At 45.3% G+C, this 144,179-nt stretch overlaps 2 protein-coding genes across 2 annotated transcripts; one reads left to right on the top strand and one right to left on the bottom strand.

Moving 5' to 3' along the window:
• The first annotated feature begins 39,236 nt into the window (after window positions 1-39,236).
• Window positions 39,237-45,732, top strand: TRAT1 (T cell receptor associated transmembrane adaptor 1). The gene is made up of 5 exons (XM_074983523.1): window positions 39,237-39,351; window positions 41,426-41,462; window positions 42,491-42,549; window positions 43,622-43,686; window positions 44,889-45,732. The coding sequence occupies exons 1-5, from the start codon at window positions 39,237-39,239 to the stop codon at window positions 45,174-45,176; spliced, it is 564 nt and encodes a 187-aa protein (XP_074839624.1). The 3' UTR covers window positions 45,177-45,732.
• Window positions 45,733-57,141: 11,409 nt separating this feature from the next.
• On the bottom strand, window positions 57,142-121,156 carry HJURP (Holliday junction recognition protein). The gene is made up of 13 exons (XM_074990979.1): window positions 121,082-121,156; window positions 117,543-117,609; window positions 116,181-116,245; window positions 114,940-114,967; window positions 99,975-100,030; window positions 92,448-92,505; window positions 89,894-89,955; window positions 77,159-77,269; window positions 75,840-75,921; window positions 71,521-72,881; window positions 70,816-70,879; window positions 66,410-66,497; window positions 57,142-58,646 (listed from the first exon to the last, which is right to left on the bottom strand). Exons 1-13 carry the CDS (start codon window positions 121,154-121,156, stop codon window positions 58,520-58,522), a joined length of 2,244 nt encoding a protein of 747 aa, XP_074847080.1. The 3' UTR covers window positions 57,142-58,519.
• Window positions 121,157-144,179: the final 23,023 nt, after the last annotated feature.

The following is a 144,179-nucleotide window of genomic DNA, read 5'->3' as shown; positions in this document are numbered from 1 at the left end:
CTAGACTATGGATTGTGTCCTTCATAACTCCATTTAATAATCATCATTTGCAGCGACTGTGGAGGCCCACATGAGAGTGACAGTCCTTGCTACATCTGCTGCATATGTAGTGGGTGTCTGGCAGGTCCTTTCTATGGACTCGCTTCTCCTCTTCCAGCTGTCTGATCTTCATCTCGCCCTTCTGAAGGCCTTTGTGTAGTTCCTGCATCCAGCTGCTGCCAGCTCTTCCCAACTATCTGGGTCAATGTCTACCTCCTTGAGGTCCCTCTTACAGATGTCTTTGTAGTGCAACTGGGGGCATCCAGGAGGTCTTTTGCCAGAGGCTAGCTCACCATACAGGATGTCTTTTGGGATCCTTCCATCATTCATCCTGTGGATGCGGCCAAGCCAGAGGAGCTGCTGCTGCCTGAGGAGGGTGTGCATGGTTGGGATTCCAGCTTGCTCGAGGATGGCGTTGTTGTGCATTCTGTCCTTCCATGATATCCCAAGGACGCGCCTGAGGCAGTGCAAGTGGAAGACGTTCAGCCTCTTTTCCTGGCAGGTGTACAAGGTCCAAGACTCGCTGCCGCAGAGGAGAATGCTGAGGATGCAGGCTCTGCAGACTTGCATTTTGGTGTGAGTGTACAGCTTGTTGTTATTCCACACTCTCTTGCTAAGTCTGGACAGAGTTATGGCTGCTTTTCCGATCCTCCTGTTTAGCTCAGACTCCAGCAACAGGGTGTCAGTGATGGTGGACCTGAGGTAAGCAAACTCATGTAATTGTCAGAGCTGATTGATGGAGGTTCAGCAACGTCCTGACCAAGTACATTTGTCTTCTCTAGGCTGATGGTAAGCCCAAAGTCCTTGAATGCTTTGGAGAACTGATCCAGCAGTTTTTGAAGCTGGTCTTCTGTGTGTGTCACTACAGCAGGTGTCGTCTGCGAACAGCATGTCTCTGATGAGCACTTCCTGCACTTTAGACTTAGCCTTCAGCCTTGCAAGATTAAACAGTTTCCGGTCAGATAAACCATTTTGCTAGTCTTTAAAGTGCTACTTGACTGCTTTTTGTTTTGATAGTGTATAGACTAGCACGGCTCCCTCTCTGTTACCTGTCGGATCTTGCGTGCACAAGGATGCCCTCTGTTGAGGATCCAAAGGCAGGCTTCAGGAGGAGTGCGAAGAAGATCCCGAACAATGTTGGAGCAAGGACACATCCTTGTTTGACGCCGCTCCTGATGCTGAAGGCATCCAATGATCTGCTGTCATATTGGATGGTTCCTCTTGTGTCTTTGTGGAAAGACTGGATCATCTTGAGTAGCTGTGGTGTACAGCCTATCTTGTGGAGCAATTTAAACAGTCCATCCCTACTGACCGAGTCGAAAGACTTGGGCAGGTCGACGAAGGCGACAGAGTGGCTTCCTCTGCTCCCTGCATTTCTCCTGCAGCTGCCTCAGGGAGAAGATCATGTCAACGGTAAATCTCAGCATGGAATCCACACTGGGATTCAGGATACACCCTCTCAGCGAGCTTCTGGAGTCTGCCAAGGATGACATGAGCAAACAATTTACCAGTGATACTTAGGAGAGAGATTCCATGGTAATTGTTGCAGTCACTTCTGTCTCCTTTGTTCTTATACAAGGTTACAATGTTGGCGTCCCGCATATCCTGTGGAACCTCACCCTCTCTCCAGCACAGGCACAGTAGCTCATGTAGGGGTTCCAGGGGTGTGTCCAAGGCACACTTGATTACCTCTGGTGGTATATCATCCTGGCCTGGGGCCTTTCCTACTGCAGTGCTGTCAATAGCTTTCTTCAATTCGACCACAGTTGGTTCCTGGTACAGCTCGTCCATGACTGACAGGAGCTCGATGGTGTTGAGGGATGTATCAAACAGCGTTCTCACACGAGTACAGCTCTAAGTAGTGCTTGACCCGTCACCCCATCTGTTGGGCTTTGTCAGTGATGGCTTCACCAGATTTGGATTTCAGAGGTGCAGTCTTGTTCTGGATGGGTCCCATTGCCTTCTTTATGCCCTCGTACATTCCCCTGAGATGACCAGAGTCATCACAGATCTGGATACTGCTGCATAGCTTAAGCCAGTAGTTCTTGGCACAGCACCTGGCTGTCTGCTGTACTATTTTTCTGGCTACTCTGAGTGCTTGCTGGGTACTCTGACTTGGTGAGTGTTTGTACTCCAGAAGTGCAGCGTGCTTCTTTTCGACGACTGAAATCATCTCATCAGAGTTAGCTTCGAGCCAGTCGTTTGTGTTTCCAGCTCGTCTTCCAAATACTGACAAGGCTGAATTGTAGATGGATGTCGCATCAGCACCCCCAGGGCTGCTGCGCAGATTCTCCTCAAGAGTCTCTCTGAACATTTCAGCTTTTTCTGAGTTTGCTGTCTTTCTGGCATCAATGCGGGGCCTTCCAGTTGGTTCAGAATAGTGCAGCTTCTTGAGTCTCAGCTTGAGCTTGGAGCAGACTAGTAAATGATCTGTATCGCAGGTTGGCACTATGGTAGCTGCATGTCAGGAGGATGTTTTTGAGGTTGTCACGTCTGGTGATGACCAAGTCTAATTGGTGCCAGTGTTTTGAGTGTGGGTGTCTCCATGACACTCTGTGCTGTGGCTTGGTTCGTAAAAATGTGTTTGTGATGCACAGATTGTGGTACGCGCAAAGTTCGAGGAGACGCTGTCCGTTGTCATTCATTTTTCCCCACACCGAAGTGACCTGCTTGTTTGCTGCTTGCCTGGAGCTAGAATTCGGGATATTACAGAGTCGCTGCCAAAAATTCTTCAACCTGTAGACTGTTACCCCTTCCTACTTCTTCATATAGGAACCAATGATACAGCCAAGAAAAACTTTGATGAGATCACGGCAGACTATGTAACCCTCGTGAGAAAGATCAAGGAATACGGAGCACAGGTGGTCTTCTCGTCTATCCTCCCTGTGGAAGGAAGGGGTCTGCAGAGGGATTGTTGAATCACAGAGGTAAATGCGTGGTTGCGTAGGTGGTGTAGCAGGGAAGGATTTGGTTTCTTTGACCATGGGATTCTCTTTTGTGAACAGGGATTGCTGAGAAGAGATGGGATCCACCTCACTAAAAGAGGAAAGAGCATCTTTGTGGGCAGGCTTGCAAACCTAGTGAGGAGGGCTTTTAACTAGGTTTGTCGGGGGAAGGTGACAGAAGCCCAGAGGTAAGTGGGGAAGGAGCAGGGAACAATCAAGTGGGTTTCCTGGGTGAAGAGGGGAGAGTGGGCCAATCGGCCCCTTCTCTAAGATGCTTGTACACTAATGCCAGAAGCCTGGGGAACAAACAGGAAGAATTAGAGGCCCTGGCACAGTCACACAAGTATGAGGTGGTTGGAATAACAGAGACTTGGTGGGACGATTTGCATAACTGGAGCACGGTTGTGGAAGCTTATAAATTGTTTAGGAAGGACAGACAGGGGAGAAAAGGAGGAGGAGTTGCGTTCTATGTGAGGGAGCAGTATGATTGCTCAGAGCTCCAGTAGGAGGAAGGAGAAAATCCAGCTGAGTGTCTTTGGGTTAAGCTTAGAGGTGGAAGTAACAGAGGTGATGTTGTAGTTGGTGTCTGTTATAAACCGCAAGAACAGGGAGAGAGGAGATAGATGAGGCTTTCTTCAGGCAGCTTAGTGAAGCTTCAAAATCACAGGCCCTGGTTCTCATGGGAGACTTTAATCAACCGGACATTTGTTGGGAGACCAATACATCAGCACACAGACAATCCAGGAAGTTTTCGGAGAATGTTGGGGATAACTTCTTGGTACTAGTGCTGAAGGAACTGACCGGGGCCGTGCACAACTTGACTTGCTGCTCACAAACAGGGAAGAACTAGTAGAAGAAATAGAAGTGTGAGGGAACCTGGGCTGCAGCGACCATGAGATCATAGATTTCAGGATCCAGACGAAAGGAAGAAGGGTGAGCAGTAACATACACAGCCTTGATTTCAGACGAGCAGACTTTGACTCCCTAAGAGACCGGATGAGCAGGATCCCTTGGGAAATGAAGATGAAGGGGAAAAGAGTTGGAGAACTGGAAGTATTTTAAAGTGTTACTGAAGGCACAGGAACAAACAATCCCGCTGTGTAGTAAGAAATGCAAACATGGTAGGTAACCAAGTTGGCTTAACAAGGAAATCCTTAATGAGCTTAAATTCAAAAAGGATGCATACAAGAAATGGAAACGTGGACAGTTGACTAAGGAGGAGTATAAACATACGGCTGGAGAATGCCGGGCAGTAATCAGGAAAGCGAAAGCACAATTGGAACTGCAGCTGGCGAGGGACGTGAAGAGTAACAAGAAGGGTTTCTACAGGCATGTGAACAATAAACGGGTTATTGGAGAAGGTGTGGGGCCATTAGTGGATGAGGGAGGTAACAGTGACAGATGATGCAGGAAAAGCTCAAGTACTCAATGCTTTTTTTGCCTCAGTTTTCACGGACAAAGTCAACTTCCCCATGACGGTCCTCGATGATGCAGTATGGGAAGGTAGTGGGCAGCCATCTGTGGGGAAGGAACAAGTTCTGAGCTATCTAGAAAAACTAGATGTGCACAAGTCCATGGGTCTGGATTTAATGCACCCCAGGGTACTGAGGGAATTGGCAGAGGTCATTGCTGAACCTTTGGCCATTACCCTTGAAGAATCTTGGAGATCGGGGGAGATACCGGATGACTGGAAGAAGGCAAACGTAGTGCCCATCTTTAAAAAAGGAAAGAAGGACAATCCAGGGAACTATAGACCTGTCAGCCTTACCTCAATCCCAGGGAAAATAATGGAGAGAATCCTCAAGGAATCCATTTTGAAGCACTTGGAAGAGGGGAAAGTGATCAAAAGTAGCCAACATAGATTCACCAGGGGCAAGTCCTGCCTGACTAATCTGACTCACTTCTATGATGAGGTAACAAGCTCTGTGGACATGGGGAAGTCAGTGGATGCGATATACCTTGACTTCAGCAAGGCTTTTGATACAGTCTCCCACAACATTCTTGTCCACAAGTTAAGGAAATATGGATTGGATCCTTGGACTATAAGATGGATAGAAAGCTGGTTTGATGGTTGGGCCCAATGGGTAGTGATCAATGGCTCAGTATCTGGATGGAGGTCTGTTTCAAGCAGAGTGCTGCAAGGCTCGGTTTCGGGGCCGGTGTTATTCAACATCTTTATTAATGACCTGGATGAGGGACTGGATTGCACCCTCAGCAAGTTTGCGGATGACACAAAACTAGGGGTAGAGGTAGATACATTGGAGGGTAGAGAGAGAATCCAGAGGGACCTGGATAAATTGGAGGACTGGGACAAAAAAAATCTGATGCGGTTCAATAAGGAGAAGTGTAGAGTCCCGCACCTGGGACAGAAGAATCCCAAACATTGTTACAGGCTGGGGACTGACTGGCTCAGCAGCAGTACGATGGAAAAGGACCTAGGGGTTATGGTGGAGGAAAGGCTGGATATGGAGTAAACAGTGTGCCCTTGTAGCCAAGAAAGCTAACGGCATACTGGGGTGCATTAGCAGGAGCATTTCAAGCAGATCTAGAGAAGTAGTTATTCCTCTTTATTCGGCACTGGTGAGGCCACATCTGGAATATTGTGTCCATTTTTGCGCCCCCCAGTATAAAAAGGATGTGGATTTGCTGGAGCAGGTTCAGCGAAGGGCAACAAAAATGATTCAGGGTCTGGAGCACACCACCTTGAGGATAGTCTGAGGGATTTGGGTTTGTTTAGTTTACAGAAGAGAAGACTTAGAGGTGATTTAATAGCAGCCTTCAACTTCCTGAAGGGGAGCTCTAAAAAGGAGGGTGAGAAACTGTTCTCAGTGGTGTCAGATAGCAGAACAAGGGAGTAATGGTCAGAAGTTGAAGAGTGAAAGGTGTAGGTTAGATATTAGGAAAAACTACTTCACCAGGCAGGTGGTGAAGCATTGGAATGCGTTGCCTAGAGAGGTGGTGGATTCTCCATCCCTTGAGGTTTTTAGGTCCTGGCTGGGATGACTTAGTAGGGGTTGATCCTGCTTGAAGCAGGAGGTTGGACTAGATGACCTCCTGAAGTCTCTTCCAGCCCCGTGATTCTGTGATTCTGTGACCTAGACAAGAGGGCCATGAGTCACGATTGGCTCCAACTCTTACACTGAAGTCACCCAAAAGGTACAATTGTTCACAAGCAGGTATTTGCACTATGGCAGCACTGAGCTCATCATGGAACTTGTCCTTTGCTTCTGGTGTGGTGTTCAGGGTTGGACCATAAGTTCTGATCAGGTGGACGGGACCGGCGCAGGTTTGAAGTTTGACCTGAAGGAGTCTTTCTGATCCACCCGCGACTAGTTCCACCATTTGCAGAAGGGTGTTTCTGATGGCAAAGCCAACACCGTGCTCCCTGGGTTCCTCTTGGGCTTTGCCCTGCCAGAAAAAGTCATAGTCCTTTTCCTTTAGGGATCCTGAAGCTGTGACTCGCGTCTCCTGCAAAGTGGTGATGTCAGCTTGGAGCCTCTTCAGTTCCTCGTTGATGACAGCAGTCTTTTGGGTGTTGCTGATGTCCTGAAGATCTTCAGTCAAACTGGTCAACATGGTCTGTACATTCCAACAAGCAAGCTTGAAACTTTGACGATTTCCTTTTCTTAATAATTTTCTTTTTGGTTTATCTGGTGCTCATTTCAGTCACTTGTCAGGTTGGGGAACCTTAAGCCTCATGCACCCAGTGAGGCAAGTGAACTGTGACGAGACAGTACCCTACTGGCTAGGGACTGCCCAGCGAGATGCAATGATCTCTCCCACCCTTGGAAGCAACCCCTGGCACTCGTTCTCTATGCCAATCGAGCAAGAGCTTATAACCGGTATCTGTTGCCTCCTGTGTTGGTTCAGCGCTGTTAAGCAATGCTCGAGTACCTCTCCAGGCACGAGCCTGGGCAATTTTTACGGAGACCCTGGGTTGCTCACATACCAGGCCCCCTCTCTCGGCTCTATTGATATAGTCCAAAGGAAAGGATAACCTCTATGTTTGGTACCAGCTCAGCTGCAGGAGTTGCTGGGACAGTGCCAGAAGTTGGCACAGAACCGCCTTAGGACTCCCCTCCGGATTTTCTGTCAGGGTTTACTCCCTTAGCCTTACTCCTTCCCAGGATAACCCACAAAGCAGTGGGGCGTCTTCCTCCGCCTTCACAGGAGTTGTTGATTTGCAGCACCACACCTCCTGGTCTGCCATTGAGACTGTGCATTAGAAGGGAGAAGGAACAAGTCTCTCCATAAGGTCAGTATGTGGGACAGACCAGACCCCCCTCACTGTGTTTTGCTTGTGAGCTGACGCAGTTGCCCAGGGGATGGCGTCGCTGTAATGCACAACAGCTGCTAGGAGCCAACAGTGAGAGTTGAGTGATGGGTGAGTACCAGTGCTTCCATTCGCCTGAAAAGGCACAGCTGCCGGAGAGTCAAAGGTACTACCTCTACCCCAGACGCCCCCATATCCCCCAGGTCAAGTCCATGAGGTTAATAAATTAGGCCATCTAGCATGCTGTGATGTTGCTAAGAAGAGACCGATATCCACAAAGGCGAGCAACCTTTACTCATTGCCTTTGTGTTTATCTTGTTAACTCTTATCTTAATCCTCAAAGTTGCCTCCTTGTGTAGCACAGAGTCCAGCATTCTACATTTTGCTCAGATTTGGATTACCACCTTCTCCAAATGGAAAACTTTTAAAGCAGTAGTCTGTGGTACTCAGTGGTTATAGTGCTTTATGCTCCACTACCCACAGCTTTCATTCTCAGCAAAATCAGCTGTTCAATTCACATTTGCCATCAGCAGAAAACCTTCATAATGTAGAGGAGTTTGCCATCTGCTCTCCTTAAAGTTTGGTAATGAACTAGCAGAATCAGGACCCCCACATTTCATTACTGGCTCTGCCATTGATTCACTGCATGATCATGGTCAATTTATTTAACATCTGTGTAAAATGACTATGAGCCTTATGAAATTGTAACCACTGATTTGTTGAGAGCTTTTATATATGTGCAGTGCTTGGAGATCATGGAATGGAACGGAACAGAACAAGAGTGTTAAACAACTTTCATTGTTGCTTATTTCTCCTAACCCATTGTTCACTTCAGATCCCCTTCTACCAGCATCTCATCTTTAATTCCTCTGTTCTTGAAATTTTTGTTCATTATTCAATTCCATTTCTTTTTATGCCCTCACCAACTGTTCCTCATCCATCTCTTTCCAATTTTCCGTTATCTTTTCTTAATGCCTTTTTTTGCCGTCTCATCTTCAGGATGCTCTTTCCTCTTCTGTACCTTATCCAGCACTAGCCTGTATCTTCCTTATCCCTTCCCCAAAGTCTATTTAAAAAAATAACACCCCACCATCCCTAATAAAATCCCATTGCAAGCTCTTCAGGGAAGGCTCTTTACTATCTTAGGAGACAGAACCCTTCTCACTTCGATTTCCCCATTCTGCAGGTAGAGAGAAACTCAAGGTTCAGATCCCCAAAGTTACTTAGGCACTTAATGCCTAACTGGAATTAGTCACAGACAGAACACTTAGGTGGTCACACACAGCATGTGGCAGAGCCCAAAACGGGTGCTCTCTGCTCAATCCTCTTCTGGGGGTTTAGTCACAAGATCATCCTTCCTCAAATGATTCTTCTGAATCATGTGAAGAGGTTAGCCCACAGCACAAAGGATGAGCTGCTCCTGCCCCAATGGAGTTGCTAGTTCTTTCACCCTGTGGCCACTGCACTTCTCAGTACAAACTGAACTGGGCAGTGCTAAGAACACAAGCATAGCGACTGCTACCAGTTTAATAAGAGAGATTTGAAAACAAACCCTATTTCTGTTTTTAAATGTAATAAGTTTGTAGGAATCAATTTGTTATTTTGCCTTTTGGTGATTAAATAAGCACAAGAAAGGTAGCTTGGAAGATTATGCACGTACACACTACTGTAACAGTGTAATGTGCTTCAGCAGAGAGGAATGATAGAATGCACCGTTTGAGATCTTTCCTTTCTTTTATCAGACACAGAAAGCAGGAGGTTTCCATCTCAATGACAGAGGGGCAACATGCTCAAGTAAAGCAATGGAAGGGACAGCCTTATACAAGCCACTCAGAATGCAAATTTGTCCTGAGTAGCAGGAAACAGACAGATGCATAAAGCTACAGAGAAGATTGTTTTTAATTGGATGGTTGAGATGAGGTTGATTTGTCTGGTGGAGGTCTGAGCTATGTTCCCATCTAGGAGATCAGTGCTTGAAAACACCTTAAGGCAAAAACACCCCAGTCTCTTCCCTCCTTACTTCTACTCCCCAGTTTGTAATAGGGCTGCCAAATGCAGTTATTGGATCCCATGAACCAAACTTTGCATTCTCTTGGGCTACACTTACACTACAGCGATCTGTTGACCGAAGTCACCGTCAGAAGAGATTTCCCAACAAACTTCTGTTGACAGAGTGCTACACACACAAAAGCCAATTGGAAGAACGCTCCACTCTGTTGACAGCACAGCCGGACTGCCTGGCTGCTCTCTTGGCAAAACAAGCACCCAGAAGCACAGCAGACAGGGCTACCCATTGTTCTGGATGGCCTGTCTGTTGAGAGAAGGTCCCTCCACTCCTGAGTGTCCACACAGCTTTTTTGTCAGAATCTGTTGACAGCGGTGTTATACCTCCTGGCTGAGAAGCAGAAGCCTGCCAGCAATAGTGCTGAGTTGTCAACAAACCGCATTCCATGTGGACGTTCCACCAGTTTTGTTGGTAAAACTTGCTAGAGTAACTATAGCCTTTGAGTATCACTGAGATTAATGGCTGCAGAAGGATCTGCCTGCAAGGGTCTGGTCTCCAGTAAAATGTCAGCAAGCTAGTGATTACAGGAGCAACCCAGTTGTGTGGTTTTAGCAGTAGAGGCGTGTTTTTACTCATTCACAGCTGTTCCAAAAGGTGAGGGAAAAGGAGGAAACCAGGACAACTAAACACTGAAAGCAAGAACGCACACTTGTAGTCATAAAGTCATCACTAGGTTCCCAAATTTAAAAACAGAAAGTGTAACATTGAGTGTTAAGATACAACCAGTCACCACAGTTATGAGTCATCACTTGCATGAAAATACCTGGGGACTCATGAAACACAAGCCTCTCCTATAGAGCAATTAGTTCCCCGCTCAATAGTTTCACCTTCTCTTTAAAAACCAAGAGTCTCACAGAAAGTAGAAAGAAACCCACTGATAAGCCCACTTTCCCCCTTTGAAAGTTGAAGGGGTCCTGCTGCTTACATCTGAGTCAAAAGGAGAGCAGGCTGCTTTTGCATCCCCGTCACACCTTTCAAAATGTCAAATGGTGAGAAAACTCTCTCACAATAGGAAATTCGAGAAATATGGTAAGATATATATGAAAATGTTTATGAGCAACTGAGAAACCCCTTTTTAATCACTTAAATATGTTTTGATGCTGTCATTTAAAGAGCACTATACTTTTCTTACCTACAGGATATCTTGGTAGTTTCTCACTTGAGTTCTCTTCACTTTCAGGGCTGTCATGTTAGAAAACAAAACTATAAGCACGTTCAGCAGCACCAGGCTGCAGTCAGGTCGCAGGAATACTGATTTTAAGTCAGCAGCAAACTACAACTCAAATTTTCTTGAAATGAGAACACAAATTTGTTTCCCAAGCCGAGAGAGTAATTAAGTTGGTGTCAGGTGGGAGGAGCCTAAGAGAGAGCTCTAGGCAACCCCATCTTTATAGAAAGTTTGTTGACTGCCTATCATTTGATGCAGCATGACAGGTACTGCTCTGCTCACAATACAATGGAGCCCACCTGCTCCCAAGGAGAAAGTAGAAAAAAATCAGTTTGAGACAGTATGAGAGTAGAGTGTTTAATGTAAAGGTAGCACTGTGTATTTCTTGGAAAATGCTTCCATTTCCTCTGCAGTAAAAAGGAGGCTGGGCCTTAAATGTTCTGATTATAAAGAACTTGCTTGTGGATTTTTACAGGAAGATACTTTGTCCCCAAGCCTAGTATTTATGAACATTGTTGGCTTTACACAAGATAATCCCACTCAACCTAAGGCTCATTCGGGAGAGCAGCTTGAAGTTATGAGGCAATTTCTGCATTAACTTTAACACTGCAGATAAACAGCTTGCTGTCTAGCAAAGTCATGAAGCAGGTAGGCTTCCCTCCCTCTCTCATCCTTCCCCAAGCATGTAATTTTGATATATCCCTCACTGCAGGAGAAAGGTAATAAATTTGCAGGAAAGAAACAAGTAATGATCTCTGGCAAAGATAGACCATCTTTGTTCCTTCTTGGCAACTGTGTAATTGTTAAGAGGGGTCTTGTAGCGTGTGTTTAAGCCTAGTCTGATTGCCAAGGATTGCCTAGTCTGATTGCCAGGGAACTCTATGGCCACCACCATTTTACTGTAAAAGTCCAGTCTCTGTCTCCTGAGATATTTCACTGGACTCCATCAACTCTCCTATTCTCATTGCTCAGAGTAATTACACTGGTAGAACAGCTAATCCCAGACATACGGGTTTTCTATTCATGAAGATTTTGATGAGACACACCAGCAAAACATACGGGTGGTGTTCCCTGTAAGCCGTGCACTTGACAGGCTATTCAGGAGAGATTCAAATGCCACCAAGCTGATTAGCAGAGCACCTACATGTAGGTTTTGTTTCTAATGGTGGTGTACAATCACACGTGCCTCTGTGCACATGTTTATTCTGCACATGAACAGACAAACTTAAGGTGAACATTGCACATAGGCTGTCCAGACATTGATTTCTATATTCCACACCTACAACACTTTGTCCTTCCCAAGCACATGACCTACTATGGGAGAGTTTTAGCTGTATTTTCGTATTTCACTCTGTCCTCTGAGCTTTACATTCTTGTTAGCTAAAATAAGTAAACAAGCATTATCGGTTTGTCACTAGATCAAAAGCAGTAGCTGCCAAGCACCTGCAGATGAAAGAAAGATTACTAGCTATCATGTTCTACAGGATGAGGCATTACCTGTATCTGAAATGTTACCTTTAAACATGCAAGGGAGCATTGCTCTCAGCTGGTATCTTCTTACAAAGCTAAGAATTCTTGCAGGTTTTGATTTGTGTACATTTGAGACAGGCTGAGTTGAGACAGCATGGGGTAGGTCAGGAAATAGATTAAGATCCATTCAGTTCAAAGTAATCTTTTTCAAATCTGTCATGTTGCTCTGCGTGCAAAGAGCAAACATTCTGACAGGAAGACTTAATCCAGACAAAAGTATTTGTCTGCTTTTTGTGTACAGAGAAACAGAACAGATATATAAAGATTAAAACTTGCAATCTGAAAATATTTCTTTTAAATCATCATCATCAAAACTGAAGGACAAAAGTGTTTCTCCATTCAGGAGAATTCACAGAGATTTAAAAAGGTACAATACAATGTCCTGCAGTACACAGCAGCCCCCCACCCTATTATAGAGGGCCTGAAACTTACATAAAATGCTGTTCAGCAATTGCTGTGACATGAGTCTTAGTCCAGTTTCCAGTGACTTATGTGCTTCACAAAAATGTCCCTGCAGTTGGCATTCTTGCCACCAGATGTAGAAAGTAAAAGGACTGAATGAATGCAAATAAATACTTGTGCACTCTGGAGTGTTTTTTTTTTTAAATTAATTGAGATGGAATATATGGGCCCAAAGACAAAGATGTTAATGTGATTGTGTCATTACTCAAAAATTAAACAATTTTAAACCAAAATTTTCTGAGTTTGGGATACAGAGACTTCAGCGTGCTTAGGACCCTGGAAAAACACGATCAAAAATCTTTACTCAATTAAAAATACCAGAGAACGAAAAAACAATTAGTATTTCAGATTTCAGATTCTTAAGTAAGGCTTTAATTTCAATAACATTGCTGCTAAAGAAGAAAAAGCAAAGTGTTTTTATAAGGGGGAAAAAGCCTCCATTTGATGGTCTTTTAGATAGCGTTAAAGATGCCAATGATTATCCAAACGGGGAAAAGAAAAGACAAAGTTAGTTGAAACGGGTTGGAGACACGCAAAAATGGAAGATAAAAGAATAGCAAAGATGGAAAATGCAGCTTCCGTCTGCTGATATATCATGCTGGGGTGGGGGGAAACCCAGGTACAGCACAGGATCTTATCACCCACTCTGAGGCCTAGAAAACTTATATCAGCATCTGGCTAATTAAGGCATTGCTTTTTGAACACAGGCTAACAGCAGTGTAACAAAACAGGTAGCCTAGGCCAGCGAAGCTAGTGTCATCTTAGAAGGCAAAAGGTGGGGCTAGAAAAGAAATAAGGTGAGAAACAAGAGGCATGGGGGAGGGAGGGATGGGGATGACCAGTCTCACATCCCAGGTGGTGTTTGATATTTAGCCAAGTTGATGGAGATTATCTCATCTGAGTCTCCATCTCTAGCCTGGTCTAGACATCTCACAGGTTCAGGATGGCAAAGCCCAGTGGTATCAGTAGATCGTGGGGTCCCAAGTAGTAGGAGGGGTGGCACCACAATGGTGATGATGGCTCTTTGCTGTTCTTTAAGCTTTCAGTCAGCCCTCAGCTGCGTTCACCAACTCTCTTCCCAAAGGGGGTGAGAGGGATAGCTCAATGGCTTGAGCATTGGTCTGCTAAACCCAGCCTTGAGGGGGCCATTTAGCAGTCTGAAGCAAACAGATTAACAAAACAAAAAAAAAAAGTCACCACCTGCCACGGAAGGTGATCAGTCCTGCTGCGAGAGCAGGGGACTCTATTCCTTGACCTCTCAAGGTCCCTACCAGTTCTATGAAATATACCTATCTCCATATTGTAAGTGTTTTTAGGAGGACCCCAAAAAGGAAGTGATGAGGGGACTAGCTCATCCCTTCTTCATTTCATCCAAACTCACCCCCTAAATTTACAATATCCATTCTGATCCATTGATTTCCAGTACCACACACACCCCAGCTGTCCAGGCATGATTTTAACACAGTCTTTGAAGCAAAAAAAAAGCAGTCAAGTAGCACTTTAAAGACTAACAAAATAATTTATCAGGTGAGTTTTCATGGGACAGACCTACTTCTTCAGACCACAGCCATACCAGAACAGACTCAATATTTAAGGCACAGAGAACCAAAAACAGTAATCAAGGAGGACAAAAATCAGAAAAAAAATGATCAAAGGTGAGCAAATCAGAGAGAGTAGAGGAGGTCAAAGGGGTGGGGGAGAAGGTCAAGAATTAGATTGAGCCAAGTATGCAAATGAGCCCCTATAGTGACTCAGAAAGTTCCCATCCTTGTTCAAACCACATGTTAATGTGCCAAATTTGAATATAAAAGACATCTCAACTGCCTACCTTTCAATACTGGTGCGAAAATTTTTCTTCAGTAACACACAAACTCTTAGGTCATTAACAGAATGGCGCACTCCATTAAAATGTTGACTAACCGGTTTGTGGATGTGGAGTGTTTTTGTGTCTGTTTTGTGCCCACTGACCCTTTGTCTAAGGGAGTTAGAAGTCTGTCCAATGTGCAAAGCATTTGGGCATCGTTGGCACATGATGGCATATATGATGTTAGTTGAGGAACATGAGAATGTGCCAGTGATTCTGTGAATAGCCTGATTAGGTCCAGTGATGGTATTACCAGAAAAGATGTGGACAAAGCTGGCAGTGGGCTTTGTTGCAAGGAAAGGTTCCAGGACTGGTATTCCTGGGGTACAGACTATGGCTGTTGGTGAGGATCCTCATAAGGTTGGGAGGTTGTCTGTAGGAGAGAACAGGCATGTCACCTAGGGCCTTGTGGAGTGTGGCATCCTGATTAAGGATAGGTTGTAGGTCTTTAATAATTCATTTCAGTGGTCTGAGTTGGGGGCTGTAGGTAATGACCAGTGGTGTTCTGTCCTTGGCTTTTTTGGGGCCTGAGTATTCATCTGGCCCTGTCAATTTGTTTTCTTTTTTTTTTTTTATTTCTCCTGGTGGGTAATTCAGGTTTATGAATATTTGGTGAAGATCTTGTAGTTTTTGGTCTCTGTCAGGTGGATCAGAGCAAATGCAATTGTACCTAAGGGCTTGACTATAAAACAATGGATCTAATTATGTGTGCAGGATGGAAGCTAGAAGGGTGCTGGTAAGTATAGCGATCAGTGGGTTTCCGGTACAGTGTGGTACTGGTCAGGCCATCCTTGATTTGTACTGTAGTGTCCAGTAAATGTCTCTCTTGCATGGAGTAATCGAGGCATAAGTTGATGGTGGGGTGCAGATTGTTAAAATATCTGTGGAATTCTTCTAGAGTCTCTATACCATGGGTCCAAATCATAAAGATGTCATCAATGTATCTCAAGTAGAGGAGGGGTAAGAGGGGACGAGAGCTGAGGAGTCGTTGTTCCAGGTCAGCCATAAATATATTAACATATTGTGGGGCCATGCAGGTGCCCATAGCAGTTCCACTAATCTGGAGGTATATGTTGTCCCCAAAACGGAAATAATTGTGTGTGTGAGAAAAAGTTACAGAGGTCAGACACCAGATTGGCTGTGGTGACATCAGGGATGGTATTCCCGATTGCTTGTAATCGGTCTTTATGTGGAATATTAGTGTACAGAGCCTCTACATCCATTGTGGCAAGGATGGCATTGTCAGGAATTTTTCCGATGTTTTGTAATTTCCTCAGGAAGTTGGTGGCATCTCAGAGATAGCTAGGAGTGTTGGTGGCATAGGGTTTGAGGAGGGAGTCCACGTAACTGGATAGTCCGATGGTAAGGGTGCCAATACCCAAAATGATAGGGCATTCGGGGTTTCCAGGTTTGTGGATTTTAGGAAGCAAATAGAATAATCCAGTCTGGGGCTCAGATGGTGTGTCTGAGTGAATAAGGTCCCGAGCAGCAGCAGGATTCCTTTGGAATTCCAAAGTGGGATCAGTGGAGAGAGGTCTGTAGAATGTGGTGTTGGAGAGTTGTCTGGCTGCCTCCTGTTCATAGTCTGACTTATTCATGATGACAACAGCACCCCTTTTTTTGTTTAGGCCATTCACCATGTCTCTCTTCTGCACCTTTTCTCATCCAGAATTACTGTTTGAAATGTCACTGACTCATGACAACTGTATCCACTCTCTCAGAGCTAGGCTAACTGAGGAAGGCCCATGAGGCCCCAAGTAGAGGAGACCCCTGCACGCCCGCTTGAGGTATATGCAAAACTTCATCTTGAAATTAAATACACTCTTGTTTACGTCTATTCTTCTATTAGAAATCTCTAGTTGATCTGTCATTACACTAAGGCTGTGGCCACACTTGGCCATTTCGAAGATGACTAATGAAGTGCTGAACTGAATATTCAGTGCCTCTCTAGCATTAGGACGCTTCCGGCCGCAGCACTTCGAAAGTGCCGCTTTCAAAAGCACGTGGCTACACGGGGGTCCTTTTCGACAAGAACCCCCCTCCTTTTGAAATCTCCTTATTCCTCTCAGCAGAGGGGAATAAGGGGATTTCGAAATGGGTGGGGTCCTTTCGAAAAGGACCCCCATGTAGCCGCGCTGAGCCGTGCACTTTCGAAAGCAGTGCTTTCAAAGTGCCACAGCTGGAAGCAACCTAATGCTAATGAGGCGCTGAATATTCAATTACACTAAGCATTGAATATTCAGCACCTCATTAGTAATCTTCCAAATGGCCATTTGCATGACCATTTTGAAGTTTTGGCCAAGTGTGGCCACAGCCTAAGTGGTGCTGGTGCACAAAGAAAGAGAGAGATGGTTTTGTGGTCAGACTTTTTTGCTGGCTTCCTATTTTACTGCAGCACAAGATGACGTTTTTCATTCATAAGTTCTGAATGAACATATGGACTTTGGGTTTAAAAAAGAAATGGGGAAGGTGCACTACCCCTAATGACAGGAAAGAGCATTAGTGTTGGGCAAGGGGTGGAAACCAGTGACTCAAGTTGCAATATTGGAAAGTGACCACAAACTCCTTGATGTGGGGAGGGAGGTGCTTTTGATTGGCGCCTAATGTATTGTTGGAAAGTCTATTGTTAGGGGAAAGATATAATGCTATGCGTGTATGCAGAAACAACAGAAGTTACTGAAGCTGTAGCAGCAAATAGAAGAATCAAAATCTAAGTATTGAAAATAGCCTTAGCTGTAAGACAATGTTTAAGGCTGCATTTACACTACAGTTGTCTTTCAAAAGACGAGCTTCCAGAAGATCTTTTGAAAGAGCACATCCACACACAAAAATTACACCTTAAATCAACTCTAAGAATCAGCCCTAAAAATAACCTGTTACTAGTTACAGGTTGCACTTCAACGAACAGTTTTATGAATTCAACAATTGATCAAGAATTGGACAGACTGTTGCCATTGCAAAAGAGTACTGCATCACAAAGCAATGCAGCATTTATTAATGCAAGCAATACTAGACTGGTACAGCATTGATCATGGAAACAGACATTCTTCCCACGTCTGATGAACGATTCCAGTACTAAACCTCTGAAAGTTTTCCAGATGTTTAGCACAGTGCAGATCAAGCTGTCGCAAGTCAGTCAACCCTTGATAAGGAAAGGGAGAGAAATGAATGCAGTTACTGAATCAGGTCTGCCCAGCTGGAGATCCATTTGTCAGCATGTTTCAGAGTCAGTCTCTGTAGGTCTAACTTTACAGCAGCCTGAAGAGAAGAGCTTATAAACTATACCATTGAAGGCAAGCCCCTACTTGCTCAGTTTCCATCAGCCCAAAGATGGGAGAGGGATTGGACTTGTAGGAAGCCATTTCAGTGACAGCCTGTATTAAATCGTGTCCTATTTCCTTCTACTCTGCATTCCTATTTCCTTAAAATACATTCTTGGCTGGTAAAAGGTAAATTGGATTTTACCATGCTGGCAGCAGCTGCTAGCTAGCTCCTGGGAGGCTTAAGACCTTTCAGGGGCACAGCAATGTCAATGATACAAAAAAAAACCACACAGATAGGAACTGGAGGCCCTCTGCATGTCCATACAAGATTTTCCTATGTATGCATTGGAAACGGTAAGACTTTGTACTAAACACACCTTTCCATCCCATGCTTTCTTCAAAGAGATCTTTACTCTAGGAGTAACACGGTGCTGCTGCCCAAAGAAAACCCCCCTCTGGGTGTGCAGAAGTAGGAAAAGCACAATAAAGAAGAAGGGGATGAACCCACTCAAATTTGCATTATTTCACTGGAAAGATAGACGCTGTTCCCAGCACCAACACACGCTCTTTATCTGATATGCAAGATGCAGCCCCCCCCAAACACACACCTTCTTAGTGGCCTCTGAAGAGTCAGCATGCCATGGACTAAGTTATCCACATCGCCCACCTCTCAGTCAAGTCTGGCCAGCCAAAAGCCCTGGCATCTGGCCTCCCTCAAGGCCCAGAAGTGGAGCATTTGGGCTTGCATTGCAATATATTAATAAGAGTGAACAGTGATGGGTGATGAAATGTCACACCTTCTTCAAGTAACTTGTATGGATGCCAGACCTGGCATACTAAAAAGTCTTCAAATTCACGCTACAGACATTCATAAATAGATGCCTGAGGTACATCCTTCACATCAAATGGCAAGACTTCATCACAAGTGAAAAGCTTTGGAACAGAACAGGACAAGAATCAATTGGCATTGAAATCAAGAGAAGAAAGTGGGGATGAATAAGCCACACTCTCACAAAACCATCATCCAGTGTAGTCCGCCAAGCTTTCACATGGAACTCGCAAGGAAAACGCAAAAGAGGAAGACCTCAGCCAACATGGAGAAGGTCTACTGAAATTGAAGGCAAACAAGTGGGGTACTCCAGCTAGAAGTTTTGTCCCAAGACAGAGTGAAGTGGACAAGACTTGTAGATGACCTACGCTCCATGCAGAGTACAAGAGTTAAGTAAGTAAGTAGTATTTAAGTAACTTCCACAGCATGACAAACCTTACATGTACTCTGGAATAAGGTGAGAAGAAAAAAAACCATCCAAATATAGGCAAAAGGTGAAGCAAGGAAACGACCACTTACATAAATGAATGACTCAGGCTGTTCTCCTTACCTAAGATTATCCACCACTCATTGGTATTTGCTTTTGCCAGCTTATTTTCACGTCTCACAAGCATGCCTAGTGCTGAGAGCTAGCTCTGCTGCTCTCTGCATCCAGCCTTCACTGTATTTAACACAGACCGTCCGTAAGTGTATTCAACTTCAGCCAGAATGGCTTATTTCAGTCATCAGCCAACCGTTAGATCTGAGCCTCACACTCTTTCTGCGGAGAGGGCAAAATTCCATCTTCCATAATGGCCCATGGGCCAGGTAATCAATGCAGAAGTCTCTATACTTTTCTCAATCCACACCAGAATTCCCCACAGACATCAAGTGGACAGTGGCACAAAGACAAAAAACATAGAATTCCCTTTCATTAGTTTAGCTAGTAACCAACCCTTATTTGGTTCTCTACATTCGCCCTTCTATTCAGCATCACGGTGTGGAATTATACCCTCTCCTAGGGGACCACAGGTATTTCCACCCTTTGTTTTCCTTCATCCATTTTCCTCTCTCTGCTCCTTCTCTGGTCAGTTTTGCAGATCTTTATTTCTTCCCAGCTCCCTCCACTGGATGGGGGCTGCATGCCTGCTGTTAAAAAGAATGGTGAAATAGTTAATGCTGTCATTTACAATGCCATTGTCAGACTTCTGTCTTAACCTTGGAAGTTTGTTGGGTGGGGGATGGGAAAAGGGGTTTAGTCATCCCTCACTAAGTCATAGTTTCAAGCCACCTGCACACAAGAAGCTAACACTGCATGTCTGCATTATAACCAAGACAGCTAGAATATTTTTAAAATCAAAGCTTAGATTCTACAAGATCCAAAAATGGCAGGGGTCACAAACAGTTCACCGCTAGTTAATAGGCCAGCTAGCTGATACACCTGCATTGCATCTACTTTCTTCATGCTTATTTAAAAAAAGGTTAGTTTACAATCCAGGTATGGTGGCTTGAGCTTCTGCCGAGCCCACACTCTGTTTTTCTGAAGCAGGACAAAAGCTCAAGCGATAAAGGAACACTGGCTGGGTTAGACAGACCCCTCTCTTGCTGGAGTTGTTGGATAGCTGTTTAAAGTGACAGGCACCAGCTGGGGGTCTCAAAGGAGTTAGGGTTGCTTATGTCAGCATCACAGGGTGGCAAGCCTCCCTGTAAGTGAGGCATGAGGGCAGACTTTTTAGAGAAGGAATTTAATACTTTGCTAAAATTCAACAGTACTGTGGGGGGGAGCGGGGGGGGGCAGGGTAAGAAGGCTGTTTGGTTGCTATATTCAGCGTCTGTCACAGACTCCTGAAGGATGGGGCCCACCTATTATTAGAAGCTGCTGAGTAAACACAGTGGATAAAGGCAGGATGCTGGATGCCAGAGCTCTGTCTAGGAATAGGAGAGTTGGAAACTCCTGCCCAGGTGACGTAAAGGCAGAAGGCCTGATGCTCAAGGGGGTCCATGTGCACTCAGAGCAGGAGGGGGAATCCCAGGGTAGCTAGCCCTGTAGGTGTGTGACCTGTGGACCATAGTACCTGACCAAATAAATAACCGTTGCAGGACATCAAGATTTTTACACGGGAGTTGTAACAGGGAAGCTCCCATTACAAAACTACCTGCGCAGTACGGCGAACAGGGAATGTGTCCAGTTTGTGCTTAGAGCACCCTGTGCTAGGATCCCCACCATGTTTCACAAGGTGTGGTGTGCTGAGCCAGGTCGCTATTTGAACACCACATGAAAACCAAGCTGGCAGCCAGCGATCCTCAAACTTTTAGAGTTGAGCCCTGCCTCACAGAAAAAGAAACCTTGCAACGTTATTAGAAGCCTGTATGTCACTGCATACAGCTTCAGTTTTCTGCTATACCTCACCTTGTGTGGTCCCCAGCACCACACACACTACAACTATCGTACCATTGCCCCACCCTCTCTTTTCGATATGTTGCGAGGAGCAGTGAAATAGTAGGAGCTGTCAGTTAAAGACTCATCATTGGCACCAGTGTTAGTACGCACTGAAATGAGTAGGACGTTACACACTCTAATGCTATTGTTTCAGGCTCTCTGCAAACTCAGGGAGACATGACTGCATCTATGATATTCAAAGCCAGAGACAGAGACAGCTTTCCTAATGCGAGCCAATGGTTACAGACTCATTTAAAACACGAACACCAAAATGCTAAAGCTAAGGAGAAGACATATAAGTACCCCCCCACTCCACCCACGTGTAGGCACTTAGTTTTAATCCAGTGAAGAGGTCAACAGTAGTGAGTTGGATTGCTTATATTCAGAGGATGTGTGTGTAAAAGACTTTGCATAATCAGGGCCTCAATTAGGAGTAAACCAGCATCCACATACATTGCTATGGGGCACTGTGCTTCCAACTGTGTAGTTCTTTCAGATGAAATATAAAGAAGGTTCAGGGCACTTTGGAACAGTAATTAAAAGATCCTATACCAGGTGTTAAAATAGGAAAATTAACTCCTGGCCAAATTCCAAGTTGCTTAATTAAATTCTGCTTTGTGGAATTCTCCCTGTATTTTTCATTAGGCAACATTCTTCCATTCCTGTTTTAATTGTGTAGAGTTACTGGTGAATGGTTGCTGCGTTTTACATTAAAACTGGCTGCAATTCAAGGTTGAATGAAATGATCCTGATGTATCATATCATTTACTGAGTTCAATTTGTAAAAAAACTTGGAGATGCTTCAAGCATGCAAAAAACAGATTTATAACAAATCTTCACAATCAGACTCTCATTCCTGTGTACAGTAACAGAGAGGAAGCCGTGCTGGTCTATACACTATCAAAACAAAAAGCAGTCAAGTAGCACTTTAAAGACTAACAAAATAGTTTATTAGGTGAGCTTTCGTGGGACAGACCCACTTCTTCAGACCAGCTCACCTAATAAACTATTTTGCTAGTCTTTAAAGTGCTACTTGACTGCTTTTTGTTTTGATTCCTGTGTACAGGCGTGGATTAAATCTTTTGATTAATTCTACCCAAGAAGGCATAATGGCTATGTCTACACTAGCGTCCTCCCCACCCTTTCGAAAGGGAGATTCTAATGACACACTTCAGGATACGCTAATGAGGTGCTGCACATTCATTGCAGTAGCTCATTAGCACAATGGCAGCCGCAGCACTTAAAGTGCCGCTTTCAATCATGTGTGGCTTGTCTACATGTGTCCTTTTTGAAAGGACCCCCCACACTTCGAAATCCCTTTATCTTATTTGATTATAGGAATAAGGGGATTTCAAAGTCTGTGGGGTCTTTTTGAAAAGGACCCCGGGTAGACGAGCCATGCGCGATTGAAAGCAACACTTTCAAAGTGCTGAGGCTGCAATTATGCTAATGAGACACTGCATATTCATTGCAGTGCTTCATTAGCATATCCCGAAATCTTATTAGCATCCCCCTTTTGAAAGACGGGGGTTACTGTAGACAGCCATTGAAATACTGAATTCCATAGAATAGGGAAATAGTTTCTGTTCTGTCAGCTCACTATTTAAAATGTAAGAATCTTACATCCAATTATACACACTTGACAGACACAAGCATTGCAGAATCGATTGTGTTACAAACGGACCTCTCTCACATATTTTTATTTCCTCTTGTCATAAGAGGAAAGGGAACTTCTTTAAAAAGAAGAACTTTAGGGAAGGAAAAAAAAAAAAAAAGACAGAATCTAGGAAAGGACCTGGCACTCATTTCCTTGAAGTAATTCTGTACCAAAGTGTGCACCCCCCCTCACTGCAGAGAGAAATGGATTCTAAGGCTTTATTTACGAATGGACTATTACGCATTTGTCATTTCTGTCACCTGCTACATACAGATCTGGCTTCTGGATCTATCTTATCTATCTATATTTTTTGTAAAATGTAGAACTACGTGGTGAAAATATCAGGTGAATAGTCTCAAGATTGGTGACCAAACTTGGGTTGGTCTCCAGCAATGGACTAAACTGCAAAGTCGTGGATTTTTATTTTCTCGTAAATGACACTATACATTCTTCATTGAGTATCTTGAAAAAGTGAGCTTGTGCTGCCTTCATCTGTAGAGGTCACAGCACAGACAGTTTAAACAAAAGCAAAAGGCCCTGAGAAAGGGAAAAAGCCACAAACCAGTGTGGTCAGCCTTTTTTCAAAATGCTAACGCTTGTGTTGCGGGTACTGAACACTCACCTTCCAAACAGGTTTATATACAACTCATGTATCTGATGAAGTGGGTCTTTGCCTATGAAGGCTTATGCTCCAAAATATCTGTTAGTCTATAAGGTGCCACAGGATTTCTTGTTGTTCCCAGAGATATAGACCTACATGTCTATCCCTCTGATACCTACCCGGTTTAAGACTTCCACTTTTTTTTAGTAGCAGCAGCAAACAAAACAAAACAAAACCAAAACAAAAAACAAATCCACCACACCCCCTATAGCACAGGTTACTTCCTGCCTCTCACAGTAAGATGTCACTACATGCATGGAGACGTGACTTTGGCCAGGGTGAACGTGAATGCATTTTCCATCATAGTTTCACCTGGAGGCAAAGGGGAGCATTTTAAACTATACCTTGAAGTCAGCAATTCTCTATACAGGTGGCTCAGACTGCATTTGTGGGACCACTATAGGTTAAATGCACTGGCTCCTAATTTACATTGCAAACACTTTCAGGCAGGGCCCATCCTTTACATTGTGTCTGTAGAGAGCAGGGATTCCCAATCTGTGGGTCGAGACCCAAACATGGGTCACAATTAGATTTGTTAAGGGTCACCAGCAGTGATGAGCTGCACGTGGCTCTCGAAGAAGCCATTTGCAGCTCCTTAACCCTGCCACATCCAGCAGCTATCGCTATCAATAGAGAAGCAATTAAGCCTTACAAGGACAGCTTCTCCACCTTTGATATTCGTAACCACCCCAGGCAAGCTACTTAATACATTCTTGAAATAAGTAATTTTCACCTCCCCTCCACCCTTGGGTCACCAAGTCTTCCTGAATTGTCCAAATGGGTCCTTGCCTAGAAAAGGTTGGGAGCTCCTGGTAGAGAGAATAGCTTCACTGGCCCAGTGTAGCCAGACAAAGTCTCCCCCTTACAAGCCAGCTTGCTTGTTGCCCCCCCCACTGAGGAGCACACAGGGCACGGAAACGGCTGCTGACAGCACAGTATTTGATGCCCTCATTGAGGCCCAGATATGCTAGCTTATCGTGACCCGGAGAAGCAGTAAGTACAGCTAGAAGGCTAACAGGCCAGACTGTCAACATGAGAGGGGGGGGACCCTCAGAAATCACCCCAGCTGGCATTGATCAATATGATGCACACACACAATCACCCAGAAGGGGACGTGCCCCGCCCGCACAAAAGAATGTCCTGTACTCCTAAATTGCTTATCTCTTGTCTTACAAGTGCAAACTAAGTAGAAATGCCCTTGTAACAAACTGGTGTCACAAAGACAGACCAGTATGATCTGGCACCATAGATAAGAAAGAGAATACATAACCCAAAAGGGGTATAAAAGATGGGTCCAGCAGAACTCTAACTTTGAGTGCATTCCACCAACTACCTGCTGGTCGGGTCAGGTGATTGCCTCCCGAGGTCCACAACTGGGGACGCCCAACCTCGTATTCGTCTTTCTGCGGAATTGAGTGACCGATCCGGCTTGGCTACGCTGGTATCGAGAGACGCAGAGAGGGTAAGATACACCCATGCTAGGTCTCTGACTTTTTTTTTGTGCACAGCTAAAGAATTAGAGCTCTGTAACTAGATGTCATTGTGCCAAGATATCATTCTGTTAGATGATAACAGATATCTTTGTATTGGATTGTAACGTAACTTGTTAACACCTGTACTTTGCTAGCATATAAGAAGTAAACAATAGCCTTTTGTAACCCCACGCTTATAACTGTAGCTTAAATAAACTTGTAACTAGTTAAGATCCAAGCCTAACTATTTTGTTAACCCTTTTGTCACTGCAACACAGCCGGCACAACAAGAGAACTTTAACCGTTTGGTTACTACAGCCTGGCCGTGGGTGAGTGTGCTAGGAGCTGCCTGCTCTAACAGTAAAAAACTGGGTTGCTTAGGACCCAGGGGAGTACCTCACCGCACATTACCTGGCCACCGGCTAACACCCAATCTTCTGTATCTACTGCATTACTACTAATATTCAGCTTTGTCACCGATAGAGAAAATGAATTAACATATGAGCAAACATTTCACTTAGGGCTCTTTCACTACCTAGCCTGAATTAAGAAACTGGCATTTTCTGCCTACCTACTAAAGAGCCACCCTTTTAATACATAATTTTAAAGTGTGCCCTGCAGGTTACTTTGCATGCCACAATTCTGGCTACTTCACGAGGACCTCCTGAAAAGACAGTGTGAAGAATGACCTGTAAGGAAAGTCAGGAGTTCCATTTAGCATTATTGCACACCTGGTCTGTCTTGTATTGAGAGCCATACAGCGTGCCCTGCTGCGGTTCAGTGATGTTGCAAGACTCAGGCATTTTAACTTGTCAGTCAAAGCAGTCTCTGAACTGAAGTCTTCCAGCAGCTGCCAGCGAATGTTAATAGCTTTCATTTTGGAATCCCGTAATACTGATTGGATCATCTTTATGACAGGGCAAAAAATCCACAACCGAGACCAACACTAAAAATACAGTACGTTGCTGAAAAGTTACTCAGTGCTGATTGCCCACCGTTGACTAATGGTCTGGCCTGACTCTACAGCTACATCTACACTACGAGTTTTGTTGACAAAAACCCCCCACAATGTGGGCAGAGCTCAGCGTATTTTTTCGACAGCCTTCCGACTCTCTCCCATGAGGCAGAACGCCTTTCCTGACAGAATCTGTTGACAAAAAAGCTGTGTGGACACTCTGGGAGGCCCTCTGTCAACAGACAGGGCTTCTGGGTCACCAGGCAGCCCGATGGCTGTGCCTCTGGTCAGCTGCTCTCTGTTGACAGAGCGAGTTGACAGAGCTATCCACTTTTGAGCGTGGCCACAATCTGTCAACAGGTTTGTCGGCATGTACCTTCCATCAGTAACTTCTGTCAACAGATCGCTGTAGTGTAGATGTAGCTTTTGATAACTTTCAGAAAAGCCACTGGCCAAATTTATTTATAACTATGGGGGAAACAAAAAAACAAAAGTATCAGAGAGGTAGCGCAGTTAATCTGTATCTTCAAAAACAATGAGAAGTCCTGTGGCACCTTATAGGCTAACAGATATTTTGGAGCCTAAACTTTCATGTGCAAAGATCCTCTTCATGACTCATGTATCTGACAAAGAGTGTCTTTGCCCATGAAAGCTTCTGCTGCAAAATATGTTTTTTGTTTTTTTCCCCCATAAGAGTCTTAAAATATTTCTGGTCATAAATGCCTTTTTTAAAAAAATAAAGTCACAGATCTGTCAGGGGCTCAAGAGTTCATCTAGTCCCATCCCCTGCACAGAGGCAGGGCCAAGTAAACCTAGACTTGCCCTTACAGTTGCTCTTCTAGTCTGTCCTTATAAACTGCCAAAGAAGGGGATTCCAAAGCTGCCTTTAGACGCTTTATCCCAGTGGCTAGCTGCTCTTCTAATCGTATTTTTTTCCTAATAATTAATCTAAACCTCCCTTGCTGCAGATAAAAAAAAAACAAACAAAAAACAAAAAGCCATCGCTTCTTTTCTCCCCTTCAAGGAGCATGGAAAATAATTGCATGCCACCCACTTTGTAACACTCCAAATACACAGGAATTTAGCATATTTGGGGTTTTAACATTATCGCTATATGACAGTAACCTCCAAGAAAGAATTTATGAAGTAGGACTTTCGGAAGCAGAAGACAGGACAGTCTGTTTGAGATACATTGTAAAAGTCATTCTAAAAATAGGATAATCATAAATAGGGGTCACGCTAATTTGCTTGTCTTCTGAACTAGCAAACAGAACTCTTCCCAGCTGCACGTGTAGCCACATACTGACTGTTGAAGTACAAAGAAGCTGATGAATTTTTTTCTTAACCCACATATTCTGCTGAAAAGGAAACAAGTGAACAATGCTGAAGCACTATAGTGGAGAATGTGGTGAGAGATCAATGCTTTTAACCTATCAGATATTTCTTTTAATAGCCAACCACAAAACCTGACTGTCCTGAGAAGCAATTTGATCTTTCTGCCTATTTGCTACTGCACTGAAGTACATCACTTCTTTTACTTTCTAAGGCACTGTAACAGCACCAGATCCAGACTAGCGTGGCTACCCCTCCAAATACTTTCTAAGGCACTGGTACTCAGAGATCCTCATAGGGAACAGAGTTACAGAAGCGATAGAAACAGAATGGACAATGCTATTCTGAAAAGCATTATGCAAGTGCAAAAGGAAATAGTGTGCAGGTTAATACAGTATCACCATGTGTACACATGGCTCTCAAAATAGTCAATGGGTAAAATGTCCAAGTCCCATTTCCAAAAGTGAAAGCTACTTTTATTTAAATGAAAGCCAATAGGCTTCTCATTGTATGCAGTGTTGTAGCCATGTTAATCCCAATATAGGAGAAACAAGACGCACGTGAAATCTCTTTATTACACCAACTTTTGCTGGTGACAAAAGCTTTCAAAATTTTTCCATGACTCTGTATAGCTCAAAAGTTCATCTCTAACAAACAAACGTTGCTTCAGCCACCTTCTCTCTCTTTTTAAAAGTGGGACTGAAGCCTGTGAAAGTTCTACCCATGGTGTCATGAATTCACCTCACACTTCAGCACAAATCAGAGATAATGGTGCTGGGATGGGATGAAGCCAGCAAGGGAGAGGAGAATGAGGCTCTCTGCTCTGTGGGGCCACTCATGTTATCGGAGGCTGCAGAACGAGATCTATCATAGAACTGGAAAGAACCTCAAGGTCATTGAATCCAAAGGAGGCCCTATCACCATCCCCGGCAGGTTTGTTTTTTTAAAACCCAAAAAAATCAACATTTTTTGTGCAGGGAGAGGTCCTGAACTAAATACAGTTCAAGTCAATAGTAGTCTTTTCACTAAGTTCAATGGCCTTTAGCTCAGGGTCAAGAGAACTGCTGTGGAGAGAGAGGCAGGCCATCCCTTTCTGGTAGTGACCGTTACAGTATCTATCAAAACAAGGGAGTTTTGCCTTTGGAGGACTGTTTAATAAGTACAACATATGGGTAGACTGAATTTGATCATTCATAATTTCCCTTGACACTGTTAACTAAGCAACAATGGGCATTGTCTACTCCGCTTGGGTCCAAACCCCTTGCAACTCTCTCATACAACTAGTCCCAAAATATTACACAAGTGTGTAGGTTCTCTCTCTCTGGAAATTTTGACATGATTGCCACAAAGACACAAAGTTTTTCTGTCAGTTCAGTTTATTCTCAAGGTCCCCAAGACTAAAGATTGCACAGAACACAGAAAAAATGTCATGGTTTCCCCACAGGAAATCTGTGATACAGGTTGTAGTGAGAGCTATCATGTGCTCAAGCTAGTGGGCTAAAAATAGAAGCAAGGCTGGGCAGCAGTCAGACTGGTTATGTAGCTACATAACCAGAGGTCAGGCAGGATTGCACTGAGGGGGGTAGGCCTGGTTGCAGCCTATGGTGTCATTGCCACATCATTCTTTTTAGCATGCTAGTTTACACAGAACTAGCACACATCCGTCCACTCACAATGGGAAGCCTCTCCCAGATGCTATGAAGCTATACTCGTAAGCGACTGTTATGGCTGGGGAAAAGCTACAGCTACAACACGCTGACTTTGGAAGGGGCACATGCATAGTGCTGTAGATGTGGAATCCAACCTGGCCGTGGTCATACTGAATGCACATAGGGGCCCAGGTCTGTCGATTTGTCAAAGTCCTGCTTGTGGGCCTGCTTATCATCACACGGTGTGGTAAGTCATGAGTGACACGGACATTATACTGGTATAAAATTGCTGTGAAAAATACCAGACTCAAGACTTCCAAGTGGGACTTCAGTTCTTCACTTTAGCATACTTCTGCCCATTTGCACAGGAGCAGCACATTCACAACTGCTGGGTGCCCTGAGAGATGCACGCTGCAGAATTACTTGCACACACATAACCGTAGCACTGAAACAATTGAGGATTTCCACTACAAAGTCACTCTCCCTTCCTTCCCTCCCCTCGTTAGCAGCATTGCCACTTCTTATGCTGAGGGCTACTTTCCAATGGTTAATCATTCATGTAGTCACTGTATTTTAGGAAGTTGGACAACACATATGAAGTAGATGTGAAGGCCAAACTCCGGTGTCAGTTATGCCATTAAGGGCTTGTTTATACTTACCAGAAGATCCACGGGCTGCAGTCGGTCTTCCAGAGTTCAATTTTGCACATCTGTTGAGGATGAGGCAAAAATCCACCTCTCTGGGTTTGGCCGTCGATCCCTGAGTAAGGGATGTTGAGGTGAGACTAAAGAGGCTCGGACTATGCTAGGGAAGTAAGTCAATTCTGGTACATCAATTCTAGTTATGCAAATGCCACAGCTAGAACTCCTTATCTGAAGCTGACCTATTTCCCTTACATACTTACCGTAAATCCAGTAGGAGTTAGGTTCCCATAATGCACCCAATGGTTTAGCCCAGTACCAGAAAGTTACATTACCAGTGAGACTTACTGAGACTGATAGAATGACTCCGTCTTAAAACCATACAGCAAATTGCCAGCCAGATTGCAAATGTGGAATACAATTTGAGGCTAATTTACCCTGTTACTGGAAAGGGATGGCTCTCTCCATTCTTAAGTATGCCTGAGCCTTTTATCAGCTATCTTGACTGCTGTTCTTTTGATAGGTTTTTTTTTCTATCGTTAGTTGAAAAAATTGTTTTATAATCAATTTCTGAAAGCCAATTTCTTTTTAAGAAAAACTGCTGAGGCTTCCCTTTCAGTGTTTGCACTGTAAGACAGAGACCGCGTAAAGGGACAACATTTTACTGGGGCAGCTACGTAAAGGAATGCCAAATCTCACCTTGTTGACCATACTAGAAATTAGTTCCCCCGCTTAGTAATTTGCCCTCTAATGGGAAGCGTTTATATAAACAACATTTTTGAGTTCTGATGTTGCTTTTAATTTGGATGACTTTCAAGCTGGTTTTGTCCGAGATTTCCAGTGAGACTTTGTGGGCTGGAGAGGGTTGGATCGGAAGGGTGCAAAGCGCAAAAGGATGGGCTTGTGACAAAAAAGTTTTACTCAAAAGGTAGTCACCTTTCCAGCCAGCTTGGTGTGCAGGCATGCAACTCACTCCTATTAAGCAAATAGTCTAGTCTAGTTTAGAATCAGATTTCTCTCTCTCTCTCTCTCTCACACACCCCCCCCCGCCCCCGCTCCCACCCTCTCACTTCATCTTAGCCCAACTAATGTCAGACCTGGGTGCTGTCTCAGATTTCCACTCCATTCACCACAACTGGTGCTTTGTAATTGTTCTCCCTTTCCAGCATCTGGTTTAAACAGAAACCAGAAGTACCGTTGAAACTCTGGAAAGTTTATTCCCACCCCTCACTCTGAGGAACTCCAGGAACTTTTCCATCTGGGTGCGATCTTGAATTCTGAATCTCTTGTTCATGAGGTCCTCTAACTGTGAGTTAAGCAGACTGCCTCTAGCTATACCTGCACTTCCATGAGACACCCACAGCTGTGCCTGCTGCCAGCCTTAGGAACTATGAATTGCACTGAGCTCAGATTGTAGCGTGACCTCTAGGGTCTCAAACCCAAATGTCCACACTGCAGTTGAAGAGCTGCTTGGCCCAGACTTTGAGCGCTTAAGTCAGCGAGCAGGGATTAGCTGTGGGTATCTACCTGCAGGATAGCCAAACCTTTCGTGCAGAGCAGCTCACACAGACCTGCTGGATCTTGAAATTTCTCTGTGAATGCCACAGTTTCACTGAATTTAGGCCCTTCATACCTCCCACAGCCACCCCTCCCCCCAGACGCTCTGTGCCCACTCCCATCACATGACCCTGCCCTCATTCCCTCAATGAGCTGGGTCCCAGCCCTTTTTAAAGATCAGCTCCCCCTGACATATCATGATGAATGTGAGTAGTCCCATGAAAGTCATTAGGGCTACTTCTCTGCGTGTTGCCTGTAACTGCTTTGGTGAAGGTGGGCAAAGGCAGGCAGCAAGCAGGTGGACTGAGCCACATTTTGCCTTTTAGGACTCAGTTTAACTTTATGGTTATTTTTGGATCAAAAACTTCACACCACACGTTTCACATCTCAACTATATTAATACAAAGGCTTGTAGGCAGACATCCAAGCTACCTTTCACTCCGAAAAAGAAAAGGATCCTCTTTCCATACATTTATCAAGAAGCGCTTATGTTGTAATGAAGTGTAAAAAGCCATTTATTGTTTTCAGTGTTTTTACCCTTAATTGTTCCTAATTAGAAGGCCTGTAGGTTTTTCTAAACCTTGGACAAGAAGTTGCATTTGGCTTCGGGGCAAAAAAGCTGAGTAGCAAATATATTTTCTAAATGGTGAGTTAAGTGTATAAAATTAAGGAATAATTTTAGTAGGTATTATGGAAAATAAATTATTTTCCATAATAGTTGTCTTTTCGAATGGGTCTAGAATCTGCACCAGTATGATAAACATGTAAAACATACATGAAATTACAACAACTCATGACTACGGAGCATGGTCATTTAACTTGGATTTCTTCAGGAAAAAAAGAGTTTAGTCAAACTGGTTCTGATTTTGTATAAAAATATACACGTTTAACCTAAAATAAGGCCTTTTAGATGAAGAATAAAAATAAAAGGCATGCCTTTATGAATGCACACCATGTGCATCTTTCTTCAACAAGTTATGGCTGCTCTATCTGAACACTAGTCCGAGTCCACAAAAATTTGAAAGTATGACACATCTGAGCTGGACAGTGCTTGAGGTCTTGGGCAGATTTTACTTGTAAATCTGGCTACTGGATGAACCTAGATAGATTTTAAGTCGTGATGGGGTCATACTAGGATCTTCTAGTTTGACCTCCAGCATAACACAGACCGTAGAACTTCACTTACCTATTTCTACAAGCCTGTAAATTCTGGCAGAGCTAGAGCATCTTTTAGAAAGAGACATCCAAACTTGATTAAAAGACTTCAAGTGACAAAGAACTCACAATAGTCCTCAATAGGACATTTAATTGTTAATATCCCTCATTTAGAGTGTTGCAACCTATTTGCTGCGTGGAGCCACAGGAAGGCCTGAATTCCCCAGTGTTATATTATTCTCACACACACACACACACACACTTTCCCCACAGAAGTGAAGAGAGTTTGAATCTCACTTCTGAAGTTATATGAAAATGTCACTCCACAGCACACATACTATTGAGGTGGCACAATATACTTGGGCATTGGCCTTATACAAAACATACAAACAGTGCCACTGAATTTAATGGAACTATTTACATTAAATACTGCATGAACAGATTGCAGAATCAGGCTCATTACAGGAGAGCGCTAGGTCTCAGTTTCATGCTTTTTGGTGTCAAGACAGGTGGATAATACCAAACAATGCAGTGTTCACACATGTATGTTTTCACTTCTTTGAGAGGAGAACAATGCAGGAGATAGGCAATTCGATAGAGGTTGTAGAAGCCGCCTCCACCACATTTCCTGTGCATCAGCGTGCAAGAAGCAGATGTTAAGACTTCAGATCAAATAGAAGTCTTCAGGTACATACTCACATTGCCAGGCCAAAGCAAAAACAGTACATCAACGTCTGCCAACGTTTCAAAAACCCATTTTGTTTGAACTAAAGGGGGAGGTCTTGCTACAAAACAGACATATATGAGCAGGTATGTCTTTTCTTCCTAATCTTGTTTCTGGCTGTGTTGTACAATTTTCTTGTTTGAATGAATGTTCCAATAGATTACCGATCCCCTTGGGATGTTGCTTAGAGACTCAAAGGCTGATTATTAATAAGAAGTCATCGCCATAAACCTTTGTTAATCTCCAGCTAAGTGGGCCAAAGTGTATGAATATTTGTTAAAGAAGAAGAAACATTAGCATTATTTTTAGACAAGGTATTTGCCTGAACCTAGTGTTGCATGCTTTTTTCCCCTCTTCCAAAGTATGAAGTGTATATCTTAAAAAGCAATTAGCCATGCTCTAATTAGCTTCAGTTTAAGGACTCCTTTCCAGGGACTTGATCTTGTCTTTTCAAGTTCACAGCCATGGAAGTTTTATTAGTGTTAATTTAACACTCATCAGTTGCTTAATGGATTTTTTGGGGGTTAGGGCCATTATTACAGAACGTTACCTCACTGTTTAATTGGAAAGAATATTTTCTTTTCATAGACCAAAGTCAGAATTAAGTTTGCACAGAGAAGCATAGGGGTTAATAGAGGCAAGGAAGTCCACAGCATTTTACCCTCCAAATCCCCCCTTAAAATCTGGATCCTAATTGGTAGCAACCAAAACTAATTCACTCCATTTCCCTGTGTGATACCAGGTGTTAGCAGATGTGGCAAATCCAGTTGCAAGTGGACAGAGGTCTTGATGAGAAAACCCTTTATTAGGTGCGGAATAAGTTGGCTCTCCTTCAGAGCAGTTTCCACTGAAAGACCTGAGTGATAAACCAACTGCCTGATCCCGCTTAGAGGTGGGATCTCTAGGTCAGGTACATACAAGCAACATGGGGGACCTTGGCTCTGCTGTGACCAAAAGCTAGTGAAATGATCGCCCCCAAAGCACTGCTTTTCACCAGAACCCAATGAATTCTGTACAAGGTTAACTGTGTCTCTTCCCTCCTCTCTCTCCCACTTAGATTATATCAGAGCCTCTGGGCAGGGGTTGTTCAGGCAGTCGATTTCTTTTAATTATAATTCTAGTGAATTGGACTCTGCAACCAGGACAACATATGCCCAAGGTGTCTGACAAGTGGAATTAGGAAAGAGAAAAGAAGCAATCACATAGCCAGGAAAATATTTTTAAATCTGAAACATGTTGTTAGTATTATGATATTACCATTAGTGTGCAATATGCTAAAAACAAAGGATCGACTCTGCCCTGAAGATCAACAGTCCCCCACCCCCATCCACAAAAAAGGCACACAGGCATCATCCAGGGCTGAAATGTACATGCTAAGGGGACTAGAGGAAGGTGCATGTTCCATTTAGTCTCATCTCTCAATTTGGTCCTTTTCTGCAACCCATTGAACCCTTGGCTAACAGCAACAGTAAAGCAGCACAAGAAGTGGAATAAATTTAGGAGCGACCCAAATGCAGTTTTTTTTAACATACAACCATGTAACTTATTACATAAATCCCTGCATAAAGGCACAGCCACTGAAGCCAGAAATCCTGGTTCTCATTTGTTGTTTTATGAAGCTCTTTGGGCCGCATCATGACCCTTTTCCATACACACAGAAGCATGTAATGCCAAAAGCAGCTCAAATGATTTTGATAAGATGTATACCCATGGCAAATGGCTCTTGAGAGGAAACAAACATAAAGGGCTAGATTCCATTTACTTTTTTGGTCAGAATCTGAAAATGATCCTAGAAGCCCTTGATAAAATTGTGATTTATTATAATCAAACCATAGTTATTATTGCTACAGGTTCTCTTTGTCTTGAGGCATTTTTAAAAAATAAAAAATGCAGTTGTTTCAATCTTTTGTCTTGTTTTAGCAGAGGGTTCAGCTTGATTACACTTATTTACATATAGATGGAGAGAATGCTACCAAATGTGGTGATAAAGAGGTTTTAAAATAATCTCTCACCAAACAAAAAGTGCTAGTTTTGCAATATATACCAGCAGATGACGTGGATGAGAATTAAAATTAGAGACATGAATCCACAGACCAATCTGAATGACAACAAGAGTGCAAATATCATGACTTTCTTTCCATATTTCCTCACTTTTTGGCTCCCCGCGGTGTTTGGGGTTTTTGGACGACATCTTTTGCACAGCAGGTGAATTTTTTTTCAGGTTACACCAGCTCTCACACACAGAAAGACAGCTGCAGTTTGCTGCAGGGACGGTGTTTTCTGACAGGAATATTTGGGTTCCCTCATCACTGTCCCCAAAGTTGTAGCTATTGAAATAATTCACTTAGTGTGAATACAGGCTAGAAGCTATTGCAAGCATGTGGATGATGAAGGAACAGGAGTGTAATGTATCTATAAATCCAGGAATATGAAAATGCAAGATTCTCATTTTCTGTTTGGACAGTCAGATTGGCTGGAAATTTACATTTAAAAAGGGTAGGACACACAGAGCCACTCTTAGGGCTTTATGAGTATATTAAGACTCAATGCTCATGAGAGATAAAGAAAAGGTGGCAGATAAGCAGATCAAATATATGTGATGTGTGTATTTATATCTCCAACTTAAATATAAAGCCAGTCAAAGTGTTTGAATGGGGGGATTTGGAAAATGAATTTTAAAACAAAGTGATCTGCTGAAGGAAAAGTTCAATTGGGTGTGTGCTGCCTCCCCCACTCCAGCTTTAAATACTTCTTCAGGAATTTAAAAAAAAAATCTCGTGCAGTTGTGGAGTTTTTAATTGTCTGGTTATCATTTTACATTAGCAATTCAGATCTTCCATCTCTTGTTTTTGTTCAGAGATTCTAAAGGATGTAGGTGGCTTGCGACATCTTAAAGTATCAAGGAAGCTGGAACTGAGAGAAATGCGTTCTGCTTAGAGTTAAATATTAGCTTGTTATTAACGCCACATTCCTCTTCCCCTCTCCAAAAGGGTCTGCGGGGAGAACTGCCCATTTTAAAGGTTCAGTAGGCCCTGCCTCATTAGCCAGGGGCTGAGAACTCTCAGTTCACACCTCAGATTGCCCTTCCTGCTCTAGCAAAGTCAGGGAGAATTAAAATTCCTGAAAAGATGAACTGGATTTTTGTTTGTTTTAAATTTCAGACCTTCTCTGTACTTCAGAAAGGGACACCATCTCCACTGATCTTACTAGAATTTGCAAGCCATCTTAAAAACCTTACTGTTTGGTAGCTTAAAAATGACTCCTCTTCCTTCACAGGACAGGTTTGGAGAAGAGTATGAGTACCCCAGTTTCTATTAGGAATTTCTTATTCTTTCCTCTTCCTTAAGCCACATCGTTTCCTTCTCTTCCCCTGCCGGGCACTAAAATGAGAGTGGAGAAAATGAAAAGCAAGAAAAGATAAAAAAAACCCATGAGGGTGATGGTGGGGGATGGAAGAAGAGCAATAAGTCTTCAGAAAGAAAGACACAGCAACAGGATGAATAATGGTTTGGGGATTAAGCTACTGGACTATGACTCAGGGGTTCAGAGCTCAATTCTTGGGTCTGCCACAAGACATCTGATGTAACCCTGGGCAGGTTTGGGGGAGATCTTCAGGAGACTCTACTCTTTTCCATCTGTGTGGAGAGTGTTTGTGTGTGTGCTGAGACACATGCAAATGTGCACCCCCAGTAGAAACAGATCCTAGTTGTGGATGCTCTGTTAATCAGCTGGGGTGGCATATTACTCTTTTGAGCAACCACACAAATGCACAGCTTACAGGGAACACTGGGCCCTTTTGCGTTTCCTGGAAACCTTCCCGAGGAGGCGAGGACAAAAATCATTTCCTGCTAGGGAAGGCACACGTGTTTCATAGGGATCTATAGTCCAAGTTCATGTATGCTTGTAACTGGCTTTAAGATCTAACGGAAGGCACTTGTGTTACTGGCATTCAGACAGCATCGCAAAGGAGACCCTAGAAATAATTTTGGCAGGCAGAACTGTGGGCTTGGAAAGCAGAGGCCCAAAGGACATGTCAGATGCACTGTAAAATAAAGGGAGAAGTCTCACACATGGCAACACCTCTGGTCTGACTGCAGCAGTACGTCTTCTGGGAGAAGATGGCGGGTGGGGGGAAGCCAGGCCTCTCTGAAGCCAGCACTGCACTTCTGAAGATAGTGCATTTTCTTAATTGGAAAGATTGAAGGAGGTTTCACTGCCCATGTGAAAGAATGTGAGCATTAGTGAAGGACAGTTGGAATCAGAGGTAACAATGTGGTTACTGGGCTCAAAAAATACTCCGTGCATTGTTGATAAAGTAACCTGAGTTAGTTCCAGTTGCTGGTAAAGCTCTGTGCCTGTGTGAAGCCCCTTTGACTTCTTTGGGAGTCAAGAAGGGCACAGTGTCCCCCTGTGCCAGTCTAATTGTAACATCAGAACCTCAATCCCAAAATGAAAGAATTACTTGCAGCCTAGGTATCAACCGATTACAAGAAGGCATGTCAGTTAGAGGTTACAGCAGAGAGCTGGGGAGCAGCCTCTTCTAGAGCTCCCTGTGCCATACACTCACAGTATCCCAGCAAGTTTTTGAACCTCTGAGTTGCCTCAGATCCAATTTACCCTGAAAACCAGATACCAGATCCAAGTTTCAGTGACCAAGGTCAACAGAACACAGAGAACCCCTCTGTTGGGGCTCTGCAGATCAATCGTAAGACTCTACTCAAAAGCACAAGTCAGGACCTCAGCGTGAGTCACTAGCCCATTTTAAGGAGGCCACCAGGGCTGGTTTAGATGTGCTAGGGCACAGGGCTAACGCTAAAGCCCAGACTACACTGCCTGAGGCCAAAGCCAGAGGGTTTCAGCCCAGGATGGCAGGTTACAAGCCTCTTGTCTGAAGCGCTTTGGCTCCCACCCACCTGGAGCAGCAGAGCTTAGGCAAGGTCAGGTTTTTGTCCCCTGCTGCTTGGGGTGGTGTAATAAATTTGCTTTACAAGGGGCTAGTGGTTTTTTGTAGTTTGAGAGCAATACAGACAAATATCCAGGGAGAAAGGAGAAAAAGCAATGGAACTTGGATGACCATTGAAAATGCCTCATAAGGGGAGGAGAGCATTAGATGGAAGGGTCCCAGCTGTCGTCCTCGTCCTCTTCCTCTCCCCCGCCCCAATAGCACAATTAACACTGTCTGGCTCATACTTTAGGATTCTTTTAAAGCTATTGCTGTGGTTAAGATCTGCCTCCAAAACCCTTTGAATGTCCCTATCTTCTTATAGTTCTGGGTCTCCAGCTTCTCTCCCTTATCCCACTCCCAGCTTAGAAAGACTTTCCACCCATAGCCCAGATGGCCAGGAGGAGAAGATGGTAGTTTTTGGTAGAAGACGTAGGAGCAACGAAGTCCTTGTATTTCCCCCACAGGAAAGGAGATGTGGAAAAGGAGTAGAGAATATGAAGATTCAGGATTAGACAATAAAACCTTAAGATCCCTTTGGGAAAAAAAGGGACCAGTATAGAGTCAAAATCATGAGGTTATTAGTCCTTAAGTAGACAAACTCCCACTGAAGCCAATAATTTTGCTTGTATAGAGAAGAAGCAGTTGCCTGTCCAGGGAGTTATTCCAGAACATCTATTCCTGATTGGCTTCATGCATGAATGCTTGTATTCCAGAGCTAGTTTAAACTATTGTAGAATAAGGCACTCTTTTTCTGGAATAAGCATCCACACATGGTGTTACCCAGGAATAGTTAATCTGCTTTCACTTCAGCCTGTACATTTTTCCTGCGTAGTTTTCATATCTAGACAAAGTATTTAATTTCAAATGTCGGCTCTCCAACCCGCATAGCTCAGCCACAAAATGAGCAGTTTTTAAAAAGCAGAAAAAAAAATCTCTGTGCATTTGTGTGGTAGAAGCCTATTTTGTGTGTAGTTTGACTATTGAATTGATAATAGCATTTTGTTTTGGCCAAGAGAGGGCCTAAGTGTCATCACTACAGCTGTGGCCACACTTGGCCAAAATTTCAAAATGGCCATGCTAATGGCCAAATCGGACGATACTAATGAGGCCCTGAAGTGAATATTCAGCACCTCATTACCATGCTGCCAGCTGCGGCACTTCAAATGTGCCACACTTCGCTTGTGCGCGGTTCAGCTACATGGAAGCCCTTTCCAAAAGAGGCTCCGCGGACTTCAAAATCCCCTTATTCCTGTCAGCGGATAGCTGACAAATTTTGACATTTGCAGGGTCCTTTCGTAAACGACCCCCCATGTAGATGAGCCACGCACAAGCGAAACGCAGCACTTTCAAAGTGCTGCAGTCGGCAGCCTGCTAATGAGGTACTGAATATTCATTTCAGGGCCTCATTAGTATCCTCCAATTTGGCCATTAGTATGGCCCTTTCAAAATTTTGGCCAAGTGTGGCCACAGCCTACAAGTAGTTTATCAACACTGCTTGGCATCCAAATATCCCCATAGCATTAAAGTCATCAGCTCAGCTAAAGTGTATTTGTGTGTGTTGAGGGCGGAAAGGTAAAGTACAGCCATTAGACTGTGCACAAAACATGCAGGGTGTGCTTTCTGTTACAGAAATGGAGACTGTCTCATGCCACTTTTCAATCTGGGGACTTCTTGCCTTTATGACAATGGCTCTGGTGGTTTCACTGATCGTAAATATTTCATACTGTGTAGCAAGCAAGAAAAAAGGTAAGAAATGATGTGTGCGTGAGCAAGAGATTGTGAAACTATTTGAGAAACTACCACAGGAAGTCTTCTGGCAAGCAAGCTCCATCTTTTCAAATGAATTTTTCCAACAAGTTGTTCTAGTGCTAATGTGCTTCTAACTTGCAAGGCAATACCAGATGTCACAGGGTATGACAACAAAAGCTTTCAAAACATTACTATGACTCAATGATTTAAAAAACTAAAAAGACAACCCTACAATCAGTCCTCTAAGCCAGCATTTCTTAAACTTTGACACCACGGAACACAAAACACTATTTTTATGCAGAACACCTTTGAAAAATGTTTCTTAAAAATTGGAGCAAAAAACCAACCCAAAGACACAAACCAGCAACATATACAGCAAAACCAAAATTAAGTAATTTAAGCAGGTGTCATAGAAGTGAAGTGGTAACATTCTACCTGGTTTTAATAATAGAAGATACATACGATCAGTCTATTTTTTCCAAACACTCATGGCACAGCTGCGAGTTGTTCGCAGAACATAGTTTAAGAAACACTGCTCTGACCTGCTCCCCAGCCAGACACGAGCAAGAGACAGAACTTAATACAGATGACATTTTTCATATAGAAGCCTCCCCATCTCCCACACCTGTAAGTCATAGTTGCCTGAACTTCAGATCGGACAGCACTTTAAGTACCCATTAATGTCTAGTTGGCAGTATTTTCTCCCCCTGAATTCAGGAATGCTTTTCTGGATTTCAGATTTCGTCTAAATTCTTCCCCTCTTCCCCACCCCCGCATTAGGAGTTCAGCACACTGTGTGCTTACAGTGTGTGTGTGGGGCGGGGGTTGGGGGGGGAAGGGTGCTAATTGTAGAGGAAGCATATGTGCTACGGGGTCTATCAAGCTGTTCTAGTGCTGACAAAGAGGTGGCTTATTTGCGTCACACATATTAGTTCATGACTCTTGGTCTCGTCTACATGCAGACTTTACATTGGTGTAATTATTTTTCAATGGGGGTGAGATTTATTTATTTATTTTTACATTGAAACAACTACATCAGTAAAAAACTTACAGCCTGGATGTAGTCACACCAGTATAAAGACATCTTGCACTGGGCTAGCCTTATTCCCCATCCTATGGGGCAGTAAGCCATACTGTTATAACCACCTCTGTAGTGATACAACTGTGTCCCTACTGCGAAGGGGGTTATAGAGCTTTAACTGTGCTTGTACACAGGTATACCAACTGTTACTTGCAATGCACAGTGAAAACAGTTTGGCTGAGCAACACTGAGCTGACACCATTGCAATAAACTGCAAGGTAAAATATTTTTAGGATGAGAATTAAATTCACAAAACTGAGCAAGGAGATTTCATGAGCATCATGCTGTCTACCAGTCAGATTCCATGAGAGACACGTTCTGTAAGCCAGAATCCAGAACGGAGAGCCAGAAACAGCTGAACTTGAAGCCCAGCTCCAAAAATTAATCCCTCTGTGGCTTAGGGCTTGCTGTTTCATTTTGTCTATCTGTGTAACGTTAGGAACCCTCCTACTGGGACATCACTAGTCAGGTTTGTAAGACATAATGAAGAGAAAACGGTAGTGGGCTGACAAAGACAACTGATTCCCTCACACAGGATTCTCTTCCTGTTTCTTTATTTGACCACATTCTGTTTAGCTGTACCTTTAGCGTTGCATCATAGGTTTATACTATAAATTCTTTGGAGGCATTGGCCATCTTTTTAGCAAAATGGGGTCTCACTGGGGGTCTGTAAGCAGTAGTGCAATACACAGATTACAGAATATTAATGAATGGTATTAGCCGCAATCGACAGCTAGATACTCACAAGGAATTTTCAAAAACCTTCTCAAATAATCTGAATCTGAGAGCCTGAACTTTTCAGTCTCCCACAAAGAGCACGAGCAGTGCTAAGAAACAATTCGTAGCCTTCATCCTGTTTCTCCCCAAAAGTCACACAGCATAATTCTGTTAAGAACAAGGCCATAAAGACAGCAAATGGAACTGTCCAACTGTTACAGGATTCAGATTTTCTTTTTGCTTAAGCCAGTTGTGTTTTTAAATGTTTTCCAGGTTACACCTACAGAGATTATCAGGAATACAGTCCAAGGTATGTCTTATTTTAAAAAGAGGTTCAAAGATAGGTTTAAGTTACTTTTGGCTGGATTTGAAGGAATGGATAAGAGAAAATATGAAGGGTCCTGCTTGATCCACAAAGAACATTTTTACTGCTAAGCATATTGAACTGACTTTATTAAGTTGTGTGGGGGCATTCACTTAGTAGCATGATAAAACTAATAAGTATAGTAACAGAAAGATGGCTGTGTTAGTCTGTATTCCAAATGGGTAATTATTGTTTGACCTCAGTGAGAAAGAATATGAGCTTTCTAAATTCCTGGATGCTGCACTGGTTAATTGCCCACACCATAAAATCTCAGTATTGTTTTGAATCAGAACAAAACTAGTTCTAGATGATCCAACCTCAAAAAAAACTCAAGACTCTTTAATACAGTAAACCCTCAATTTAACAGACCCCAATATAATGAGCTTTGGAAATAACAGACGCTGTTGGCCAGTCCCCCCTGCTCCCTCCCAAATAGATGCCAGAGAGACTCACCAGTGCTGCCGCCAGGACTGGAGGAGTGGCTGGGACCGCCAGGGCTGGAGGAGCCACTCCAGCAGTGTGCTGCAGGAGTTCTCTTCCCCCATTCCCGTGGGCTTGGAGCCTGTCAGCACAGGCAGCTCAGAGCTGGGGGCTGGAGGAGGTGGAAGGAGCCAGGCCGGCATTCAACTCCTCTCCTGGCATTTGGGACAGGGGGATGGAGGTGTGAGGGGAGGAATGGGGCAGAGAAAGGAGAGAGTGCTCGGCTGGGAAGGTCAGTGCATAGTCACACAGTATAACCATTTGGATAACAGACTTTTGGCATTAACAGACACTCCTTCCCCACTATTAGTCCATTAAATGGCAGGTTTACTACGTATAAAGTGCTCAGAGCAATGTGCTCCTCATCTTGCTCAGGGCTCCGGGGCACAATTAACATTTAAATAATAAAAGGGGCAGGGCTCAGATTCCATACGCACAGCATTACAATGCGCATTACAGAGAGAATTACAATTATTTCTGACTCTCCATTGCAGCTATGATGATTACACTGAAGAATGCCCAGTTTATGGCAACCTCAATCAGGAGATTTTAGGTAAGATATCTTGTCCCAAGAACACCTTCACGTGGACATAGAATGATTAACGTGCTGCATGGATGTCCGCCAGTGATTCTCTGAAGCCCTGTTTTTTTATTTGATAAAGTGAATATTACAATGAAACTCCAGCTGATTTCAAAACCAAAGTGTATTCATTCTCTAATATTAACCTAGATCTCGAGGTAGTGCTGTGACAATGGATTGACTGCCACGTAGGGGCTGGAGAGGAAAAGATATATGTATGAAGAGGGCTAGTTAGAGATATCTCAAAAGCGCCCTTCCCTGCTCCTGCCCCATTCCTCCCCTCACACCTCCATCCCCCTCTCCCAAGTGCCAGGAGAGGAGCCTACATGGCCAGTTGCACCACTTTAATTAGAAGTATAATGTTAAACGTCCATTCAGCCTTTTGCACTGGTTTATTTCAGGTCAAGCTACGTTTGTTTTGTTTCTTCTTAGACTAGCAGTAGGTTTAAACCAAACTCAAGATATTGTTCAGAAGGAGGGTTGCCTGAATGTAGACTAGAAGCAGTGCAAATGTGTGTACAGAGCCTCAGCCTCAAAACCACTGCGTGGAAAGGAGGACAGGTCTATTTTACCAGCGTGTAGGGATGAGGAACAAAGAGGAAAACAAATAACTTGGCCCAGGTTAGGAAGTTAGTGGCAAAGCTAGGACTAGAACCTAGTCATTTTGCCCCTCCCCCAACCCCTTTACTCTTACTAGCTCTGGCTATTTCTCTTTTCCCAACTACCATCCCTGCTCTGCTGTATTTAGCTTGCAAGTCTGAACAAATTACATCATCAAAAGTCTGTCAAGGTTTTACATTGTCCTGTAATTTTAATTTTTTGCTGGATAACCTAACACACTCGCCAATAATCTGAATAATCTGGTGCATTTCCAAGCTTTTTAGTGCCCGACGGCTTGGAGAGCAAGGGAGGGAATGTGGTTTAGAACATGAACTTCCACTAATGCAGATTTGGAGAATTTAGGTCTATAACAGTGGGTCTGTTTATTCTTTAATCACAGGCAGCATCTTCTAACCACTATGAAATCTCTCTCATTTCCAATAAGCTCAAGAAGAATGTTGCTATGAACAAATGAAGGCCCAGCCTCGCAGGCTCCCTAAGGAAGAAAAGGTACTCTTGTTTATACCTTGCTCTTAGCCTTCTGCATCAGGGACGGCACTTCATCTCAGAGCTCCTCCCATGTATCCAATGGCAGAGCCTAACCCAAGCCTTCAGTCTCCATCTCATAAAAAATGGCCACACCAAACCAGCCGAGCACTTAAGCACATGCATGAGGCCATAATGGAGGATGTCTGAGGTGTGCAACCAGCTGAGCACCAGCCAAATGTGTCAGTTGTCTGGTCCTGTCAATTCAGCCATTTGTCAGACAAGAGGCCACGTAACACTGCTAATCAAAGTACTAAGAAGTCTTCAACATGTAATATGCTCAGCCCTGTAGCACTGAGAGAGAGAGGATTAAAAACTGCAAAACCAGGAGTTCTGATTATGTGGAATATTATCCATTATTGTAAATTAAAGAAAGGCTGGATAAATTAAAACTAAGTTGCTAACAGGTTGCAGATTGAATACATTAGGCATATAGTTCCATATTTGCCTCTAACTTGCTCAGTACAATATAGATATCCTAAAAAATAAGGCCCGGAATCAATATCACGCCTTGCGGCCAACACCGTACATCTCCCCCATCCTACAAACCTGGGCGAAACTAATGTAGGATTGTGCAAGCTCCAAAAAAAAAAAGAAGAAGAAAAACCCCTGGCATTTAATGAGTTAGCATCTCACTAAATTCCAGAACAGGGAAAGATGAAATAGGGTTGGAAAACCACCCAGTGAGGTCACTGATCCTCCTTCCCCGTCAATCTGTGGTTCTCTTATACTAGCGGTTTCCCAAGTGGAGTTCTCCCTGGGCATCCAAGACGCAGGGGTCTGTCCCTTGAGTCAGGCCAGAACAGAACAGCATTCCAGCACTTTTGCTGTGCATAAAGTGTCATTTTATTTTCAAGATGTCATTCTCTGCACAGCATGATTTCATATTCTGTAAATGAAAGGTCATATTGTCAGATGTGGTCCAGTAGTACTAGAAGTGAAAGGGGTCCAAGACATTTAGTCAGATGCTGAAGGGGCTTTTGGCAGAAAATAATTTATAGAATCATCAGTTTACACTACATGTCCCTCACCAGTCAAAACCGAAATATCTCGCAAGAATACTCTGCTGAAGAGACTGGTGGGTTGCCTTCAGAAAGGGCAAGTCTTAAAGGTGTAGTAATTAAGGAAAGGATGAAAGCACTGAACAAAAGTGGTTTTCCTCTTAGGTGGGAGCTGAAAGTCAGATGTGCTATGCCTCCCTTGATCACAGCATCAAGGAAAAACACAGGAAGCCAAGGAAGAAGAAAGCTCCTTCCTTAGAAGTGAAAGAAGAGATACCATCTAGAAACAGCATCATGGCATCTCAAACTAGCATTTACCTCAACAGTGACCAGCTGGCTGCTGAAAATAAACCAGTGGAGGAAGCCATTCATGATGACCCTATCAGACTGTTTGGTTTGATTCATACAACATGGGATGACACATCTAAAAACGACCCTGGACCAACTGATTAATCACACAAGATCAAGTAGATCTTTCATCTGTTTATTGTTGGGAGGGGGGAAGAGACTGAACAAATAGTATCCTTAACGTGGGATAAATACTCAGTAAATGAAACACTGATCCAGATTATAAACCAGTAAGTGATGTATTCAGATTGTCTGGTGGATGTACCTGCAGACTAACTGAGGTAAGCAGGATTCTAGAGACTGCTAATATTTAAGCCATCCAAAGAAAAGCTTGTGACCTTCATATTCATCTTTTTTGCAGAGTACCAATCAGAATTTGGCCCCAAATTAGCAATCACCCTGCATGTGCTATAGAAGGGCTTATGTCTTCATTTCTGTTCTCCATGAATCCCACTTCAATGGGTCTTAAAAAGGATCATTTGTAGACAGCTAGCATATTTATTTTATTTCATGAGTAGCTTGGGAAACCATCAGAGGCACTTTAGGACTGGCATATTGAAATGTTTGCTTGATTTTATAGTTAAAACTTGTTGCGCTGTTTAATATTTAGTACTTTCCTACTGTGACCTGCAGTAATATTTAAGGTTAATTAGTGAATAAAGTAACTACTTCCATTCATGTAATGAGTGCTTTGTACATCCAGCAAATTTAGTGATGTATACTTTTAACTTCTTACGGTGAGCAGTACTAGAATCTCTCTCAATCTCTACTTCTACACCACTATTTATCTGTCTGTAAAGAAAGTGACAAGTGATCTGTGAAAATAAGCTTCTTGAAGAAGATACATTGATTTCTACAGGTTTTACACTGTCACTTTAAAAACTAATTGTGGGAAGATAGGAAAAGCCTTTTATTCCCCAAACAATTCAGTAACCATATGCATGCCTCCTACTCTGCCTCCTAAAGAGCGTTCATGCTAAAATGGTGCTGTAAGTTCAAAGACTGGTTTATGTATGGCATGTTTTGGGTGCTGCTATAATAGCAGCAAATAAGTATACACACCACTGCTATAATACTGTTGTCGCATCTGAGTGCCAGGAAAAGAGCTATTCCCCCCACCCCCACATGAAAAGCAGGGCTGAGAAGTGAGATGTAGACAACTAGTGTTAGAGAGGCAAAAATAAATGCTAGTAAGGAATCAATAGAAGTGACACAAAACATTAAATAAAAACAATTCCCCAGGTTAATTCCTCCCACCATCCACTTTCCCTACATTCTCCAAAAGGAGGTAAACCTGAACCTAAATACAGGGACATCAGAACAAGACATGCTGTCTTAATCTGGCCAGGTTTCAAAGCATTAAATTCTAGTTACCACTGCAGAGCAAGACTGAAACCAAAATAAAGACTGAGCTGTGCCTCAGCAAGTCCTGGGCCCCACTAGGTAAAAACACATTTGACCACCATCCCCATTAATGGCAAAATGTATTTTAACTAAGCTTACACAAGCTAGATCTACAATGCAGAGATCTTTCAAAAGAAGCCCTTCCAGAAGGCCTCTTCTGAAAAAGCTTCTTTCAAAAGAGTGCATCCACACACACACATGAAAGTGGATCAAAAGGGCAACCTGCTCTTTCAAAAGAGAGTGTTTACACAGCCCCCACTGTTTCTGAAGAACGGGCCAGGGATTGAAAAATCAGATGCCATGAGGACTGCTCTTTCGAAAGAAGGGCCCTCTGGAGCATATACATGTTTTCTTCCAAAAGAAGGCATTCTTCCTGAAATGGGAGAGGAAGAACGATTTCAAAATTAGCACATTCTTTCAATTTACTTTCAAAAGAACACTCTGTGTGTGTGTGTGTGTGTGTGTGTGTGTGTGGACACTCCGCGGATATTTTGAAAAAAATATTTTTCAGCAGTAGTTGCTAGTGTAGATGCTGCCACAATGTACAGACTTAGCATGAAGCCCTTTAAAGTGATTAGTTTGATAACCGTCACTTTTAGCCAGGCATGAAAACAGCACCAAGGAAAAGTTCTTGTTGCCAAATGTTTATATTAAATATAGAAGACAAAACAAGGATTATTATTCTCATTAGTACATTTTATGAAGCCATTTTCTAAATAAAGACTGGTCAAGGGTCATTATTTGGCTTCTCTCGCTGTCTTCAAAAGCGCAGCTACCCCACAGTACCTCCTCGCTGGCGCTCAGTATTTCTCTTAAAAGTCCAGATGTTCAGAACATTCCCCCCCATGGGGGCCAGCTTATTATGATTGCAGAGTCTTCCAAAAACTTACAGTCTCTTCATCCACTTTTAGCTGTGACTGAGTCCTCCTCCCTGAGGCTCTAGCTTCCCTAGAATTCCAGTACTCTTCAACTCAAGTTCCAACCTTTACAGCCCTGCAAATGTCTTCTTACAGTGCTTGTGAGTAACTGCTAACAACCTGCAGCTGCCCAGCTCTTTATAGGGTGCAGGTGCCTTCTCTGAAGCACAATTGGGCAGCAGGTATTCAGTCAAGCTGCCCTGGATCTCACACTCCTTTTCAAAGGAGACAGACCCACTGCTTGCACTCTGTGCATGGGCTTTTGGCTTCCCTCTCTTACCCTCAAAGTCCCCTCTGTGACCAATCAAGGTTCAGGATATATGAAGGCCACAATTCCACAAAGCACTTATGCTTAATGTCCATTCATGTCAGTGGGATTGATATACTTGGTTCACTTTAAATACATGCCCTTAAGTTCTTTACTGACTGGGTGCCTACCTCACTACACTTGGCTTCCTCTTTGGCCATGTCAGTCTTCGCTGATTTCAGTTGTACTATGATAACATACACCAACATAGGGTCTCTAAAATTTTTGCTCATCCCTGGGTGGTTTGGTAGGAGAAGCGAAGATGGAACTCGAGATCTGCTTCTGCCTGTAGCTTGTCTTCCATGGCCCATCACTGCAAGGGTTAAATTATCAAGTTGTCACCACAGCCTCATTATAGGATAAATAACCACAATGTTCATATAATTTATTTCTTGACACACTTCTATTGTTGCTGATCTTTTCTCCCCAGAATGCAAAGATGAAGCAGTTATCTGGCTCTGTGCCCTCAGGTTCACTTTTAACCCTGACTAAGACTTATGTTTAGGAACTACATCGTTAAAAGCCATAACTTGGCTCAGCAATAGCCCTTCATTTTTGTGGAGGGAGCAGTGGGGAGAAAGAAAGGTTACTCACCGTAATAATGGTGGTTCTTTGAGAAGTGTCCCCGTGGGTGCTCCACATTAGGTGTCGGGCTCGCCCGGCACCGCAGATCGGATTTTCCAAGCAGTTTCTGCCGGACCGCGCATGGGCCGGTGCGTGCCGCTCCCTTGCGCGCTCCTGGCCACGTGCGCGATCCGGTCCCTGCCAGTTCCTTGACCAACCGCCTCGTATGCTCCTGCAAAACACTAAACAGAGATCCGAAGCGGGGAGGATGGGCGGGTAGTGGAGCACCCACGGGGACACATCTCGAAGAACCACCGTTACTACGGTGAGTAACCTTTCGTCCTTCTTCGAGTGTCCCCGTGGGTGCTCCACATTAGGTGACTACCCAGCAGTAACCCAAGATAGGAGGTGGGTAATCGGATCATGTGCAGCTTGTCCCCGAGAGGACCGCTGTCGAGAGCTGGGTATCCTCTTGGAATACCCTGTGAAGGGCGTAATGTTTGGCGAAGGTGTCATAGGATGACCAGGTCGCCGATCTGCAAATGTCTTTTAGTGCAACGCCCTTGAAAAAGGCTGTTGATGCCGCCACCGCCCTAGTGGAATGAACCCTGGGCGTGGCCAGTAAAGGAGTCTTTTTGAGCTCGTAGTACATTTTTATGCAGGATACGATATGCTTCGAGATTCTCTGCGAAGAGAGACCTTCTCCTTTTGATTTGGGAGCGAGAGAGACTAGGAGTCTATCCTTTTTCCGGAAGGACTTGGTCCTGTCTATATAGAAGGCTAGCGCCCTCCTCACATCCAGGAGGTGTAGGCGCGCCTCTTTGTTAGAGTTATGAGGCTTTGGATAAAACGAGGGTAAAACAATAGGTTCGTTAATATGAAACTCAGAAGAAACTTTAGGAACAAAGGCTGGATGCAGCCGTATGGTTACCGCCTCCTTGGAAAAAACAGTGCAGGGTGGCATTGCCATAACTGCCGCAAGCTCGCTCACCCTGTGAGCTGACGTGATTGCGAGAAGAAAGGTCGTCTTTATCGTAAGGAGGCGGAGGGAAACCGTGGCCAAAGGCTCGAACGGTGGTCCCGTTAGCGCAGTAAGCACCAGGCCAAGTTCCACGAAGGTGGAAGCGGTTTCCGAGGGGGGTATAGATTTACCAACCCTTTGAGGAACCTGGTAACCATGGGATGGGCGAACACCGTGTGCCCTTCCTCTTCGTGTCTGAACGCCGAAATGGCAGCAAGGTGGACCTTTAACGAGGATAGTGAGAGTCCTCCTCTCTTGAGGTCCAGTAAATACTCTAATATTACAGGCACAGGCACCGAAAAGGGGGCTAGCTGTTTGGTAGAACACCATGCCATGAAGCGAGTCCATTTCTGCTTGTAGGTCTTCCTGGTGGAAGTCCTCCTGCTACTTTCTAGGACTTCTTGCACTTCCTCCGTACATGTGCTCTCTAGGGAGCTGAGCCATGGATTAACCATGCTTGTAGTCGCAGGCCTTGGGGGTGCAGATGCACTATGGACCCCTGGGCTTGTGTGAGCAGATCCGGCGCCACCGGAAGGAGCATCAGTGGACGGTCCGACATGCGCAGGAGTAGGGGGAACCATTGCTGTCGATCCCACGTTGGGACTATCAGGATCATTCGGGCTCCTTCCCTCCTGGCTTTCTGCAAGACTTTGTGGATCAGCACTGTGGGAGGAAAAGCGTAAAGCAGGGGGCCCCTCCAGGAGATCGCAAATGCGTCCCCCAGGGACCCCCGTCCCAGTCCTGCCCTGGAGCAGAATTGTGGGCACTTCTTATTGTGTTGAGTGGCAAACAGGTCTATCTGGGGAAAACCCCATGCGTGAAAAATCGGTCGTAGTAGATCGGGACGGATCTGCCACTCGTGCGTGAGTGCGAAACGCCTGCTCAGCTGGTCTGCCTTCACATTGTGAGCTCCTGGTAAGTACGAAGCTTTCAAGGTTATATTGTTGGCGATGCACCAGTTCCACAACTGGACTGCTTCCGCACATAAGGCACGGGACCGAGCTCCTCCTTGCCAATTTATATAAAACATGGTGGAGGTATTGTCTGTACTGATCCCGGTGACTTTGCCTTGTATATGGTCTCGAAAGTGTCTGCAGGCGTTGAACACTGCTCTGAGCTCCAGTATATTTATGTGCAGTGACTGCTCCGTGGAGGACCACAGCCCTTGCGTCACCTCTTCGCCCATGTGTGCTCCCCACCCTATGAGGGAGGAATCTGTAGTAAGAAAAACCGATATTTGTGGTTGGTGGAAGGGTACCCCTGTTAGCAAGTTCTTGGGGATTACCCACCATTGCAGGGATTTGCGCACCTCTGTTGTGGGCGACACCACCCTGTGAACGGTGTGTGCTGCTGGTTTGTATACGCTCGCCAGCCAGTGCTGCATGCTGCGCATGTGTAACCTGGCGTTCTGTACTACGAACGTCGCTGCTGCCATGTGGCCCAGCAGCTGTAAGCATGTCAGAACTGGCACCGTAGGGCTGAAGGTGATGACTTGCACGAGGGAGCCAATGGCCTGAAAGCACGTCTCTGGTAGATACACTCTCGCTGTAATAGAATTTATGCGTGCCCCTATGAACTCTATGTCCTGAGTGGGGTCTATCTTTGATTTTGCCAGATTGATAACCAGGCCGAGCGAAGAGAACGTGCCTGGTGTGATGCGTATCATGTGTAGTACCTCCTCCTTCGAGGCCCCTTTGAGTAGGCAGTCGTCCAGATACGGGAATATAAATACCCCCTGTCTGTGCAGGTAGGCTGACACCACTGCCAAGGTCTTGGTGAAGACTCTGGGGGCCGAGGAGAGGCCAAACGGTAGGACCTTGTATTGAAAATGTTCTTTGCCTACCATGAACCGGAGGAATCGTCGGTGAGCCGGATGGATAGTTATGTGAAAATACGCGTCTTGTAAGTCGAGGGCTGCAAACCAATCTCCATCGTCTAGTGCCGTAAGGATGGAGGCGATTGTGATCATCCGAAAGCGTTGCTTGCGCAGGTACCGGTTGAGGCCTCGAAGATCTAAGATGGGCCTCCAGCCTCCTGTCTTTTTCTCCGTGTGGAATTACGTCGAGTAGAACCCTTTCCCTTGCAGTTGCTCCGGCACTCTTTCCACTGCCCCGATGAGCATGAGATGGTCTACCTCCTGCTTGAGCCTCGCTACATGGGAGGTCTCCTGGAGGTGGGGCCTGGGTGGAGGTCGTGGCGGTGGGAGCGACTGGAAGGGGATGGCGTATGATCTCCAGCACCCATTTGTCTGTGGTGATCCTTTGCCACTGGTCGTAGAATGGTCGGAGGCGATGGTGGAATAACCGCTTCGGATGACCTTGTGCGATGGTAGTGATGGCGTAGCCCTGGATCTGTGTGTCAAACTTGTGGCCTTTGGCCCTGCCCCGAGGACGCACGGCTCTGTTGGGAACGTCGCCTGGGAGTTCTGTACTGCTGGTGCTGTTGATGTCGCCCTTGCTCGTAACCCCTGTGGTACTGGGGACGCTGTTGCTGGTACTGGTACCGTCTTTGTTGAGGGTAGTACTTTTTCTTTCTGTATGGAGGGGTGTAAATCCCCAGGGTCCTAAGTGTGGCTCTTGAATCTTTACTGGAATGAAGGACCAGGTCAGTTGATTCAGCAAACAGCTTCTGCGAGTCGAAGGGAAGATCGACGATCTTTGCCTGTAGATCCCTCGGTATACCCGAAGTCTGGAGCCAGGACTCCCTTCGCATCACCACTGCCGTAGCTGTGGAGCGTGCTGCTGTGTCCGCAACATCCAGGGCGATCTGAACTCCTGTCCTCGAGGCCGCGTAGCCTTCTTGCACGATGGCCTTGAGCACCGGTTTCTTGTCCTCTGGAAGCGAGTCCATGAGGGAGGTTAACCTAGTGTAGTTGTCGAAATTGTGGTTCGCTAGATGCGCTGCGTAATTTGCCATTCACAACAGTAGTGTGGAGGAGGAGTAGACCTTTCTGCCGAACAGCTCTAGCTTCTTGGCATCTTTGTTTGTTCCCCCTGTCTTGAATTGAGATGTCTTTGATCTTTGTTGTGACGACTCTACCACCAAGGAATTTGGTTGTGGGTGGCTGAACAGGAACTCCATGCCCTTCGCCGGCACGAAGTATTTCTTGTCCGTTCTCTTGTGGACAGGCGGAATAGTCGCAGGGGTCTGCCATATCGTAGTGGCGGACTCCAAGATTGCTTCGTCAAGCGGTATTGCTATTTTGGAGGAGGCTGGAGGTCTCAGATTTTTGAGGAGCTTATGGTGTTTCTCTTGCACCTCTGCTGTCTGGATGCCTTGCGTGAAGGCCACCCTTTTAAACAGCTCTTGAAACTGTCTGAGATCGTCCGGAGGATGGACGTCCCCCGGGGCCGTAGCCTCGTCCAGGGAGGAGAGCGAGGAACCACTAGGATACGCCTCTCTGGACCCTTCCGGTTCCTGTTGGTGATGGTACATCCACTCGCTGGAAGCTTGCAAGGGAAAATCTTGGGGTTCCATAACCAGTTCCCCCTGAGATACTTGAGTCTCTGCCCCCGTTCGCGATTGCCCTCGGGGATACGGGACCGTCTGTGGGGATCTTTCCCTGGTAGACTGCCGGTGGTGTCTATGCCCCGCGTGATAGGGACGACCATGGCAGCATGGGCACTGTTCTTGGGAAGGTGACCTGGACCACTCCCTTGGTGCATACCCCCTGTGTCCGGGGGAGCGAGATCGTCGGGAGACCTGGAACACTGGAGAGAGCAATTTGTGATAGTACTCCAGCGGCTCAAACCCCAAGAAGGGTGAAGGTGGTCCCAGCCAGGGCGAGGCTGGTTGTAAAAATGGAGACGGGGGCTCCGGGTAGGCTAGGGGCGACCCCTGCCTTCTAGTTGGAGTCTGCAGCATGAGCGGAGGGCTGAGAGAAAGCAACTCTGCAGCCCTGTCTGGAGAGGGGCTGCGGTGCCTTGTTTTCTGTGCAGCCTTCCCCCTCCCTTGAGGGGGTGGCCCCGCCCCCTGACGTGCAGGGGATCTCGGCCCCGTCCGCGCCGCGCTCGGCACGCTCATGGGCGGTGCCGCACGAGCAGTGTCCTCCGGTGCCTGCAGGCTGCGTGCCTGCGCACTCTGCACCGCCGGTTCCCCGGTGGTCGGTGCCATTGCCTGCGGTGCCGCCGGTACTGGCACTTGTTTAGCCGCCGCCCTGCCTGCGGTGCGGGGCGGCTGTTTGATCATCGGAGGCTGAGCCGCCTCCACGTGGCTCTCTGTGCCGCCGCTGATCAGCTCTTGCTGCGGCTGGGGGCTGTGCGCTCCTCCCGTCCCGCTCGCTGTTGCTGCCGGCAGGGATCGGGTTGGGGAGACTTTCCTCCATTTTTGCGCTGATGGGGTGAGGGAGGCAGCTTTCCTTTTATGGGCCCCGGAGGGTCCCTCCTGCTGCAGCCGCTCCGGCCCGTCTGGCTGGAGGGCCTTGTCGAATAGCAGCATTTTAAGCTGCATCTCCCTGTCCTTCCTTGCTCTGGCTGTTAATTTTGCACAGAAGGAGCATTTCTGCGTGACATGGGACTCCCCAAGGCACCTTATACAGTGACTGTGCCCATCAGACGCTGGCATTGCCTCTCGGCAAGACTCACATTTCTTGAATCCTGAAGAGGACATTGTTGGTGAGTCTTTTAGTTGTTAATGGGGTACTTAGCACCTTCTCTGTGCTGTTTTCCCCCTCTCCGATAGCCTGCCGCGGCAGGAGGGCTAATGGCCCTAGGCTCCTGGCCTGCGGTGCTCCGCTTGTTACTAGGACTGGACTGAATTCCGTCCCGCTTGTTGTTTCTTGGTTTTTTTTTTGAAAATAACAACAACTGGCTAACTTAAAAATAGACTAAGAACTTGAAAACTTTAAAGAAAAACAGTTAAAACCATTGAATACGCTAACTTGGCCATAGCCTAGTCGGATTCCGTCTCCAGCCGACGGTGGTTAAGAGGAACTGGCGGGGACCGGATCGCGCACGTGGCCAGGAGCGTGCAAGGGAGTGGCACGCACTGGCGCATGCGCGGTCTGGCAGAAACTGCTTGGAAGATCCGATCTGCGGCGCCGGGCGAGCCCGACACCTAATGTGGAGCACCCATGGGGACACTCGAAGAAGAATAAATAGGTTTTAGGGGGTTGCTGAATACCTCTTAAAAACAAGCATAGTGGCAGAGAACATTCTTCCTTGCTCTTTAATCACCACCTAGTGGACCTGATATAACTTTTGGTGTTATTGATTTAATGTTTATTGTGAAGAACAATTACACTGAAATATAAAAATGAATTGATAAGGATAATACAGATGATTTTTCTTAACACTATTAAAATATTTTCTTACTATGTTCATGACAAAAACTTTTAAAATTATATAGTATAGTCTGAAATCACTTTCATCATATCAAAAGCATTTTTGACATTCATTCACTACTTTACATTAGGAAAAAGTCAAAAGAAAGAACCAGAGAGAGGAAAAGAACAACAAAGCCACAGGGAACAGGAGAAAGATGACTCACAGACATGAGACATAATAGTAGAGATGACAGACTGGGCAGAAAAGGTACCATGTAGAGACAAAGAAATATTGAACACAGGTATCAGATTGATCTAAGTTTTTCAACAGTCTTACTTTGGCACATTCTTGATACATCACTATTTCCTAGATTGAAAAACAAATGGCAACAAAAGTTTGAATTCTTTTGTGCTACTCATAGCATTTCTTAATCCAGAACAGCTACACCTTTCACTTACAGAAATTAACAGATATAGGCTCAAACTCAAATGCTTGCTGAGATTTTCCTGGGACCACTTCTTTAGACTTCTTGTAGTCACAGTTGGGGAAGGAGGTTGGGATCTGTCTACATATAATCCATCAGATTGCTGAATAATCTTTGCCATATCTTAACTGAGTAAGAATTCTGCTGAACTGTAAGGCAGGAATAGACCTCACCTTTTACCACTAGTATTGGGAATATTACCTCTAGAACGGCCAGGGCTTGTCAAGGAACACATTCAAATATGCTTTAAACATGATCCAGAACAATGAAAACAAGGGATAGTTTGAATAGTAACAGAGAGGAAGCCGTGCTAGTCTATACACTATCAAAACAAAAAGCAGTCCAGTAGCACTTTAAAGACTAGCAAAATAGTTTATTAGGTGAGCTTTCGTGGGACAGACCCACTTCATCTGTCTGTCCCACGAAAGCTCACCTAATAAACTATTTTGCTAGTCTTTAAAGTGCTACTGGACTGCTTTTTGTTTTGAAGGGATAGATTATGCAGGCAATATTTCACGGATTGAGAGTATTTGAGAGGTTAGCATAAGGAAGGGTGGAACAGATTTTATAGCAGGGATTCTGAGAGCCAAAGAATCCAACGGTAAACTCCTGCTTAAGTGAATTTATTTCAAGTCAGAGAATGAGTCAGTACATCCTCCAGCATCTATGCATTAAGCGGGAAAGAATTCTTTCAAGATTCGTTGGAAAGGGTGTTTGCAGAGCGCATCACCTACTGCTCATGGATGTTTGTTATAGAAAGAAACATAAACCAACCAAAACAATGTAAGAAAGAATTTTGTTTATTGTTGAAGGGCAGACATCATTCCAAGAAAGAACCCAGTGTTCATAAAGGGGGAAAAATACATCCAGTCAAAGGGATACCTGACTAGAAGATTTACCCAGCATTGCTTGGGTCCTTAACACAAATAAATGTTTTTCTTCATTTACCTTATTGTTCTGGGGTGGGGCTGGAAATGAGGGATCCAGCATGCAGGCTACCCCAAGGAGAGATGACAACCCCAGCCCTCTATCAGCTAGGGCCGGGTGAGAAGCTCCTGTCCATGACTGCAGCAGCTTCAATGGGCACAACCAGGGGAGAGGGAGCATGTCCCTGGCTGGGGGACCAGACAGATGCACATACACTCAAATATACGGTAGATAACTGTCCCTTTCTCCACCTCTGCCCCTTGCTAGCCCAATGGGGTTATAGCTATCCCGATCTGTTGTCGGCCGCTCATTACTCCCCTGTGGTCATTCTGTAGTATAACTGCCCCCCTACCAGGTCCCTCCCTTTCCATTTTATGTCTGTGCCTACACTACCACCTTCCTTCGAAGGAAGGATGGTAATTAGAGTGTTGGGAGTTTACTAATGAAGTGCTGCCGTGCAAGCAAATTCCTCCCGCAGCAACTCCAAAGTTTTAAATTTCAAAGTACTGGCATGCATCTAGCTGCAGCTCACTGGCCAGTACTTCAAAGTGCCGGGGCAACTTCGAAGTCCCCTTACTCCTCAAAAGTTTGAAGTATCGGTGGGTGAGCCACAGCTAGACGCGTACTGGTACTTTGAAATTTAAAACTTCAGAGTTGCTGTGGGTGGGAATTTGCTTAATGAAGTGTTGCCTATACACCACAGCACTTCATTAGTAAACTCCCAACACCCTACTTACCATCCTTCCTTCAGAGGAAGGTGGTAGTGTAGACAAGCCCTGTGAGAAACAATCAAATTTCAAGCACATCCCATTATCCTGGTACAACCAAACTCACAGATGGTTGGACAGACACACATTTTAAAAAATATGTAGTAGATTTATGCTCTTTTGCTATGTCTACCAGGGTAGACGATAAGGCACAAATGAAAAAAAGGGAATGTCTGAGGTTATGATGAAGGATTTTTAAGACTACAGGTACAAGAAACTTTTCCAATACTAAGGTTAGCAACAACCTAGAAACACCTTTTTAAAATAAATCAGATTTTTGCCTACCTTTTGCTCAATGTTATTAGAAAAATAATTACCTTAATTCTATGTTTTTCAAAAGATGGACATCAAAAGCTCTTTTGGGTGAGCACCATCTTTTTTTGTACTATATTTGTACAGGATGATTAAATGCAATGGCACCCTGGCCCATGACTGGGGCTCTTAGGTGCTACAGTAATACATACATGAAACCATACAGGTGACTGCTGTAGGTACAAACCCACATGCATAGGGAACACCGTGTTTATTTCCTAAGGAGTGCAATAATGGCCGATTAAGCTTAGGTGCGTGTAACCTAATGGGCACCAGCCATAGGAAAGTGATTCCTCTCACTTTTAGGGAGCAGCAAACATCCCAGAACTTGCTGGGAAAGGAAAGCATGCTCCTGTAGCCTGAAAGAAGGCTGTAATAAAGCAGTTCTGTGCTTACAGTGGTTGTACTAGCTGTTACATCAGAACAATCTTCCTGCCAAGAAAGGAAGAGGCAGTGGGGCCATGAAAAAAATCAGAAACCCATAACACAATAAGCACCTGAAGTGTGTTTGAATAGCTTGACATATTTCTTCATGGGAGCAGAAAAGATTATCCAGGAACAAAAGCTAAACCAGAATGTGCACCAGCGGAAGCGATGTACTCTGTAAATCTGGGAGAAAATTTGTCTTTGAAGTACTAAACATGGACTAGTTGGGCAAATTTTTTACACACACTTCTGTAACAAGGGTTGAACAGCTTTCCCAAGAATAAGAGTCTGTATAAGTGCTGGTGCCTCTGATGGGTTACCACCTATCCAATGGCCTCACTGGCATGCCATTTTTAATGTATTTTACAGGATGTGCTACATCAATACGTTGCACTATCATGATGAAATTGTCATTTATAAAGCAGGGAAAAATGACATTGCAACACGAAGTTTATACTCAGTAAACCCAATATAATCTAGTATATTTTATAAAATCTGCCAAATCCAATAACGTATAAAAATTTATTGAGCAGTTAAGAGCTATGATGAAGTAAACTGAAAATTAAACATTAAAACAGCAAATCTGATAGAACAGCTGCACTGCATTGCACTTGGATCTTACAGCACAGAGAATTTAGGAGCTTAATAATGTGAATATATAAAGCAGAAGCTAGGAATACCAGAATACAAAGCCTATGTACATTATTAGCAGCACACTAAAATTTATATGTATAAGCAACAGAAAAATGCAAATCAAACACATTTATTATAACAAACACTACTAAATATAAAAGTTAAACAGCTTGAAGAAGGAACCTTGATTCCCTCCAGTGGGCTTCTGGAATCAAATGAACGAGTCCTCATTAAGGGAAAGTACCCTGGACTACTGTGACTGAAAGCAAAGCTGATCTCCAAGGAATTATTTTGGAGGAGAATGAAAGTGCACACCAGGATCAGCTATATAATATTAGAGCCCTATTCTTCAGCTTCCTCCCTACCAATGCAATTCTCAGAATGCAATAGTTAGTTAAAATGTCTCTGATGCCTTTACAAATTTATAAAATAATATTTTCTCTGTAGCCTTCCAGCAATGCTCCTTGTGTATCTTTGGCAATGAAGTTTTCCAAGTGAACACCTGAGCTTCTCTGTGTCCCATCACTGTAGCTGAGTTGTCTGTACACCCTGGAAAAGAATTTTAGATCATAAAGTTACTTGTAATTAAAAAGCATCCGTGCTAGCTGAATCTCCAAATTACACAACAAACAATGCTGAAGCAAAGAATTGAGTCACCTTAAAATATTAAAGGCAAAATTCAACCAGCCCAATGAAGGAATTCCCAAGCCCACCCAGAAAATAATTTTTTTTTGCATTGTACTAATGCTTATAGTATGAACAAATAAATGACATCTGTTTTAAACTCATTTAGATTAAAAGCTATAAAACAAAAACAAACAAAATCCATTGCATGAGTATGAACATAGACATAAATCAAAGTTTTACTCCAATGGAACAAAAACATATATGCAGAATTCTTCTACTGATCTGCTTTTCATTTTTCCCTGCAGTAACTGAAGGACTAGCAGACTGCTATTTAGATTTGTTGCAAATTAATCCACTCTGTGATCACACCCTCAAGTAGTCCATCCCAATACAGTCTCAGTCAAAAATTCAGACAGATCTGTAATAAATGTGCTAGTTATTGACCTTTCCTTCTCTGAAGCTGATCTGTTTAATTAACTTCTAGCTGGAGGCTGCCAAATCCAAAGTCTTTCCAGACACAAGAGGATTTATCTGATTCTTCAGCGGTTGATTAGAACATACAGCTGCTTTGCTATCTACTTCACTCAGATTTTGGAAGTCTGCAAGACCATTTAGGACAAGTTCCATTTCCAGGATGTTCACTGACGTATTCTTGGACTTCTAAAGCTATTACCGTTCTAGCCTAAGGAAAATCTCATGCTGTGTCTACATGTGTGAGATCTTCCGGAAGAACACTGGCTTCTTCTGGAAGACGTGGAGAGCACCCACACATGTAAGGCGCTCTTCCAGAAGGAATACAGAAGAACACATCACATCTTATGGATCCCTAATGCTGGTTCCATAAGGGAAATAATGCCTTCTTTCGGAAGATTCTTCTGGAAGAAAGAACATGTGGATGTTTGTGGACTGCTTCTTCCGGAAGAAGCAGTCCGCCAGGGCGGCTCCCCGCTGGAGCCTGGAGATAATCTAGCAGCTCCTGGGGGCTCTATGGTGCCTGCTTCCAGCAGCAGTTAAAGCTGCAAGGAACTAAAAACCCTGTAGCAGGAAGCAGAAAGCCATCAGCTGGATGGCCAGCAGCCAGCCCCACCCCGCACTTCTCAGGGCAGCCCTGGGGAGTCAGATGACGACAGCCCAGTGGGGGAGCAGCCCCTGAAGAGGGCAGCCCCTGCCTGGACGGAGCCAGAGCTGCGAGACCTCCTCACACTCTGGCATGAGGAAGATGTCCTGAGGGGACACCTCAGGGCACTGGCAAAACACTTCCGCCTGGCCACAGCCCTGGCCGCCCATGGCCATCTTGCCCTGATTGCAGACCAGGTCTGGTGCAAGATTAAAGAACTGCGCCAGGGATATGTGCAGGCCAGGGACAGCAGCCATTGCGTGTCCCTGTTTTAGGGAGATGGGGGATATCCTGGCAAGTGATGACACCTCACCACCTTGTGGATACGGCAGCCATGGACACCCCTGCCGCACTGGAGGAGGAGGATGGCGGCTCCCCCAAAGAACCAGGGAGGAGGGCAAGCCCATCAGCCAGCCCCAGGGACCCCTGGGTGACTCGTCCCCTGATGGATCCCTGGTGATAGCCGTGGCCTCAGGGCTGAGCAGCTGGGCGACTTCCAGCCGGGCATCCCCAGACATACGCGAGGTCATGCCAACTAACTGAGCGGTACAGGACATCCCACAGTGGAGGCACACAGAGGCCCCCCTACCATGTCCCCCTGATGCCCCCCAGCAGAGTGTACCCTGGTGCTGCAGGCAAGCTGCACGGCACCCTGCACCCCCCACCCATGGACCCCCTGCACATGCAGGTCCATGAAGAAAGGAACTCAGGGTGCACAGCCACACCCAGCCCACCTGTTCCCTGGGCACAGATCCCCCCGTGCCTGACTGAACTCCTCTTGCCTGGTGCCCAGTTCCTGGGCATGGCCCGTCACAGATCCCCAAGGTGAGGGGCCACTGTGCGGGGCCATAGGCCTATGCTACAAGAGCATACCGGGTCTGGCCCAGGGACTACCGCCTGAGATCCTAATCTCCCCTTCCCAACCCCCGGGGAGGGAAGAGGCAATGGAAGAGCCTGGGGCCCGCCAGCAGGGGAGAGGTGCTGGAAGAGCAGGAAGTCCCCCAGGTGGGGCACGACCCTCGAGCGCAGCTGCAGCCCAGCAGGCGTGAAGGGTCTGCTGCCAGAGGAGGCAGTGGCATATGTGGCTGCCCTCTACCACCAAAACAATGTGACAAAGAAGCTCCTGGCCCTGGAGGTGGGACCTGCAGTGGTGCCGGGACACATGGGGGGAGGTGGTGGGGATGCCTCTACCAGGTGTGTGGGGCCCTCATGGTGCTCCCCACTCCCCCCATTGCTGCCCCTCCTCCCACCGCCCCCACAGTCACCCCGATGCCTGAGCCATCCCTGCCCGAGGCCCCAGCTGCCCTCCTTCCCCGGGCATCTTCCCACTGCGGCCCTGGGAGACCTGGGGGCCTGACTCCTGGCCACAATGGGCCTCCTGCCCCAGGAGCCGTCCCCCCCCCCCCCCGCCAAAGATGTGCCACTGGCTGCCCACCACCACCTCCCCATGCTCCTTGCCCCATCGGGGCTCCGACAGGGATCACGCCTCCAGGGTGGGAGAAGCAGCCGTGGTCGCTGGGGCTCATGGCCCTCCGGTCCATCCCTCAAGTAGGGGTGCCTCCCCTCCCATATCCTCTCCACCCAGTTTATTACGCCTCCGCTGCCTAGACGCAACACACTTGTAAATAGTTGACTCCACTCCCTTGTTTTATATCAAACCAGTTTTATTGTTTATAGACTATGTTATCTATAGTTCATTATTTATATAATACAGTTTTTGTTGGCACCTGTGTCCCTGTTCATTGGGGGTGGAGTGGGACCTGTGCTGGGGGCCTGGTTCAGAGGTCCCTGTGGGTGAATGTCCCTGGAGAGCCTCCTGGATGCACACCCCGTCCCGGTGGAGCTGCCAGTTGGGGGCTGTGGGTGCCTGTTCATAATACTGTGGCAGCGGGACCAGCCTGCCCTGGTGCTGTGTCCTCTCAAGTGCCTTGATGAAGTTGTGGAGAGCGGGGCGTGTGAGGAGGCACCTGAACCTTGTCTTTAGGTGTCCAAAGGCACATTCCATGGTGTTCCAGGCACGTCCCAGCCAGATGCTGAAGAGCTCCTGAGATGAGGTCAGGTGCCCAATGCAGGGGCATGGCAGCCATGGCTGTAGGGGGTACAAGTTCCTGCTGGGCGATGTATGTGCTCATCTCCATCCGGTGGCACAGGGAAGAGTTCCTAAAGATGCAGGCATTGTGTGCCTGGCCAGGCCAGCCGATGTAGACATCGGTGAACCGGCCCTGAACACCCACCATAACCTGGAGCATGATCGAGTGGTACCCCTTGCGGTTGATGTATTGGCCAGTGCAGCAAGCGGTGGCCTTGATGGGGACATGGGTGCCATCCAATGCCCTAAAGCAGTGGGGGAAGCTGAGCTCTGTGAAGTCTGCCACAGCTGCATCAAGGTCCCTGAGGTGCATGAGCCAACGCATGAGCACGTTGTTGACAGCTCTCACGACCTGCAGGGGACAGAGAGGGGGCACGCTTGTGGGTACCCTGCATTGATTCCCCCAACTCCCTTTCCTCCTTCCGTCCCTCCCTCCCTATGGTCCCCTCAGCAGAGTGCCCCCCCCAAGCAACAGGCTTGTATATGGGTGGGGTATTGGGGTCCCCTATGGTGGGCCCCTTGGCTCCTGTGTGTGCCCGTGCCTGTCCCTGTTGCCTGACACACCTCCCCCATTGCTCCCCAAGCTGGGCTGGGGCCCAGGGCGTGGCTTACCTCCAGTATGACAGCTCCAATGGACTTGTTCACCAGGACTCGCTGCCCCATGGAGCAGTAGCTATCCGAGGTGGCCAATTTCCAGATGTGATGACTAGGCACTTCTCCACCAGGAGGGCTGGACGTGTCCCCATGTCCTGATGGCAGGGGCCAGACAGGCACAGACCTCGCGGAACATGCCCTTCTGCACGCAGAGGTTCTGCTGCCAGCATTCATCGTCCCAATGGGCCATCACCACCCGGTCCCATCAGTCGCTGCTCGTGGCGTGGGTCTGCGTGTGCGGGATGGGCGGTCGGGGCCTGGCAGGTGTGGGTCAGGGCCCTCAGTACTCATGCTGTGTTCATGCAGCAGGCTGAGCAGAATGGCCTGGAGGCTCCCCAGGACCCTTACCAGGGCGAGCCTATACTGCTGAAGGACGTCAGGGTACATGCCGGCACGTGGGCTGTTGCAGGAGCAGCGAGATGGCAAGCTATGCTGGGAGTGGCACAAAGGGCCACAGCAGCTAGTGCAGGGAGAGGCCGTGGAGTGGGGGTGGTGGGGACTTTAACAGGCTACATGGTCAGTGCCCTGGAAGGCTCTCCGGTCTCATGAACCCTGTTCTTCCGGAATAGTGTCTGTGCATGTGTGGATGCGATTTTCCAGCAGACTGGATAGCTCTTTCGGATGTCGCTTTGTGTGTAGATGCTCTCTTCTGGAAGATAATCTTCCGGAAGAGAGGTTCCTGAAGATCCTCATCTGCAAGACCTGACACATGTAGACACAGCATCAGAGTGTCTGCTTACAAAAATGCATGGTCACTGATTTTCAATTCCAGATAAACTAGCAATGGAACACCCAACAATGCTTTTCACATGGACCCTGTTACTTAATGCACAAAGAAAAAACAGTTTCTTCCTCAAAACCATTTGCCCCCTATCATAGGAAGAGGTTCCGAGTTACAACAGAAAAAGAAAAAAAAGCATGAAATAAGCAGTGTAATAAAGATGTAATGTTCAAGCAAAGCTCACAGAAAGATTCACCTATCCATTAACTTACTCAGGATCATCCACTAAGTCAACTATTTTTAAAAAATCATATATAAATGAAAGGCCTCAGGGAGAGATTCCATACTTTAATTAAAAAAAGAAAAGAAAAAGGAGAAAAAAAAAAGAGGGGCATGCAGTCTAAGCAGGAGTGGAGAAGAAACTGCAGAAACACACAAAACCAGAAAAGTAACAGAGAGGGAGCCGCGCTACTCTATACACTATCAAAACAGAAGAGCAGTCCAGTAGCAGTTCAAAGACTAACATAATAACTTATTAGGTGATTAGCTTTTGTGGGACAGACCCACTTCTTCAGACCACAGCCAGACCAGAACAGACTCAATATTTAAGGCACAGAGAACCAAAAACAGTAATCAAGGTTGACAAATCAGAAAAATGTTATCAAGGTGAGCAAATCAGAGAGTAGAGGGGCAGCGGGGGTGTATGTGTGGTGTCAAGAATTAGGTTAAGCCAAGTATGCAAAAGAGCCCCTGTTATGACCTAAACAATTCCCATCCTGGTTCAAACCACGTGTTAATGTGTCGAATTTGAATATAAAAGAGTTCAGCAGCCTCTCTTTCCAAAGGGTTGTGAAAATTCTTCTTCAGTAAGATGCAAACTTTCAGGTTGTTAACAGAATGGCCCACTCCATTAAAGCAGTGACTGACAGGTTTGTGGATCAGGAGTGTTTTTATGTCTGTTTTATGCCCATTAACTCTTTGTCTAAGAGAGTTTGAAGTCTGTCCAATATACAAAGCACCTGGGCGTTGTTGGCCCACGATGGCACATATGATGTTAGTTGAGGAGCATGAGAAGGTGTCCATGATTCTGTGAATAACCTGGTTAGGTCCACTGACAGTATCTCCAGAATACATATGTGGACAAAGTTGGTAACAGCCTTTGTTGCAAGGAAAAGTTCCAGGACAGGTGTTCCTGAGGTACAGACTGTGGTTGTAGGTGAGAATCCGCGTAAGGTTGGGAGGTTGTCTGTAGGAGAGAACAGGCCTATCACCTAGGGCCTTCTGGAGTGTGGCATCCTGATTAAGGATAGGTTGTAGATCTTTAATAATGTGTTACCGTGGTTTGAGTTGGGGGCTGTAGGTAACATAAGAACATAAGAATGGCCATACTGGGTCAGACCAAAGGTCCATCAAGCCCAGCATCCCATCTGCCGACGGTCGCCAATGCCAGGTGCCCCAGAGAAGGAGAACAGAAGACAATGATCAAGTGATTTATCTCCTGCCATCCATCTCCTGCCCTTGTTATGAAGGCTAGGGCACCATACTTTATCCCTGGCTAATAGCCATTTATGGACCTAACCTGCAAAAATTTATCAAGCTCTTTTTTAAACCCTAATAGAGTCCTGGCCTTCACAGCCTCCTCGGGCAAGGAGTTCCACAGGTTGACTGTGCGCTGTGTGAAGAAAAATTTCCTTTTATTAGTTTTGAACCTACTACCCATCAATTTCATTTGGTGTCCCCTAGTTCTTGTATTATGGGAAAAGGTAAATAATTTTTCTATATTCACTTTCTCCACACCATTCATGATTTTATATACCTCTATCATATCGCCCCTCAATCGCCTTTTTTCCAAACTGAAAAGTCCCAGTCTCTCTAGCCTCTCCCCATATGGGACCCTTTCCAAGCCCCTAATCATCTTAGTCGCCCTTTTCTGAACCTTTTCTAATGCCAATATATCTTTTTTGAGGTGAGGAGACCACATCTGCACGCAGTACTCGAGATGTGGGCGTACCATAGTTTTATATAGGGGAAGTATGATATCTTTTGTCTTATTATTGATCCCTTTTTTAATAATTCCTAACATCCTATTTGCCTTACTAACTGCCGCTGCACACTGCGTGGATGTCTTCAGAGAACTATCCACTATAACTCCAAGATCCCTTTCCTGATCTGTCGTAGCTAAGGTAATGACCAGTGGTGTTGTGTTCTTGGCTTTTTTGGGGCTATCTTGGAGTAGCTGGTCTCTGCTGATTTGTTTTTCATTTCTTCTGGTGGGTAATTCAGGTTTATGAATATTTGGTAAAGATCTTATAGTTTATTTTCCATATATTTCATGTGCTAAATTGTTTTTCAAAATATATTTTTGAATTTTTTAAAAGGGTACATAGCTGCATTGCATATCCTGTTGCCTACAAAGACAAATTAGTTCTGTGTCTTACAAAACCAGGCTGAGGAACCTGAAGTTTCAGAAACTTACACTATTTGAACATATTTTTCCTAAATAACCCACAAATTAAAAATATTTACCCACTGGAAAGCTTAATATCATTTTAACCAAAAGAAATCAAAACCTGAACCTGTCTACGTACTAAAGCTCTTAACCCTGGGTCTCAAAAGTAATTTTTTGTGAGTAAGGAGAAAAGCAAATTCTGTGGTATGTTTAAAAATGACTTCAGATATCCACAAGTTATCTGCAGATTGGAAAGTTTGTAGTGGTCTTTCAAGACAAGGGTAAGGAAGATGAGATGTCACTGATACATGATAGATATAACTTATCACATGAACATAAACATATTTGCACTACACAAAGCATGCACCATCAAGATAATGTTTCGTACTTTATTGCATATCCATATCCATATTTAAATAATGTATCTTGTATCATATTTACATACTAACTACAGGCATTAAAGTCTCAGTGTGAAAAACTCCTATGATGCAATGTATTAGAGGAAGTCAGTGACAAATATTTCCTAAAAACACGTATTTATATAAAAGAGCAATATAGTATTAACTGCAGTTATTTTTGGTTATAAAAACAGAATATAAGCCTCCCTCCTCCCCCAAATCTTATTTTTATAAGCAACTATTGAAACGTCACTTGCCTTTGTTGACATTTTTGTGCACTTCTGGATGAGCGATTACTTTGCAATGTTCTAGGGAGACTTCCAAAGACATTTGCAATCCTGGATTCTGATGATAAAATTAATGAGGTCATAAGGTTAAGCATCACACTGAGCACCCTAATCCAGTATAGTATGTTAAAATATTGGACTATTCTGATATTAGAAGCTAAGAACAGTAGTTCTGCATATTAAAAAAAAGCATCAACTTACTTCCATCTGCAAAATATAATGAATGTCCTTTATGTGAAAGCCTCTGGCCAAATTTAATTTCAAATACAATTTGTACTTTATAACAAATGAACATACTTAAGTGTAAAACTAATTTCCTCTAAAAACCTTATAACTGATCAGCATGAGAAAAGGATGGAAATATCTTACAATTAGATTTAAGGTCACAGAAAGAAATTTCAGGGAGCTGCAAACATCAATTAAGAAGAATAATACAAAGGGACTTGAAAGGCTAATAATTCAGACGAGACAGTATAATGAGAGCCACCTTGGAAAAATGAGACCTGAGAAATATCCTTATTTTTACAGAATTTGTACATACTTACCAGAAACACAGGTTATTAAAACCGTATCACCAAAAAAGTCTATTTTTCCAGTCTGTTAACTATTTATATTTGAGACTGTTTTATGCAGTTTTTCACCATTTTCCCTGGTACTGAGTCAGTTCTTCCCTTGCTGAAAAGATTATTAGTGTAACAAACTCTCAACTTTTTCTTACAAAAAGTTAAACTTGTCACTATCTGTTCATGTAGCTGAGGAAAATAATTCAGAACACAAATGTTCAATGGTGTGAAAAACTTATGAAAAAGAAATGGTGAAATTGATGGGAGCACACAAATTAGGTATCTACTTGCAATGCTACTTTGTACAAAAATGCTAGTGCAATTTGCTTACATAAATACGTCATATCAGAGTAGAAAGTTGAGTCCCTCTTCCCTATTGCTTGTATATCATCAGACCTGGAATACTGTATTTGATTCTGAGTCCCATTACTAGAGTCCTGTGCTGATATAAAATTTGGATCTGCATCTATCTGTGATCCACAAAAGTGGCCATTGATGCTGATGTAAAGCAGATACCCAGAGTTGCAGGACTCTAATCATTAATGAAACTTGGACAGAAGTTAAGGAACAGAAACAAAATGACTAGGAGGGACCAATGTCACTGATTTATAAAGAATGATTATGAAGTTAAATAATTATTTTGACTGTGACTGCTTAAGCAGGTATGGAAAAAGAACATATGTAGCAGGCTACAAAACATTTAAATAGTATAAACATACCACATATACAAGTAAGTTAAATAGGGCAGTAGAAGGCAACATATGATAAAAGTGTCAACATCTGACTCAGTATCAGATGGAAACAACCTTCCTGACAGCCGAAGCTATTTAGATCGGAGAATCCTGACCCAACAGATGTGGTTTCCCAAACTGGGGGGGCGTGAAGAAATTCCAGGGAGGGCATGAGGCAACCCAGCCCCCCGCATCATTCTCCCCCACCCAAAGTAAAAGCCGGCCCTTGCTTCCAGCTCTCAGCCACCGACATTTCATGTGGGTGACCTAGTGCAGCCACTATAAAGCAGGCAATGGCGAAGGCCCCCATGGAGCTAGCTGCCTCCTGCAAAGGTGCGTGAGTGGGTTGCGTGAGTGTGGGTTGGGGGGGATGAGGAGGATGGGGTTAGATGAGGGGCTGGCAGTGCCTGACTTTGGGGGAGAGGAGGGGCTCAGGCAGGCGGCTCACAGGCAGCTGGGGTGGCTGGCGCGTGGTACAAACGAAGTGGGGGGGCCCGTGAGGGTTTCTCAAAAATCAAAAGGGGGCGTGATGCCAAAAAGTTTGGCAACCACTGACCTCGGCCATGTAAAAACTGACGACTGAAGTACTTAACAGGAAACCAAACGCCAAACCGATAAGGAGATCGTCTACATCACCTCACAGGATTTTTTAATGTCTACTTTCTGAAAATTTGTTTGACAGTGTCAGTCACTTTCAACAACTTTCAGTAAAACACCCTCTAGCTTCTTAACATACTGTTTTCCACTTTTGCTCTTGCATGACTGAAATTATTCCTCCCTACATATCAAAGTAAGTCATTCTCGATTATATTCTCCGTGGTTAGGATACTTATGTTAACAACTAACTCAGAGATCATAGAAGGTAGATCTGAATAACCAAAATGTTATCACAAGGAGATTCCAGAGAGGTAAGGCAAAGATGACAAAAGAAAGTAGTATCAGAAGTGAATGACACCTCCTTTGTGACCCAGGACAATCTGTTCTGCCAAAGGATAAACAATAAGTTATGGAAAAAAAAATGTGCTCCCCCAAAGTGTGAAATTCTATTTCTCCAACTATGTTGACAATACCAACCTAGGTTATCTATTGTACAAATTTAGGCCAGGTCTATACCTAGGAAAGGTTTGCTGGTATAAGTGCACTATACTAGCAAAACATGCCTACTGCAGATTCAGTTTATACTGGCAAAACCGAGCTTCTGACACATAGCTAATACATTATGAATAACCTTAAAAACTGTCTGTAACTAAATGCTGCTCTAACAGAGCAAGAAAGCATGTGACCAGAAAAGTCTTCCCCCATACGACTTCTTTAAAAAGCTCAAGGACTTTTCCCTTTCCTTACTGATGTTATAAGGGACTTTTCATCAAATGTCAGCAACACCACTAGATGTGTTTGGGTCTGCTCCAGGTTTCCACTTGTTTCCTGCTTCTGTTTGCCTTGTTGACTGCATGCCAGCTTCACCAGCACTGAAGCAAGATCTCTCAAGCTCTGAACACTAGAGAAGTCCTAAAGAGTGAAAAATCCCTGTACTGGCTCCCCCTACTCCCTTCTCCAAACTATACTTTGGGGAAAGAAAAACTACCTTCCCGTCTCCTCTCCTGGCCACATACAAATGGTCTGGGGAGACAAAGGATGAGGGAGGTATTTCCCTCTGGATCCTTATTCCCTGGATCTAAACATGACACCCAGCAAAACAGTATACTCTTCTGGCATCAATTTGGAAACAGCTGAAGCTCTTTTCTGGTGTTACTGGTACAAAGTAAATGCCCTCCAGAGGCACTAAGGAGATGTGATATGCTCCCTCAGTAACAATGCATCAGTAATGATATGCTAATGACAACTTCAATCAACAGAAGCATGAAACTGAATAAACTCAGTGCTGTCAAAAGGCACCAAGTTAAAAAACTGAGGAAACAGAAAGAAATCTCCGCTTTCAGATTATCCTATATACTTCCTGCAACAAGAGTACGTACAACAATTTTCAAAGAGTAATGAGATTTTGAGTGCCCCATAAACCCCAGACTGGATGTTTTATGACTAATTTAGAGGGACTGAAAATAATTTATACATTGTACATACTGACAACCTTAACTAGGAGAATTACTAATGCATGTGCTACTGTACCTGGAGCAGGTTTTTTTTTTTTTTTAAATATCTAGCTCCAGTTACAATTCTCAGCAATACTGTGTCATGGCAACCACAAAGATTAGGAATTGATTAGGAATTTTATAAACCCTGGGAGCCTGTGCCTATCTAATCTCAAACCAGTTTAAGTTTTCAAATTCAGAACTTAAGTAAATCTTTTTACTGACTTGGAGGCAGCACTTTTTATTTAACTTATGTTCTTCTAAGTCAGATTTACACTTACAATGTTGCACCAGTATAGCTACAATGCAGTAGAGCTTAAGCCAAGATGCTCTTATACTGATGGGAGAGCTTCTCCCAATGGCGTGATTAATCGATCTCAGCAAGGGACAGTGGCTATACCAACAGGAGAGCCCCCCTGCCAACTCAGCACTGCCTACACTGGGGGGTTAGAGTGGTAAAACTATGCTGCCCAGTGGTGCAGATTTTCACATCCCTGAGACACACAGTTATGCTGCTGTAAGTCTGTAGTGTAAAGCTGGCATGGGACATGTTTGTAATCTTGTTACTTTGTAAACACAGGCTTTGTAGAGTCTGAAGCAGAATTCCCCAAGGGTGGTCATAAAAGCTTTTAGCTCTTAAACACTAGATTAACTGATCAGTGACTTCCCTACTACACATTAACAGATACAAGTTACATATACTCTTAGCAACACAAAAGAGAAAGGGAGCAGGAAAACCAGTATTTATTAAATTAAGCCTTTAGAAGAAAAGTCTGATCTTATAAAAAAACAAGAACACCCTAACAATTCTCAAGCTATAGTATAGGAAGCTCTTCTTGGTGTTCTCCACAAAGGAACATTTTAAGACATCCAAGGATTGTTGGGAGAAGAATGAGTGTCACTGAGGAAGTGGTCTGAAGAATCTACTGCCTTTTCCGTAAGAGCAGCCCTCCCAACTGACAGAATAATTCATGACGACTTCTGAAACTTACCTTGCACAAAAGTACTGGGACTAACCAAAAAAGTCTGATTTGAAGATGTATGAAACCCAGAATCCTGAAAATGAAACACCGAGAAATTAAATCAAAGTAGACGTTTACAAGCAAGCTAAAGGAAATGGGAACCCTGAACTAAGGGACTTATTTAAAAGTGACTGAAGTTAATAGGAGTCTAATGAGTTCAGGCCATTTAGCTTGTCCAGCTGTTTCCCTGTCTGCCTCTTTCACACAGCGATGTGAAAATGGTTTAACAGTGCTTACATAGTTTGCAGTTTTATTCCTTTTAAACTCAGTTGCAATTAACTATGATTAAACTATTAGCTTTATTAAATAATTGTAGGGCACATATCCCAGGTGAAAAACAAATAAAGTCCTCTCAACAGATGAGACTTGGGGGCCCACGAGCTTAATACATTCAAGAATTTCAACCATCCTCGGCAATAAACAAATCTGAAATTTTAGATTAACTTGAAGTTTCTCTTGAACTAAATCTTTTTCAAAAAGCTGTAATATTTTACCCTTTTGCACATTATCAACCTAAACAGCACAGTAAGAGAGTCCCTATAAAGTTTTCAGATGCCTGACTTGACAGTTACGGCTATGAAATATGCCAGCAACAACCCCATCCATCACACTTGAGAAATCTAGGCCAGTTGTCTGAAGATTAATATTTTTTCTATGAGGAGACTGATTACTTACACCAGGAAAAAAATCTTCAGCTATATTTTTCAGTCTCTTTACAGGTGAAGACAGAAGATCTTCATTGTGGAAATCTGCTACTCTTTTAATTCTGGTAACTGAAGGTAAAGTTCGTATGGGTGAGTTAATTAGAGCATTTACAGTTTCTGACATCTGTATGCCTTCATATTTCTTTAAGTTTGAAGCTCTCAGAAATGTAGGCAGTTTTGGAAACCCTTCAGAACACAGTCTCTGATAAACCTTGTTAAATGCACTATCATAATTTTTACAAGACTTCACAGAATTAAAAAAGTAGGTCTTGATTAATCCTTTTTCTTTAGGATATGAAGGAGGTTGTGTAAACTTGAGAGGTTTCTGAAGTTCTTTGGGACACAGCTTCTGGTAAAGTTTTTCAAATTCATCTTCGCATTTTTGGCGAGTCTTAACAGGACTTTGATTTACAGTAAGCGAGGAAAAAGAATGACTGCGCTGCAGTGAAACTCTTCCTCTGAAAGATTTTATTTCAGGATTTCTGATTGATGCATTTGATGACCTTACTAGAGAATAGTTGGTAAGTGGTGGAATAGCATTAGCATCACTGTTCAAGTTGCAAGTGGACAAGTGGAACTCTGATGTACCATTGGAAGGCGTCTTGTCAATTTTGCCATGCTTGCTCTCTTTGACTAGTAAAGGAGATGTTTTGCAAGTTATAGAAGGAAAGCATCCCAGAGAAAGTACTTCAGGCAGCTTTCCATTTGGGCTGCCTTTTGAATCATGTAATGATACAGTAGTCTGAGAGGAACCCTCAATTAGAAATGTTTCTTCTGTTCCAGCAGTAGCATTTGGAAAAACTGACTCCACGATGCTTTGGTCTGTTCTCCGAATGTGTGAATTATCTTCTAAATTTCCAGAGCAATCTATTTCAATTCCACCCATACTAACATGTGGGCAAGATACCACACCAGACTCCTCATTAGTCACACACTGCATCTGACATTTGCCATCATGAAGAAATTGGTTGCTCTGATTTAAATTATACTCAACAGTCATTTTATGATCATTACTATTTGTGATAGGCAGCAAAGGCTTCAACTTCGATGTCCTGAACCTTCTTATTCTTTCCAAGGTGATATTAAGCTTTGATTTTCTAGAAGGCCATCCTCTGTGTTTGTAGTGCTTAATTATGGAATCAGCAGCTTTTCTCTGAGAGTGTTTCTTTATCAACCTGCTAAGTGTCTCCACCATTCCTGGATACAAATCTACAAGTGTGACATTGTTCCAGGAACATTCTTCATCTGCAGACTGGTACTCTTCCATGAAGCTATCATAGCCGGATTCATTTTTTTCCAGTACAGGCATGTGTCTGGGTACAGTTAACTTATCTGATAAAATAAGAAAAGCAAAAACATATTGAGACCTGGATGTACAACGTGCATTACCAGATTCTGCTTTCCTTCTGAAACCATTAGCTTGATTATGTATTAGGCCAAATAAAATTATACACACAACAGTGATTAGAAACTTTCTTGTAATGTGTAAATTACATAGCATAAAGCTAATTTAATAGAAAACAAAGCAGCAGAAATGTAGCACTTCAAAGACAAACAAGTGATTGGTGATGAGCTTTTGGGGGACAGATCCACTTCATCTGATCAATTTCATTTCCAATACAGGCTGACATTTATAAGTACATAGGACCAAAGGGGGGAAAAAATTGCAACAAAAACTGACAAATTAGATAGGATTGAAGGAAGGGGGTGAAAAGTGGCGGGGATGTTAATTGTCCTGTCTGAGATAATTATGAGCATCAAAGCAAAGGAAGCAATCCTTGTTATGCGTGAGGTAATTGCTGTCTCTGTTCATACCACGTGTTAATGTGTTGAACCTGAACACGTACTCTAACTCACAAATCTCTCACTCTAACCCAGTGTTTGTGTGTCCTGGAACACAAAGAATTTAACACCAGATTAGAGCGAGAGATTTGTGAGTTAGAGTACATGTTCAGGTTCAACACGTGGTATGAACAGAGACATCAATTACCTCATGCATTACAAGGACTGCTTCCCTTCCTTTGATGCTCATAATTATCTCAGACAGGACAATTAACATCCCCACCACCTCTCACCCCTTCCTTCAATCCTATTTGTCAGCCTTTACTGGATGTTTTTTTTTCCTCTGTACTTAGAAATATCAGTCTGTGTTGGAAATGAAATTGATCTGATGAAGTGGGTCTGTCCCATGAAAGCTCATCACCAAATAAATCATTTGTTAGTTTTTAAAGTGTTATTTTCTCCTGCTTTGTTTTGTTGGAGTACAGACTAACACAGCTAGCTCTCTGTTGACAATTTTGTACATTAGAAGGTGTGAAAATATTCTGGCAGTGCTGATCTTCATGTGCTGTTAACAAAGCATTGTAAAATTGCAGATTGTTTTCTTTTTTTAAAGGACAGTTGCTGGGCAAGTACATTTTAGCAAATTTTCATTGAAGTTTACATAGGACTATATTAACAGATTGCAGAAAATGTCTTGGAATACAAACTGTTTAAAAGTTCTTCTGGGGCATAAATGGGAGATGTCCAAAAAGGACTTTTTGCAACAATGGCACATACAACACTCAGTGGTGAATGAACATTAGTGTGAAATGTCTTCACAGCCAAGACAAATAAGGCCTCTCTTCGTATCAAATCTGCAATAATGACTGGGAAGCCAACGTCAATTTCTTAGAAAGTTAAGACAAAAATATCACAGAATTTACTATGTTCATTTGACGACTGCAATGTTGTTTTAAAGTTACAATGAGTGCCATACAGCAGACCACCCAGTTATGCGAAGGTTGCATTCCTGGGCAACCTTGCGTAAATCAAATTCTGTGCCAAGTCAGGAGGAGCTGGGAACCAGATGGCAGCGTGGCTCCCAGGTCCCCGGCGCTTGTGGGAGCCAGAAAACTGAGCAGTGCTGGTGTGCTGGTCAGTTTCCTGGTTCCCAGAGAGGCAGGGAGATGGGAATCAGGCAGCAGCCTGGCTTCTGGCTCCCCTCTGCTGGCAGAAGCCAGGAAACTGACAAGCACATCACTGGTCAGTTTGTCAGCTCATGTCAGTGGAGGCAAGCCAGGAGTCAGGCTGCTGCCTGATTCCCAGTTCCCGCCACTCCCGGGGATTGGGAAACTGACCAGTGCAGTAGTGCTGCTTAGTTTCCTGTCTCCTGTGAGTGGTGGGCAGCCCAGAGACTGGCTCTGGGCTACCTGCTGCTCACAGGAGAGGGGAAACTGCAGTGCTGGTCAGTTTTCCTGCTCCTGTCAGGGAAAGCAGCTGGACAGTTTCTCCGCTCTTCTGAGTGGTGTGGAGCTGGTGCCTGGCAGCCCAGAGCCAGCTCCCTGCCACTCAAAGTCACGTTAACCGAGATACGTGCAAGTCAAGTGCACTTATTTCAGGGTTCTACTGTACTAAGTTACAAAGAATTCTGAAGTATTTACTGTAAAAGTAAAAAAAGATTAACAAATGGCAGAATTCCACTCCTAACTCTTTGCGAAGCAGGGAGAGACTGTTAATTTTGGGGCAATTTAATGAGGCTCAGTTGTACAAGGAAATCTAGACCATGAACTTATGTAAAATTCTTAGTAGCTCTATTCCTCCTAAGTAGTACATAGATTCTCCCTAAAAGCCAAGTTTTACCCAAGACCTTTATTGCCCCACCTTTTGTAGTTAGAAACTATTTAAATCCAAAAATGTGGAAAGATCAGAAGGACTTTCTATATTCCCAGGGCACTGTGTACCTAAAGGTAATGTTCACAAAGGCATAGAAGGCAATAATTAGGTGCCCATTAATCACCATGTCTTAAATGCCAGGGAAGAGACTGGTGGTTGGGTATCTTATAGCAAATATTAAGATGTGAAAATTAAGTGGAAGAAGTAAACCCTTCTTCAACAGGGCACCAGACTTCAATGGATGTTTTTCCCTACCTAAAGACTGCAAATATCAGGACTAGCATTGTCACAATGTTCCTGCACAAGGAGAGCTTGTACAGCAAGCAATTACTATCTAACAGAAGACTCCCATGAGACTGTGTTGTACTACTAGCCAAAGCAAGCACAAAACCTGATGTCCATGTTTAAAATTCTTTATTACAGTGGGTTTTTAAATGTATCTTTTTCTCTGTTTTAGATTAGCAGAGTTTGTTTATATGAGAACTCTTTTTTTTTTTTAAATGTTTAAAATACATCTGTGGCAAAAGATTAACAATGGGCCTCAAGAATTCAAACAACTGGATTCTCTATGTTCAGAACACGTTTCTATATTTACAATAAAAATGCTAAATAACTACAGCTCTGTGTCACACTCACCAACTGGAGATATAGTCATACCCATCCAGTCTTTACATGGAGATGTTATGTGAAGACTCTTTGATTTTTCTCTAGGTGCAACCTGAAAAACCCCAGAGAACTCATTTAGAAAGTTATATTTATATTACATTAACATCCAGGCCTCATTCAGGATTGTGGTCCCATTGGCCTAGGCACTGTACAAAAGAGCAAAACTGCACAAAGCTCAGTAAAACAAAAGGGAGGAATAAGTCCTACTTGAGAGTTGCTTTTGCTTCTGTTATAGTTAGAGGGTGTTTTATTAGACAAAGCAACAGATAAAAACTTGAGAACAAGGACATTTGGCAAAATATTCAAACTCTTACTTGAGATTTCCACTTTCTAATTAAGCATTTCCTGAAGAAATATTTAAATTTACTGCCATTTATAAAAGGAGCACATATCTGACCACTCTAGAGACCGCTGACAAATAGTGAATTTAAAAAAACAACAGCTCCATAACATACAACAAAACTACATAACCATGAAGTGGCCTCCAGTATCTTATTTTCTATGAGCATTAAGTCCAAACAATTTTATTTCTTCACAAGTGTATTAAGATGCATAAGTTAGCCTTTAGCACAATGACAGGCAAATAATGTATAATGGAAAAAAGTATTTAAACTATGTCTGTTCAGTTTCTTTGAATCATCCCCCCAATATTTCACAGCTATAAAGGCAATGCTTTTCACAAAGACAAGAGCCAGTACTCGCTACCTCAGCAAAAACACCAATAAAAATACAACTGACAAGCAGCAAAGAAAAATATCTTGATGATCTCTATAAGACAATTTTAATAAAAAGTCCACTACTATTGAACGTTGGCAACTGTAACCTATGCTGAAGGGAAAAACAAAACCAAACCAAAAGCCAGCAGCGATACTGAAGACAATATTTGGAAGCGTGAAGGAACGTTAGACAAACGAGCTAGTTCGGTGATGAATATACCTGGCATATACTGGGGCTGTTCCAAAAACAGGGCTTAATAAATTAGCCAAGATATCTAGTTCTGGGAGCATATTATTGGTCTCCAAATGAATAAGAAGAAAATAAATTCTTCTATGACACTTCCAAACTCAAATTGGTATGTGGACTCACAAGTTTGCTTTAAACTGACAAACCTTATATCAATTCAAATTTTTAGGAGAATAAAATGTTGCATCTTCAAGAAACCATGCTCTTTTTCACTAAAGTTCCCATAGATTTGGATTGTCCCCAGCAAAGGCACACCAACCAATAATTTGACTAGTAGTTTTAAGAGATCAGTGAATGAATTCTAACAAATCAAGCAGGTTTATTACCATAATCCATTTAGGGATCTTTCTTTCATCATCTTGTACTATAACATCCACGCGAACTCTGACTTTCTCTCTCACTTCCAGTTCCGAAGGGTTTATATGTATAATGTCCTCCTTTTATTCACAGAAGCAAAAACAAAAAAAAAAAAAAGTCAAATCCAACATACACAACAAAAATGTTTACACAGTACTAGTAATGGAAAACTTCACAAAACACAATACATTTGAAACCCCTGTGATTCAAATTCTTGAAGAAAAACAAATAGAAAGATTGGTTAAAACAGAACAGCAGCAACATTGACCATGAAAGTCCTGCCCAATGAGTAAAGCCCTGCAAATCGGCAGGTATCCACACACAGAGATGTATATGCAGCTATGGATGTGAAAACAAAATTTTGTATCTAGAACCCTACACATTTTCAGATACCCCCTTTATATTAAAAGGTATCAGGGCGGATTCCCTCAGATCATTTTTGCAGATACAGACGTGGATACAAATTGTGTATGCCTGCACATCATTGTATTTCAAACAAACAATGCTTATTCTGGATGCCAGACACAGAGCAGTATAAAATGTTCTGTAACTATAACCCAACTTGTCCATTGTGTTACATATTTTCTCTGTTTTAAGGACAAATTGTGTTCACGTTAGAAGTATGTTTAAATAGGTATAGGAAGCAAGGAATTCAGTCACCTTTATGTCCTCTGGAACCATGTGTACTTGTTACAGGTGAATTATCTAAATGGAAGTTAATGCCACTCCAGCCACTTCCCAGCTGAAGTATTCCAGCAGATCTTCCTCACCCTTATTGATTTATTTTTTTAAATAGAAGAAGGCTGAAAATGATTTATGGAAAGATACTTGTAGAGTGGTAAACAATAGGCTGTTACTCTGGACTCCTACTTTTCATATCTATGTATCACTGACTGGTTGGGTATCTGAGGCAAGTCAACTTCTGTGCCCCAGAGTGCCCACCTGTAAAAAAGGATCAATAGTACTTCAAAACATTCAGAGACAGAGTTTCATAAAGCACTGAGATTGTTGGATGCAAATCACAACAAAAATGCTAAATATTGTATAACAATAAACGAGATGCGAACAATAGTCCATTCTCCTACATAGGGAGATTTGTCTCTATTTTTCACCCCTACTAGAATCTCTGGCCTTCTCAGTGTTAATATGTGCCTTCACCAAAATCACAGGAATTGCACTACGAGATCAGATATGAAATTCACCTAGTCCAGTTTCCTGTCTTTAACAAAGGACATCAGATTCTTCACAAAAAAAGTGAACTCCACAGTTGGCAACTGTAGACGTATTCGCACACTTGCAGTAGTTTTTATCCTAGTCTCTAATAGTAAAAGATTACCTTATATATTGAGGCATACAGTTTAACATGCCTTCAACCTTCTTTGGTTATTAAAGCAACTCCTGAATGGATATCAAGACCATCTTTTGGGTTTTTTTATTTTGCTAAATTCTTGGTCTCAACCTTGTCTAATTATGCAATGTATTGATTTTGAATTTGCCACCAAATGGTCCTTTGCTCTAGTATTGAGAAAAGTAAAATGAATTCCAGATCTATGCCTCTACAGTTCATTATTTTAATATATTTATCATATCCCCTTCTTCTTCAAGCCTTTTTAAAAGTGAGCAAGCCCTACCTGCTTAAGCTCATCAGATGAGTTTTTAATGCCCTTGATTTGAACCCAATACTGCACAATCCATTCACTGTCAATCTCTGAACCTATTAATTGCACAATATCTTTTTAGAGATACTAATGACCAGTACAGGTTGAACCTCTCTAGTATGGCACTCTCTCACCGGGCAACGTTCATAATCCGGCATGATAAACACTCATCAAATGTCCCTTGGCCCCATGAAGTTCGTTAACAGCTACTAGTCCTGCAGTGGAAGTGTTGGCAATGCTGCTAGACCAGGGGTGTCCAACACGTGGCCTGCAGACCAGAATCCAGCCCTCAGAGCTTTTTTCATCCAGTCTGCAGAGCCTTTTAAAAGCTGTCTGGGCAGCTACAAGCTGCATGTGGCTCTTTAAGGAGCCATTTGCAGCTCCTGCTGTTGCTCGCTCCTCCTCTGGCTCCCTACCCTGCTGCACTGAAAGAGGACAACTCAATTTAATTGATTTAACAGCCAGCCAGAGGAATCTGGCCATTAAACCAATTGAGTCCCATTATTTCAGCAGGGCAGTGCAGAGAGCTGCACGTGCTGCAGGTGGGGGAGGGAGCAGGAGAGCTGAGCCACAGGACAGGTGTACACACACACACACACACACACACTCTCCCCACAGGCAGCTACTGTTATGGTGGGAGGGAGTGGACTAGCAGCACAACAGGGGAAACAGAACAGCGTCAGGACAATGGGGCTGGGGGCCTTGATTGTGGTCTTGGTACACTCAGAGTCAGGCTTGTACACAAAGGACTTGGCTGTGCAATAGCTGGCTCACTGCCCTAGGAGATGTAATGCAATGGCAGCTCCACACAGCCAGATGAGGAGGGTGTTGCTGGTTAGCATGTGAGGTTGTTAAAACGTGTTCTGAACAGGGACCTTCTCAGGAGGGCTGGGTGGGACAGGGGAAACTAGAGTGTGACTGGACAGTGATAGTCATGTTGCAGCAGCTTACAATCCAGCCCTGTCAGCTTGGGCTGTGGTTCTTGTCAGCACTCAAAAACTGAACACTGTGGGACTGAGATCAGTACTTGCCTGGGACAAGTCACAAGGTGGTAATGCTGGAAACAGTACTGATGATCACTTAGGTAGTCACGTTTCCCCTGAGTTATTACAGAACCAACTGCTCAGCATTGTACTGGGGGCATTATATTAAAGTGCAGCTTTTCAGGTACACAATGAAACAAAACCCTTGACCACTTGTTATTAAGAAATCCCATTATACTTGCCAGGGTAAGACTGTTAAAACCCACTCCAAATTCTGGGTCAAGTAGTTTATCAGTCTTCCTAAAACTTCTTAACAATTTACAAAACAGAAAGTCTTCTTCACTCTCCTTCTTTGATAGAACAGAACTGATTTTTCCCCAAGTGCATTTCAGTGATGGCTGACTGAATTCTGTGTGTTTTTAAATCCATATAATGCCTTCGGATGCTGCAGGATGAAGGGTGCTTGAGAGTAATAAAGTTGTCGTATAACAAAGCTCACTAGATGAGCATATATAATTTCAACATTCTGTTTAATAGAATTCAATGTTCTAAATTTTAAAATGATTGTTAATTGGGTTTAATACTGCCATTTCCTTTGGAGACTACTGCAGCTACCAAAGTCCTTTCTGCCACTGAAATGTGTCTTTGAGGACTTCATTACATGATTTCATCTCTTTTGCAAGCAGAGAAAATAGTGGAGTTTGCGAGTGTTAGTATGAAAAAAAAAAATTGACACAGAAGGTTGATTTTTCAAACCTTCTTGGACCAATGACTTTTTTCTTATTCAGTGGGATACTGTCCCTTATTTGTCAAGAAACAATATCAGTTCAAAAAGAGTACAATATCAAGTGACATTACACCATGAAGCATGCTGCTAAATTTGATGGCATCACAGGTCAAGTTTGAATCGATTGGGTGAACTCCCTGAAACAAAGCATCATTGGGTAGTAGTCTCTCTTAAAAGCAGCCAGCAAGAGTTTGGAGGCTGCAACCCAGGTCAGTTTTTTTAACAGCTGAAGCAATAGCCAAGAGGGAAAAACCATTTTCTGATGGGGGTTTTGTCAAAGACTACTCGGGCTGTTTACAAGTGTGGTCTCTCCTGAGAAGAAATCTGAGGTAGAGAAACTCTGTCTTTCATCTTAGACCGTTGCTAGAAGAGTTGATGACCTCACAGCCAACATTCAAGACAGTCTCATTGAAAGGCTTAATGACTGCCAGTGTTACAGTTTAGTGCTCGATGAAAGCATGGACATTAGTGATACAGCTCAACTGGCAGTGTTTCTATGAGGAGTTACAGAAAATGTCTTGTTTGTGGAAGAACTGCTTGAAATTTGTTCAGTGACAGGCACAACAACGGGAAAGGACATTTTTGATTAAATGAAACAGGTCCTGGTGAAATTTAATCTTTCTGAAAACAAACTTTCTGGTTTAACAACGGATGGAGCCCCTGCCATGACAGGGAAGGACAATGGATTTGTAACTTGAATGGTCAAATCTGTGCCTCACAGTCATCACACTTCACTGCATCTTCCACCAAGAACAGCTGTATGCAAAGACCCTGGGATGAGGCATATAATGGAAAATGTAATTTCAACTGTCAATTTCATAAGATCCAGTGGTCTTAAACACAAGCAGCTTCAAACCTTCCTTGAGGAGGTGGGATCCAATCACGATGATGTTATTTATTTCAGCAAAATTCACTGCCTAAGTAGGGCAGCTGCACTAAGCCAGATTTTGGTCACTATGTGACAAAATAAAATCATTCGTGATGGATTCGGGAAAAGACATGAGCTTCTTGCAAAATAATCTGTGGTTGGATGACCTGGCATTTTTGGTAGATATCACCAAATATGTGGCAGATTTGAGAGTCAAACTTCAAGGGAAGGGTCAGCTTGTCCACCAAAGGCATGAGTGTCTTGTTGCCTTTATTCAGAAGTTGAAACTTTTTCAGAAATGGTTGTGAAGAATGTTGTTCTTTGCACAACCCTCTTAAGACCTGCTGAAACTCTGAACAATATAAACGTACTCTACTCTAGTTGCCAGTCTCACTGATGAATATGAAAAGAAGTTTCAGGATTTCAGAGAACATGAATGAAACGAAGCTGTTTGGTAACCTATTTTGCAACTGATCCTTCTGTCGCATTTCAACTGGAACTCACAGGGATTCAGAATGACACTAACTTGAAGACAGCTTTAATTGAGCATGGCCTGTTTACATTTTACATGTAATATGTTTCCTCAGAGACTTATCTGAATCTCTCAACATGCTCTTAGATTTCTTTCATAGTGTGGCAGCACCTATTGCTCTGAACAATTGTTTACAAGAATGAAAAATGTTAGAACAAAATTGAGATTTATCTTTACAAACGAACATTTATCAGGATTACTTTGCATTGCTACATCTACTGTTGGAGCAGACATAGATTACTTGTGCAAGCAAAAACAATGCCAGATATCTCACTGAGCCAGATTTCTGCAGTGCTGAGGATGTTGAATGAACTTAAGGTAATAAAATATCAATCTATGTTGAATTTTTCTGTTTTGAATGATTACACTGTTTTGTGCTCAGCCCCTGGAATATGTAAAAAATTGCCATGTGGCCCCCGATCCAAAAAGGTTGGCAACCCCTGTGCTAGACAATATTGACCTCCCGTAGTCAGACAAATGGTCTTCTTAAGCACCAGTCAGGTCCTGGGGGTAGCGGACTACAGAAGTTCAATCTGTACTGAATACAGTATTTCAGATGAGGACATTCCATTTATTTATATAGAGGCATTTTAATACAGCAATCCCTTGAGGTATGCAAGGGTTGCGTTCCACACAACCCTCGCATACCTTGAATTTTGCATAAATTGGGGAGAGCTGGGAGTGGGTGGGTTGGGGCTCTGGGAGGGGGGTGGGGGTTAAGCCTAGTGTAGGTTAGAGTGGCAGGGGTGGTAGGAGGGTGCGGCTGAGCTGGGGCTTGCAGGTGTTTGGACCCAGGCAGCAGAGGGTTGGGGCAGGGGTTGAGCCCAGCCAGAGGGTTGGAGCAGGGGCTGCAGGGGTGGTGGGAAGTTGGGTTGGAGCTGGAGCCCCGGGTGCAGGTTAAAGCCTGAGCCCCACATGCCAGGGAGTGTGAGCTGGGGCTGTGGGGGGTTGAACGTGGTGAACTTTGGTGGGGTGGGTTAGCTAGGGGGTAGAGCCTCGTGTGCCTGCAGATGCTGACAGCTGGAGCCCTGAGCGCTGGTGGCTGACAGCCTAGTTCATGCCGGGGGAGGGGTGGGGGAGTGAGCTGGGGAATTGAGCTGGGCGGAGGGGAGAGTGAATGGGGTGAGCCAGGGCAGGGGTGGGTTGAGCTGGCAGGAGGAAAAGACAGTTACCTGTTCTGTAACTGGTGTTCTTTGAGATGTGTTACTCAAATTCATTGAATTTGGGTGTGCGCTGAGCACATGCCCAGTTGCCGGAAGCTTTTTGCCCTTGCCGGTAGCCCTAGGGTTGGTGAGGCGCCCCCTGGAGTGGCACCCATATGGCCATCCATCTATGCACTGCCCGCCCTGCCCCCGCACTCAGTTCCTTCTCGCCGGCTACTCTGACAGAGGGGAAGGCGGGAGGGTTTTGGAATGGACATGAGCAACACCTCTCGAAGAACTCCAGTTACAGAACAGGTAACTGTCTTTTCTTCTTCGAGTGATTGCTCATGCGCATTCCAATGTGGGTGAACGCCAGCCAATGCCTAGGAGGCGTGGTCGGAGCCCCGAAAGGAGTGCAGGACAGCCCTGCCCACTGCAGCGTCTTCCCGCGCGTGCTGCATAACGTGCTGCGAACGTGTGAATGGAGGACCAAGTGGCCGCCCTGCAGATGTCCTGGATAGGGACGTCGGCCAAGAACGTCACAGGGGACGCCTGTGCCCTAGTGGAATGAGCCTTGATTGGGGGAGGGGGAACCCCTGCAAGTTTGTTGCACTCTCTGATACAGGCCACTGTCCAGGAGGAGATCCGTTGAGAGGAGACTGGATGCCCCTTCATCCTGTCTGCCGCTGCAACAAACAGCTGCTGCGACTTCCAGAAGGGTTTGGTCCTGTCCATATAGAAGGCCCGTGCCCTCCGGACATCCAAGGTGTGTAGACTCTGCTCCCTAGGGGAGGCCTGGGGCTTTGGGTAGAACACCGGCAAGGTGATGTCTTGGTTAATGTAGAAAGGGGAGACCACCCTAGGCAGAAACGCTGGGTGGGGTCTCAGCCTGACCTTGTCTTTGTGGAACACTGTATAAAGTGGGTCCACCGTCAGGGCCCCAAGCTCTGACACCCTTCTGGCTGAGGTAATGGCCACCAGGAATGCCACCTTGTAGGTAAGGAACAATATAGAGCATGAGGAGAGAGGTTCAAATTGGGAAGCCATCAGCTTAGACAAAACCAAATTAAGGTCCCATGTTGGCAGGGGGGCCCGAACCTGTGGTTTGAGTCTTTCCATTCCCTTCATGAACCTTTTTACCACTGGGTCTGAGAAGACCGATGACCTCCCAGCCCCTGGGTGAAATGCCGAAATGGCTGCCAAGTGCACTTTTAGAGAGAACAGTGACAGCCCCGTCTGGCTTAGGGCCAAGCAAGTAGTCTAAGATACATGGTATTGGGGCCTCTCCCAGGGACATCCCCTTCTCGGTGGCCCATATGGCAAACCTTTTCCATTTGGCTACATATGTTACCCTTGTAGAGGGTTTCCTGCTGTTCAGCAATACTTCCCCGCCAGGTTCAGAGCAGGCCAGCTCGACCAGTCTCAGCCATGGAGCCTCCATGCTGTGAGATGCAGCACTTGGAGATTGGGATGCTGCAGTCTCCCCTCCTCCTGCGTCAGCAGGTCCGTGTGCAGTGGAAGCACCTCCAGAACGTGAGTGGACATCTCCAAGAGGGTCAAATACCAGTGTTGTCAAGCCCAGGCTGGGGCCACCAGGATAACTGATGCTCGGTCCGACCGAATTTTCAACAGCGTTTGGTGGATGAGCGGTATTGGTGGGAAGGCATACAGCAACGGGCCCGACCAACGGATGCTGAAAACATCTGCCCAAGAGCCTGGACTTCGGTTCTGGTAAGAGCAGAACATCCTGCACTTTGCATTGAGATGCATGGCAAGATAGGTCTACCTGAGGACGTCCTCACCTCTGGAAAATTGAATTCAGTACTTTGGTGTGTAATGACCACTTGTGGTCCATGAAGGACCTGCTGAGGCGGTCCACTAGGGAGTTGTGTGCCCGAGGCAGCTAGAACACCCTCAGGAGAATCTGGTGCTGGATGCAGAAGCCCCAAAGTGTGAGGGCCTCTAGACACAGGGGTGACGAGCATGCACCCCCTTGTTTGTTTATATAGCACATTGCCGTCATGTTGTCTGTGCTGACTGCCACACACCACCCCCTCAGTTCGTTCAGAAACACTTTGCACGTCAGCCGCACTGCTCTGAGTTCTCGCACGTTTATATGGAGCTGAGCGTCGGTCTTGCTCCACAGAGCCTGCGTCTTCTGGTCTAATTTACTAGAAGACCTAACATGTTGAATGTTTTTCTTATCAGCTGTACGTGTCTCGACACCTGTTTCTGTGACCGACCTCTGATCAGCCAGTCGTCTAGGTAAGGGAACAGGTGCACTCCCTGCCTATGTAAGAAGGCTGCTACTACTGACATACATTTGGTAAAGACTCTCGGGGCTGAGGAGGGTCTGAACGGAAGGACTGTGAACTGATAATGGTCCTTCCCTAGCACAAATCTGAGGCACCTCCTGTGAGGTGGATAAATTGCTATATGGAAATACACGTCTTGTAAGTCGAGAGCAGCAAACCAGTCCGCTCGTTCCAGAACTGGGATAATTGTGCCCAGAGATACCATATGAAACTTTATCTTTTTCACAAATGTGTTCAGGTTTCGCACGTCCAAGATTGGCCGTAGCCCCCCTTTCACTTTCGGGATTAGAAAATAGTGGGAATAAAATCCCTGTCCCCGGAATTCCTGGGGAACTTCCTCTATAGCTCCCTTTTGAAGAAGGGCTCCCACCTCCTGCCTGAGAACTATCTTGTGAGAGGGATCCCTGAACAGGGACGGGGAAAGGGGTTGTGAAGGGGGTAAGAAAATTGGATAGCATATACCTTTTCTACCGTGTGGGGGACCCACTGGTCCGAAGTTATGCTGCACCAGGCATGGTAGAATGGGGAAAGGCGGAATGAAAATAAACACTGAGCTGGAACTGTGTGGGTGGCCGGTGTGTTGCTCCTGACCACCCCATCAAAATTGGTGTTTAGACCCCAGTGGGGGTTTAGGGTGGCTCTGGTCCTGTGTCTGGCGACCCTGATGCCTCCAATTATGACGGCCCCTTCTCCTGTTTCCATCCTCTTGTTGTTGTGGGAACTGTCTGAACTGGGGCCTCGGGGTAAAATGTCTTCTCTGGGTCGCTGGCGTGTATAAACCCCATGAGCGTAGCGTGGTCTGTGAGTCCTTCATACTTGTGAAGTCTCGTCAGTTTCTTCCGAGAATAGAGAGGGGCCCTCAAAAGGGAGGTCCCTGAATGGACGGCTGCACCTCCTGTGAGAGTCCTGAGACCTGAAACCATGCCCCCCTTCTCATGGCTATACCCGAGGCCATGACTCTGGTGGCCGCATCAGCTGCATCTAAGGCAGCCTGCAGTGCTGCTCTAGAAATGAGTCTCTGCTCCACTACCAGACCTGTAAATTCCGACTTGGTGTCTGGTGGGAGCAGTTCAGCAAAATGGTCCATGGAGCTGGCAGTATTGTATGCATACCTACTAACCATGGCCTGCTGGTTAGCGATTCTCAACTGTAGGCCACCTGTAGCGTAAACTTTCCTACCGTTCAGGTCTAGTCTTTTGGCATCTTCGTTTTTAGGGGAGGGCCCCTGAACCCCCTGCCTCTCCCTATTGTTCACAACATCCACGACAAGGGAGTCGGGGGAGGGTGGGTGAACAGATGTTTATTTCCCTGGGCTGGGACAAAATACCGGCACTCATTTTTCCTAGCCGTGGGCAAGGCTGAGGCCAAGGTCTGCCATGCTGTCTTCACTGTGTTGGCAATTGCCTTTATAATGGGCAGTGCCACCCTGGATGGTCCAGATGTTGAGAGGATGCTTGTAACAGGGTTAATTTCATCCCTGACCTCTTCCGCCTGCACCCCCAGACTCTGGGCCACCCTCCTCAACAGCTGCTGGTACGCTCCTCCATCCTCCAGTAGTGAGGATGCAGAGGATCCAGCTAGAGCCTCATCTGGGGAGGACGAAGATGAGGGCATCACACCCTCCAAGCCCACTGGCACAGGAGGTTCTCGCACTTCCATTTGAGTCCCCGGCACTGTGGTTTGTGGTGCCGTACTTGGTGCCTGGGGTGAAGAGCCCCCGAGTGGTTTCTGGTACGGTGTCATAAAGACGGGGCCACTCTGCACCTGAGATGGCAGGCACTGGTTCTGTCGTTGCCAGTGCCCACTGCACCACAGTTTCCAGTGCTGGCAGGGGCGGTGCCCACGCTTGGGTTGCCTCCAACTGCACTGGTGCTGATGTCAGCACCGTTGTCGATGCTGGTGCTGTTGTCGCTGCCGGTGTTGGTATCAGCGCTGACGACTCCGCTTGCTCTCTCAGTGGGGCTCCCAGAGCAGCAGTCGGTGCCTATCTTGGCACCTGAGGGGTGCCAGGCGCCCTGAACGGGAGTCCTGCATCCCACCCCTGTGCCTAGTGGATTGCCCACAGGGTCCAGAAGGGCCATTGCGGTGCCCCAAGGGGGGGTGGGAGGCCTTTGCCACTCCCCTTCTAAGAGGCATTGGGAGTGGTGTCGGTGCCCACTGCATTGGGATGACCTCGTACTCCTGCTCCGAGCTGAGCTGGAGTAAAAAGAGTCCAACTCCAACGTGGACCCTGATGCCAATGACCATGGTGGTGCTGAGGATCCCGTAGCTCCCGCCAGATCCTGCGCACTCTGCATGGCAACGAGGGAGGCGACCATTTGCTGGGGTCTCAGCAGCGTCAGGAACTGTGCCAGGGTCCCTGGAGCCTGACCAGGTGCCTGGAACAGGGGCGATGAAGGCTCCCAGTGCAGCCTCTGTAGCGGCACTATAATTTGCAGGAAACCTTGTGCAGCACTAAAGGCGTCCGGCATCGAGGGCAGCCTGGGAGAGCGCGGGCTCCCGCCATGCGCTGGAATCGATGCCTGCACTTCATGACCCCGGTCACGGTGTGATCTGGCAGACTCACCTGAAGCGCGTCTTCTCCTTCTTCTCTCCTGGGATAGACACCGGTCCTGTCCTCTGATTTTACGAGGCACCAGGGACTGACTCTTATGGCGCTGGGAGGCACTAGGCACTGAGTCCTGCTCTCGGTGCTGGGAACCTTCCGTCAGCACCAACGATGCCAGAGCACTCTGCACCAATGATACAGCGCTCTGAGTTCCCGCCAGGGAAATGTCCAGGTGCAAGGCTGATTCCATTAGAACTTTCAGCCGTTGAGCTCTATCTTTTAAAGTCTTGGGCTTGAAGGCCTTTCAAATAGAGCAGTGCTCCCGGAGGTGAGTCTCACCAAGGCAACTCAAACACGACCTATGCGGGTCGCTTTTGGGCATACGTTTGTCACCCTTTGAACAGTTTTTAAACCCCAGGGAGCCAGGCATCCCCTGCATCGAGGGGGTTAAAGACCCACCTCGGCTCACTAGGTGCTAAGAGGAACTATTTACCTATGAAGATAACTATCTAAACTATTTATAACAAATTAAAACAATAAAGGCTACCTGCGAACTCTCAACAATGAGGGAGCTCCAGCAACCGACAGCATAGCAAGAAGGAACTGAGCGGGGGGGCCCATATATGGGCAGCCATATGGGTGCCACTCCAAGGGGTGCCGCACCAACCCTAGGACTACCGGCTAGGGCAGAAAGCTTCTAGCAACTGGGCATGTGCTTGGTGCACACCCAAATTGGAATGCACATGAGCAATCACTCAAAGAAGAACAGACTAAACAGCTAAAAGCCTTCCCCCTACCTTCCCAGAGCGCCTGTAGCAGGGGGAAGGGGCTCTCAGCCTGCCTGGCTGTCTGCAGCTGCGGGAAGCTAGGCAGGCTGAGATCTCAGCAGCTTCGCATTGTGTGAATGTGAAGCTGCATAAAGAGCTGTCTAAAGAGGACAAGGCCTAAGCTTAGAGCACTATAATTGTCTCAGTTAAGGATATGTATCTGTGGAGGTTTACATCCATCTGATGCAGCAGTTAGAAGGAACTGAGTCTGCAGAAGATGCCATGCCCCCTTTAAAAGTCTTGCTCTCAGAAGATTGGAAAATGCAGACAAGTAGAAGGTGGCATAAATGCTTTAATTTGCCTTACTATAAGAATATTCCATCATTACTGTATGAACTGGGGGTCAGCCACATAAGAGAGGGGTCGCGTACTCTGAGACCTTACTGTATTTTCTATCCTGCTCCTTATATATATTAATGTCATTTTCTATTTTGACTGTAGATGTGCATTGACCTGAATGAAGTCTTCCCTGGCTGTCTGATATCCCAGTCTTTTTCCTGAGTCAACAATAACTTCAGAAACCTGTAAAACCTGTTGACCAGTTCATTTTTTCCATTCAATGATCGTTACTTTACATATATGAATCTCATTTGCCATCATATTGTACTCATATTGTTTGTTTAGGTCTCTGATATTCTTCACAGTCTTCTCTGAGACTAGAAATCCTAAACAAGTGCTTATAAGAAATGGCTTTGTTTGTAACAGTCCAGACCACAAATGCACTGAAAACATTTATCAATATCCTTTCAATCAGCCTCAGGTCTGAACCAGGATAGAAAATGAACTACTCTCCCATACCTAAAGCTACTCACTCTAACATCAGAAGAGATGTATAGGCAACATAGTGAAGGAGGAGAAGAAAGTTGTATTAGCACAGTGCTTGCTGCTGCTCAGGCTGTGACTGACCTGCAAATGAATAGGAATGAAGTCTTTGTGGCTGTCAGTCCAGAACCTGTCACTTACATAAAATCCACATGAAAATACATTAAAATATCCACCCCCTTAAAGTGAATGCAAAAATGTATGAAAGAGAACTGGTTTTACCTTCAGGTTAACATCTTCAAATTTTCTTCTAACTGAAACCAAATCAGCTTCGCTTTCTGTATCTACAATTTGAAGTTAAACACTAAGTAAATTCCAATTAATCCAAAACCAATGCAATATATTTGTTTTTCTGGGAATCAATTTCAACTAATACTATTCAGACAATATTGGCCAAAAATGTTTATCTAGCAAAAACGCATTTTTACAAAACCCTAAAGAAGCGTTTCCCAGTATTATACTTTTAAATAAAATCCCACTGAAAGACATTGAAACTTGGGCTCCTATGCCACTCTTGAAAAAATGAGCTTTTTGAGATAGATGACACATATTCACTGTGGCCTTAATTCCTTCCATGATTTCCTCATTCAGGAAAAACCTTTAGGACTCTGACGAGGACAGGAATGTTGTCAAGCGCAGGAGTATGAAGAGTCCATATCAAACAACTCTCTTTATAGGTAAGTAAACTTTGTTCCTTCCTTCGCTCACACGCCCTCTGTGTGTTCACATTCATGGGTACACATGAGAACATCAGAACAAGTCTTCCAGCCTGGCCTGATCCTGCTGTAATGGATCTTTGGAGTCTCTCCCTCCCTCTCTGTTAACATCTGTAAACAGAGCTTTTTTGTCCCATACTACTTTTGTTGGAACTGAGACAGGCAGATCCAATGATTTCCCCTGTGAGTTAGCTCTTCACTCAGAGTCGGATGCTGACAGAATTGGTAATTGCTTCGAAGTTGAATCAGATGACTTAGGAGCCAACTGCACAGCACTTTTGTAACTGGACCAAGCCAAGCGCTTTCTGAAGCAGTAGGGCTGGGGTGGGAACTTGTGGCTTGTGAGCCACTTTGATTTGGCCAACCAGGCTGAGGGCTTGCTCCCGCCACCACCGAGCTGACAATGGTGCTCCAGCCATGTGGAGAGGAGAGAAACCGGGCACATGTGGCTGAAGCGCCAACACCGACTCCCCACTGAAGGTTGGGGAAGCCCCAAGCCTCATGGGAGGAGCGGGGAAGAGAGGAAATGACTCTTACGTATTTCAGAGCCACCACCCCTCCGCCCCCGGTTGCTCTCACTGGCCAAATTGTGGCAATTGGGAGGAGTGGGGATGGCTCTATGCACAGAGATATGTGAAGCCACATGCAACCCCTCTCCGAGCCGCACCACACAGTTGCCCTCGTCTTCTGGCTCCTCCCACCCAGATGCTGCACATCCCCTGACAGACTCCCACAGCCCCATCCTCCTCCCGCCCAGACCCTCACATTCTGCTCCTGCAGAGTTGATCAACTGTCTAAAGAGGACAAGGCCTACGCTTAAAGCACTATAATTGTCTCAGTTAAGGATATGTATCTGTGGAGGTTTACATCCATCTGATGCAGCATTTAGAAGGAACTGAGTCTGCAGAAGATGCCATGTCCCCTCTAAAAGTCTTGCTCTCAGAAGATTGGAGAATGCAGACAAGTAGAAGGTGGCATAAATGCTTTAATTTGCCTTACTATAAGAATATTCCATCATTTGAGCTGCAACAGCCATAACATCCCATGAGCATGAATATGCTGAAGAGAGACAGATAAGGGCATTTATCACAACCTAAGGTGACTATCCTTTTAAATTTACAGAAATGCCAGATCTTGCAATAGTTGTTTTCCATTGACAGATAAATGCATAGTGGTATTTTATGAGCTACGTTATGATATGCTGATGGAAAAGTTCCACTTTCAACTGTAATACCAGAAAGATTATGTGCAAACTAATCTGCATTGTGATATGAGTTGTAAGTCAAACATTACCAACCACTTACTTTACTCAAAAGTACAAATCTTATTCTCAGAAATAAAACCAAAAAAGCCGCATCTGAAGTTGTATAATGTCATTCAGAATACAACCATTTGAAGGCAATGGTATTAATACAAGTATAATGAACAAGTTAGTCAGGAACATAAGACATTCTCAAATGTCGCTGAAATGGTCACTAACAACAGCTGTAAGAGTTCCTAGTCTCTGTTTTAGACACATCATGATGGCTCAGTTCAATACTGACACTTGCACATCCATTAAAATTCCTCCCCAAGATTTTCTGGTACAAACCTCTTGCACACTATGTTGAACCCAACCCAATCCAATCATTTTAGTTTGCGCTACAAGTTTTAATGTGTTCTTCCCCTATTAATTTATAAAAATGACAGACAAGCAAATGAATATATTTCATACTTAAGAGAAAATATTTGAATAAGGTAGTAGCTTTCATTGGCTCAACTTTGGTTGGTGAGAGAGAAACAAACTTTCAAGCTTATACAGAACTCTTCTTGGCCGTCATACCAATCACTACTGTGCTAATCAAGAACATGAATACTGAACTGGTCAGCATTAGCAATGCTGAAAAGCCTCAGATGGTCTCCTAGTCAATGCTTTGGCTACAACATATTAGGAGAGTAAAAAACAGACCCAGATTAATCTGACATTTTAGTTATTTTGGAAAATGGCAACTAACAGGATTGTCATGCATTTAAAATTAATAAATACTAATAGCAAGTTTGAATATTTTTGGAAATCTTACCTGTGTCAGCATCTTGAATTTCTTCACAAGCATCTGTAGAAGATTCCCCAGCACATTCCTTGCAAAAAACCACACACACACGAGCAAAGTCACAACAGCAACTAGTAGCAGTTTAGTTCTAATAACCTGCACTATGCAATTTCCCTTTGCCAGAAGGTCCCCTGCTACTGCCAAAAGCCTAATTCTCTTCTAAAAATGAGCATGTCAAAATGACATCTTTAGCTGAACTGCTCATAAAGCCTATTCTTGACTCCCAGCTGAATACTCAAATTTTACTATTTTTTCCTCCATGCATCCCTGGAGAGCCAACATAATAGTGTGAAGAAGGCTAGCGGCTACTCTGGTTACACATTATAACAAAACGGCACTCAAATAATATAATGATGGGGGATCAGATTATTTTAATAGAAAAGTTAAATTTATTTTGATTGCCTTATCATTATTGTAATTCATGAGCTAAAAATAATCCAGTTTGAGTTTCAGATTCCATGTTCAGTTTGTAAATCTGGAAAGTAGGGGGATAATAATCTATGTACTTCTAAATTGAGTACATTTCATCAGGTGTCATGCAAAGACAACAAAATTGTCAATATCACATTGCTATTCTTGGAGTAGACTCAAAGAGCAGAACCACCTGGTTTCAAAGTTGTACCAAACTTGAGGTTACTTAATGACAGAGGAGAACGCCATTATCAGCTTGGGAATTTCATGATGAAAGAGGTTTCCATTGATGACTAAGTCATTTATATTGCAGAAATCAATAAGCCTCTCTCAGTTTTCATTCATGGTGCCTTGCCCATGCTTTCCCATTGCTCTGTCATGGTTTGTGCTGTCCTAACGGACTTTGATATTCACGTGTCCCATGAAGGCAGGTCATGGGGTGGAACTCTAACTCCTCCTGTTAACGTTTACGAGATTTCATCTTTTACTTCTTCATCACTGTCATTTGTCAAACCATAGCACTGAATCAGATTGAGAATACTGTGTTTTCCCTTTCAGTATGGCTCTCCTAAATTTGCTGCTGATGGATATCCACTCAGGCAGGGAATTCTCCACTCCCTTCTTCAAAAGGCCGGCAAGACACTCATGGTGTTGTCCATACCCCCTTCAGCATACAGAAAAATTTCTCCCGAGACTGTCATTAATCTTCCTGATCCTGTCCATATACTCTCACTGACACCCAGAATGTGTAGACTGTAGCATTTCATCTCTGCTGTGACCTGAGCTAGCTTCCATGTTTCATACGTGGATAGTATGTCCCAAAACCAAGTTTGGTTCTTGCCTTGGTGTCAAGCACTAAAGTCTTAATGCTGGTAGCCTCCCTTTCAATTTTCACCACTGGCAGTCAGATGGGTCTTTGACTCCTGAAATCAACAGTAATGGTTGCTTCCTCAGTTGTTTCCGTAACATATTTTGTTTTTGTGAGACAGGGTTGTTAGTCCTGTGCCTAACTCCCAACATGGAAGGCCAGGGTGTCTATTTTGTCTGGCTGCCCCCCTACAGAAAAAAATCTGGCATGGCTGAACCTGCCATGAGCAAAAAACGCTCGCTGACACAGGCTCTCGAGATCATTAGAGTACGCAAGCTGTCTTGCCATGACCAGGCATGGACACCAAATGACACTGTTCTCCAAATAACAGAGATAAGAACTGGACTGACCATACGATGATCAAATGGTGATGCTCACTGACAAATGTGCACGTGAGAAGGGGTGCAGATATTGGCTGTGACCTCTGACTTGTGGTAGTCTACATCAAACTAAAACTGAGAAGCATGGGTCCAACAAACAAAGGAGGTAGATGTTATGACATTGACACACTAAAGTCCCCTGAAATACAGAAAGCCTTCGTTCTGCAGGTTGAAGAGCTGGTTTTGGATACTTGCAGACCTTGATGAAGAAAAAGGGAATGCAGATGACAATAAGAAGTGGGACAAAAGTAACAGGAATTTATAAATACAGCAGTGAAGCCTTTCTAGGCTACAGGCAGCACAGAAGAAAGAAGTGAATTACGTTGAGCATATCAAACATCACAGAAACCAGATGAGCCCTGAAGAATAATGTTTTGGACTCAAAATCCAAGAAGCGAAAGGACGAATACCCTGAACAATACAGCAAGGCACACCAGGAGTTCAAATATCTTGTGAGGTAGAAAAATGAGGAAGTATGACCTCTCCAAACTGTCTAAACAACCTGCATTAAAAAAAACAAAAAAACCACCCTTGGTATCTTTCTGCCCTGAACAATTTCAAACCAAGATCTATTGACGTAGTGTACACATGAGGATATGAGCACCATCATTGCCAGGAGGCACTAGAGATGGATTTGCCATGTGCTTCAGATGAAAACTGATTCTATTAAAGTAGCAATAAGATGGACTCCTGAAGGCAAGTGAAAACAACATGGCAAAGAGCTGAGGAAGCTGAAAAACCTGGGAAAACATTGAAGACTTGCCAGAAAGACAGAACTGGAGGTGCTTTATCTCTGCTGTAAGCATCAGAGGCTTAATGGGAACACAATGATAATGATGAACTGCAGAGGCTTTAAGTATTTGTACAAAGGCTGCTCTCCAGAATGGTCACGGAAGTTTACCAGCTGAAGAAAATAGTTTAGTCCCTCATCCCCTACTATGAGGAGGATAATGAAAATAGCAGAGATCTTATTTTTCTGCCAGTTACAGTTACTCGTCATCGGAGAAGAGAACTTTGCAAGATCGATTAACTGTAGATGCTACTTTACTGTAGATGCTATTACATCATAGGGAGAGTCAAATGAAGTTCACTACTTACACAAAGAAAGGGACTGGTTATCAGCAACTGGTTTTCTTGAAAATTATTTTAACATTCCCCGAACTTAAGGGGTTTTATCCTGGTCCCAATGAAATAACTGGAGTCAATGGCAAAATATCACAAATATATGCAGATCAGACCCTTAGCTGTTTACCTTTAAAGGTTCAGAAGAGAATATTTCAGTCTTTTTTTTTTTTTTTTTTTAGTAACTTTTACCATTCAGTGAAAAGTATCCTCGTGCAGACAAATTGCTTTTTCTACAAGTTTTCAATTAATATCTTGCAACAAGGTTTTTCAGAATCTCTGGCAAAATAATTCTAAACCTTATTGTTCTATCTAATTAACTTATGACAACGCTTGTCAGGATTCATTTTATATCACTATCATCATACGGATGGTACCTGACAGGCAGAAATGAATTAAAAAAGTGTCTTTAGGAAGCTCTTGGCAGCCTAGCCTTACTGTTATAGTTCCACCCATTCATTCACCACCTGGGAGAGTGAGGGCTAGTACTGAAGAGGAGCTTTTCAGCAGCAGGTTAGTCTCCTTGTGGCTGGGGCTCACTCTCCTTCTCATGCTGGCTACGTCTACACTAGAACGCTATGTCGAAGTAGCCCATTTTGAAGTAACAACATTGAAATAAGCTACTCCGATGCGTATTGTCTACACATGATCCAGGGCTGGTGTCATCTATGTTCAATGTCGAAGTAGCGACAAGGAACGTCAAACGGGGATGCCCCAGAAGGAAAAGCAGGGCCCTCACACACGAGACCCCTTTCAAAATAAAGGGCTAGGAAAGCCTGCGGATGGGGTCACAGGGCGGACTAGCCCTTCTGGGGCTACAGCAAGACACTCCTTTAAAGGGCCCCTCCCAGAAACACACAGCCTGCACAGCACAAGGTCCGCAGAGCGCTAACCACACTCTCGCAGACCAAGTCCCAGCAGCCATGGATCCCCAGGAGCTGCAGCAGCAGCAGCAGCAGCTGGAAGCCTTCCAGGCTATCACCTGGGGAGCAAGCGCCCAGCTAGGTGCTGCACAGGAGACCGCCCAGCAGCTCCTGGCAGGGGAGCCCTCCCTGGGGGCAGATGGGGACACCCCAGACCATTGGACTCCCCTCTCCCCCCCGGTGGGTGCTCCGCTGGCTCTGGAGCTACCCTACCAGCTCCGAGCAGTGGGAACACCCAGTCATGGGGGAGAGGGACAACAACATGTGGCTGAAGAATTTCCGCATGCGCCGGCAGACGTTCCTGGAGCTCTGCCAGTAGCTCACGCCCACACTGAGACACCAGGACACCCACGTGAGGTGCGCCCTCACTGTTGAGAAGAGGGTCGCATTTGCTATCTGGAAACTGGCCATTCCAGATAGCTAACGCTCCATGGGACACCAGTTCGGTTTGGGAAAACCCACAGTTGGGGCCATCGTCATGGAGGTAAGGAGGCCTGTGCATGCACCCACTGGGGGGTGGGAGAGTGGGGAGGCGGACCAGGGAGAGCCCAGGTGTGGGGGCAGGGAGAGAGAGGCTAGATTGGGGGGGTGCTCAGGAGGGGCTGAGGACACCCTGCACCCCCTCATGGGTGCTCACATCCCCTCCCCACAGCTGGTCTGTGCGCTCAATGCCTTGCTGCTCCAGAGGTCGTCCAAGTCAGGGACTTGGACACGGCTTCGCCACCATGGGGTTCCTGAACTGCTTCGGGGCCCTGGATGGCACCCATATTCCTATCCATGCCCCAGACCACAGCGGGGGATGCTATATAAACCAGAGGGACTACCACTTTGGGGTTCTGCAGGCCATGGTAGACAGATGAGGCCGCTTCCAAGACGTCCGTGTGGGCTGGCCTGACTGTGCCCATGACGCCCGCATGTTTAGGAACTCAGGCCTGTGTCGCTGGCTGGAGGCGGGGACCTACATCCCCCAGAGGGGGATTCCTCTGTGGGGACACCACCGTGCCCCTCTGCCTCGTGGCAGATGTGGCCTATCTGCTCCAGCCCTGGCTCATGCACCTGCAGACCGGCCACCTCAACGCCAGCCAGGAGCAGTTCAACGGCCACCTGAGCCACGCCCATCAGGTGGTGGAGAGGACCTTTGGCTCCTTGAAGGGCCAGCGGCGATGCCTCCTCACCCACCCAGACTTTGCTTCAGAACAACCCCCAGGTTGTGGGCGCGTGTTGTATGCTCCACAACCTTGTGGAGAGCAAAGGGGAGGCCTTTGTCCAGGGGTGGGCGGTCAATGCTGGCATGGGCTACCCCCAGGTGGATGCCGCACCCAGTTGCCAGGCCCACCAGGAGGGGGTCTGGGCCTGAGAGGCCCTGCGGGCATATTTTGATCGGGGGGCCAAGTGAGTGCCTCCCTGGCCATCCCTGGCAGGCCTCCTGCACACTGCCCCCACCACCTGCACGCTGTCCCCCTAACAAGCACACATATCAGAGTTGTTTGAAAAATACTACTGTGAATTACTGATTAACTGTTACCTGTTACCTATGGTTCCTGCGCAACAAATTGCAACTATATACATGGAGGGATAACTACATATACATGGGGGCAATAACTATATACATGGGGGGTCCAGTGGATGGGCAGGCCGTTGGCCCATCACTCCGGGATGGGGATGGATGGGCGCAACCCCCTGCGGGTTCAGGTCTTTAGTACTGTGCCCTGGCCTGTGACCCACACCCCCCGTCCCCTCATGGGCGTGGTGTCCCTGTGGGTGGCTCCATTGCATGGTCACCCTCCCCCGCTCCCAGGTAGGGCACAACACTGTCTGTGGGAGCGGGCACTGACAGAGGCACTGGCGGCCATGCTGCCGTCCCAGGGCCATGCTGTGGCTAGGCCATGGCAGGCCAGGTCTGCTGGGAGCGTGGAGGGCCCCTGGTCATGTCTGGTGCCCCCACCCCATGGTGTGTGCTGTGTGGGGTACGTACCTGACCATCCACTGCTGCGGTCAGGGGATGCTTGTTGGCTGGATGCCCAGCTGGAGCTCCGGGATGGGAGATCAATGAGAATCTCCCCTCTCACTGGTGGACCTCTCCTCAGCAGTTCCTCCAGTGGCCCCCAGGGTGTGGGTCTGGCCTCTGGGCCGGATTCCGGCTTCGAGGCTTGTTGGGGTTCCTAGGCTGTGGTGTCAAGGACAGCCAATGGAGAGGAGGTCCCGTGGGCCCAGGATGCTCCTGAGCTCATTGTTATAGGGGCAAGTGGCAGGGGCGGCCCCAGACCAGCTGGCTGAGTCCCAGACTTGGGCATAACCCTGCTGCAACTCTTTCACCTTGCTCCGGACATGATCCAGAGAGTGGGCAGGGTGACCCTGGGTGGCCAGGCCCTCGGCCAGCCAGGTGAACGCTCCTGCATTCTGCCACTTGCTCCCCATTACTTGGAGCACCACCTCCTCACCCCAGAGCCCCAGCAGGTCTCAGAGCTCAGCATCTATCCAAGAAGGGCCCCACCAATTCTTGTCCCCTACCCCCATCTAAGGGCTGCTGCACGTGGTGATCATAGGAGCCCTGCAGGGGCTGGACAGCGCGTCTCAACCTCTCATCTAATTGCCACCATGAAAGACCCTGCTATTTCGAAGAAGCGGGACGCGGATTGTCTACACACACACTCTACTTTGACATTCAACGTGGAAGTAGGGCGCTATTCCCATCTTTTGATGGGAATAGCGATTTCAACATCTCACCACCTAACACTGATTTCAACTTTGAAGTAACGTGTGGCTTGTGTGGACGCGACGCGTGCTACTTTGAAGTTGTGCTGGATACTTTGAAGTAGCTGGCTCATGTAGACACGGCTGTTATGTTTTGTTTTGTGGGGAGGACGCTGTTCAATCCCCATTAGAATCACAATCTTCCCTGGAACTTGTGCCTGCAATGTTATTGGTCCTGCAGCTGCCCCATACAGCCCTTCTCTTAAGCCGTGAAAATGTATTAAAATTTATAAAACTGAACATTGGTTAAAAATAAATACTGATATTAACCACTGAATTTACAAAAAATTAAAACTGAACTCTGCCAAACCTACTTATTGTTAGCTGTAAATATTAGTGTGAGGTCCACTTACATTAGGGCTAGATCCCTAAGCAGTACAGTTTAGTTGAACTTCTGTATAACCTTGGGTGCTCCAAATGCAAGGGTATGATGTGATCAAATTTCATTGCAACAAGTAACACAGTTACAAACCACTGTGCCTCAGCACAGATAAAATGAGGCCTCAAACACATCTCCATGACAGATGGGAGACCCTGCAGCTGATAAGGATATGGTGAGGCACAAAACCCATAAAACACATAGGCCACTTCCTTTTGCTCCATTGCTTTAAAGAAGCGTATTAGATTATCACAATAGCTATGAGAACAAATTTTGTTTCAATCCAAGAAGGAACATAAACATAGAATAGTAGCTCTTTTAAAAAGAATGCAATTGGCTGTAAAGGAGCTGTGTACATTCAACCACTTGGCACTACATGGACAATTCTTGAAGGAGACACACTGCTGCAAGCTTTTTTCAAAAATTCAATGCAAATGCCCAAGACTGAACCAAAATGAATTATTGTTGTGGATAAAGAAAACATCCCAATTCTTTCAAAACTACTTTATCCACACTAGACAGCGATGATTTAATTCAATAATTCACATGCTCATTTTAACTTAGGCTACTGAAAAACTCATATAGAGTCCTGTATGAAAAAATATATAGTAGTAATTTTATTTAGATAGTATAACATGTTGAAATTTATGGCATCCATACCTGATGTCCTTTTAAATCTTCATTTTCAACATCAAGGATCCAATGCTTTTGTGTTTCTTAATTAGAATGTATAAAAAAAATCTACGTTAGAATGTGACACATTGCAAATAAGCATTAAATCAGATTTTGGATGCAAATATAACTAATGCTTCCTTTTGACCCAAGTATTTATAATTAACGTATTTTCCAAAAAGTAATCTCCAGAAAGGTTTAACTAACTCAGCAGTCACAAAAAAGAATCAACAAAAGGAAGAATGACACAAAGTCAGAGATTCAAAAGTCTCTCTGGGACTTGGTCAGGGTTGATCTTCCAGAGTTCGATTTCGCACTTCTGGTAGAGGTACGTGAAATCGATCTGTTGGGGGTCGGCAGTTGACCATTGCTAGGAGTAAGGAAGGTTGATGGGAGAAATGCTCCCATCTACCTCCCTCAGTGAAAGCAGTTAGGCAAGTCAATTTCAGATATGTCAATTGTAGCTATGCAGTTGCCTTAGCTAGAATTGCGTATTTGAAATTGACTCATTTCCCTAGTGCAGACCTGGCCTCTGACAGAAAGCTGCAAACTATTTGTGACACATCACTAATTTCTAGGGATCCAATCCTATAATATTTAAGGAATTATGAGACTTTATTTATGCGGGTAGTTTTATTAATCTCATATGGACTAACAAGTTAAGGTATACGTTTCTCACACACTTCAATGTTTGCAGGATCAGAGTCTATTTCTATACAGAACAAGTAATATTTGCCTTAAATTTGTCCTAGTCGAATGATTAGCATTCTTAAATGTCAGAGGAAAAGATTATCAGGAAAAGAAATTGCCCTCTGGAGCTCCTGAAATCACCCTATTATTTCTGGGCTTCTGTAAAATGTTCTAGCTATGAAGGTTCCCCATAAATACTGGTTCCCTGACATTTTTACTTGACTATTTCAAGTGGTGGACATCAAAAAAACGCATGCTATAGATACTGGAAATTACATCCAAAGTAGAAGAATTTCTCTTTTAAACAAAGAGATTTTACAAGACTTATACTGTAGTAATTAATTGACCTGTTAGGTTGATATTTATACTACTTATAAGTACTAATTATGAGTTGCAAATACTGTTAAAACCATTCATAATGAGCTTCTGCATGCCTTCTTTTGTGTTATTTTCATGGATTATTCATAAAGTGCCCAAAATATGCTTGAAAGCCAGGAAGGAGAGGATTTAGAATTACATTTTTAGCAATGAAGAAGGAAAAATACAGTATCAGAAACATGCATTTGTCAAGTTTAAAGTACCCTTTTTTCCCCCAAGTGCTTAGTTTGCCTTTTTCTTGCTCCAGATACCTGCCTCGAATCCATCACTGCATTAAATGTATACTACACAAAATCAGGCATCTGCTAGTATTCCCCACATCTGAGCCTTTCTGCATTGTTTTCCCAATACCATCTTGCGATTCTCAAGAATGCCATTACTGAGCCCGGGAGTGACACCCGCAGCTGCACACACCAGTTTATGTTGCCATATGCTTTCCCCTTGCTCCCTGATATGGCACCAGGAAGTGGAAATCCTATGCCTCCATTTCCTGGTAGAGGTTGAACTTCTCTAGTCCAGCACTATCATCTGGCAATATCCATGGTCTGGCATGATTTTAATTAGCTGGATATCCATTTATCCTGGGTGTGGCCAAGTTGCCTGTGGTCCCATAAAGTTTGCTTACAGCCATCACTCCTGGCTCTCAGTGTTCTGCGCTGTTATTTACCTGTAATTTACCCCTAAATAGCTTCTAAGAGTCCAGTAAGCAGTGCAAGTGTTGGTAATGCTGCCAGAAAACACTGACCCTCGCATGGTTTGGCAAATTCTCTGGTTAGGCACTGGTCAGGTCCTGAGGGTGCTGGATTAGAGAGGTTCAACCTCTATCATCTTTGAGAATCATCAGAAAAAAAGAGGAGAGGCAGTTTCTGTATACAGTAAAATTCCTTTAATCCAGCCTCTGACGGTCTGGAAATCCTGATGATCCAGCATCCCCCGAGATACATATACCTCAACATTTACGTAAGTAAGGGGGCTTGGGTGGTGAGTTGGGGTCATGGGAGGGAGGCTGGGGAGTTAAGCCTGGGGTGGGTCGGGGCTGAGGGATAGAGTGGAGCCAGGGAGTGAGGGTGAAGAAGCTCCAGGAGGGTTGGGGTGGTGAAGAAAGCTGGAGACGTGCAGGAGTGGCAAGCCGTAGCTGGGCACAGGGGTGGTGAGCCACAACAGTGGGGTTTGAACTAGGATGTGAGGGTTATGGCGACATCCAGTAGTCTGGAAAATCCAATACCCGTCCAGTCCTGGACATGCCAGATAAAAGAAATTTTAATGTATTTTCTCCCTCCTTTTTTTTTTTTTTTTTGGGGGGGTGGGGTTCATATAATACTTCAGAGGCCATTTACTTGCTTCCTGATATATGTCAGGCACCCCACCTTAAAAACAGCCTCTTCCTTTACAAACTGCTTTCCCTCCTTGGCTTAAGGCCATGGCATCCAACAGGCTAGCCACTAGGAGCTACATGTAGCTAGTTGGCTTGAACAATAAAAACTCATTCAGAAGATCCTTCTGAATTCGAAAGCCATTCTCCATTAATTTGATCCATCTGCTGGATGGAAGACTTCTGCCAGTTCACAGAATATATTAGATATGCCATTCAGGCCACAAATCATCATGCACCATCATAAGCCATGGCTCTCAATTTGAATTTTATTCCTGATTTTAAAATTTACATTTTCAGAATAACTTGGGTTGTTTGTTATAGCAGTAGGCACTATAGTGTCCACTGCTTCAGAACTGGTTAGACATCACAGACTCAGGGGGATACTCGTCTCCATTCCTATATTTAATATTTTTTCATAAGAAGTAAAACCAAAATGTAAACATCTTAACATCTGTGGTTATAAAGAGTCTAAAATGTGCTCCACACTTTTTTCTGCTTTAAGAATCCAATAGAAGATTTTACTTTGTGCTTCAGTCCTTGCCCTTCACCCATAGCACCAGAAGCAATCCGCCCACTTAACAAAAAAAACCAAACCCAAATTTCCTTAAAACTGGTTATTACGTCTGAGGTCAAAATTACTTAATTTGTATTTGTTACTGTGAATACTGAAGGGCAATTTGATTATTGAGGCTAAATTAGATGCTGTCCTTAATAAAATCTCCCAGATTGAAAACTGGTTTGAAATTATTGAGAAGAAGTCTGAAAATATGAAAAGCAGCCTTTGGCTTTCCAAACCAAATTAAATAATACCAATAAGCATCTTAAGCAAGGTTAACTCCTTGTAATATTGGAAAAGAGGATCTATTTCCTATATAGTAGTACAGTCTCTAATACTTATACATGGTACATGCTTTTGAAATGCACCAGAGGCAGGAGAGGAGAGTAATTAACTCAATCTGCATTACTATTGCACTATGTGCAAGAATTTGACCCTTCTCTCTAGAATTGAAGGACATCAAGTGAAAGTTCTGTACCTAAATCCTCAGACTAATTTACTCTCTATTGGTACTAAAACTGTAGTTCTTACACCTTTTTATGACAGAGAGCACGTGATGCAACTGATCTGGAAAAAAATGGAAACACTATGTATAATAAAAATGTATATATAACTAGGTAACCAAGCACTACCCCCCCATGTCTGACATCATAAAAAGTTCTTGCTGAATACAGAATTTGTTGCTTTTGCCTTGTCTGTTCCCTGCCTGTTTCTAGATAAACAGAGGTTAATTGAAGATCAAAGCTTCACTTGTTTTATTGTGATATGGGGGTGGGGGAGAAACCTTTGGGTCTCTTATATTAGGCGTACAAGGATCCTGCAGTTTAGGTTTTGTCCACACTGGCAAGTTTTAAGAAAAGACTTTTGATGACAAAACTGCATGAGTGTTCACACTGCAACATGAATTTTGTTGGGAAAAATACCCTTTTTCTTCAACAAAAAACTTCCAGCTCCACAGTAAACTTTTTTTTTCTTTTCTCCTCTCTTTATTGTGAGCAAACTTGCAGTGTAGACATCTTGAGGCATTTTGTTGCTGTTTCTGACCTCCAGGAAGTGGTCCACAATTCCCAGTCAGCTGCAATGGTCAGTAGTTTGACTTCAGCTGCCTTGAAGCCAGGTGGTCAGCTATCAACTCCTTCCCCTTTCAAGTTCTGTAAAATTTAAATACCATTACCCGCTGCCTGGCTTTTTGTGTGAGTCCATTGGAGAGGACAGTGATTGTTCAGTTTCATCGATATGGTTGAGGCATGTGATGCAATTGATGAGGTACACAACACAGGGCCAACCTGATAAATCATGACCTACACAGCCGGAGCACCTGCACCCCTCTCCTCTGTGGGCTGGCTCAGCATGAGTGGTGTCACTGCATCTCCCCAAGTACCCACGAATGGGCATCACACCAAAAGCTCCCTTGCTTGGACTGTTGCACAGCCATTGGACTTGATCATTGTATGGGGAGATGAGTCAGTTCAGTCCCAGCTGTGACTAACCCATAGGAACTGGGTTACATAAGGGCACATTTCTCAATCCTCATGTGAAAAAGGGTATGAGTGAGACATGCTAAATTGCAGACTGAAGATTAAAGAAAACAGACAAGCATATCATAAGTCTGTGAACAGAACTCATACTCCAGGGCTTCACTGAACACCTCTCATTTCTATAAAGAGCTGGATGCTATCTTCAACAGCCTCCCCACCTCCAAGAGCCATGTGGATACTTCAGAGGACATGGAGGCAGTACACAACAGACCTAACCCATGGAACGAAATGAAGTTGAGGTAGATGAGGACCAGGGGCTTCCCGGGTGTTGTTAAATGTCTTTGTCTCCACTGCTGATTCGGATGATGGAGGAATAGACGGCGATCCTTGTGTGTTCTGCAAGCACTGGAGTGAGCCTACGCAGGTTTTCCTCTGCCGGGCAGCACATTGAAAATTCTGCGTTCACCAACCCACATTTTATGCCCTTACATTACTTTTCATTCTCTGGGTGTTCTCATTTTTCCATGCACTCCACCCTTTCTCACAACTTTGAATCTACACACATTTGTGAGATGCAACCCTTTGTCAGCAGCTCCATTACCAGCTTCACCACGTTATTTTCTGATGAATGAAGGCACACATTTATGACAGTACAACAATCTCATACAGCAATCACTCTGACCCCATGTGCAGGCTTTAAAGCTGTCTTTCTGGCAATGTGTTGCACAGGAAGAGCAGGGAGAGGTAGCCTGGAAACAACTGTAATCGGGGCGGTTGATTTAAATTAAGGCAAGTTAAATCTCAAAAGAAAAAAAAAAAAATCACTGATTTAAGCCAAGTTAACAAAAAAGCTTAGACTGACTGTGCTAAGAGTATACTTAATTTTGGAGTAAGCTCAAATGCTTCTTACTGCCATGTAGGTGCTCCAAGTACAATTAATGAACCAGGGCAGCAAAGGTATAAGCTGCATCTTCCAGGATGACCATGGGCATTTCTAAACCTCCCACTGTAATCTTGTGGTCTGGAAAGAAAGTCCCCACCTGCAGCTTTCAGTACAGGTCAGCATTCATGAAGAGGTCTGTGTCATGCCTGTCTCTAGGCCACCCCGCACTGGTGTCTGTAAAATGCCCACAACGATTCACAAGCATGTGCAGCACCATCCGGAAATATCAGTGGCTTGTACTCAGGTCTGCAAAAACAGTCACTACATCATTCACATTTCCCACAGTGAGAGTCCTCCACAGCAGAATGCAATTTATTTCCCTGGGCAATTGCAATAATATAGGCCCAACGGTAAACCTCCTTACTCCAGACTGATTTTGAGACTGACTGGTAGCAATCGGGAGTCATCAGCTTCCACATAACAACTGCCACCTGCTTAACCAAAAGGGCAGATCTCATTCTGGTGTCCCGGCACTGCAGGTTGGGAGCCAGCTCAGCACACAACTCCAGGAAGATTGCTTTATGCATCCTAAAATTCTGTAGACACTTCAACCCGCAAATGCATGACAATTTGATCCCAATCAATCAGTACTGGTTTCCCTAGTCCAAAAGTGTCTCTCTACCCTGTACAGCTGCTCTGTGACTGCCAAATGCAATGACAGATTGCAGCGGTCCATATCATGCACAGTCAGGTTCTTCCACGTCTTCTGTCTCTGTCAGCAATTTCAAGATACTCTCCATTGCCATGTGCAATGTCCTCAGAAAAGTTAAGTGATCATGTGAGTGAAGTACGGGATCCATTCTCTTTCACTGCAGATGCTGAATTACACAGCAAGGAATGGCAGTTGGATAAAAGGTGCAAAAGGATACTGGAAGCCCCTGAACAAAGAGGTGCCTGACATACCCACAGCTCATGCTGTTGGCGGAGGAGCTCCCGATGTGAACACAATCTACTGATAGAAGGGGCAAGTGTGAACCCCCACTAGCAACTTCTGCATGTCAACATTAGTTTTCTTGATAAAACTTGGTTGTGTGGACATACCCTTATTCACCAAGCTCAATTTTATGCACCCAAGTACTCCCACTGACTTCAGTGCAACTCATCTTATACTTAGAAGTTTGCCAGATGAAACCTTAGAGGAATGCACGTAAGGTAAGGGAAGGAAGACCAAGACTGCAAAGGCATTAGTTGCACGCATAAAGGTAAGCACATGAGTTTATGATGTTTGCAGAAGCTCTTTGGGACATCTTGCTCAATTGATGAATATGATGTATCACTATAGTGCATTGCAATTATCTTTTAGCAACATTTCATTTTAAAAAAAAACTGAATCAGTTACTTTACTCCTATCTTCACGGTACTACTGGAAGTAACAAGGAAAGTAAGATCAATACACTGACATGACCCATAAAAATTTCTGTAGAACAAAATCCATTAAACATGAGAGGGATTTGTTTGATATTAGGAAAAAACATCCCCTTTATTCAAGTAAAGAAAAAACTGGACTATGTGTTAAACATCACAGAAACATCATCCTGCTTTAACACATTCTTTCCTTGGTCCTCCTACCCCCAAAGGCTGTCAGTACAGATCACTAAGGAGAGGTATAAACTTCAAACACTGTATAATGCAGGCAGATGTTCTGAGCAAAATGCAAAGAAACTACAGAGTGAAATGGCATCGCTAAAATGAGTATGGATATGAAGCCAGAATGCTAGCTGAAGACCCAGCAATAACCATATGCACTTACGGAACATAACTAAAATTTGATTTCTGAGTGCAATGGATTTCAATTTCAGTTACTGTGGCAGTTGCAATTGTATGCCTGGAAGGGTTGGAATATTTTTGACCCCTTGTTCCCTTGACAGCCTTTGATCAGCTTCAGGATCAGTCTTCCCTTATGTGACTAGCAAGGAGGAGGCCTGATTGAGGTTTGCAGGCTTTAAAAGCCAGAGTCAAAGTGATCAGGGGAGCGAAGTGGGCAGAGGGCTGCAGACAGGTCAGTTTTAAGAGGCAGTTTGACAGGGGGGTTCTACTATGGTTAGGAAGACTTGCAACACGCGTGCCAGCACTGCTTCTGTCTCCTCCACCTGCGGCTGTAGTCAGACAGACCAGAACAGGTACGCTTCTACCCAGACCCTGGTATGGTTTTGCAGGGATTGTGACTTGCAATTCCTGCCTTCCGAAGTCCAGGTTGGGGAAAAATATCCAATGTGGAAGGTGTCTTCTGATAAAAGCTCTCAGGAAGCAGGTGGTGGAGCTACAGGAAGAGGTAGCTAAGCTTAGGGGTATTAGACTCGACGAGCAATTCCTGCACAGTATTCATGTGGAGATAGCTGTGGTTAAGATAGCTGTCCCACCACAAGAGAGTGCTGACACACCATCAGTGGAAGCAGTTTAAAGACTAGCAAAATAGTTTATTAGGTGAGCTTTCGTGGGACAGAACGTGGGACAGACACGAAAGCTCACCTAATAAACTATTTTGCTCGTCTTTAAAGTGCTACTCGACTGCTTTTTGTTTTGATAGTGTATAGACGAGCACGGCTCCCTCTCTGTTACCATCAGTGGAGGTAGAGATGGCTTGGGGAGGAAATAGGCAGCTGGTCACTTACAGCAGCAGACAGTGCTCTGCTCCTGCTCCTGCTCCCAATCCTCCCACTGTGGTACTGGGAAACCATTACTCTGCTCTGGATGTAGAAGATACAAGAGTTGAGGAATCACCCCCTACAGGTGAATCAGAAGAACCTTGTACCCCCAAGGCTGGGGGGGTCTGATGCAACCCCTATGAGAAAGAAATGTAGGGTAGTGGTGGTAGGAGACTTTCTTCTGAGGCGTACAGAGGCACCCATCTGTTGCACTGACATGTCATCCAATGTCACACAGTGCACAGTAAACCTGTCGAACTCCTCGCCAGAGGTGGCTGCAAAGATTAGGACTATAAGGATTCAGAGAAGAATAAGATAAATTCATGGAGGTTAGGTACATAAAAAGGGGGTAGGAAGGGTGTCCCTGGTCTCTGTTTGTCAGAGGCTGGAGACGGATGGCAGGAGACAAGTTGCTTGATCATTGTCTTCAGTCCACCTGCTCTGTGGCACCTGGGACTGGCCACAGTCAGCAGAAAGGATGCTGGGCTAGATGGACCTTTGGTCTGACCTAGTAATGGCCATTCTTATGTTCTTATCCAAAGTTGTTACGGAAGCATTGTCAAGGATTATCCAGCCTACGTACTACCACCCCCTGCTACTCATCCATATAGGCATGAATGATACTGCAAGGTGTAACCTTGAGCAGATCAAGCATAACTACAGGGATCTGGGAGTAGGGGTGAAAGGAGTTGGGAGCACAGGTGGTGTTCTCCTCAATCCTTCCTGTCCAGGGTAGGGGCCAAGGCAGAGACAGGTGCATTCTGGAAGTGAATGCCTGGCTGCGAGGATGGTGTTGTCAGGAGCACTTTGGCTTCCTCAATAATGGGATACTGTTCCATGAAGGGCTGTTAAGCAGGGATGGAATTTACTTTTCGAGGAATGGAAAGGATGTATTTGGATCAAGACTGGATAAACTAGTGAGGAGGGCCTTAAACTAGGTTAAATGGGGACAGGTAACCAAAGCCCACAGTAAGTAAAAAACCTGGAAACCTGGGAGTTGGGTTGGAACTGGGAGGGATAATGGGCTATAATAGCAGAGAAAAAAGAGAGACTGGGCAGAACTCGGGCACAAAAGCAAATCAGTATCTTAGATGCCTATATACAAATGCAAGAAGTATGGGTAATAAGTAGGAAGAACTTGAAATCCTAATAAACAAACATAACTATGATATAATTAGTATCACAGAAACTTGGTGGGATAATATGCATGATTGGAATATTGGTACAGAAGGGTACAACTTACTCAGAAAAGATAGGCAGGGTAAACAGGGATGAGGAGTGGCCTTATATATCAAAAATGTGCACACCTGGACTGAGGTGGGGATGGAAGCAGGAGACATATGTTGTGAGTCTCTGGATTAAGTTAAAAGGGGTAAAAAAACAACGCTGATGTCATGATAGGGGTCTACTACAGACCACCTAGCCAGACAGAAGAGACTCTCTCTAAACAATTAACAAAATTATCCAAAACACAGGACTTGATGGTGATGGGGCACTAAAACTATCCAAACATATGTTGGGAAACTAACACAGCAAGGCACAGAATATCCAGAAAGTTTCTGGACTGCATGCATGACAATTTTTTATTTCAGAAGGTGGAAAAAGCTAGTAGGGAGGAAGCAATTCTCGATTTGATTTTAATAAATGGGGAGGGACTTGCTGAGAATTTAAAAGTGGCAGGTAGCTTGGAAGAAAGTGATCATGGCATCACAGAGTTCATGATTCTAAGCAAGAGCAAAAAGAACAGCAAAATAGAGACAATGGATTTCAGGAAAGCAAATTTTGGTAAACTCAGAGAGCTGGTAGGTAAGGTCCCATTGGAAGCAAGATTAAGAGAGAGAAAAAAAACAACTCAGGAGAGTTGGCAGTTTTTCAAAGGGACATTATTAAGGGCCCTAAAGCAAACTATGCTGCTGCACAGGAAATTTAGAAAGTATGGTAAAAGACCGCCATGGCTTAGCCAGATTTTGCATGACCTCAAAATCAAAAAGGAGTCATATAAAAAGTAGAAAGTAGGATATATTACAAAAAATGTATATAAGCAAATAAGACATGTATGCAGGGGCAAGATTAGAAAGGCCAAGGCACAGAACCAGCTCAGATTAGCTAGAGACATAAAGGGTAACAAAAAGTCACTCTATAAATATATTAGAAGCAAGAGAAAGACCAAGGACAGGGTAGGCCCACTACTCACTGAGGAGGGAGAAACAATGTCAGGAAACATGGAAATGGGAAAGGTGCTTAATGACTTCTTTGTTTTGGCCTTCACCAAAAAGGCCGATGCAGAAATGTCTAACATAATGCATGCTAATGGGAAGAGGGTAGGTTTAGAGGATAAAATACAAAAACAACAAGTTAAAAATTGCTTGGAAAAGTTAGATGTCTTCAAGTCACCAGAGTCTGATGCATCCTAGAACACTGAAGGAGCTGATACAGGAGGTTTCTGAGACTTTAGCTACCATCTTTGAAAAGTCCTGGAAGTCAGGAGAGATTCCAGAAGGCTAGAATAGGGTAAAAACATAGTGCCCATCTTTAAAAGGGAAAAAAGAACAACCCAGAAAACTACAGACCAGTCAGTTTAACTTCTGTGCTGGGAAAGATAATCAACCAAATAATTAAGGAATTCATCTGCAAACTTCTGGATGAAAAGTAGGTGATAAGTAACAGCTAGGATGGATTTGTAAAGAACAAATCATGACAGACCAATCTGATAGCTTTTTTTGACAGGATAACAAGTCTTGTGGATCAGGAAAAAGTGATGGATCTGGTATACCTAGACTTTAGTAAAGCAATTGACACGGTCTTGCAAGATCTTATCATCAATAAACTAACCAAATACAATTTAGATGGAGCCACGATAAGGTGAGCGCATAACTAGCTGGATAACCATTCTCAGAGATCGGAGGGGTAGCTGTGTTAGTCTGGATCTGTAACAGCAAGGAAGGGTCCTGTGGCACCTTATAGACTAGTAAGCCACACCCTTGCTGACTGAGCTAACCTTGTTATCCCCACCCTTGCTCTGGCTTATTTATACCTGGCCCTGCAGATTTCCAAGACCAGCATCTGATGAAGTGAGTCTGTGCTCACGAAAGCTCATGCTCAAAACTTTTCTGTTAGTCTATAAGGTGCCACAGGACCCTTCATTCCTGTTACATTCTCAGAGAGTAGTTATTAATGGTTTGCAGTCACACTGGAAGGGCATAACAAGTGGGGTTCCTCAGGGATCTGTTCTGGGACCAGTGCTATTCAATATCTTCAACGACTTAGATATTGGCATAGAGAGTACACTTATTAAGTTTGCAGATGCTACCAAACTGGGAGGCACTGCAACTGCTTTGAAGGATAGGCTCATAATTTAGAATGACCTGGACAAACTGGAGAAATGGTCTGAAGTAAACAGGATGAAGTTTAATATAAGGACAAATGCAAAGTGCTCCACTTAGGAAGAAACAATCACCTTCATACATGCAGAACGGGAAGCGACTGTCTAGGAAGGACTACTTCAGAAAAGGACTTAGGGGTCATAGTGGACAACAAGCTAAATATGAGTCAACAGTGTGATGCTATTGCCAAAAAAGCAAACATGATTCTGAGATGTATTAACAGGAGTGTAGTGAGCAAGATATGAGAAATTCTTCCACTCTACTCAGTGCTCATTAGGCCTCTGTTGGAGTATTGTGTCCAGTTCTGGGCACATTTCAAGAAAGATGTGGAGAAATGGGAAAAGGTTCAAGGGAGAGCCACAAGAATGATTAAAGGTCCAGCGAATATGAGCTGTGATGAAAGACTGCAAGAACTGGGCTTGTTTAGTTAGAAAAGAGAAGACTTAGGGGGACACGATAGCAGTTTTCAAGTACCTCAAAGAGGGAGAAAAATTGTTCTCCTTGGCCTCTCCTCAGAGGACAAGGAGCAATGGGATTAAACTGCAGCAAGGGAGGTTTAGATTAGACATTAGGAAAACTTCTTAATTGTCGGGGTGGTTAAACACTGGAATAAATTACCTAGGGAGGTTGTGGAATCTCCATCACTGGAGACATTTAAGAGCCGGTTAGACAGACACCTATCAGAGATGATCTAGATGGTGTTTGGTCCTGCCAAGAGGGCAAGGAACTGGACTTGATGACCTCTTGAGGTCCCTTCCAGTTCTAGTGTTTTATGGTCCTGTGATTTATTTGTGGTTAAAATGACGGTTATTTCAGAGTTCTGGATAATAGAACGCCAGATATGAAAGAGTTTACTGTGATAGGTTTGAGTTCTAAGTGTAGGTCAGTATCAGATAGGAACGAGAGACAACTGACCAGGGAATCTCATGGCTATTTGCTGAGAGTGGCAGAATAGTGACTCTAGAATGGGGTGGGCTGTAATTTTTGCCAGGGGCCACTCCACAAATTTTGGAAAGGTGTCAGGGGCTGCACATCTTATTGACGAAATTACTCACTGTCTATTTTAGAGGTGGGCAAGATACAGCACCCACGCTGGATCCTGACTGTAGGCTGCCTCTGGCCTGCACACTAATTATATGCTGCTCCCAGGTAGGGGTGGGGGCATTTTAAATAGCTGCAGGAAACCCAGGCAGCGGCCGGGCAGTGTGGTAGCAGTGCGGGTTGGGAGCTGTGAGCCTGGAGCCCTTTAAATTGCTAATGCACTTCCTGGTTGCTGCCTGGGGTTGCTGCGGATATTTAAAAAGCCCACAGCACTGGACCCTCTGTACTCCCTCCTCCCCTGCTACCTCAGCAGTGGGATATGGACCAGATCCAAGTGTTAGATGGGCCAGATCCAGCCTGTGGGCTGTACCTTGCCGACCCCTGCTCTAGAATCTTAGGTTCCATGTTAGGCTCTTGAAAAGAGTATACACTAATCTACACAAACTTCTCTGCATAACCTGCCCCCTAAGTTTCACCCCTTCTGCCTTACCTCTGACAGTGTGTCTATTCCTCACCTGTGCCTTCTGGTCCCAGGCCCTCTCCTTGCCTATCCAGTCCAAGTTCCATCCTTCAGCCTTCATATCATGGTCCCATTCTACTTCCCCAGTCAGTCCTAGTTCTCTTCCTGGGCTTCTCACTCAATCTATGTCTTTTGTCCCATCATGCCCATTCCCTTCCTCCACTGTTTCCCAGTCCAGCCAGTACCTGTGTCCCAACTCCTCTTCAGCTCCTCAACCAGCCTCAGTGACTTCATCTGTCTCACCACCCCTTTCCCTCACCATTCTCAATCTCCATGCCCAACCAGTCCCAGTTTCCATGACTCCAGTTATCCTCACTTCCAGCTTCTTTCCCTCACAGTATCACTAATTTATTTCAATCTACTGATCTCCCTCGCCCCTGCACAGGTTTTGTTCTCTCTGCATTCATATCAGACTGCTTTCTCTTCTGCGCTGCCTGGGTAGCAACTGGGGAGAGGAGTACCTATGACCACAGGAGAGACAGGCACTTGGGTCCAGGGCAGCCATTAGAGAGAGTGTACTGCTTAGCCCCCAGAGCTCTGGGCCACAGCATGCTCAGTCACTCTATAAACATGACAAGTGCACACTCCTGTGAGCTGCAGGAGCCCTTAGGGAGCACAGTACTCAGTCACTCTGCAGGACCAGGCATCACCAGTAGGAGCTGAGAGACTCAACCATGTTCAGTGATGATGGAATCGTTTGGGATTTTAGCCACTAATATCAAATTACTGAGCATGAGAGTTGCACTTTTCCAAAAAGTCTTATGACTTGATGAAATATATTTTCACTAGGATGGCACAGGCTACTCCACTGCCAAATTTAAAGTCCCTGTTCCAAAGCATAAGGGCACCAGAGCTTTTCAAAAAACAGGCCACCCAGATGATTAAGGGCTAAAATTCCCTTATTTTAACCTAGACTGGTTATCTATTTTTTATAATGATTTCGGGTGATTTTTTTTTCCAAAACCCAGACTGTGGCAAACACCCAGCACAGAAAATTTCATCTTCAAAAGTCTGATTGCTATAAAGTAACTGAAAACAGGGTCTTATATCAGGAAGTGTTGGGCAATCTTACAGTCAATGATACCAGCCACACCTAACATATAAGCACTAATTTAAAAAAAAAAAAAAACACATTAAATCCATATTTCAGAACCTTTCAGAGAAAACATCTCAACACTCTTCGCAAACAATTGATCCTTTGAAGAATTCAGATTTAAAACACAGCTTTTAAAAATATCCTAGAGTAAAAAAAAAAAATCACATAATCTTTATTAAACAGACACACACAGGTTGTGTTATTTCAAAGGCATACTAACGTGTCCAATAGCTGTGCTATAAAAATTATATTCTTTAGTGAAAGCAGTTGATATCTCTAGTCTTATACTGCATAACATATTAAAAGCAAAGGTATTTTTCTAAAACTACACACGGTGATCTGACATTTTTATTTTGCTTTTGAATAGACTAAATATAGTTCAGTAATTCCTCGAAAAGCACAATTTTGAGTTGTACTTACCTAGCATTAACACGAGTTAAGCACAACTCGAAATCCTGCCCTCTCCCCACCGTTTCAACACCTCCCCACCCTGACTCAGCACCCTCCCCCAGGGCCGTGCCCAGTTATGGCTCAACTCCACCTCCCCTGCAGCCCTAATCCACCCCAGGCTTAATCTCCCCATACCCCTCTCCTACGGCTCCAACCCACCACCAGGCTTAACCCTTCCCAATTGCCCCCCCACCCCCAAACCCAGGACTTACCTTTCAAAAGGAGCTCCAGGTGCTCCTGCTACTTCTCCAGCTGCAGAACGTGCGTTCTGCTCGGGGAACCCCCACGCCCCCAACACCAAATTCCACGAAATTTGAGTTATGCAAGGGTGCACGGGACCACAACCCTCGCATAACTTAAGGGACTACTGTACATGCTATGTAAAACTTATCCTTTACCTGTGGTTTTTTGACATGGTGTCTCCCTCTGCAATTAAAAACGAAAAAGAAAAAGCTCAGAAGAACCTTAAAACAATGTACGTTATTTTGCAACATATTTACTTTACTTTTTTTAAAAAAAAACTCTATAAGGTCCCTGATTCTGTAAAGTACTATTCACTTTCAATACCCAACAACTTTTGGATGAAACCTAAGAGAATATTAAACTACAAAGCACTGAACATCCAAGAATCATCTTAGTGACGCATCACCTCACTTTCTCACTCCATACTGTTGTTAAAACCAGCAGAGAAACCACGGCTACCATGGTATCTGAGAACTAAAAAGACACACCATTATCCATTGGGTCCCTCATTTTCTTTCCTATAATTTGCCCAGTTAAAAAACAAAATATACAGATTTGTTGACTTCAAGACACTCCACTCAGTCAATCTTTTAGAACAGCCTTCTTCCAAATGCTTGAAGGCTTAATTTCTTATGAAGATTTGTAATATATATTTTCTCCAGGGTACCCATATTTGTTTTCTGGAGTGAAGCAGGAAAGTGGGGGAAAGAGGACACACCTAATATAATTCCCACAACTATAAGGGAGGAAGAGAATTGAACCTGGCATGGGTCCACTTAGGCTATGTCTACACAAGAGACCTGAGAGCTGTATCAAAGCAGCTGCACCACTGTAAGATCCCTTGTATAGCCACTATGTGCTGGTGGGAGAGCTCTCTCCCTTCAACATAACAAAACCACCCCCAAAAAGTGGCAGTAGCTATATCAGCAGGACAAATTCTCTCACCAACAGAGCTCTATGCCGCTTATGTTGACAAAACTTACGTCACCCAGGGAGGTGTTTTATTCACCCCACTGAGGGACATAACTGAAAGAGTGGACGTAGCCTTAGAGACAAGTCAGACTGAACTAAAGAAATTACAATATCTTTTGCAACCTCCACAAAAGAGTGTATGTAAACAATGCTCAAGGTGGGAGCAACGCACACTCCAAGGTAGAACACGGCCAACTATCATTTTACCTCAAGCATACTTTAAAGTCAACAACGATATGCTGACCATGTACAAACTAAAAGTGCATTCCAGCAGTATTCTCTCAGCACTATTTTTCAGCTGGTTGGCTTATTTGTTACTGAGAAATAGAGAATTTATTTCTCTCTGATTGTATGCCACAAATATTCTGTATAATAGGAAGGTTAAATTAAGGAAATGATACCATTTGAGCAAGTTATTAAATACCTTATGTGATTTTTTCTTCCAGTTTTTAAGGCTTTTGTCTGATTCTTCACCCCATAACTGCGGTCCTACACATAACAAAACAGAAATTACTACAATCATGCTGTATGCATTACAGCATCATTCTACACTGAAAAACCACCACTGAATTTAGGGAGTGTGTTAGACAGTGACAATATACTATCAAATCCAAACTACTCACTGATGTCATTTACAATGTGTGTTGGTCTGCAATTTATATGAAAATAACTTCCATAATGCAGTTCTATATTAGAGTTGAAACTGAATAAAATCAATAGATTCAAAGTTCGTTTCATTAACAATGTAACTCAGCTCCACTGCATGTTATGGTCCTGATCATATAAATCGCAACTCTAATCTTTAACTCCTGAAAATATACATCATATTAAATCATAAAAGCCTTTAAAGCTAAATTTTGGATCTGGGACTAAAGAGTTGGTATTTTTGTAACATTCTACATATGCACACATAATTAAGTCAACCCTAATAAGGCACTGGGGTATCAATCCTCATCTGAGTGGTAAGATGCCATAGAAGAACAGTTCTTGTAGCCAAATAACATATTCAAATCATGAGATAACAATATCCATTAAATTGTATATTGCATGACACTTTAGACAGACCTCAGCCTTTTAGGCTGAAATTATGTACATGCATCTCTTCTAACAGAAGACAGCTTTTGTGAGACCTGAGAAAAACATGGCTTTCTTCAATCTCTGTATAGTAACTGAAATTAACCACGACAGAGAGATGGTCATGTTAGTCTGTATTGTATCAAAACAAAAAAGCAGTCAATTAGCACTTTAAAGACTAACAAAATAATGTTTTTGTTTTGAAATTAACCATGTGCATTCACAGTGCAGAAAAAGTTTTCTTGAAATAATGCAATCTATTCCAATTGAGATATTGCAAACATTCACGTCACAAGAGCTGTCACATAATAGCTACAGCAGTCTCTCCTTAATTCTCTTTTCTCCCCCAAATTCTTTTCTTTAAACTCTCTTCTACCCCAATGTTTGTTCCTTACAACTCACTACAGTATTAAACCTCATTATTGCAAGTCCCAACAACATTTTTGGCTAAATAATGACTAAAATTGTAACTTGCTTTCACCTTTCACCCATTACTACATAAGGACAAAGAGAGGCTGAAAAAACATACTCATGCATTGAATTTTAAATATGGCTTTGATAGGACTGCTGTAGCAAAGCTTTAGTAGGATCTGTGCCAAAGGGTGAATTCTTTTTGCCCAGCCATTGTCCACTCTTATTTGCGTAAAACTGTTAGTAAGCGTGGGGAGGGGGGGGCGGAAATGAACACACTGATATTACACTGAATTCTTACCATTAGGTGTATCGTAAGTCAATGAGTCCATAGACACAAGGAAATCATCTTCAAAGGGATAATTGTACTGTTAAAAAAGGATTTTAAAACAGTAAGAAATGATTGGTTAAATTTCTAACAATAAAAGTATTACATAAAGTCCAAAAATTTTCATGAATTTGGTTTAGTTTGAAAAACACATAGTGTTACATGTATTTTAAAGTCATGAACAGGAAGGGACTTCAAAAGGTGATTGAGTACAGTTCCCTGCCCTCTTGGCGGACCAAACACTAGACCATCCCTGATAGGTATCTAACCTGCTCTTAAAAATCTCCAGAGATGGAGATTCCACAACATCCCTAGGTAACTTATTCCAGTGTTTAACCACCCTGACAGTTAGGACGTTTTCCTAATGTCTAATCTAAACCTCCCTTGCTGCAGTTTAAGCCCATTGCTCAATGTCCTATCCTCAGAGGCCAAGGAGAACAATTTTTCTCCCTCCTCCTTGTAACCTTCTTTAAAGTATTTGAAAACCACTGTCATGTCCCCTCTAAGTCTCCTGTCTTCTAAACTAAACAAGCCCAGTTCTTGCAGTCTTTCCTCATAGTTCATGTTCTCTAGACCTTTAACCGTTCTTGTTCCTCTTCTCTGTTCTTTTTCCAATTTCTCCACATCTTTCTTGAAATGGGATGCCCAGAACTGGACACAATGCTCCAATAGAGGCCTAATGAGCACCTAGTAAAGTGGAAGAATGACATCTCTCGTCTTGCTCACTACACTCCTGTTAATACATCTCAGAATCATAACAAAAAGCAGTCAAGTAGCACTTTAAAGACTAGCAAAATAGTTTATTAGGTGAGCTTTCGTGGGACAGAACCACTTCTTCAGACCCACAAAAGCTCACCTAATAAACTATTTTGCTAGTCTTTAAAGTGCTACTTGACTGCTTTTTGTTTTGATAGTGTATAGACTAGCACGGCTTCCTCTCTGTTACATCTCAGAATCATGTTTGCTTTTTTGGCAACAGCATCACACTGTTGACTCGTTGTCCACTATGACCCCTAAATGCCTATCCACAGTGCTCCTCCCTAGACAACAGCTTCCCATTCTGCATGTATGAAGGTGATTGTTTCTTCCTAAGTGGAGCACTTTGCATTTGTCCTTATATTAAACTCCATCCTATTTCTCCAGATCATTTTCAATTATGTGCCTATCCTTCAAAGCACTTGTCACCCCTCCCAGAATGGTATCATCTGCAAACTCAATAAGCATACTCTCTATGCCAATACCTAAATCATTGATGTTGATACTGAATAGAACTCATCCCAGATCAGATTCCTGTGGAACCCCACTTGTTATTCCCTTCCAGCATGACTGCGAACCATTAATAACTACTCTCTGAGCTTGTCTACACTACCGCCTTCCTTCAAAGGAAGGATGGTAATTACTGTGTTGGGAGTTTACTAATGAAGTGCTGCTGTGCATAGGCAGCACTTTATTAAGCAAATCACCCAACCCCGCCCCCTGCAGCAACTTCTAAGTACTGGCACATGTCTAGCCAGTAAAGTTTTGAGGCGTAAGGGGACTTCGAAGTTGTCCTGGCACTTCAAAGTACTGGCGGTTGAGCCGTGGCTTGACGTGTGCCAGTACTTCGACGTTTAAAACTGCAAAGATGCCACGGGGCGGGGGGGGGGGGGGGGGGAGGAATTTGCTTCACCTCATTCACTTAATTAGTGATTCACAGCAGCTCTTCATTAGTAAACTCCCAACACCCTAATTACCATCCTTCCTTTGAAGGAAGGTGGTAGTGTAGACAAGCCCTCTGAGAATGGTTATCCAGCCAGTTTTGCGCACACCTTATAGCGGCCCCATCTAAGTTGTATTTGCTTAGTTTATTAATAAGAAGATCATGCGAGACAGTGTCAAATGCCTTACTAAAATCTAGGTATACCATGTCCGCTCCTTCTCCCTTACCCACAAGACTTATCGCTGTTTAAAAAAAAAAAAACTATCAGATTGGTCTGGCATGATTTGTTCTTTACAAATCCATGCTGGCTGTTACCTGTCACCTTATTTTCTTCCAGGGCTATGTCTACACTAGCCCCAAACTTCGAAATGGCCATGTAAATGGCCATTTCGAAGCTTACTAATGAAGCGCTGAAATACATATTCAGCGCCTCATTAGCATGTGGGCGGCCGTGGCACTTCAAAATTGACGCAGCTCACCACCGTGCGGCTCATCCCGACGGGGCTCCTTTTCGAAAGGACCCCGCCTACTTCGAAGTACCCTTATTCCTGTGAGCAGATGTCAATTTTGAAGTGCCGCAGCTGCCCACATGCTAATGAGGCGCTGAATACGTATTTCAGCGCTTCATTAGTAAACTTCGAAATGGCCATTTACATGGCCATTTTGAAGTTTGGGGCTAGTGTAGACACGGCCCAGATGTTTGCAGATGAATTCCTTAATTATTTGCTCCATAATCTTTCCCAGCACAGAAGTTAAACTGACTGGTGTATAGTTTTCTGGGTTGTTCTTTTTTCTAAATGGGCACTATGTTTGCCCTTTTCCAGTCTTCTGGAATCTCTCCTGACTTCCAGGACTTTTCAAAGATGACAGCTAAAGACTCAGAAACCTCCTCTATCAGCTCCTTCAGTATTCTAGGATGCATTTCATCAGACCCTGGTAACTTGAAGACATCTACCTTTTCTAAGTAATTTTTAACTTGTTCTTCTTGTATTTTACCCTCTAAACCCACCCCTTCCCACTGGCATGCATTATATTAGGCATTTCTGCATCAGCCTTCCTGGTGAAGACGGAAACGAAGTCATTAAGGACCTCTGCCATTTCCAAGTTTCCTGATATCATCTCCTTCCTCTTCACTGAGTAATGGGCCTATCCTGCCCATGATCTTTCTCTTGCTTCTAATATATTTATAGAATGTCTCTTTGTCACCCTTTATGCCTCAGCAATATGACACTTTCGGAAATGGAAGCCAAACAAATACGCTTAAGAATCTCCCATGGGCTAGATGTTTTCCGTGGTAGCCCCCCCACTTGCCTTGGCAACACCGCCAAAGCCCTGACCTAATGAATGGCTTCGCCTCTCAGGTGCTACAGGACTGCTTGTCACTCGCTTCTTCCCAGGGACGGCTCGGCAGCCAGACACACGCACTGCCCCTCTGAACCATCTTCCAAATGTTCACTCCCAAACCCGAACTGACAGACCGAGTGACCGGCCGCTGAGGTCCCCAGGGGGCCACGCCGGAGGCCGGCGGGACGAGGGGTGCTCCGCGCACCTGGGCCGTGCCAGGCTGATGCAGGGGCTTAACTTCACACACATCGGTGGGTGCAACTTCGGCCCCGAGTCCCGCCTCCGTGGCGCTGGGGATTCGCTAAGGCGCGGCCGGGCCTCGCGCCCTTGGGAGGCGGCAGCGGAAAGCCGGCGGCGGCGAGTAGGGCCGAGCCACACCGGGCAGGAGCTGCCACTCATGGTCCCCCCCGCCGCGTATAACGGCACACCAGGAACACCAGGCCTGGCCCCGCCTCCGCCTCCGCCTCACCTTCTCTATGATCCGGCGCAGGGCGTCCACGAACCGCGCGTTGCTGCGGCGCAGCCGCTCCGGCAGGTCCTCCATGCCGGGGCGCCCCCCGCTCTCCCCGCGGACATTCGTCCTTCCCACGTTTCGTCACTCAACCTCTGCCGATTCAAAGTTCGCGCCGCTTCCGCGGCCCCCACACCCTTCGATTGGAGGCTGGCCCTGTCCATTTATGCAGATCAACCAATCAAACGTCCCGGAGTTAATATTTCTCTTTTCCATTGGCTACTTGTATGCCCGTCTGCGCCTTCTTTTGAATTTGTCTGCCTGTCAGAGCTCTCTGATTGGACACTGTGGTAGGAAAGGCTGAGGACTTGACACGGAGGAAAGATCTCTGTTCTGCCTAGCAACACAGGTCCGCCTTGAGCGCCTATTGGGCGGGAGGAGAGGGGCGCACTCTGGGGCCTCCTATTGGCTTAGTGCGAGCATAAGTATTTTTTAACCGCGGGGTGGCTCATTTTCCTGCTTCTTAGAAGCTCAAGGACTAGGCGGGCGGAGCCTCCTCGGGACTCTCCGGCGCGGCTGGGGCTGTCGTTACAATTTTCTCCAGTGTTGCTTATTTGCAAAAAACATGGATTAATCCCCACGCATATACAGCCATGAAACTGGCTTAAAATAACAAGGTTTGGGATTTTGCGGGGATGGGGAAAGAGCCAAGGGGGTTTGAACTTCAGAATTCAGACAGTCTAGTGTTTACCAGTCACTGGGATAATCGGAAACTTACTGGGTTATTTTAAATAAAAATGGGAGGGGGGACATGTTTAGTGAAATGGTCCGAGAGGCTGGGCCGTGAAGAAAAAAGACCCAAACACTGATTTGATTAGATTAGCACTACAACGGAAAAATGTGGCAATATAGCTAACATACCTCATTGCTAATATCACTGCATCACAAACAAAGCAGCAGAAATGTAGCACTTTAAAGACTAACAAAATGATGTATTTTGTGATGAGCCTTTGTGGGACTGACCCACTTCATCCCATGAAAACTCATCACCAAATGCATCATTTTGTTAGTCTTTAAAGTGTTACATTCTGCTGTTTTATTATTAGGGAGAGAAAGCAATTAAAAACTTAAAAGGATTTGAAACAAAGAGATTCTGATCTGATCTGAAGAAGTGGGTCTGTCCCCTGAAAGCTCATCACCAAATAAATCATTGTGTTACTCTTTAAGTGCTACATTTCAGCTGTTTTGTTTTGTTGGAGTACAGACTCACTCAGCTACCTCTCTGTTACTGCTACACCCCAGTCATTGTACCCTACCTCAACCCGTGAAGTGCAATGTGACCCCACCATAATGTATCAAACCGGCCATGTCTACACGTGCCAGCTACTTCGAAGTAGCGGCGCCAACGTCGAAATAGCGCCCGTCACGGCTACACGTGTTGGGCGCTATTTTGAAGTTAACATCGACGTAAGGTGGCGAGACGTCGAAGTCGCTACCCCCATCAGGAGGTGGGAATAGCGCCCTACTTTGACGTTGAACGTCGAAGTAGGGAACGTGTAGTCGTTGCGCGTCCCGCAACATCGAAATAGCGGGGTCCGCCATGGCGGCCATCAGCTGAGGGGTTGAGAGATGCTCTGCCCAGCCCCTGAGCTCGATGGTCACTGCGTGCAGCAGCCCCTTAAAGCTCCCCGCCCCCTGCCTTCCTGTGCAGGAAGCTGAGAGAGCGTGCAGGAGGCAGCCCAGCCACGCAGCCAGCCTGAACGCTCTTCTGCAGCCAGAAAAAAACCCCAGCGCTGCGATGGCTGCCTCCCAGCCCCCTAAGCGCCCCCAGGGCACCCCCCACAAGGGGAGCCAGGTCTCACAGGCTGGCAGTCAGGCCGGGAAGCGGCAGCGGGGCCCCTCCTGGACGGAGGCCGAGTTTCGGGACCTGCTGGGGCTCTGGAGTGAGAAGGAGGTGCTCCAGGTAATGGGGAGCAAGAGGCGGAACGCGGATGCATTCGCTCGGCTGGCCGAGGGCCTGGCCGCCCGGGGTCACCCTGCCCGCACTCCGGATCTTGTACGCAGTAAAGTGAAGGAGCTGCGGCAGGGTTATGCCTGAGCCCGGGATGCGGCCGGCCGATCAGGGGCCGCCTCCGTCACTTGCCCCTTTTATAGGGAGCTCAGGGCCGTCCTGGGCCCCCGGCACACCTCCTCCCCTCCGGGCACTCTTGATACCTCGGCCGATGAGCCCCAGCAGGCCCCGGAGGCGGAGTCCACCCTGGAGGCAAGCCCCGCACCACAGGGGCCCCCCCAGGAGCCCACCCCCGGGGCACCGGAGGAGGAGGAGGAGGAGGAGGAGGAGGAGGGGGAGTCCTCCTCCAGCGACGCTGGGCTCCGGATCCCCATCCCATCCTGGAGCTCCAGCAGGGCGTCCGCCCACCGGTTGTCCCCTGACCATGGGAGTGGACCATCAGGTATGTACCCCCCCGGTGCACACCCCCGGGGTTGAGGGGCGGGGGTAATAGATATGACCAGGGCCCTCCACATGCCCAGATGACCATGGCCCCAAGGACAGCAGTGGCATGTCCCTCAGAAGAGTGCATCAGTCCCTGCCCCCAAGCACGACAGTGCCATGCCCCATCCCCGGGACTGGGGGAGCGGAACCTCTAGGGTCCCCCGGGGGGAGGGGGTGGGACACCCATCATCATCAGCAGCAGCATCTCCCGGGGACGGGGATGGGGAACCAGCAGCAGAGGGGTGGGGGTACAAGGGCCACGGCTTGGGGCCCACACTAACGGCTGTCTCCACTCTTCTTCCCCCCCACTGTGTTCCGCAGCTGCACCATCGGAAGGACCGGAGAGCACCGGCGAGGTGTCAGTGGTCCCGGACAGCCCACTGGGGCCATCACTCCAGGCCAGCCCCTTGGCGGAGGACCGACCAGCCCCACGGCGGGGACGACGGCGGACCCAGCACCACCACCTGACGGTGACGGACCCCCAGCTGCTGGCCATCCATCGTCGGCAGGTTGAGGTCGCCGAGCAGCGGCTGCGGGTGGAGGAGCAGCACCTCCAACTCCAGGAGCGGGCGCTGGCCTGGTGCCAGGAGGCATGGAGGGCCTTTATGCGGACATTCGACCGTATCGCGGACTACCTGGCCCCCCATGCCATGCCGGCCGCTGCTGTGCCCACCCTGCCTGCTCCACCCGCTGCTCCACCCGCTGCGCCATCCGCCGTCGCATCGCCACCCGCCACCGATGGCCCTTCCACCAAGGGGGACCTGGGGCCAGCTGACACTCGCTGGCCGTATCTCCCGGTCCACCCGGCCCCAAGCCAGCCCCGGCCAGGGCTGAGGCCGAGGCATGGGTCACGGCCGCCCACCCCCAGCGCTGGACATTAGGGGGTGTGGGGCCCAGGACGTGGCCCCCTCCTCCCCCTTTGTATATATCCCCTTCAGTTTAATGTTGTTTTGTAAATAGTTTCTATTAGACCCCTGTTGTTATGCTGATCCCTGCCCCCCCATGTACATAGTTCTCCCCTTCCTTGTCTTCCCCTTTCATCTCATCTTATTTATAATACATATATATAATTTTGATTTTGCCTGTAAATAGTTAGTCATGATAATAATAATAAGAGTTCAACAGATATTTGGTTTGACGAACAAATGTCTGCTTTTGTTTACAAGAAAAGTGTGTGGGGGGGGTGCTCTTGGGTGCTCTGTGGTGTGGGCGTAGGGGCAGGGAGTGTTGTGGAGGATGGGGGGGGGTGCAGTGGGGGGTCTGCCAGCGTTCACCCCGCGGCCTCGTCGAACTGGGCCCGCAGGGCCTCCCGGACCAGTGTCCCTTCGGGGTCCACCTGGTGACTGGGGGCAGCAGGTGGCTGCATATCGGCCCTGCCGGCCTCCACAGCCCAGCCCTGAAAGAAGGCCTCCCCCTTGCTCTCCACCAGGTTGTGGAGGGCGCTGCACGTGCCCACAATCTGGGGGATGTTGGTGGGGCCCGCATCAAGGCGGGTGAGGAGACACCTCCAGCGCCCTTTGAGGCGGCCAAATGCGCGCTCCACCACCTGGCGCGTGTGGTTCAGGCGCATGTTGAAGGGCTCCTGGCTGGCTGACAGGTGGCCCATGTACGGGTGCATGAGCCAGGGCCGGAGGGGGTATGCCGCATCTGCGATGACATAGAGGGGCATGGTGGTGTCCCGCACAGGGATCTCCCGCTGGGGGATGTAGGTCCCCATCTCCAGCCAGCGGCACAGGCCCGAGTTCCGGAATACCCGGGTGTCGTGCGTGCTGCCAGGCCAGCCCACATAAATGTCCAAGAAACGGCCCCGGCTGTCCACCAAGGCCTGGAGGACCACAGAATGGTAGCCCTTCCTGTTTAAGTAGCATCCTCCACTGTGCTCCGGGGCGCGGATGGGGATGTGGGTCCCATCCAGAGCCCCGAAGCAATTGGGGAAGCCCAGGGTGGCAAAGCCCGCGATGGCGGCATCTGGGTCCCCAAGCCTCACGAGCCTGTGGAGGAGCAGGGCGTTGATGGCGCGGACGACCTGCAGGGGAAGCATATGGGAGAGCACCAATGAGGGGTGTGCAGGGTGTGTGTGGCCCTTCCCTGCCAGGGCCCCCCTCCCCTCCCCTCCCCTCCCCTGCCAGGGCTGCCTCCCGCTCCCCCCGTGGGTCCTCTTACCTCCATGAGGACAGCCCCGACAGTGGCCTTGCCGACGCCAAACTGCTGGCCCACGGATCGGTAGCTGTCTGGAGTGGCCAGCTTCCAGACAGCGATGCCGACCTGTTTCTCCACAGTGAGGGCACGCCGCATGAAGGTGTCCTGGTGCCTCAGTGCGGGGGTGAGCCACTGGCATAGCTCCGAAATGTCTGCCGGCTCATGCGAAAGTTCTGGAGCCAGCGGTCATCGTCCCACTCTCCGAGCACCAGCCGCTCCCACCAGTCGTTGCTGGTGGGGTAGCTCCACAGCCGGCAGCGTATGAGGCGGGGGGCAGGGGGTGGGGTGCTGCAGGGTTGGGGGTTGCGTCCTCCTCCCCTGCGGGCAGCTCCTCCTCTGTGGCAAGGATGTGCTCAGCTGCCTCCTGCATGGCATGGAGCAGGGCGAGCACTGCTCCTACAGGGGTGGCTGGGTGGACCTCTGGCTGCTGCTGCTGCTGCTGGGGGTCCATGACTGCGTCACCTGAGGTGTGCGTGCCTATGGCTCTGCAGACCGTGTGCTGTGCAGGCTGCGTGTGTCTGGGAGGGGCCCTTTAAGGGAGCGGCTAGCTGTTGCCCCGGAAGCACTAGTCCGCCCTGTGACCCTGTCTGCAGCTGTTTCTGGCACCCTTATTTCGATGTGTGCTACTTTGGCTTGTAGACGTTCCCTCGCAGCGCCTATTTCGATGTGGTGCTGCCCAACGTCGACGGCACCAGCCCTGGTGGATGTGTAGACGTTATTCATCGAAATAAGCTATTTCGATGTAGCGTGCACGTGTAGACGTAGCCACCGTAATTCAAGATCAGCTTCAACCCTTATCCTACGCCAGTAATATCATAGCATGACATTACATCACCACACTGATATGATGTTATCAAAACACTGATGCATTGTTTTCTGATATTACCTCATCCTTTAAAACTTCCATGCGCCCCAACAAAACAACAGCTTTAGAACTGGAAATAACCTCAGGAGATCATCAAATCCAGTCCCCTGCATTCTTGGCAGGGCCAAGCACCATCTAGAATCTACATCATTCCTGAATGGTATTTATCTAACCTACTCTTAAAATTCCCAAGTAATGGAGATTTCACAACCTTCCTAGGCAATACAGTCCAGCGTTTAACCACCCTGACAGTTAGTAAGCTTTTCTAATGTCCGAGTTAAACCTCCCCGATGCAATTTAAGCCTATTGCTTCGTGGTCTACCACAGATTAAGGAAAATAATTTTTCTCCCTCTTCTTTGTAACAACATTTAGGTACTTGAAAGCTGCTGTCATGTCCCCGCTCAGTCTTCTCTTTTGCAGACTAAACAAACTCAGTTCTTTCAGTCTTCCCTCCTCAGTCAGATTCATGTTTTCTAGACCTTTAATCAATTGTGTTGTTCTTCCTTGGATTTTTTGCAATTTCTCCACTTCTTTCCTGAAATGTGGCAGCCAGAACTGGACACCTTATTTCAACTGAAGCCTAACCAGTTCAGATAAGAGCAAAATTACTTTTTGTGTCTTGCACAACTCTCCTTTTAATACATTTGAGAAAGATATTTTTTTCCAACAATGTCACAATGTTGACTCAGAGAAACAAAAAAGCAGTCAAGTAGCACTTTAAAGACAAATTTATTAGGTGAGCTTTCGTGGGACAGACCCACTTCTTCAGACCACAGCCAGACCAGAACAGATGCAATATTTAAGGCACAGAGAACCAAAAACAGTAATCAAAGTGGACTAATCAGAAAAAAACAATCAAGGTGAGCAAATCAGAGAGCAGAGGGGTAGAAGGGGTTGGGGGAGAAGGTCAAGAATTAGATTAAGCCAAGTATGCAAACGAGCCCCTACAGTGACTCAGAAAATTCTCTCTGTTACTGTTGACTCAGAGTTTGCTTGTGGCCAGGAACTGCTGTCCCCCCATATGAGAGCAGGGGACTGGACAGCACAGCCCTGAGCCCCTTCTGGGCTGAAGGTAGATCAGTGTAATCTTCAATACTGCAGGTGGTCCTGGTAAGTCCCCCAACCCAGAACTCCCAGCTTCCTACCCTGGACACCTCCGACCCTTTCTCTGATTCCTGCACACATGCCTACCCTAAGCCACATCACATAGTTAACTACCTGTCCTGAGCCACCCACCTCCTGCGCTAACTCCAGCATCCTCCACCCGCTGCCCTGAGCCCTGCCAACCATCCCAGCCTCTCTCCTCACTCCTGCACCCTCCCAACCAGAGACCTTCCCCCTGCCCTGAACCCCCCAAGTCCTTGCCTGACTCCTACACCCTAAAACCCGTGCCCTGAGGCCTCAACATCCAGCCTCCTGCCCTATAAAATCATTTAACTATGGCCTGTACATTTTACTTTTAAATTCCCTCCTCACCTTGCCAAAATTACTGCAGTGAAGGACTTGAGCAACACGGGGTACATCTGCTAGTGTGTGCATAAATGGGTGAATTATTGAAAGAAGTAGATAAAGGATAAAGGATCAGTGAATGATGGAAGGAGAGGGAATGGAGTGACAGGTGTGGCCTTGGAGAAGAAGTTGAGTAGAGTCAGGAAAGGGTGAGGCAGGGTGATGGTGTTTGATTTTCTGCCTTTGGAAAATTGATAACACTAGCAGATACCCATGACAAGTTGGTGAATTTAATAGCCCAGGGGTAGTCTTTGAGGTTTGCAGGGATGAAGTGCAATTCCCTGTGCATGACACAACACCTGTATCAGTAAAAGCACCTATAAAAACAACCGAGTGATACGTAAGCAAGGCTATACAGGAGACGTCCCCTGGAGAAGGGAAAACGTTAGCGTTGGGTCGTCAGTTTGTCCTTGGACTAAGGAATGGGGAAGAGAGGGCAGGAAGGATAAAAGAAAATAATGGAATGAAGCCCACAGTACTGGCTTCCTCCTTCGGAACACGGGAAGGGACTCAGGGTTAGGGGGCTTTGGCTGGGAGGGCAGACTCTGGAGTGAAGTGCTTGGGGTACAGGAGGAGGGTCCAGGCTGGGACCAAGGGGTTTGGAGTGTGAGCTCAGGACAGGAGATTGGGGTGGGAGTGCAGGGTCTGGGCAGGGTTAGGGAACAGGAGGGGGCTCAGAGTTGTGTTCGATCTCGGAGAGAGTTAGAGTGGTGGAGGGGGCTCATGGCTGACGCAGAGGAATGGGGTGCACGGTGCTTACAGGGCTGGCCCCCATTTGTTGTATGCGGTGCAGGGGGGAACAGATGGTTGCATGCTGCCCATGCTACCCTGCAAGTACTGCCTCCTTCGGCTCCCATTGGCTGTGATTCCTGGCCAATGAGAACTGCAGGGACAGAGCTTGCAAGCACCAGTGGTGATGCAGCTCCAACCAGGCAGGAAGAAATGGCAGTGCTTGGAGACACTTCCCCCCTCACTTCAGGAAGGGCTGTCCCAGAACATTGGGGCTTTAGGGGCTGCACTCCCTAAACCCTCTTTCTTAATCCAGCCCTGCTGCTGAGGCTGGAGGAAAGCGCCTTTCCCTCAACCGTGGCAGCTCCCCACCCCTCTCATGTTCATAGGGCTCTGGCTTTTAAACCCATGGTTTAATGAGGTCCTTTCAACTGTGGAGCAGCTGTCCCACCCCTTATTTTGGAGAAGGTAAGCACAGTTCTGGTCCCCTTTATTCATACAATAAAGACAATGTTGCTAACATTTCATTAACCTGAGTTAACTGAATTCATTGCATTCAGTACTACCATGATTTACAACCCAGCACCAGCCAAACTTGATCACTTTGAACAATACTGCACTATCTGCTGGATAGCTGAGCAAAGTAGATATCTTCCTGTAAGTACAGCTTCCTCCTAAAGTCTCTCCTTCGCCCAGCTAGCTGTCAGGGAAGACTTCATTCAGACCATGCTCACATCAGATGAAGCATCGGTTTCCAGGGAGACTGAAGATGAACCCAGGGTCCATGTGAAAATTGGGTTCTAATCCCTTCCTCTGCCACAGAATTCCACATAGGGTTCTGGACAGGTCATTTAAAACTTAACTTCTCTCTCATAGTCACTAACTGTGTGTTCCTTATGTTCCGGAGCGCCACCTGATATACCTATGGCCAGATTTGCGGATGTGCTGAGCATACACCTCAATTATTGTGAAAATTCCAAGTACTCTGAAAAACAGTCAAGGTCTACATATCTTAATCTAGACTCCCAAAATTAGTGGACACCTGTCAGTTGTGGCCTTAGTCTCCACAGTAACAAGGGAATAGAAATACCATTTATGTTCACTGGAGTGTTGTAAAGATTATTTAATGTGTGTGAAGTCCTCAGATACCCACGAGGAAATAATAATTTATATTTAGAGCAGGTCTTGGACCTCAGGCTATGTCTACACTAGCGAGTTTTGTAAACAAAACTGAGGTTTGGTAGACAAAATTTGTGGCGTGTCTACACACAAAAAGCCATGTAGATGCTCGAGGGGGACGGGCTTTTTTCGACAGAGCAGATCATACCTGCTTTAATATGCAGATGCACTCTATCGGCGGAAGTTTTTTCTGGACATTTGTTTTAACAGTAACTTCAGCAGACAGATCACTGTAGTGTAACTATAGCCCTACTGAATGAGAAGAGAAAATGAGAAATATTGAATAACTGATCGAGTCTCTGAATAAGGCAGGGATTTTGTGGAAAAAACAGTACGTGATCATGTCACCAAAGATTGTCATACAGCATAAGCCAAAGGAAGCGGAATTAAGGCAGCTCGGTCAATTTTATAGCATTTCCAAACTTTTAAATGCTTGGCTTTGCAACATTAATATTTGTTTGACTTTTTAAAGTAATTTTGTATTGGAAACGAGCACTAACATAGAAAAATAGAGTCTGCTCTTGTCATTCTGGTAACGGCAATAGAAGATCAGCCATCCAGCACAGTATAGCTAGTAGTTAATTTTGGCTGTTTTGAATTTACGCTATATTTCACATGAATGACAGGAGCACTCAATTACAAAGGAATTTTCTTACAAACAACATGAAAGAATGAAGGCTGCATTCTGCAATTATGCACAGAGCTGTTGTATGCCAGAATTCACCTGTGTGATTATGAGTAACCAAACCTTTCAGCCCCAATGAGCTTAGGATTCATGAAGTCAGCAAACATCAGGGTATGCGTGTGTGTGTCAGTTTTGTGCTCAGAGGAATGTGCCTCTGTAGACTTCAAAAAAAAAAACAACAAAAAAACCCCGATATATAAAAATTACAGCTATTTTCAAAGAAAACCTAAAGCAATATGATGGGGGTCAGATAAAGGAGTTCTGAAGAATTCTGGGCCTATACACTCATAGGCTCTGTCTACACTAGCGAGTTTGACAAAAAACCTGTGGAGCGGCCACATTACCAAGGTGTTCTGTTGACAGTAAACCAACAGAACACGGCACACTTTTGTTGACAGCTTCCTGCTGCTCCCCCATGAGGCAGAACGCCTCTCTTGACAGATCTGTCAACAGAAAACCAGTCTGGATGTTCTGGGGGCGCCCTCTGTTGGCAGAAAAGGCCTCCAGGGTAGCACGCAGCTGCCCCAGCAAATGCCCTATCCACAGCAACTCAGCACTCTATGGTCCCTGCCTCCAGCCGTTCCTAAAGCTGCAGGGAGCCCTGGAAACCCCGTAGCAGAAAGCTGAGAACATGGAAGCAGCAGAGCCACAGGCTGCGTGTCCCCATACCCTCACAGCCATTCCTTCCTGCTGATTCCCAAAAGATGGCAGCCAGCCAGCCATCCTCGGACCCCACCCACCCACCCCTTGTCCCTCTAGGGACCTGCTGGACCGGTCCCAGGAGCCACCCTAAGATATGAAACGTCAGGCTCCCTCCTGGAATGGGGCGGGATGGGGGTCGGGGGCTGCCAGCCCCCTGCCATGGCTGGAAGTGGGCTAGCCACACGGGTGCCAGCCTGACCCCAGACACACCAAGGAGTGCGGCTGCTGGCACACGGGCATGCCCGCAGATGAGAGGCTTCACCTGATTCCACCACAGACAGCATGCAAGCTGCATGTATGGGGGGTGGGGGGGCAGGCTGGGGAGGGCCAGGCTCACCCGCCAACCCATGCAGGGTCGCGTCTGGGGCCTGGCACCCCTGCCCCCATAGCTGCTAGCCTGTCAAATGGGGGCGGAGCACAGCAGTCAGCCTGGTACCTGAGGCCCCGCGCAGAGCCCGTGCAGCAGGGCCACTGTGCCTAGTTTTACTCCTGGGACATCCCTGTCCTGGGGCCCATGTTGGTTTCTGCTCATGGCCGGGGGGAAGGGCCTTAGGGGCTGTGTTGCATGAATGACTTGCAGTTGGAGCTGCACTGAGGGCCGAGCCAGCACCACCCAGGGACCAGAGCAAGGCAGCCCTGAGGCAGCACCAGGGCAAGCTGGCAGCCTCCCCACCCAGGCTCACAGCCAGAGGGGATGTCGCCGAGCAGACAATGAACTCTGCAGAGCCCACACTGCCGCCCCCTGGAAGGTAACTGACCTCCTGGAGTGGCAGCTGGGATGATGGGGACTGATGGCCGCAGTCCTGGGACCTATCTGTTGGTGCAGCTGCCCATGGATGCTGCCCCCCATGATCCCTCTGATGCCACCTCTCCTCCCTCTGCCCCTGCCAGCCATCTCCCAAAGCTTCTTCAATTTTTGGCAATGGATGAGGGCCATGCCTGCCCCCCCCGCCGACCCAGACCCTGCCGCAGCCCCCCCCCCACCACCTTCATACCTCACATTGCTCCTGGCCCAAACCCAAACCAGATGTGGACCCCAAAACTGTGGTGTGAGGGGATCCCAAGGCCAATGCTGCTTGGGGTTCCCTGCGGGGGTCACAGGCCCCCCCCCCACTCCCTCCATGCAGCACAATGGAGTGATAGCCCTTGAGGTTTATGTACTTGGCCATGCTGTGTGGTATGGGTCCTGTCGATAGCCCTGAAGCAGTTGGGGAATCCCAGGGTGGTGAATCCGGCCATGACCGTACCCACATCTGCCAGATGGATAATCCTCCGTAGCAGGAGCTTGTTAATGGCCATCACGACCTGCAATGGGAGGGGACCAAAAGCACACATCAGGGATAGGGGGAGGGAGCCCCTGGGCCCGGGGGGTCCTCTACCCCCTTCCATTCCCCCCCCTCAAGCTGTCTATGTGTCCTCCTGTGTGAGGGCACTCCCATCCCCTGGCATCAGGTCTGTGCAAGGGTTGAACGGCACTGTCCCCTGGGGATGGGGCTTCCCCCCACCCCACCACTCACCCTGCTCCCCAAATGTCTCCACTGGGTGGGTCACCCCCCGAAACCCTGTGCAGGGCCTGCAGCCTGAGAATGTCTTACCCCCCATGAGGATGGCCCCAACGATGGTAGAATTATTAATTGCACATGATTTATCTGAGCAATGTAGCTCTTCTTGTGCACAAATCATCTGTGAACAGGTTGACTTTTTAAAGAACGTGTTCCTCATTCACAACTTGTTTAACAAATAATGGGGCAAACCACTTTTAGCCCAGGAGTTATTTTTGAAGTGGTCCGATGAGCAACGCTATTCATTATTATTAATATTGTCATATGACCAACTACTTAGACCACAGGGCATTGTTCCCATTCCCTGATTGGATCGTGTAACTTTTATCAAAACAGTGTGTCCATCTCGCTGATATCAAGTTACTCAGGAGCATTTATATTCATGTTTGAGTAATCTATTGTGTCAATAATGAGAAGGAAAATTTAAAAGAGCTACAGGAACACTTCTAGCATGAATGGTCCTGACATGATGAGCTATAGAAGCACTATGTTACTTTAGAGCAGGGAAACAGTTAATGCTGACCAAGAGAAGACAGAAGATGGACCAGCTGGAGATAGTTATTCAGATCAGCCTCACAAGGGGGACGATGAAAACACAAGGGCTATTTCTACACTACGGCGATCTTTCAAAAGAAGTTCCTCTGAAAGATCTCTTCCAAAAAAAAAAAAAAAGACCCTTCTTTTGAAAGAACGCATCCACACACAAAAAAATGGAGCAAAAGATCGATCTGCTCTTTTGCTACTGAGCAGCCATCCACACAGCTCCCGCTCTTTCAAAAGACTGGGACAGGGACTGAAAAATCTGGCGCCATGAGGATTGCTCTTTCGGAGAAAAAGGGCCTGAGGAGCATCAACATATGCTGTTTTTTCCAAAGAAGCTTTGAAAAGGAGGCACTCTTCTTGATCCAGGAGTGGAAGAGGGCTTCCAGACGAAGAGCTGCATTCTTTCGATTCGGATCAAAAGAGTGCATGTTGTGCGTGGACGCTCCATGTATTCTTTCGAAAAAGGCCCTGATTTTCCAAAAGAACTTGCTAGTGTAGATGCAGCCAAGTATAAAAAGAGGAGTGCTATGTTTTTGGCATCATTCCTATTTCGTCCATTCCTATGGCAGACCCTCCACTGAAGCTCCACTATTTCCAAAATTGAGGAGTAAAGAGATCCTGTCTGAGCATTGGCCTTCTTCTCCCCTCCCCCTCCCCACACTACCAAGCTCATGTTAAATCACCGCTACCAACAGTCTAAATATGTAGGGATAGTGACATTTGGCAAACCTGGTTAGAGTCCTGGCCAGTTTCCCAGCCAGGGGTCCAGGTGGGTCGAGTTTGCTGCACTGCCAGCTTCTAACCACTAGGGGCTGCTGTGACAGCAAGCAGTAACAGTTTTCTGGCTTCCAGTGCGCTAATCTCTTGCGTGGTGTTTGGCCTGTTGCTGACTGCCGGGATTTAAACTAAATAAATAAAACTTGTGCTTCCTAAGGCTAGGGGAAGTCCTCCCAATAGTTAATGTTCACTTAATATAAAGACAAATGAGTTCACAGAGTGCTGAGATGTTAATTTCTGTTCCCCCTCCATGGGGGCGCATCCTGGCCAGTGTGAGACTATGACCAAAGGTGATGTGTGCTTTCTGTGCTGCAGCTGTAGTACTTCCTCAGGGAAGCCAGAGGGCTCGTGTAATACAGGGAAAGCTGTAGAATTAGCTGGGACTTGTAGGAACTCTGAAGGAGGGTTGGGCAAAGTGGGCAGATGGATTTTGTTTTGGAGGCATGGCCATAAAGGGGTGGATGCTTTGAAAAGTAAGGTGTTCACCTGGGGGAAGGATTGATTTTTCTTGCATGTGGAATGGGTGGGAAGCTCAAGCAGGGTGCCATAAGGAATGGAGGAAACTTGAAAATCTCCCCAGCTCCTACCAAAGAGAAAAATAGATACCTGGAAGACTCCCTTTACCAGAGGGTAAGATTCACCCCACACTCACAGCCAGGAATGAACATAGAAGGATTCTCCTGAAGACCTCAGAGGGTAGAGTGGGCCTGTTACTTTTCCCTGAAGGTGATGGCAAGGGAGTGAGGCTCCAGCCTGTACTCAGGAAGGCAACTGTATGCTGGGGGCCTGCCTGTTAAAGGTGCAAAGAGGAAAGTTTTGCATATGACCTCAAATGGCCTCAATGGATTCTAACTGCTGAGTTGAGATGTTGTAAGTCCCTAAGATTTCAGATTTTCAACAAATTTCACCTAAAACTCCCTTGGACGCTCACACAGGTGTCTGGTCTGACTCACTACGGCCATTCTTATGGGTGTTCTGAGAGAAAGAATGAGGAAGCACAAGGGGAACTGCTTCTTTTAGGGAGCAAAACCCTCTCTTATTTTGGGGGGGAATCTCTGCTAATATCTTACATAAAGAACACTCTGACCCATAAGGATCAGGCTTCATTTATTGTTATAGACTTAGGTTTAGCTGGGGGGCTGGGGGGAATTAGAAGTGGACTTAAATGTGCTATATTTAGTATTTGTACATCTAAATGGATTACAATGAAATAGATTCTAAATAAAGGGCCAAGACAATCTGTTCAGCAACACGTGCCTCTTGCTGCTCATTAAGCTTGCTTCAGCCTTTCATTTTGCACCACGAGAGCGCAGAGAGCTGTGAGGAAGGAGCCTTAGCCACAAATATGGACACGGTCCATGGCAACATTTTAACGTAAATTATCATTACATATTAAGGGTTCCATTTGGCTTCATAAACGCAGCTCTGCTACGGAGAAGGCAAAACACAACGTTGCCTCAGAGGAAACTCTAGGAGGGGTTTTGCTTCAGCAAGTGTGAGCCCTAAGACACCATCCTAAATGATGGTGGAACTAATAACAGAGAGGAAGCCATGCTAGTCTATACGGTAGAACTAGTTCACCTCTCTGCAGACATCCAGCTCTGTGATATGCTAGAGACTGGGCTTTGTTGGCACCCCTTCCTTGCCATCCTTTGGGCTGCCATGCAGTAGGGAGTGCAATTGATGTGCATAAGTGGAAGACTTTAGGTAACCCTAGTGAAAGGCTTCTTGCCCTCTTCTCTTATTTGGGGTCCATATTGTGGCCAGGCAGCCTCTGGCCCTGGTTATATTTCTGAACAGAGAGTAGCCAGGGTGTGTAGCACAACATACATTCTAATACTGAAGAGCTAGGAACCACAATTTGTCTGGCACAATGAATCCTGTCCCCACAGGAAATACAATGTAGGGTCTTTCACCACTTTTTATTATTCTACATTAACAGTTCAAGGGTAAACCAGTCCCACTTCAGAGGTCTTTTTGTCCCTCACAGAAGTTTGATACAAAGTTGCCTACATTATTTTTAAGCATAGTGCTAGCTCAGGGGTTAGTTCCATGTCTTGCCATATCAGGCAGTTGGGCTTTGATTGCTGTTGCATGTTGTTCTAACAGGGAAAGAATGTATTGGCTATGCAGTACAGCGTGAAACTGGCAGGATGGAACTATCGTTCTTCTTCGAGGAAACCCCCCCCCCCCCCCGGGTGCTCCTCTTGGGCCCATGATGCGAGATTTTCCATTAGAAGTGACAGTGCAGGCAACACATGTGTCCTGTGACTCCTTGTGCTACAGCAGTTTGCTATGGGATGGAAGGGCTAGCTCAGTGCTTTAAGCATTTGCTCCCTCAACCCCCAGTTGTGTGCCCAATCCTCAAGGGGGCCATTTTGGGATCTGGGGCAAATAGATTAAAAACACTCTGCCAGGGGTGGTGATAGGTTCTGCTGTGAGTGCAGGGGACGGGACTTGATGGCCTTTGAAGATCCCTCCCAGATCTAGTAGATAGCTGTATCTCCATGTGTTTATTTATAACCCAAGGCCATAGGGCAGCAGTGCACTTCCCTCTTCAGCCTGAAGCACACACAGAGCACATCTATCTGGAGCATGCCATGGCTCTCTCATGCACTGTTACCTATAGAGCTTTGTTTAGGATTATTTTAGCATAGGTAGTTATAAGTGATGGCATATAGTTAGCTAGCTACAAGTAATGAGTGGATTGACTTGTTTCCTCTCCTTCCGCATAGGGAGTCTTATCTTCCTGGCAGGACATCCTGCCTTGCCGGGTTTCACATGCTGCCTCAGTCTTAGTAGTGGCCACTCCAGGTATGTCTGTGGCTTGGTGGAGTCCCAGGCCTGCCAGAAGTGCAATGTGTCCCTGACCCTCAAATGCAGGGCAAGGCAGAACAGGGAGATTAGTCTGAGGCTGCTGATGCAGGAGCTCTCTCTTTAACCAATTTCTCAGTCAGTTCAGGAGACCCTCTTGCTCTATGTCTCTGGTACCACAGGATTCTTTCTTCTTTTCTATGGGTGCCCCCTCTGGAGATATTGAGGGGGATGAAGGAGACATATAATCAGTCTCTTTTACCTCTTCCTAAGGTTTTCATGCATATCCATATAGGAACCTGTTCTTTGGTAGCTGAGGTAACGAGAGGTGGAACAATGCACACACACCACACCCCTTTAGTGCCTCCACCCAGGAATCATCCTGGATCCCTGGGCCATTGCTGATAGCAATTCACTAAACCACTGTCACATGATGTGGCTAGATTTGTACAATCAGCCCTCCAACAAGAGCACATATTTGAAGAGCAGGAGGCTGGAGTGGATAGAGGCCACCCGTCAAATACCTCTTTTCTGCTCCTCTCCAGCTGAGAGGTTATGGCTGCATCACCTCCCATGCCCAATGGTTTGCACTAGCTTCAAAACCTTGTGAAGAAGGTACCTGCCACTCTTCAAATACCGCTTGAAGAGGTCAGGGATTTGCAGCACAACTGTTAAACATCCTACAATCAGCAGTTCCCACCAAGTTTGTGTTACCCATCAAGGATTTGCTCCTGTGCGCTGGTGCTAAGATGGTGTGGCAAACCCTCGCTACCATTTTGCCAATGTGTAAATGACTGCATAAGCAATATCATATTTCCCCTAAGGACTCAGTTTTTGTTCTTGCACACCTCCATCTCATGGAGGATATTGTAAATGAGCAGAGAAAGAAGTGCTACTTGATGTCTTCCCTGTATGACTGGGACCAAAAAAGCCTAATTCTTTTTGGATGCAAGTCTTATTTGTCATCAGTTCTGAAATCTTGGGTCATGAATTATCAGGCAAATGTGACCAAATATTTTACAAGCTATTGTAGATTTACTTCCTTTACTGAACATCTCCTGCAGGACCATAGAAAATGATTTAAATCAAGCATTAACTGCATTCCTTTATCTTGGCTACCACTGCATCTACCCTACCCCACACCGGGCGACCCCAGCACCTTACTCAGCCCCAGCAGCTGTCCAGAGTGTCTTCGCTACTTCCTGGGTCTCTGCCTGCACTGTGTTGTCCAAGATGCTGCAAGGCTGCAGCCTTTGAGAGGCAAAATTTTCTTTCCTGAACCGCCAGGCAGTTACTGACTGTCCTGCCCTGCAGCTCTTCTTATATAGGTCTGCTGGGCCCCCGTTGCCCGTTCCTGATAGCCTCCCACCTATTGATTGCTTCCCCATACAGACTTCTCAGAGCTCTCTTAACCTGTACCTGTCACTATGGGGTGTAGGCCCTGTCGCAAACTTCTTTACGGAATACCTCCTTTAAATCTTTTCTGATCACCATATTCATTCTCCACAGAGTACGCACGCTGGACATCAGCAGCAAGGAGGCCACAGCAATTAGCATGGCTGCCTCCCCCACATACCTTGTCGGAATCCCAGACATCTCCTGTTGCCTTTTTTTTTTTTTTTAAATATATGGCTAAAAACAAATCAACTCCCAAGTCTGACAAGCGAAGCCCAACCCCATAAATGACTCTGGTGCCTCATATGCTATGCCAAGATGAGAAATCACCCAATAAGTCTGGCCACCACTGTGTTCACATTCCCCTTCATCCTACCAATGCACAGCAGCAATAAAGGTCCCTGCCATGCCCTGCACTGGAACATGTCTGATGAAATAATTTATACCCCTGGGAAAAAGTTCCAGGATTTGCCCCATGTCCTTCTTAGTTTTGATCACTAAATCCACCCCGTTACGCATTGCCAAGCCATTTTCACTGAGATGTACCACCATTGTATCTGATGTCTAATTACAGGCCACCACAGCATACAGAAGGGGCATAAGCTAGCCTCATAATATGCCCCTTCTCCTATGCCAGCTCAGGCTGCTTCACCACCACGTCTCAGTTTTGAACCTCCAAACAATCTGAAAGCCCACCTACGTGCCCAGTGGACAGTACTGCACCTTCCAATCTACACCATATGGACGCAAGCCTACCCGGATTCCCTGCATCATAACATCTGGGCTAGACCTGAATGGTGCTGGGAGCCCAGCATTGCAATGCCTGGAGCAGAGAGGCCAGCCTGTGCTGTTGGACAGGAACCACAATACCTGCCACACAACCCTTTGGAACATTCTGGTGACCCAATGTTAGGTCCCAACCATCCTAGATAACCTCTGAAGCCAATCCTGTAACAAACTTTCTAAAGGGTTTAGTAAGTAGGAAAAAGAAAAAAATAATAACTAGGAAATTTTAACTGGAAAAAGGTTATTTACAAGCTGTAGCTACAGACACAAAAATGAGTCACCGCCTATGATTCCTAAAAATGCCAGAGATATGGTAATTGGTTAGTTAAGAATGTCTTTCAGAGCAGACCCAAGAGTAACCCCAGGGCATCTCTGCTTTAATTTAATGTCCCTGGCCCCATGAGAGTTCAAACAGAAAAAAAAATGAAAAATCTTCATGTCAAGTATTTTATTTCCCTCTTTCCACATTCTAATGATGGGATGCGGCCTTCTGCATTTATTTCTCCATGGGTGAGTAGGGCAATTGCAAAACTTCTGTCTCATAATGCCCACTTAATTTTTGATAGTCCCCCTGCAGGGGAACAGAGTGCTTGGGGGCGGGGGAGGGGCATGTAGGACAGATTTTGTGCCTGGGGTTCGCATTTTCAGAGTTATAAAGCACAACTTACATATTTCCTTAAAGCAGTGAATATAGACATTACAAGTGACATTTATGCATGCAGCCACTTACAAGCATGTCATAGATCTAAACACTAAGTACAGTCTTGTAAGACTAATACCTATTCTGAACTATGATATTGTCAGTTCTTAGCTAACACAGTGTATGCCTGAGCCGGCACTTGGTTTACCAGCACCTGTTAGGTTCCATTTACATTAGGTAGTCCAGCTGCATTAAATAACAGCTCAGCAAGAGATATGTTTGAGTGATTTTCAATTTTCAAATGGGCTTTGCAGAGTGCATTGATTATAGTAAGAAAAACAAAATCAACATCCTTTCAAATAACTGAATGCCATGCTGAGAAAATCCAGACTTGGGTTTCACGTGAGCCCCTCAACATGACTAGTTCTACTGGCTCGGGGCTGGTCTGCTCCGGATATTTATGTCAGCATACCTTCATATCTCAGAGGTGTCAAAAATCCACACCCCTGAGAGACATAACTATGCTGCCCTCCTACCTAGAGTAGATGGCGTGAGGTCAATGGTAGAATTCGTCACTCCATGTCTTGAGGAGGTGCATTAACTACAGTAGTAGGAAAACACTCCCCGTTGCTTTAGCATCTACACTGAAGCACTACAGAGTGCCACTGCAGCATTTTAAGTGCAGACATATCTTCAGAGACCCTTTCTCCAGCTGGCAAGTAGCATTTATTGCAGAAATTCCTTTAGCTTCTCAGAACCTGATCAGGCTTTCAGTGCCCCAGTCTGGTACACTTATGCAAGGCTTAAGCAGGATGTTAAATCCCAGCTTTCTGGAATGCAAGCAGAGCTTCTGTTCCCTGTCATGGGATTTTTCTAGATAATCCAGTTAGTTCAAAATGGTACTGTGTATTCCTTAGTGCATTTTCTTTCAGTTGCAAGCATGCCGAACTATAGATTGAAAGGAAGCAAATGTTTACTGACAACCTCTAGCCCTTATCACTCTTGACCTTTGAAAGCCTGGATATAGTGGAATTCTAATCTGAATCAACCCTATGTGTGTTTTGTTTTTTGTGTAAGAGAAAGTCAATAAGACACTTGTGAATACAAGACCTGGCATGCTTGTTTCAATTTTTCTGACATGTGTTTGGAGTTGACAATTTATACTGTACCAAAACCTCATATTCTATATTCCTAAAATGTTATTTAATGACTTTCTTGGATAATCCAGTGGTCTTTTCTACCTTTTCACTTGGTCAGCGTAGGGCCAGCTCTGTGGATTTCTCTTTCCTTAAACACATGGACAAATTTCTTCTGCTACCCAGCATGTAGTTACCCAAAGAACTTTGAACATTTAGCTCGTCGTTGTCCTGTATGATAGAAACAATCCTACAACAGGTGAAAAATGAAACGGAGCAGTTATCTCTTCTGTACGCAACATCACACTTCCTTCCTGCTTCTTTGAGGATGTATGGATTTATCATCAGGTGTATCAATGTCACTTAAATGTTAATGAACCTGCAAATACTTACCTGTAGAAAAAGGTGATGTCACTTAAATGTTAAGGAACCTGCAAACACTTAACTGTAGAAAAAGGTGATTTCATTGTTGCCACACTCCCTGGTTTCTCATTGGCAAAATTAGCTGCTTAGTTCACACTAAATTAAGTGGGGAGAAAACATTTTAAAAGCTAGTAATTGACACACTTTATAAATTAGTTCAGAAAGGGGGCTTGTAACACTGATTAACTTTAAGTCCTGTGGCACTTTATAGACTAACAGATATTTTGGAGCATAAGCTTTCATGGGCAAAGAAGCGGGTCTTTGCTCACGAAAGCTTATGCTCCAAAATACCTGCTAGTCTATAAGGTGCGACAGGATTTCTTGTTGTTCTCAAAGATACAGACTACCATGGTTACATCTCTGATACTGATTAACTTTGTTCTCCAAATGGAATAAGGAAAACATTTTAACTTTGAAAAAGCGGAGAGTAAAGCTGCCAAAGAAACCACAGTTATTTTGTCTGCTTAGTGAAGGCTTAGTGGGTATGAAGAGTTTGCCAGTCGCTAGATAATATCCAGTTAGGGCTCAGCTGAACAATTTTCACACGGAACCCTCACCTCTGAACTGAGCACATGGAGTGGCTACAAGGTGGTGACATATGGTTACACAGCTCGGTGTACTTCTTTTCCCCCTCTGGTCTCACACCTTTTCCTATCTCAGAATGAAATTCTTCAATTGTCCCACTCGAAGGCCTTACCTGCACTTACACAGATTTGTCAACAGAAGTCAGTTTATATCGACACAACAGTGGAGGGGTGCACAGTGAAAAGCTCCTGTTACTTCTGTAACTTCCATGCTTTGCCTTGCCAACAGAATAAAGCCACCTCAGTGAAAGGAGTAGGGCTTACTTCAGTGTAGTTAAGGTGGTACAGTGTCTGTGTAGACACTTTGTTCCTTATTTTAGCTGTTGGGGGCTGTCTTTCTTGTTAATTACATGACACCAGAGCCAGGCTGCTGACCCAGCTCTGCTCCAAACTGGACCACCATTCAGGCTCCCAAGCTTGGGCTATGCTTAGGTTCCCCATTCCTTGCTGTGGGCCTTGCTCCCCTCTGGGATTCTGGCTTCCTATGGAGAGCACAGAAGCTGACTAGATCAGGGTCTGGATTGTCCTGCCGGAAGTGAGGAGCTCTTGGTGGCTGCTCTCCTGCTTCTAGCTGGAGTGGAATGGTGAGAAGTACCCCCACCCCCCAGTGACTTTCCCCATACTCCCAGATGGAGCAGGGAAGTGAGAAGCCCTAAGTGGCAGGTCAGTTCCCAGTCTGGAGCAGCATGGAGCTGAGAGCCTTGGCTTTCAGGCTCCCAACCTGCCCCTTTTCAATCACTATAACCACACCTCTGACACAAAGAGGGTAGTATGGACATAAGCCATCATGGTAATTAATGTGGTGGCTGTAAATCAACCTAACATAGGCAGATTTATCTCTATAGTGTAGATGTAGCCTTAGACAGGGCAATGGGCTCTATATCCCTTATTCGCAACTGTGTTTACCAGTAGGTCTGACTGGACTTGGCTTGCATTGTCCTGCCCTGCAGGAATATGTGACTAGTAGTGAACAGTGATCTGTCAGTCACCTGGAACAAAAATATTATTTATTTTACCAGTAGGAACAATTCAAAAAAGAGCAAAAGGATTTTAAAACAACAAATCATCTACACACACACACACACACACACACACACACACACACACACACACACACACACACACACACACACACACACACACACACACACCTGTTTTACCCAACCCCCTACTGTACTCTGATGGTTACATTTATAGGTGCCATTTTTTCAGATGTCCTCCACCATAGAAGTCAGTCCCAGGTGAGTTCCCTCATATACTTTCCCTCTGTCTTGAAGAGAGTGTTCCTTTCAAACTGCTCTTCCTTTCATTCTTCTGTTTTGCGAGCGTTTGGGACAAAGCCAGTGAAGCAGGCTCTTTGACATTGAACCAAATGACTTTGGCATTGTCCTCTCAAGTGTTTGCCCCCAGGTGGCTTACCTTGAGCTACTCTTTTGGTACCTGCTAGTTGTTCCTTACATTGCCCATGTTCAACAAAACCATTATATACAGACTACAAACATTCCAATAACCAGGTCAACATACTCTGTTCATAGATTATTACAGTGCAGCTGCATGTCCATTATAGGTGGGTCCCAGGGTCTTTACTTGTTGCTGTACTTTGGCTCTGAGCAAACACTTAGGCTGTCAACATTGAAGCAGTCAAAATTGTAGCACTTTAGACACTAACAAATTTATTAGGTCATGAATTTTTATGGGTAAGACCCACTTCTTCAGATGATTGAAGACATGAGCTTACCCGTGAAAGCTCATGACCTATTAAATGTGGTAGTCTCTAAGGTGCTATATGACTACTTGTTGTTTGTGAAGCTACAGACTAACATAGCTACCTCTCTGAGACACAGTACAGATATCATCCAATTTCATGTTATATACTGGATAAGCAGGTGACAAATTCAAAGGAGTAGGATCAATGGTAAATTTGTAGCCATAATGCATTTTTTTTCATAATGGACCTGTACATCAAACCATCTCTTGAGCTAAATAAAATAAACCTATCTTAAGCAACTTAAATATTGATTATATTCTATATAGATATCATCAATACCTATATAAAACCCTTGTACCTACCCAAATGTAGGAAGACCTAGTGC

The sequence above is a fragment of the Carettochelys insculpta genome, chromosome 1 (assembly GCF_033958435.1).
Source record: "Carettochelys insculpta isolate YL-2023 chromosome 1, ASM3395843v1, whole genome shotgun sequence".
In the NCBI taxonomy this organism is placed as follows: domain Eukaryota; kingdom Metazoa; phylum Chordata; order Testudines; family Carettochelyidae; genus Carettochelys; species Carettochelys insculpta.
This window is presented reverse-complemented; position numbering and strand designations above follow the sequence as displayed.

Coding starts and splice junctions, on each gene's coding strand:
- TRAT1 (XM_074983523.1), top strand. CDS start 39,237: ATGGAGACTGTCTCATGCCACTTTTCAATCTGGGGACTTCTTGCCTTT. Junction 39,352..41,425: donor TGTAGCAAGCAAGAAAAAAG/GTAAGAAATGAT, acceptor AATGTTTTCCAG/GTTACACCTACAGAGATTAT. Junction 43,687..44,888: donor GGCTCCCTAAGGAAGAAAAG/GTACTCTTGTTT, acceptor TTTTCCTCTTAG/GTGGGAGCTGAAAGTCAGAT.
- HJURP (XM_074990979.1), bottom strand. CDS start 121,156: ATGGAGGACCTGCCGGAGCGGCTGCGCCGCAGCAACGCGCGGTTCGTG. Junction 100,031..114,939: donor ACCATGTCAAAAAACCACAG/GTAAAGGATAAG, acceptor ATTCTAATTAAG/AAACACAAAAGCATTGGATC. Junction 66,498..70,815: donor TCCCAGTACTTTTGTGCAAG/GTAAGTTTCAGA, acceptor TTTTATCATCAG/AATCCAGGATTGCAAATGTC.